General features: G+C 40.0%; 1 protein-coding gene and 1 non-coding gene across 2 annotated transcripts in view; both read right to left on the bottom strand.

Annotated features, from left to right (window-relative positions):
- Positions 1-142,707: 142,707 nt before the first annotated feature.
- Positions 142,708-144,179, bottom strand: part of LOC119141759 (cytochrome c oxidase subunit 7C, mitochondrial) — a 2,649-nt gene continuing 1,177 nt past the window's right edge. The window contains exons 2-3 of the mRNA XM_037374346.1: positions 143,874-144,019; positions 142,708-142,802 (exon numbers count right to left, since the gene is read on the bottom strand). Coding sequence (XP_037230243.1) covers positions 143,903-144,019 — 117 coding nt within the window. The 3' untranslated portion in view covers positions 142,708-142,802; positions 143,874-143,902. The remainder of the gene's footprint in view (positions 142,803-143,873; positions 144,020-144,179) is intronic.
- LOC119141944 lies at positions 143,452-143,513 on the bottom strand. Its single transcript, XR_005102099.1, has one exon. It is a non-coding gene; the product is annotated as a small nucleolar RNA Z39 (small nucleolar RNA).

Genomic DNA, 144,179 nt, shown 5'->3' with positions numbered 1-144,179 from the left:
TATGAAGTAATTATCTTATTATTGTTTGAGTGGAAATAATTGCAAGTTCATTAATTTTATAAGAGGATACTTGTGAAATTACTTGTCTTAGAGAGGTTCAAGCTGAGCCAGAAGCAATGTGCTCTCTTAAACAGAACAGCTCTAAACAAAAATGCATCCCAAGCACTATACAAATAGCATAGAGGGGAAAAGTTTAGGTTAAGGTCTAATTTACTCAGCGTCATGTTAAATCACAGCTTTATGATGTAATCAAATTTAAATTTTGTGCCGGGTAAGCATGTGGCTGAAGACAGAGTTGGAGGATGTTATAATAACAATATCCTGATTGCTGACCTAGGGATGGTTTACAACTAAAGATCTTAAGCTTCTGTTAAAACCCATCTGATTTGGCATTATGAATGTTTTATATACTTAAATTTATTTCAGCTAGCAGTATTGTGGCCGCTCAGTGGAAGGTAAGAACGTTTGAGTGTTGAATGTAAGAAATTTGAAGAATTTGTGTTCAAGGCATTATAAAATGAAGAAAAACATAAGTCTAAGGCCTGAAAGCCACTTCAACCCCCCTATGTACAATGTGAGGGTTTCATACACCAGCACTAGTTTATTATAGATGGTTCTCATACAAAAATGCTGAAAATATCTGTTTTCAAAAATGGGTTTGCTTTTCCCATTGGCAGAAATGTTGGAGGAAAAATAAGCATACAGGATATTAATTGGAAAAATCCATGTGAATACAAGAGCTGATGTTGAGCATATTTTCAAGTCAGGAACAAGAAATAGTAAGGTGGAATAATCTCAACAAACTACCACAGAACAGTGCTGCTCAAACAGCAAATACTGTTAATTATTGTTAACGCAACCTGTAGATTTTCAAATCTGAACCTGCAGTTTCGCTTGCTTGAAGGAGCTGGACATGTTAGATTTGTAGTATTTTCATCTTTTTTTTTTTTTTTTTTTTTTGTCCCCTGTCTGGAGCCCTGTGAAAGCCTTAGGAAAAAACCAGAGATTTTTCTGTTATCCTGTTTTTTATGTCCTTTTTGCTGATACTGAGGGTGAAGTCAATATGGCCTTTAGAGAAGGAAAGTTATAAATGCTTTTTATTTGCTCTGAGAACTAACAAAGCTATCACCTATGAAAGATTATTGCAGCATTGTATATCCATGTTTCTTACTCCAATAAAAGCATAGCTGTTTGCTCTGTCAGTAAATTACAAATAAAATGAAATTTTCAAGTTACATACATTCACAAGTATATGTAAACATTCATAACCTCACTTCTTGCCCTTACAACAAATTGCAATCATTGAGAAAGTTTTGGGTTTTTTTTTCTTTTTAATTTGTGGGTGAAAAGAGCTTATCTTGTCACAATTTACAAAGCATTCTTTAAAAGGGATTAAGAATTGAAATCTGAATTCAGTATAGACAGCTCTGAGGGTTTTTTTGGAAATATTTGAATTCAAATTCCCTCACAAGATGCCTCCCTACAAAAAAAAAAAAAAAGAAAAAGAAAAAGAAAAAGAAAAAGAAAAAGTTGTTCTGTTAAAGTCTTTACAAAGAAGCTGGAAATGATGTGGTTTTTGATGTTAGATTGAGTGCTATAATTCATCTGTGTAGTAGGACTTACTTTCAGACTTACGTGGACTCAGCCGTGCTAACGTAAGTATTGATACCCCCCATGTGATGAGCTGGATTAACAAAGTAATCTGCAAGGGATGCACAAATATCTGCTTAGTTTTTGTTGTTTTGTTTTTTTTTTAAATGGGACATGAATGTTTTATTTTCTGCACGCAGCTTTGAAATGCATTCCTTCATTTTCCCTTGTGCTGTTCTGAAACTACCAGTTGGTAGGTAGGATGTGCCTATGTTAGAAATTACTGCTCAACGGATTTGCACTGAAGATTTGGAGCCTGTGAACATCCGTACACTGAACAGAATCCCTAGGGCCATGTGGTAGCAATTCTGGAAACATGTTTTGAGGAGAAAAGCAAAAATTTCAAAGTTGTACATCCAGCTTGTCTCAGTAATTTTGCAGGCAATGAAGGATGGCAGTTTACTTACATTTAATTCTCAAAGATTTGTACAGCTAAGCTACGATGTGTCAAAGGGCTAGAGAACCTGTCCAATGAGGAAAGGTGGAAGAATCCCCTTCACTCAAGGTCTCCAAGACGTGTTTGGACAGCATGCTAGATAATCTCATTTAGGCTCCCTTTCCCACAAAAGGGACCAGGTGATCCTTGGAGGTCCCCTCCAACCCCGGCTATTCTGTGATCCTTCATAACCTGTAGAGTGGAGCAGTGTTAAAGGTGGCCTGTAGCCATCTTCCTTCTTTTCTGGTGACTTATTTAAAGGTGGAAATGCAATGATTACAGGGTGGCCTCTTATGTGGCATTGATGCTAAAAGTCAATGTTGTTCTCTGTTTAATTCTATTAAAGATCACATAATCTCTAGTGGGACACTGTGGAATTTATGGCTCAGTTGCCTACATTTCAAAACAGATTGTTGGAGGTTGCTTTGGGAATTTCTGTGTTCGCAGTGTTCAGATTTAGAAGAATATGAACCTGATGTTCCTGGCATGGTGCATTCCACCCCTGACTGTAATGCACCTGCTGTACACATGATATTTGAGAAGGACATCTAGTATACAGACATCAGATGGCAATAACGATTTGCAGACTTTCATTTGAGTAGGCAGATGGTCTTGGAATGATGTAAGGAGTTAGCACAACTGCCCTTGCATTAAGATGCAAAAGCTGTTAAATTTAGTGTGGTTTTGGTTCATAGCTACCCACTTTGATGTGGGCATATCACTTGTTAGGATGGTTGTGGTGGAGGCTTGGGGTGCCTTTAAATGTTTATTTGCAGGCTGTGGTCATTGGAAATGTGCCTGAAATAATAACTTCTTTGTGCCTTTCTTTTTTCAAAGAATGTGTATCTAAACTGGATTTGGGCATACATGAAGGCAACAGAAGTTGGCAGAATGATAAATTATAACATTTAAAATAAAAACGGTTTGTAAGTTTGAATGGGCAGCAATTTTGCATGAAAGCTGCATGGGGTTGAAGGGTTACCTGCATTACCAACCAAAGCTTTATACCTGTCCTTCAGGTCATAGAATTCATTTCAGAAAAAAATCTCTTAAAATTCCTGAATTGGAAATTGTTTCTAAGCCTTTGAAATTATCTTCTCAATGTGTATGGTGAGAATTACACTAAGTACTGTTCTTGGTTAGGTACTGCCCTAAACCTCCCAGAAACAAAGTTCTTTCAGCTTCATACCTACTGCTATCCACATTCCATTTACTTTTAACATTGTCTATAGAAATAAGGGCAGCAGGCTTCCCTTTCTGTCCTGGGGGTCTGGTTTCTACCATTACAGGTGACTTTTCAATACGTCTTCAAAATAAACTGGCTTGAAAAGAACTTCCCACTTCTTCCCCGTGGTTTCCCTGTGGAAGTGTTGTTGCATTTAATGCAGTATCCTGGGCCACATGTATACGGTAATGGTGCAGTCACAGATCTTTTCCTGTCTTTGAGCCGCTGCTTGGCAAAGTCAAGTGCAGTCAAGTCAAGGACAGTCATTAATTCACTCCAGCTCCTTCCCCAGCCACTCACACCTAGCATGGACAGTACCTACTGCTGCCACACATCCTTGTGCAGCACGCAGATCACTCTGAGCTGGAACGAGTTCATGGTTAGTTCAAACTCTGTCATTCTTTTAACTTTACAGTGGAACTGTGACCTAAACAAAGCAGCTAGTAATTCACTTTCTCCAGCTGCAGGGGACTCTTTGTAAATTTTCTCTCATCTTTGCTCTACCTTACCTCCAGTGGAGTCGGAAAAACAGTGGAGCACAAACTGTTTGCTGAGCTTGGGGTTTTGGTTTGTCATTTTAAAGGAATTCGGGCCCTTACGTTAGCCCACCAATTTCTCCAACCCTCTATATCTCAAGGGCGAGGATTAATTTTGTTTTCTTTTTAATTTGTGTATTCTTTTTAAGAGAGCCAGCCAATTTTCATTTTGGCTGAGTGTCTGGATCAAGAAGTCTACAACCACCATAGGCTCCTTCAAGATAAACATGTTTTGGTTCTTGCCTAAAATGAAATGCTGTTTCAATGGCTCTTCAACCACGGTCCTCAAGTATACTTCTAGCACAAAGTAGAAATTCACTAATATGAAAAGAAAAGAAAAGATACTGAAGTTATTAATGCTTGGTATTCTAAATTCTGATGATTTTCTTGGGTGTGATGCAAATATGAAGGGCTTTTTGGAGAATTAATAATTGTAAATGTGTCTCTTGCAGATAAGGCAAAGATTTATGGGATTTGCTCCCATTCATGGGATCTTCTATTAAAATACTATCTTTCTGCTGAAATTTGTACAAGACTTCAGTGGAAACTAAATAGTCATTGCACATCAGAAAACAAAAATCATACTGCAGAGAAAAAAAATATCCACAATTAACAATAAAAAATGTGGGGCATCTTACATAGGCATCACAAACAACTGACAATGTCGTTTCCCATACACAATGTCAAGAAATCCTGATCCAGAGCCATCTCTAGTGTCTAATTATTCTGCACTTAGCTCTTGTTTTTATCTTCTTTGCTAAATGAGTTCCTGTGTGGCAGCCAAAGGAAGTGGTGAACCACCCCCACGGAAGACTTGATATTTGGTTTTAAGAATACTTTTATACAAGCTTGCTGTGGTTGCTTCAGCAGCTACTGCTGATGTTTTACCTCTTTTTCAAGTGGAAAAACAATCTTCAGAGTGACAAAAGGTTAGCAGTCTTGCAAGTATCCAGATTATGCATTAGGTTTGATAGATTTCCATTAAAAAGGAAGTAATACAGGCAATTGTTTGATATGCTCCAAGCTACTGATGTGAAATTGCTATACAGAGCCCACTAAAAAAATCCTATGTTTCCTGTCGAAGTATATTTCTAGGGGAAAGGTTCTGTGTTACTGCACTGTGGAAGTGTGCATTGTATTGTGTCATGATCTTTCCTGGTGTATAATCTACAAGGGCTCTCATTACTGAACTTTTAATTTAATCTACTCTCAGGCCTTGGTTACTCTCAGCCTAATATGTTGGAGTAATAATACTGTCATGTACTAGCATGTGATGCTTGTCTTCTTGGTTCAGAAGAGCTGTTGCTTGGCAAGACAATTATGTAGAGGACTTTGTTAGTAATTTTTTTATTTCTCACTGCTGCTTTTTCAGTACTCAGTACGGTTTTCTAGTTCAGGTTGATAGAAAATATTTATAAATTTGGATCAAATTTGCTGTGTAACTTTGATCACATTTCCTATGTTAAAGGTTCCCCCAAACCTTAAACCAGAGAATGATTCAATACTAGTCACAAGTTGAGTGAGCCACTCTGAGACTAAAAAATATTGAAATATGAGTTTCACTTGAGGTTAGAAGTGCTGCTTTCCTGTATGAGGAGTCAGTTCTTATTTTGAAGCCCCACTCATAATGCCACACTTACTGTGAACAACATCTCTGAGCTGGCATTGCCCCCAAAGAGACATATGCCTTTTAATAGACAATAAATGAACAATCCAATTATTTTAAGATACTTTTAATAGCAGGAAGATACAATAAATACCTTAAGTGTGTAACAGGTGACAACAACAGAATAAGTAAGAGACTGTCAGTTGGGAAGAGTCTTACAGCATCCTTCTCCCACAGCCTGAAGCTTATTCTGATGGCCTGATTCTGATTGTTTTGTCTTTCTGGAAGATCCTATCCTGGAAGCAGATGAATTAACAAAGACCAGTGCTGAGACCAGTGTTAGCTAATGGAAAATTCTGCTGCGAGCCAGAATCTCCATCGACGCAGTGACTGCAAGTGGGTCTGACCTCAAGGCACCAAAACCTGATCATCCACAGCTGAAACTGAGCAACCCTTCCACTGTTGTCAACAAGTGTTAACTGGGGAAGGACTGGAGTAACTCCCAGCCATTTGGAGTTCAGCTTTAATAGTAGAAAATTTCTAATTTCTCAGCACAGCCTGTTCATGCTGGTTAGGACTAGGAAGTTATGATAGGACCATTACCTGCACAGCAAGGTGAGCGGCCAAGGCAGCACAACAAGGGTGTTTCAGGAATCTGCTGTGACCTGACATTCGCAGCCCCATTCAGGCTACCTCATTTTTATTATCAAGTCACATTTTTACCTTTTGCATCAGTTTTAATACAAGATACGTTCAGACAGACTGGAAAGATTCCAGTCTAGAGTTTTAAAAATGTGTTTCTTCAGTATCTTTATGAATATTTAAAGCCAACTTCTCTCCATTCACTGAACTCCAGAGACTCGTCATATACCTCGCTTAGCTGTTAATGCTGCTACCATTAGTTGTATGGCAGGGAATGTATGGATCTGCCCCATTTTGAAGCTCACAGTTTTGGAGATGTGGTAAGTAAGTAAAAAAACCTGTGGTAGCTGTTTTGCAGCTAATAGTTTGAAGTGGGTTTCTCAGACACTGATACCTGTGCTGTGTCATCCCTGGCAGCCCGCATCCTAAATACACTCTCAAACATCTTCTGACACAAAAGCTGTTCTTAGCTCACTGACACCTGCCGGCAACCCCAAAACCAACCACGGCCTTAAAATTTGCCAGCCCTAGGTGGTCTGCTGACTTACCAAAAATTGCCACCTTGAACCCTGAAGCTTAGTTGTCACTTTTAAGCTAGTGATGCCTGCCAGTTTTGCCACCACCCTTGCCAGTTCCCTAGGAGCACTGCCTGTCAAAACCTCCGCCTGGCCATCCTGTCTAGGCAAAACAGTAACCCCAGTCGGCTGGGAAGTCAACTCAATCCTTGGCAACCCAACTTTAATTCTGATTATTAAACACTAATGTAATATTTCCAGTTTGAATGTGGGCCCATAGAGTAGCCTGACCTACCCCTGTCTAGTGAAGACATCAAATAAGTGTACTATTTTTTTTTTATGTCATTGTATTTTTTAATTTTTTTTAATTATGGCTACAACTACTCTTAAGTTGCAGATCTAGACCCAATCTCAGCCTTTGCTCAAGGACTGTCTTGTTTAGCAGAAGCAGTTTTGGATGTTACCACATCTGCCTCTCCAGTCCTTTGCTGGGTGTTAGAACTTTCATAACTGAAGGGGCAAAATGAGGTGTGTCCCCACTTCTGTTTAGTCCAGTCTATTAACTTCTGGCAATAACACTTTTTGGTACTTTAAGCAGATCTGTAAAGTAGGATGGCTGTAGTTCAGAAAAGTTTTTTCTCCATTGTTGCTGTTCTGGGAGCAGTAAAATCCAGTGAATGAGCAGGACACCAAGTGTAAAAGTGTTTTAAGTGTGGCTTTACCCAACAGATCCAGTCTGTCCAAGAAATGGGTTGGTAGGGCTAAGGTTAGGATTAGGACTGAGGTTGTTCAGGGTCTGTTTGTTAGACTTACAGATTTGTCCAGAAGGAGTAATTTGGATAGATGGATGGATGTCAAAACTGACACTGGCAAAATCTGAGTTAAATTTATGCGCAGTAACTTCCAGCAAAGCTCATGAGGACAGCATTGTGAATTACAAGGCCTGCTATACAGATCTGCTCTTGTCAAAGATGCCTTTTTGGAAGCAGAAGAAGACAATTTTTGGATTCTATATAATTGCCTACATTTGAAAAAAAAAAAATAATTCTGGACAGAATTCTCTTAGGATGACAGTTGTCTGCCAGAAAATAAAGAAGGCCATGAAAGATACAGTAAAACTGGGGTAGGGAAGCAGGTTTGTGGACTGAATGCCAAGGGTGAGGATGCTAACTCCAGGGATATCATCTAACAAACTTGGATGAGGTGTGGTTATGGCCGGTATTCTTTGGGAAGAAAGAAATAGTTATTGCATGTAGTTGGGGAAGATGCTTAATAGTTTGACAGGTAACCTGAACAAGTTGAAAGGAGCAATTCTTAAAATGTGAATGAATAATTTCTCTTAGAATGTAATCCTCTGACTTACTGGTCTGTACAGTAAGTACCAAGTCGTACCTGGTATCAACTTGACTTAAGGTTAGCAGGCAGGATATAAGAAATAGTGGTGCTATAATCTGAATCAATCACTTTCCTCATTTAAATTAGCCATCCCCATTGCTGCACTTTGGCTCATCTTAAAGAGCAATCTTGGAGTGCAGAAAGTGGATTTCTTTCAGTTTAAGCTAAACAAAATACGCCACCAAATATCTTTGCTGTGGTGGTACTAATAGCGGTTTTAAACTAGAAGAAGGTAGGACCAGGTAGATGTAAGGAAGAAATCTTTTACGAGGGTGGTGAAACACTGGCACAGGTTGCCCAGAGAGGTGGTAGATGCCCCATCCCTGGAAACATTCAAGGCCATGTTGGAAAATCTTATACACAAAAATAGAGTTCTTTTACCTTTTGACTCAAAGTTCACTTAATTTATGATAAAGGAGCCTTTTACAGAAACGAACTTGTTCTAGGTCAAAGGGAGTGCCAATTTAGTCAATCTAGAGCTGCATAAATGTCTTTAAATATATGTTCAGATTTCCTATTTTGCTATACAATCACAAAATAACTAGTTTTATAATACATTTTCAGTGTATCTAAAGTTGCAGTTGGCTCATACATAGAAGCTGAAGCAGCCTTAACATTTCAACAGCTGTTCAGAATAATATATATCCTCTTTCTGAAGACTGCTTACTCTTAAGAAAATAAATAACAGATGTGCCTTTCACTATTTTATGCAAACAGTTCTTACTTTGAGAAATCTTGTGGTTGAAGAGTCAAAGGATAGGTAGAGCTTTTAAACTCATTAGTGCCAAAAATGTTTTGATAAGAAGCAATTTGTATATTGGTTGTTATGGGTTTTCTGGGAGAAAAAGACAGACACTGTTGTGTGTATGTTAAAATATTTTAATATAAGATAAATGTAGATTAACATCACTTGGAAGTGTCTCTATATGTTTATTAAGTTATAGAATAAAGCCTGCTTGTATATATATATGTATGTATATATATCTAAAATTTATTATGAAATAACATGCAAGTGAGCAAATAAAACCCATGCAAACTAACACATTTAAGACTGCCAAAATTTGCTGTCAGAAAATAGATGAGGCTGAAACCAGATTTTTAAAAATATGTTTTCCCTGCTGCTCCAAAATGTGATCTCCCACCCTCTCTCTTCCGTTAGCTGTAGTATCCCCTGAACCCACTCAATTTTAGACTTGCTCAGACCTTGGCTGGAATACTTTCCCAGATCTAGTCCTGTGTGGACTTGTCTGTGTGTCCCACATATGAAAGAAAGGATCTTGTACAAGAAGTATCTGCTGGGAATCTGTCACTTTTTCATGATTCAGTGATTATTTTTGTTTGTCTGCTCAAGTGAAGGATGTGTCCACAGCTTTTCTTACCTGCTTATCTCACTCCCGAGCTCTTTCCTCCAGAGAGTTTTTAACTAAAGCTCTGCCTGGTGAGTGGAACTGTCCGTGTGGAGCATGTTGGCTCTGGAATTGTGTTTCTTTGACTCCACAAAAACAGTTCTTCTCTCAGAGATAACACCTTTTTCACTGCTGTAGATGAGGGCTCTGTTCTGATGTATCCTTGTTACTTCCATTTAAAGCTGGCCATTCCTTTCGAGCAGCTGTCTTTGACCCTCTCCACTGACCTGGGCTTGACCACCCAGATGCTGCTTACTGAAATTGATCTAGCAGGACAGGCTGAAGACGCTGAAGGAGAGTGAGAAGCCTGCTTCTAAACCATGAATTCAGAGGCCCTGTTGAGACCACAGGTCAGATCAGCCTGTCCTCACAGATCAGCAGATCCTGGTCTTAGCCCAGCTTATTCCGGATGAAACCACTTCTCCATGACAACAACATGCACTTGCCAAAAGTTCATATTTGGTCATATAGGTTTACGTGGGGGACTACTGACGTTGAAGAGGCTGTTCGTGTTACCCTGGCAGGATATTTTCAACAGAAAATTATAAATACCACAACAAAATGTTCATAAAGCTTCAACTGTGACTCACTTAGATTCACGTGTCCCAGTTGCAGCTCAGACAGAGTTATTTTTTCTTCCTAGTAGCTGGTGCAGTGCTGCGCTTTGGATTCAGCATGAGAACAGTGCTGATAACACACTGATGGAGCTGTTGCTAAGCTGTGCTCACTCTGAGTCAGGGACTTTCTCAGTTTCCCGTGCTCTGCGAGCTGGGAGGGGACACAGCCAGGACAGGTGACCCCAAATGACCAAAGGGACATTCCATACCATAGAATGTCCCGGTCGGTATAGAAACTGGGGGGGCTCGCCAGGGCTGGCCAGTCAATGCAGGGGACTGGCTGGGTATCAGTCAGTGGGTGGTCAGCAACCGTAATGTGCAGGACTTGTCTTTCTTGGGTTTTAATTCTTTTTCTTTTTGTTATCTACCTTTTCAATACTATTACTGTTACTATTACCATTACCATTACTATTACTATGATAGTACTTTATTTTATTTCAGTTATTAAACTGTTCTCATCTCAGCCCATGGGTTTTACCTCTTTCAAATTCTCCTCCCCATCCCGCTGGTGGTGGATTGAGCAAGCAGCTTGCAGGTACTTAGTTGCTGTCTGGGGTTAAACTACGACATCTTTTTATCTTAATTTCTTCATAGTCCTTTCCATAGGTTGCTGTAGACCTGGAGCAGAGGACAGAGTCTTCAGAAATATCTGTGGTAGGCTGAAAAGACGCAGGGAGGTCCCTTGGAAGGTCGTTCAGGTGGGTCAGGGCATCAAGCAGAGAATTAAAAAAGATCAATGCCTTGTGCTTCTGGACTCATCCGACAGAACCAACCAGCCCGAGATCCCTGGGCAGCGGACTCCATTGCCTGGCCTGAGTAGTCTCCTGCTTTGATTTTACAGGGCTTCCAGGGTGCCGAGCTCAGGTTTCAGCATTGTCTCGCTCTGTTCATTGAATGTGACTACTGGGGTGTGCTGCCAGCAATCATAACAGCGTCATGGTCTGCAAAAGCTGACCCTTAGAGACATTGTTTAAAAACACATAAAATCCAGGGCCGTGTTTTACTCAGTGCTGAATACCTTTGACAGAGCAGGCCATCCCATGGCTTAAAAATTGTGCTAGGGATTTGGTAGATATAAAAGTGTGAGCACCATTTTTCATTGTGTTTGTCATACCACATCTGATTTGCTGCAGCATGTCTTGGCATTAGCATGGTAAAAAGACACCATATGACTCACTGTGATGCAATGCAGTGGTGAGTGGAAAGGAAAAAAACCCCACACAATTTCAAATTTACAATCTGCTCTCGATACAGATGACAATCAATTGATCTTGGTTTTTTTCAGCTAATTATCTGGTTCAGCTGCCCATAAAAAATAGGGGGAATATTCCTCCATTCCCATGACTAGTCAGGGAAGTAATTGGTGCATACGTTTTAGTGACTGTCCTGTTGATTGTCTTTGCATATATAACTCCTGTCTGAATCATTTGGCTTCATTTTAACAGAAAATAGTGAAGCCACTCAGTGAAGCTTCCCTTAGCAGTAGAAGAATGGTTTTGCACAATTGAGGCCTAGATGCTATCATTCATCCCTTGCCTTGGAACTGCTTTTTCCTTTCTTCTCCTATTCTCCCTCCTGTGTCCTTGTGTCTTCTCATGCTGTTTACTGCATTAGCTGTTAGGGTCCAAGAAACCAACATAGACTGAAATCTTAACATTGGCTGGTGTAATGGAAATGTGATCAGTATATCCTGTGAATTCTGCAAGTCTTACATGTCCCCTTTAAAAATCACAGTCTGCCGTATGTTTTTTTTTCTGCCCATTTTTTCTAATTTGTCTTCTCATCTCCACCCATCTTAGCTTTGCTTACTCATCTCACTACTTGTTTTTGTTACTTTTACAAAGACCTGTATCAATTAGAATGTAGAAGGAACTGTCTCATACTTAGATTTTAGTTTTCTGACAAATTATGCTTGAAACCTACCAGTAATATCCTACTTTTAATGTTGGCTCCCTCCACCAGTTCAACCTGATGCATAAATACCAGAGAATGTCAGGCAGGAGGGTAACTCTGCTTATTCTGAGATACTTACCTGATTTTCTCTCCATTATGTCTCATGCATGCTAAAAGCTGTAGGTATCAAGCCTAAGATGTTGAAGCAATCCTACAGTTCTCTATTTTTGATTCTGAAAATGTCTTGTAAAAAGCAATCTGCAGGCATTGAGGTTAGCTACAAGCTATGGTGTAGCTAGGGGAGGATAACTATTCAGAATAACACCCAAACCCTGGCTTAAAAATCAGCGTAGTATGTTCTTATTGTGCATTAAGAGCACCCATCTAGGGAAAGACGTAAAACAATTACCATTAAGTTATTTCACACCTGTGTTTACAGCACAGTAACTTCTGCTGATAGGCAAGCTGTGGGAGACCAGTCATTGGCAAAAGGTACGATCTTACTCGGTGACTTCATTACTTTTCCTGAAAGGGGAACAGAGACCACATTGAGGAAATGTGCCAATTTTTCTAAGACAGCAGGAGCCGTGAGCTTTTCAAAAAGAGGAATACCACAAGGGAACCTAGAAGGAGTACAAACCTCAAAGAAATGCTGGCTGTTTCAACTAATAGAAATAAAAATGCTACATTTTATGAGAATCTGAAACATGAGAGAGTTTCTACTGGTTCCAACCAACAATAGTAAAAAATACTGCTTTTTAAGGAGAGTCTGAAACATGAGACAGTGAGGAACCTAGGAGGAAGTGAAGCGGCAAAACATGACTTCAACTAATAGGCATCAAACAAGACATGACTTTTCAGAGACATAATTATTTATTTCCGATCATATTTCCTAATACTTATAACCACAGCCACTTGGCATGTCATAGGCATTGAAGAGAAGGCTTCAAAATATGTGGTTCAGCGCTGCTGTAACACAGGCAGAATTTACTGCAGAAGGAAGAGGCACAATTATTTTTTAATAAAGTGGCATAGATGCAAGCTACAGGCTTGCCTTAAGGCATGGCAACACAGTTGTGTCAGTAAGAACATTCAATACAGTTTTGTGGTCATTGTATCCACAAAATAAAACAGAGAACCTGCTATACAAGACCATGCAAGTGGCTGTACCAAGAAGCCAGATCAATGGTGCATCTGTCCTAGCAAGTGCTTAGGAAAGACTGGACAAAACAAAACAGAGAGAGGTATGTTTTGCCACTTCTGTTATATGGTCTCTCCCAGCATCTGGCGGTTTGCCATTTACAGATTTCCAGAAGATGGGCACTTGGGCTGGTGGGACTGCACGCACATCATCTGATTCAAAAGTTTTCCTGAACCTTTTTTAAATGAATTTGGCTAATTATTAAAGCATTTTGGACAACTGGTATTCAGAACACCTAGAGGTAATGAGGTCTATGGTAAAAAGATGTAATTTTGACAAAAATACTTCACCCCCTCCTTCTGTTTTGAACCTTGTTCTTCATAATGCCTGGAAACTTCTGCTCAGTGTTGATTACGATGATATTAGAAATAAACAATAAAAGTGGGGCACTTCCTTCCAGAAAAAATCCAACTTGATCAGGACATTCTAAAGAAAGTTTTTTGTGGTAAGAGTAAGGGTCAAACTAGCAAAATTGGCAAACTGCTGAGAAACACAATGCGAGTTACCAAAACCATGGAAGTTAGAAATAGCTAAGAGCTCATATATAAAAAATTGGGATGGAATCAGTTGAGATGAAAGACTTAAGTCTTTTGTGTAGCTGTATATTTAAAGTTTATGGATGCAATGTAGAAAGAAAGCCTGACTGATAATATCTTTTTTAGCTATAGAAAAGAGAAGTCGTGCAAATGCTAGTATTTAAAGCTCTGAACACTAGTCGGAAAAACATTTCTCCCCTGATTCTCCAGCTGAAAGACCTATCCTGAGAGATGGTGGGTTTACTATTTTGGTCTTAAGTTCCTGACAAACTGTATGATAAGCATCCAACATATATTATCCATTATCCACATCTGTGGTTTCATCTTGTGTGACTCTCTTAATCTCATTTGAAATACCTTTCATTCAACCTTAAAAGATTTGAGTCCATTTGTTCTGAAGACTTCTGCTTTGTGTTCACAGTAGAAAATATAGGAGTATGTTTAAGCCTTCCTTCCTTGGGTCACTTTTCTCAAATAGCTTTAGCTGTGTGCAAGAAGAATCTGCAAGCAAGGTGTCTATGTAGCTTGAAGGTGTAAGGCTTGGCTAACACATGCGAAAGAGAGATAGGGTTTCATAGGTTACCAGCAAAGCATTAATTCTCTCACCATCCTGATAAAAACCTTGAGCAGCGATAGGGTTTGTATGTGGCTTCTTTGTATGTGCCTTCTAGCAGTGACTAAAAGATAGAAAAGGCATAAATAATTCCGATTTTGTAGGGATGCCTGCCATCTAGAAGCAGTAAACTGCACCTCCTGTAGCAGCTACTGAAAAGACAGCAATGAAGGCTATAGAGTCAACTTGTAGAATACCGGACTTGCCCTCTTAATGACATATCTGTGTTTTTTACCCTTCAGGTACAAGTAGGGTTCATCACTGAATCCTGGTCCTGGTGTGAGAATCCACAGAAATAGCTATAGGTGTCCATGCAAAAATGGGGCCATCAGTCCTTGTCCTGAGCCTATGTCATATGCCATGATGGCTCTTCTCTACTGCCCAGTCACAGCCATGGCTCTGCCTGTCCATGGACCCCACTGATCCATGTCCTGACCCATGAGCTGTCCCAGGACCTAATGTTCTCCAAAGCAATGCCTTGGACTACTCTGGGACTGGGATGGACCTAGGACTATCCCCAGTGTGCATGTGGCCGCCTTTTGAGGGGAGAAAACATCTCAGCCATAAGGAGATGAACTGTGTGATGCTCTGAGCTAGGATATGACTTTGTCTGCACGTTTTTTTGTGCAAAAAAAGCCAAGGTCAGTCGTGCTTTTTAACCCAGGTTGGAGCTGGTGTTCCTCAAGAGGAAAATGTCACATAGGAAGAAAAAGGAGACAAACAGCTGACAGTTTTAACAAGCTTTTACTTAGAAATAATTTTAAACAAAACCCTTTATTCCACCATCTGAACCAACTCTGAGTAAGCATGGCAGATGGTGACTTTATAGTTACTGTGAAATTACCCAGTAAGAGTAGGAAATTCTGGGAAATTTGTTTCTGTTTGTAGTTTTCCATTGTTTTCTACAAGTAGAGCAGCAGGAACAACTTGAGGTTTACCAAATCTCATCTATCTGGATGTCAGTTCTTGTTCTAGCTGTGGCTGATCTTCCAGCTGCTTTTAATTTCTAATTGTTTCTAATGTTTCTGATGTAGGCAATGCTCTAATGGTTAATCATTGCTACAAATACCTCATTCTTCTATTCAGAAATGTAGATTTATCATTCTTGCAGAATTTCGTGTCAGAAAGGATACTGAAAACTGATTGATGCATCTAAGTGAAAGAAGTCTGTTGAGGAAGAAGAGAAACAGGGCCAAACGTTAGGAATAAAAGAGGCTTTAGGATTATTGAATTTACCTCAGCGTTAGAGCAGTACCATATGCTGTACTGAGGAATGCCATTCCTCTATGGGCAGACACCAGGCTGGTTCAGGCTCAGTTGGTTTTTTAAAATCTTGCACTCTCAAAACTCTTTTTCAGTTTCATTTTAGTTCTACAATCCATTTCTTTCTCAGGCTGTAATGTGGTATCCCACTAAATTCCTCTCCTTTATCTTGGCTGACTAATCCTCAATTCTTGCCTGCGTTGCAACCCTTTAAAATATTTCCTTGTTGTTAACTATATTGGTGGGTAGCTAGAAGACAGCTGAACTGGAAAAGGTAAGTGCCAGCACCAGCAGCTGCAACAGCAGAAAGAAAAAAACCCACTACAAATACTTCCCTTACACTGCTTAATCCCTATAATTTCCCCTAATAGCATGACATCTCGTAAGCAGCATTTAAGCATCTCATAAATAAGCACTGATCCTACGCCCATTGTTCAGGTAGCTAGCTGTGCAGGTAACTTTTGTGCTAGGTAATGAGGAACTTTGGTTCTTACATTATCTTTGATCAGTCTTTAAAGTATGCTAGAATGGGATCAGTTAGTTACATGTCAAAATTGGTTAAATCCCAGCAGTCTACATTTCTCACATTTTACCTCTATACAGAAAAACAGGATTTACAGAAATAAGTGTTATTGTCTGAGCTACAAGAATATCTCTAACGTATTTCATAAATTTTCAAGAGAAAAATGCTAAAAATATTTGGAACAAAAAAATTGCTCCAGAAAAATACAGCAAAAGCAGGAGAACCTCAGATGGCAAAGGTGAGATGCAGAAGAAACAAGGTCTCTAGCATAGTGTATCATCTTGCTATCACAGTTATGAAGTGTAACTTTTCCAAAATGCAAATCCCTTTATTTGAGTTTTTTAAAATTTAAGCATCAAGCCTTTAATACTGCCTCCTCTTTTTTGCTTGAAATATCTTCTAGGAACTTCTGAAAAAAAAAAAAAGCCAATAAAAGCAATGGTAGTTGTCAAGCCTAGTATCTAATTATATTTTCAGAAGAAAATAAGTACTTGTACCTTTTTACACTGAACCTCAAAAATAGCAGCAACCACAAGAGACTATAATTTAAAAAATAAAATATCAAAGGTATTTTTTGCCAATTAGAATTTGTAATCTGCATTACATTGGAAAGCATCATGGGTCATTCCACTATAAATTCCTTGGTTCAGTTCCAATACAGTGATTTGCTTATAGTAGCATTTTGTTCCCCGGTAGTTAACAAATCCTTCAGGATAATTCTAAGGATACAGCTACTGACTTCAGGATACTTAATTAATGAAGTCATGGTTTCACACTCTTGTCCAAAGTTTGCACTTGCAGAAAAAAATGAAAGTTAATCCCACTGAAGTGTGAAACAACAAAAGAACACACAGAGTTCAGTCTTCTGAAATCATGGTCTTTAGCTGGATAAAAACTGGTGTCCTATAGTTTGACTTTCAGTATAAAGCGTCCCTATTTATTTGCTAAAAAAAGGTAAGTTCCATAACACATTTTAAGCCACAGAGAATAAATTTTTGGAAGATTGTTGGTAGTTTTCCTCCAGGTTTGCCAAAATATTGGTCAGCTGGGTGAACAGTGGTTCAGTACAGGGTAAGATCTTAAAAATATTGTTTGACAAAATGAGCTACACTTGTGAAAGAATTACAGCCTAATGTTGCTTTCTAACCAGCAGTGAGCTTGACTTAAAAGCAGAATCTCAAACAATGAGTTCAGTTACAGACCTTACTTACAACAAAACTTCAACTACAGCTCTATTTTCAGCGGTATCTTTTTCATTGGAAATAGGAAGGTTTCATGTTGTGTTTCCATGCAAACAGGATCAGACCTGAAACCATACTTATGACTTAATATATCAGTGAAACAATGCAAATCATTTAATCCAGTACACTTAAATAACCTGTTGGTTTTTTCCCCACTGATACAAGAGAAAATGTCTAGTCTTCGTTGGTCTAAGGTAGTTAAAAGGAAGGAAGAGGACAGCATATATGAAATTAGTTTATAAAGACTAAAATAAATAAATAAATAAATAAATAAATAAATAAATAAATAAATAAATAAATAAAGCCACGAGGAGATACAGCTATCTAGGAGCTTTTTATCAGGCAATTTCTTGGACTTGGACACTTCAAAGCAATATAATTTAACACTTGCTTAAATCTCACTCATAATTAAGCACTGTCAGAGAATAAGCTACTGAAATTATTAGACTTTCCCCATGTCTTATCTTTCTCATAGGATTTTTTCTAGGTAATGGAAAAGAAAGAAGTAAAAAAAGAAGACACAAAGTTTAAACGGAGAATAAAATATTCCATCATGAAGAAAACCCCACATTTTCAGAAATGAAAGGCTACAACAAACTTTGTCATACAGAGATATCTACGTATGTTTGCAAGCGGGATTGTTTTATATCTGTAGAGCAAAAAATGAACCTAATTGTTTGGATGTAATCCCTTAGACAATAGGTTCTTTCTCTCGCTGTCTGGTCTTCAGACGCCAAGTGTCATCCATCTGCCATTGTCCTGAATTGTATGTCATAGCCTCAAAAGTTGAACCCACTGTGGAAGTTAGAAAGTAACTCTCCTCTACTCATTATACATAGAAAAATGATATACATATCATTTTTATTTTACAATAGTAAAAGACCAAAGTAAGAGTGACCTGGAATGAATAATATTTGAAGTATTTTTTATTTAAATAGGATATATCCATAAAGAAACATCCTCAAATTCTTTTTCTTGTATAAATTACTCACTGCTGTGGACCCCCAAATGATGTTTTACACCACAGAAAATCTCATCTTCAAGAGGCAAGAGAAGAAGCTTAAAAAAAGCACAACCAAAATGCTTCTTCAGTGACTTAGAATAAAGAAATTGGTTGCATATGTTATTTATGGATAAAACAGTGAACTCTTACAAGAAATTCAGCTTGTGTCTGAGTCAGTGATTCATATTAATTTCAGTAAAGACCAGGAATGACAAGTAGGACTTAACTGTGAAAATATCTAAAGTTTTTGTCATAGATTGACATTCAATTATTGAGATTTATATGAACATTATCCAAACTGTTTAATTTTGTAGAATGACGGTTCTACTTAATTTATTACATATGATTCTTTCTTTTTATTTTTTTTTTTGTTTCACCACCAATACACTAGTTATTGAAGTATTGATGAGAAGAGTAAGGGAAAAAAAGGTGTACCTTACTGATGAGCATCTTAGAGACTGTAAGAAAACCTGGGATCCTTATTCTCTTTTTTACTATTAATGGGGAAAACCCAAATGGTTTCATTTATTTGCACTGTGATGCCCTACTTTTGGCGATTACAGGGCAGTTAAATGATACAAAAACATAGGTCCTGGGCAGAAAGAAAATATGGCTAAGTGTGAGTATGTGGTTAGGGTTGTTTTTTTTTTTTTTTTCATGAAAAGAGAAGAAAGTATCTTCTGTCAGAAGTCTCTAACTCCTAAGTTTTCATGACTTCATTCCTGTTGCTGCTCCCCTGTGTCAGGGGCAGCCTGCTGGAGAAAAGATACTGATATTTGGCAAGGGGCAGAAAACTGAACATGCACAGGTCTGTGACCTGCTAAAGCAGAAGTAGTTACAAGAACGACTCACCTCACAGCGATCAAAATGATCTGCCAAGCTAATTTCTCCAATGTAGCCTTCCACCAACAGCTTACTTCCCTTAAGTGCAAACACACATGGAGTCTTATTTCCACTAAATCTCTTATTTCTACTCTTGAAGAACCAGAGGGAGAAAGATTTTTGATCTAGTGAAAAATCTGGAGACTCTGTCCAGATCACTGCTGGTGTCACAGGTCCCCAGTATCTCCTTCTGCTGGGCAGTCACTTGGATATACTGTGGACTGATGGGCTCCTGAGCATCAATTCAGCTGCTTTGTCAGTACAGAGTGATTTTCATGTCTTCACAGAAAGGGAGTTTCATCACTGAGCTGAAGAAGGCACTCCAAGTCAAACAGTGGTCCCGCATGAACATCTCAGCAGCCCTGGAGACAGTCTAGTTGGCCATTCAGGGAAAATGGTTTTGACCAGTGTTTTTCAAAGGATGGTCAAGGCACAGGGGTGGGAGGTTTGCAAGGATTTGCCACTTATTACCACTACCTCTGACTGCTGCACTCTGGAGGGAGTGAGGAGCAGTACCTCCTCTAAGAAGGAGCAGGAGAGGCATTGACACCTGAAGGGTGAGGAACACAAGGGTGAGCAAGCAGTAGTTGAGGCAAGGAGGGAATACACAGGCCTAAATAAAGCATGTATAATTATTTCCCTTTTTCTTGTTGTTGTTTGTTTGATTGAATAGGGTTTGAGGACATAGGACATTCAAAATCTTGTAAGGAATGTGTGATCCTTTGCCTTCCCTTTTTCTCCTTCCACTGATTTTTCCTTTTGAACACAAATCTCTGAGAATGTCTTTTTTTCCCCTTTCTTGCTCCCTGCACCCCACCCCACCCCACCCCCCAATGTCTGCCATTTCTTTCATTTTCAAAACTGGGGGAGAAATCTTTTGTCTTACAATGTTCAGATTGCTTATCTGGGTAAGTGGGTAAGTCCTGGGTGATCCACTTCTCTGGAATTGCCGTAGAGTTACAGTGGTTCTTCTAAGGAGTCATTTTCTTATCTATAGCACAAAAAATCCGGTATCACTTGTGCACAAGATGCCAGAATATGGTTTGTGCCATGATCACGGACATGTATTCATGTCCGAAATAGAGAAAAGAAGTAACAGAGAAAGCAGACAAGCGTTATGTTCAACACAGAGTTGGTAATTTGTTTACCTATATATACATATACTGACATGCACAGGGAGAGGAAAAAACTGACCAAGACTCATAAAAAGTATGTAAATGCTCCAAGTTTATCCAGCTTAAATATGAAATGGAAAGAAGCAGATACACTCAAATTGTCTTTGAATAATAATAATAGGAAAGAAACAGTGAATAAGTATGCTTTTTATTCAAAAGAAAACTGGTTGTGTTCTGAGCTTGACTTTTATGATATTTTCAGCAACTTACTTTTAAAATGTTTTCACACTCCAGAGATGCCCAAACGCTAGCTGGCGGTTCTTATGTACACAATCTTCTGTATTTTCTACATCATAGTTTTCTCTTTCAGCAGTTCTGATTGCTATGCTGCTATGGTGTTTTATTTTTGCCAAGATGGCTGTTCACTCTAGTCAAATCCCCCCAAAGTGTAGATATTTATTGGGTAAAAATCAAAGTAAAAACATAAAATATAATTGATTTACTCTCAATCTGAGAGTGTTTTTGCCTCAGAACATGCCATTGTCATCCACAGACCTGGGAAAATGTAACTTTGATGTTAAGTTTAGATATGAATCAGAATAAATTCTTTTTCACTGAAAATGAATCTGACTTTAGCTGGAGGACAGAAGGCCCACTCTTTACTCTTCTCCTTTTATTTTCATGAACAATTTTGCATCTGAAAAATAAACTGCTACTGCCCCTGTGGGACCCAGGTCTGTATGAACCACAATCTTTCCTCAGACTGAGCCTTCTGGTGGCGATTATTTCCTAGCATCACAAAAGGACTGAAAACAGAAGTTAAAATTAATCTGATATTGTTTGTAACTCTTTCACCAAGGCTATCACAGGCCATACTCACTTAAAAGGGTGATTTCTGCCTGAGAGAAGAATGAGGTTCTGACTAAAGAAAATAATAATTGATTTACTTTGGGAAAAGAGAAGTCTAAAGTCACATTGGTCTCTACTGGACTGGGAATTTAACATGACATATTGACCTAATCTCAAAGAATATTTGGATTAATAGGAAATAAAAATCATGGCTGAAAATGTCTACTTAGAAATATTAAGGACTAGGTAGTTTGAAAGACAAGGTCTTTTATTGTCTGTTTTATGTAATACTGCTTCCTTGTATCTCAGAATAATTTTTTTTTTCATTTATTTAAGAGCTAATGTGCTAAACAAGGGCAAATATTGCTATTTTATGAGAGACTTTCTGTTTGGTTTAGGAGTACTAGCTGATTGCAGTATTCCCTTGACTATGACAGTACAGTTTCATGCTTCATAACATTCCCATTTATTTCCAAATTTAAATACTCTCAACATTTTTTTGATACTCTGATGCCTTTTATAATCTTAAATCAGAAATTGTTTCTTGCAGGTAACTTGAAAGCACAGCTGTTGCTGCAGCAGAGAAAGGGCTGTGGAGAAATTAAATCTGCTGTTGGAATATTGTCTGGGATTTCAAGAAGGTGAGACAGAGGTCATCCTCCTGCCAGAGGAAAATGTAAAGGAATTGCTTGTCTTAAAGACAACGAGCTCTGCAATTTACATGTAAAGTATAAGATGAACCTTCACATAACTGACTTGTACAAAGAGACTTCAAAATTGTTAAAGATAGCAGAGATGTAGAAGCAAATGGATGCATGTAAATGCTGCAGTGTGCGATTCATAGACCCACATTAAATTTTAAATGATGCAATAGAAGTAAAGACATGCAGAAAAAGGTTGTCCCTGACTAAAACTGAGGTGTGGCTCTCATATGAAGAATGAGGCAAAGCCAGACTTTGCAGTCTGGAAAAGAAATGACAGTTATGATAACAAAGGAGGGAGGGAAATTTATACTGCGGTGGGTGGCACAAAGATGGCAGATAGATAGTCGTTATTTACCATTCCTCACAAGTTGAAAGAAACTGACAATTAATGTGGCAAGTCCCAAAAAGATAACAGAGTAAGTAGATGAGCCTTTTGTCCAGCATGAAGTCGGTGATTTGATTATACATACATACATTTATTTATATGCTTGGAGAGAGAAAAGAGACATGACTTCAGAGTGAATGTAAGCTGTGAATCTCCTTGTGGCAACATGTTATGGATGTTAAAGTTCTACTTTGGTTCAAAAAGTGATTGGAAAATTATGTAGTAGCTAAATCCCTCTTGCTCCACTGAATGCAGCCTCGGGAAGTTCATGAGCTGCTAATTGCTGGAAGGCTATGCTGTGGAGGGGTTCACTTCAGGATCACCTTGATTTGTACTCTGAGCCCGTGTTTCATTTATTACTGTTTTTTGTCAAAAAGTGTGAAACGAACCAGGCAGAGCTGTGATATGTCACAGTAAAACCGTATTTACTTAAATTGAAGTGTACGAAGAAGTGTAGCTGTTTGGTATGTTCGTGAGCTTCGTCGTCGTGTTTATGTGTAGCAACAGTTGATTAAACCCGGCTAATACAGACCCAGGCTTTACAACGACAAAGGCAGCAGCAGCAACCGCCACCGTATCAACAGCATTTACCTGTTCGCCCGATTTTCCCAGTGCTTCACGATCTTCTAAAACGAACGGCTGAAGGCCGGGCGCCCGGTCGGTGCCGCTCGGGACGAGCCGCGGGCGCCGTTTGCGCGCACCGGCCCCGCTCCCGGCCCCGCAGCGCCCGCCGCGGCTGCACCGCTTCCGCCGCCCGCCCGCCCGCTGCTGTCGCCGCTGTCGCGGTGGCTGTCGCCGCTGTCGCTGGCGGCCGCCCGGTGCCGCTGTGCGATCAGGAATGTTGGCGGCGGCCCCGCTCCGCCGCCCGAGCTCACGGTGGGACTGCGGGTTTCCCTCGCGTAACGGAAGATTTTCCCGCAGTTGCAGCTGTTGGATGTCGTGTTGGCTGCTTAAGGGAACGAAGGTTTTTAGGCAGAGCTAAACATTAAGCTACTCACTTAAAAAAAAAAAAAACAAACAACAAAACCCAACCAAAACGACCAAAACACAAACAAACAAACAAACAAATAAAAAATCCCACCAAAACCCCCAAACACAACCCAGGAAATTAAAATGCACGGATATACAATCTCATCTTCTCAGTAACTCAAAGTCTAAATCAATTTTTCTACAAACAGACAAATTTCCAAACATCCATCTATCCCACAGGAAGGGTTTTCTCGCAGCAGCGAGCATTTTTCAGGAGGAATCATCGTGAGGCAAGGGACAAGTGGAATCCTTAGTACTTAAAATAACCGTACGGTCTCCTGGCAGTAAATCCTGGCCGTGTTCGGCACTGGGAGGTACCGCAGATATCAGCCTGTTCAGCAGCAGCAAGCACTGATGCTTGTGCAAGAGTCAGAGAACGCAGGTAAGGGGGAGCACCACAAGGATGGCAAGACTGTAAAGAATAAGCACTCTGTACCATTCCTGTAATTTGTAGTATGCAGAATTTTTTCAGGCTGGTTCCAGATGCAAGCCAACACAGGATACACATGAAAACATGAAGGCCAAACAAGTATCTTAAATAATCGTTCCCTCTTTGGACCTCAGCTCAGCCTCCCAGAACTGACAGATTTATTTAATGCCCAAGAACTATGAGGTTTTCCTGACAGCACATGCTTACAATGATGTACCACGTACAGCTCTGAACCGTTAATCCAGTTAAGATCACAAACAAACCTGGGTTTAGATGTGAATCTATTTATTCAACTGTGCATTTTTCTTGGCTGCTACTAGGGCAAATTTTAGTGTTGACTGGAGGAGGGAAAACACCCCATCATTTTATGTGGTGCAGATGTAGGTGAGGGCTACCGAGGTCTGCAGCTGTGCTGAAAACTGCACATATATGCTAAAGAAAGAATAAGCTAACTTTTACAAGGAAGCACAAAATAGCAAAAGGCCCAAAAGAAATAAAACAAGGTCTTGTTTTATTATATAGATTATCTCAGGATGACGTGAGAAAGCAATAATTTTGCTGTTATTTTCTTCTCCATTTATGGGAACTTTCAGCTTTGCCCTTTCTTGTTTCTGACAGATCTATTTTCTGTTGATAGCCCCTCTCAGCTTCTCTCCTTTTTCCATCATGATGCTGCTCTGCTGCTTCTGGGACTTGTACATCATTATGCTTTCCTGTTTCCACTTTTCTCCCTGCAAATACTCAGGCAAGACTTACTTCTGGTGATGCTGAAGTTACAGGAATCTTCCTGTGCTCGTTTTACCTCATGCCCCCACAGTGGGGAAGCACAAAGATTGCTCAGAGCACCATGGTGTGCAGACTCCTGTCTTCTGAGCCAAGGTTTCCAACATTTCTATTTGCACAAAAGTCAATATAACTGGCTGTGCTGTGGACAAAGAGAGGATAAACCTGCTTGGTTCATTCCCAAGCAGGCCAAGCAAGATCTGTCTTTCTGAAAATGTTGGCTGTGTTTCCCACGTTTACCCTTGCGGTGCAAGCTCAGTGGCTCAGTTTCCCAACCCATGCAGTGCCTCCTTCTATTGCTTTCTTCTCTGCACCTGGGTATGCATTTCTTCTCATGTTCATCCCTGGATCCCTCCTGCCTGCCTTTTCTAGTGTTAAGATCAAACAGCTCCTCTGAAATGTCCTGGAGGCCACTGGGTGCCACTGAACACACACAAAGTTTCCATTTCCCATCATTTCCAACAATTTTCCACAGTCGGTTCTCAAGCAGCTGGAAGCAATCAGAGAAGAACAGGTCTCTCACTCCCAAACACCAAGGATTGTTTCCAACTGTTGTGTGTCTGAGTGAAAAACATTTGTCTGCCTTAAAATGTGAGCCCTATGAGGGGAGGGCTGGTCTAGCATCCAAGAAGAGGCACCAGCACATCCCATTGTACTGAGGGAGCACAAGATGCGGTCAGATCTTGGATCGTCTGCTCACCATGCTTTGTCTCCCTGTCAGTCAGCCTGGTGCTGCTGCTATTCTGCTCACTGTTGGTGTTTATCCAAAGCATTTGTGTGTGGTGATCCACGCACCCCTTCCTCTCTCTTCTATGCCAACATATTCAAAGTGTTATAGTCCTTCAGATAAATGGTTGCCACAGGTTTTCCATACGGGCTTAAAAATACATTTTTGTTGTGTTTTCTTATTCATGGCAGTCTTGTTTTGACTTTTTGTTTTCAAAAACTGGAGCCAGGGGCAGCGTGCAAGCATGTAGATGTTTCATTTGGGACAGGACTGTTGTGTTATGAGCAACTGAAAACAGTTTGTCAGCTGTAACGAGAAATGATGCTGACATGCAACAACCCTTTTGCATTTGTTTTGGGATTTAATTGTTTTCTAATGGAAAAACAACTTCTTTCCCTGTTCCATTTTCACCTTTCAACAGCTATCTTATTCACCTCTCACGTTCCTAGTGATTTGATAAGGACTTAGCTGGATGCTTTGAATTTCTGCATTTTCATTTTAGAAGGCACCGTGCCCATACAAAATAAATACGATGGCAAAACTTCTCAAGTGTTGGAGCATTTGTTGAGATTTCCTCTTCCTCTTCACTTTTAACTTTGTTTATTCATATATTATAATTTTTTTACAAGAAATTAGGCTTATGTTCTCTGATCCCAGAGTGCCAAAGTTTTTCAACCTGTTTATCTCCTGACTGAGGTACTGGAAGTTGTATGCTGCAGGGGATATCTGAGTATTCCATCATTCTTGGCTACTTTTTTAACTCATCTGGTACAACTTGGTGTGACTTCACTGAAACCCATGAAACTATAACAACTTATGTCACAGAAGAATGAAGCTCTGCATAAAAACATACCAAAATTTTAGAAATATTAATAGAATTTGGCACAAACAGGGACATGTATATGGTATATGTGTACTAGTAACTCATACTTGTATTTTGACGTCTTAAAATGTTTTGTTGTATGTGAATGTCTCTAGTACTTGTCACTGTACATTTAAAAAACCTAGATATAGCCCTGATTTAACTACACTTACCTCACTGTTTTTATGCTTCAATAGAACATAAAATGCACAGTGACTGACTGACTAAAAGACAGTTTCAATAAGAAGGGATTATTATTTTTGCAGATAATAAAAGGAAAGTTAGATTTTAATAAAAATATTTTACAGGAGCAAGGGAATAAGGTACATTTACCTGCCAAATGTGGTCTTCTTTTTGCTCTTATTGATTCACTTTAATTTTTGAACAAAATGACATCTGTGAAAGTGAACAGATTTCTTCAGGAAGGTATTTATGCCACATACTATTGGAAACTTCATCTAGAATTGCTTTTGTATGAATCCAAGGTTTGTTTTCCGTGTTGTAAGGATCTTCATTTTGCTGTATAATTTGTATGCACATATCCCATGTGAAGGGAGAAAATAAAAAAATCCTTTGTAATAGATTAATTTGGAATCTTGATAGAAAGAATGCTTTCAAACCTGTTGCTGAATAACTGACAAAAAGTCTCCAGTAGATGACTTCAAACAGTGGATTCTGACATACGTGCATGTCTTAACAGATTCTAGTGTTATGATTATGGAAACTATATTAAGGCACATGGAAAAATAAAGAGGTGATTGGTGGCAGCCAGCATGGCTTCACTAAGGGCAAGTCGTGCCTGATGAATTTGGTGCCTTCTACAACGAGGTTACAGCATTGATAGATGAGGGAAGAGTGACGTCATCTACCTGGACTTGTGCAAAGCATTTGACACTGTCCCACATGATGTCCTCGTCTCTAAACAGGAGAGACATGGATTTGACAGGTGGATCGCTCTGTGGATAATGATTTGGCTGGATGGTTGCGCTCAGAAGAGTTGTGGTCAATGACTTGATGTCCCAGTGCAGTCTGGTGACAAGTGGGGTTCCTCAGGTATTAGGAACAGTGCTGTTTAACATCTTTGTTGGTGACATGGACAGTGAGATTTAGAGCACCCTCAGCAAGTTTGCTGATGACACCAAGCCGTGTGGTGCGGCTGACAGGCTGAAGGGAAGGGATGCTGTCCAGAGGGACCTGGGCAGGCTTGAGAGGTGGGCCCGAGCGAACCTCATAAAGTTCACAAGGCCAAGTGCAAGGTCCTGCACATGGGTCGAGGCAGCCCCCAGTATCAATACAGGCTGGGCAGAGGATGGACTGAGAGCAGATCTGTAGAGAAGAACTTGGGGTGCTGGTTGGTAAGAATCTCAGCATAGCCCCACAATGTGCTTTTACAGCCCAGAAAGTGAACCAAATCCTTGGCTGTGTCAGAAGCAGCATGGCCAGCATGTCAAGGGAGGGAGCTCTTCCCTTCTGCTCTGCTCTAGAGAGACTCCCCCTAAAGTGCTGCCTTCAGCTCTGGGGCCCCCAACAGAAGAAGGGCATGGGCCTCTTGGAGCGAGTCCAGAGGAGGCCACAAAGATGACCAGAGGGCTGGAGCACCTCTCCTGTGCAGACAGGCTGAGAGAGCTGGGGTGGTTCAGCCTGGAGAAGAGAAGGCTCCAGGGAGACCTTACAGCACCTGCCAGCACCTAAAGGTGAAGCACCTAAAGGGAAGCTGGAGAGGGACTTTTTACCAGGGCAAGCAGTGACAGGACAAGGGGGGATGGCTGTAATCAGAAAGAGGGAGATTTAGATGAGATGTTAAGCAGAAATTCTCCCCCGTGAGGGCGGCGAGGCGCTGGCCCAGGCTGCCCGGAGCAGCTGTGGGTGCCCCAGACCTGGCAGGGCTCAAGGCCAGGCTGGACGGGGCTGGGAGCAGCCTGGGCTGGGGGGGAGGGGGCCCTGCCCGGGGCAGGGGGGTGAGACTACATGATCTTTAAGGTCCTTCCAACCCAAACCATTCCATGATTCTATGAACTGTATTCTGGTAAATAATTCAATTGTATTTCAAGGTATTAAAGTTATTTCAATAGATAAGAAATGCAAAATTATTGAAAAATTAGGCCTTTAGTATTTCTGGAGCTTTACATCTTTATTACAGACTGTCTAACTCAGCTGTTATGCAACAGTGTTTTAAGAAAACCAGCTTGTCCCAAGTTTCTCCTTGTCCTAGGAAACAGTTGTGTGGGATACGGAAGTGAATTTTTAAGCTGCTGAAACATTAGTTAGTTGAGTTAGTTATAATAGTTTCACTGTCATGGAGGTCTGTGGTATGCTTGGAAAGCCTGGAGAGAGCTTGGAAAGATATCAGATAGCTTCATTTCTTCTATACAGCGCTCCAGCATGCCCTCCTACGCCAGCGGTGGGAATGGCTTTCAAAACAGTTTGGTTCCATCAATTCCATACTGATTTCCTTCTGCAAAAAAACCCAACCACCAAAACCCAAATGAAAAAACAACCAACCCAAGACTCATCTGGTTAGCTACAGCTTTCTGAGACTCATGTTTAAGTAATCAAGCGGTACATAGGAGACTGTATTGAGAGAGGTAAAGCTTGCATTGCAAGTGATGCTGAGGAGAGGTGCGGAGGCGTTCCTCTAAAATGGGTATTCTTGTACTTGAACAGGCTTTGTTACGCTTCTTGCTGTGGTAGCAGACACAACACAGCAAGGTGCATACACATAGCTTTCCTGGGCACCAAAACTGCTGGACGACATACAACCACCTACGTAACAAGTTGAGTTATGCAGGAGAAGATGTGTTCGATACTTGAGGGCCCTACCATCTCATTTTATCTGCTCAGTCTGAAAATTTATGCTGCTGTGCTACAGCTCCTCAGTGCAAAGACATCTTAAAACAACAGCAAGACCAGTAAGAATGTAATGTCATTTAGTAAATACAGAAGCAAACTTTAAACGGTAGAGGCAGTTTAGCTGTGATGTACAGAGCTCAGCATAGGCTAATGTAAACCAAGAAGACAATGGGTTGTTTGGATTTTTTCAATAATTAAAATGGCTGATTTAATTTATTTTGATGATTCATGAAGTTTCAGTTTTAAGAAATGGATCAATGGCTAAATTTTAACCATTTCAAAAAGTCCGATTTAATTTTCTTATCCTCACCTAGTTATGGCTACAGGCTTATACAAGAGGGAGAAGAGAGTCTTGATAAAGAACATCTCAGACTGAAAATAATTCACTTGGTACCTTTATGAAATTTTAAAAAGCAGGATTAATTTCTGTGATATTTGCTATCAAAACACTGATTCTGAGCTGACACTGTTCAGTGCTCACCATGTCTTCCCTTGAATTAATGGTAAAAGTTTCGGAGGACAACCAATGAAAGGCATCTCTTGTGACTGTCACCGTTATAAGGCTGGTGAATGAAGGGCAGGCTTGCAAGGTGATGCGTTTGCCTTGTACTAAGAATTGAGTTTTAGGAAATGCGGAGCCATTGTTGCCTTACATGTTATTAATTTCTACTGAACAGGAATTCTGCACATGCAAGAAATTCAGAAATGTCTCAGTAAGACTGGGAGGGAGCTCCTTGGACACAGAGTCTACCTATCTGCTGCATCAGGCAATAGCCCGTCTAAACTGATGAAAGCTGATCCTGCTCTGCCTTGTAGCTCTATACATTTCATGCTAACATCAGGAATTTTCCAGCATCTCACTCGTCTGGTGGTTTAAAGCTCCTAATTTCCAGTCAAATTTTTTTCATGGCCAGTTTTTCCTCTGTGCTTAGCATATGTCCACATAGACTGCTTGACACCAATTCATACCACACCATTTGATATACCTTGCTTCACTATTTAAAAATCTCTAGTCACCCCAAACCTGAGCCTTCTCAGAGAGCTTGGATTGATGGCAACATCGGGCCAATATTCAGTAACAGTCACAGAACTGCACTTTATGTCTCGATATGAAAACTGTCACTCAGGCTCTGGGTAGAAGCATAGTCTGGCCGTGCTGTATTTAGGTGATAAATAGTATTCAAAGCAAACCTTGTGGCAACTAACTAGCCTAAGGTCCTTTATGCATATATCTGCCTAGCCCAACCTCATAAATGACTCTAAATTTATCTTCTTTCAGAGGCATTTATTCAAATATACATCTTCAAAAATCAGCTTCCTAGGGACAGACCCATAGAGTTAGTCACTTATCCATGGAATGACCAGTAAGAGGTAGATAACTGGTACATAGTGAGTCACTGAAAGGCCAGTAACCAATGTACTAGATTAAAAAGGCATCTTAAAATTTTACTGTTAGGCTCTGATATTTTACTTTACATTTTGAAAAAGCCTTATTCTCAAATGGGGCTGAAAACAGGGATTTGTTTGATGCCTGTATTCTTTTATTAAAAACTGTTGGCAGTATGACAACGTATGATACTTTGAGAATGATTATGAGAAGCATTAGTTTGTAAAGCAGCATTGTTTATTCATTTAATTCCAGAAATATTTACTAATGTAGCTACGCTCTACTTTTGCAAGCCTCACTCAGAAGTGGCAAAGGCATCTAGCTTGGGTTTACATCCCTTTAAAAAGTCCTGGACAATTTACATTTACAGTTATTGTTAGTTCGTGATAATGGCAGTAGCTTGCATCTTGGCATGGAACAATCCAGCAGCTCTTATTCACATACTTTGTCTCAAAAGAGGCCAGCTACCAGCATCCAGCAGGACTCAGAAAGCTCCTTTCCTCAAGGTGAGTTCAGATTAGAAATTTCTGTTCATGCTTTCTGCTGGAGCTGCTTTGTTCTGACCTCACTGTCTGGTTCTGACGTCATTGTCCTTTATTCATGGAGTAACCTAGAAATGGGCAATCTGACCCCACAAACAGACTTCACGGATGAAAGTCAGTCTGCTTAAGCATCACTGTTAACTAGGACAGAATTTTATCCGTGCTAATAAGATTTGAGAAGAGATAATTGTTCTCCTTAAGGCGATATTGAAAGCAACTCAGATGAAGGGAGTAATTGTTATATAATTGTTATATGTGTCTTTTGACCCTAAAACTGTTGAAAAAAATGAAAATATTGGTTAAAGCACAGTTAATTCTTTTAGAGCCAAAAGGATTTTTGTATTCAGCTAGCAAATCTTATGCAGTACTTAAATAGTCTAATTAAGAGAAACAAATGTCCTGAGAACTCAATAACCTATGAAAAGAGGAGTTATCAAATGATTTCTTAATTTCAGTTGCAAGAAGCATGATAATTCCCATAGTATAGTTAGCTAGGAAGTTGATATATTGCATATTACAAATAATGGTTGCCTAATCAGGATGAACTCTTCCTCATATTTTTCCATTCCATTAAAAAGTGAAGCACCCTCAACCTAATTATGACTGCTGATAGGTTACAATTGTGAAATGAAGAATAAGAGACAAAATTAATTAGTCATGTTAGTTGTGTTAATGAACCTTTAATTTCATTTATATCCTTTTGGTCTTTTGATCTTCTGAGAAGACAAAGAAGATTCCCTAACACTGCAACTGTGCAACGGAATAGAATGTTCATTAGTACTTTCACCTCTTCTCCACAGAGACCAGCTTTTCAGCAGTTTTCTTGCCCACCCCCAATACCTCTTTATCTGTTAATGATATTTCTCTTACCCATCTAAACAAACAGATCAAGGCTAATATTGATGCAAATGCTGGTAACATTTTACTATGGTCCTCGCATGTGGACCTTCGGTTTTTGAGGTATGTCTCCTACTCTGAAATTCATTCATGGAATTTTTTCTTGCTACAAGCCCTCTGTGTAGGCTCTCATGCTCTTTTCAGTGTTTGATCTAGTAAATCACACAGAAGAAATCTTTTTACATTTCCCTCTTAAGACTTGCAGCTTATTCTGTTTCTAAGCTCTATACCAGCCTCCCAGTCCTACAGCTGCTGTGCCTAAAGGACAATTTCACATGGCTCTTCAAGTCCCCAAAGTGCTTTAGACTATTTTATGTCCACACACGATTTTATTAAACCTTGTGCCAGTGCTTGAGCTCAGGAAGTGCTGAGTCAGCACACAAAGCATCCAAGTGCTTGGAGAAGAAAGCAGCCAGGACTTTGAGTCCCTGGCATGAGCATCCCCTCATTATGCTGTTTTCCCATGAAAGAACTCAAGAGCAGAATCTGCCCCGCTGTTTCTCAGAGAAAAGGGATGGAAGTGCTTGTAAATAAAACAAGTCTGCAGCATGCCTTCAAGGGCTTTGCATGTGTTTGAATATATTTGAACTCTGCCATTTTTAGAAGAGCCTAAGAAAGACTTGTCAGCAATTAGCTATGAGGATAAAAGAGAGAAGTTTAATTCTCAGATATTGTGTGCTGCCTCGTTGGGCTTTTTGCATGTCAGGATGAAAGGCTTGGATCGAAACTTGTAGTGCTTAATCCTAGGTCTTGAACTCACACACAACCATTTATCCATGACTCTTGCAGGAGGCTGAGATGTTCAAACCCGCTAACGGGGTCCCAGGGGGGTCCCTAGTCACAGCCTAGTCAGTGTCTCAGTGGAGAGGTGTCCTGGGAGGAAGGTAAGCGAGGACAGTTTCTAACAAGGCATTCGATGCCTGTAGAGTGGTGCAGTGGTGCAGTGAGCACCTTCTTGCCAGGATGTACCAAGACTCTCCTTCAGGCAAAGGAAAGCTTTCCCAGGGTTATTTTATTGTACTTTTTAAATAATGACTCATCCCCATTTACCTGTAATCTGACTTTTAAAACAATGTTGCTAGGTAAAATATGATTACAAAATGGTAGGAATTCAAACTCTTTAATTCCTTCCGCAAATAAAAAAGCACTAACTGTAATATACATGCCTATGAATTTCTAAATATGATTTGTGGTGAATATGTGACACCCAGCAAGGCATAAGAATATATTCCAAACCTTATTTCTTAGTATTCAGCACTTTTCCCCCTAGCACTCAGCACCATAAAATCCTAGCTGAGGGGAAGGTGTAAGATAAATTACCCAGCACAGAGCATAGCTTCCTTCTGATATGCCCATTTCTTCCAAATGAGTGTTGTGCTGTGGCCAGTACTGCTTCACTTTATATGATCTGTCACCAAGAAACTTTGTATTTCCAAAAAGGAAAGAATAAGGCTTTTCCTCAGCTCTAGGACACCTTGATGCCTTGCATTTGAGAGAGTTCTTTCAAATCCTGTGATCAAAATGAACTTAGAAGACAATGTTTAGCTGAAAGATTCAGTCTTTTATGGTACACTGGATTTCAGAGGTTTACGAGGGAAAGGGCAGTTCAGCCCATTTAATGAGAATTGCTGAGCTAAGTAAACAAAGGCACAAAGGCTGTTTCTATTGCAGTGAAACGATGACTTCCTATGCAGAGAATCACCTTGCAATATGCAGAGGTAGGTCTGCTCCTCTCCTTCGGCAGATGTTGGCCATTTTGTGTTCAGAACCTAAGCAACCAGTGGTTTTAAAATGTGGGTACACAATGACACGTTTCAGATACAAGACTTCATAATCTGAAATGCAATTAATTCCTAATCCTTCAAAATATGTTGTTACCCGGTATAAACCATATACGACAGAAGAAAATCATAAAACTGCTTCAAGAAATTTAGCTGTGAAAGCTGTATTACCTGTGTTGCCTGTTCATTTCGCAACCCAGGTTCATCCAGAAGTCAGTGGTGATCTGCTGTGTGGAAGGATACTGGAAATACCAGTTATTACATGCAAACACACCGGCATAGCAATTGTAAATTTATTTTGCTGAATGAAAATTACATAAAAAGTTTCCATTACTGTAATTCAAATATTTCAATGAATCGGTAAGAAGGACAGTGCTATTTTAACATACTCATTCACAAGACTAGCATTCCCTGTTCTATCATGTCATTCTTCCATAAATTTGAGGCCTTAGTCACACACCAGTCAGGAGAACTGATTGCAATGGATTATGCCTGGTCTACCATTATTCCAGCTGGTTTAGGTAACCATTGCAGCAAAGATAAAATGACACGGTCTACAGATGCTCAAGGGCGAATATGAAGTCCCAAGAATATTCTGAAGCTCTTTTTGTGATAGATATGCCTGAGTTGTCTCAATTAGAGCCCAGTCTTCCTCGGGAATGTCATCTCCTGATGGCATACCGCAGTACTGAGGGAGAAGAAGAGACATATGAGTCAGGGTAGCCGTGTTATCTTTGGAATGGGGAGGTTATATATCTGTCAGAAAGGTCAGCTACTACCTTTGCACAGTTGGCACTGTCTATGTGGCCATACCAGGTCTACTGGAGGATCACTGCACTGTTCTCCACTGAATTACAAGGATATTAATAATTCTTTCATGTGTGCAAAACTGATACACTAACTATACCTTTCCTCTCAGAGATGTTACAATAATAAATGCACATTCAAAGAATTAAGAAGCTATGGACAAGATAGGGAAGGCATTCAGGGAGTAGTCTCCTTCATGGACATCATCTAAGAGGAGCCTGTCAAAACAGCTTTGTTTATAGATTTCAGTTTTTACTTCAGAGCTTCAAAAGAAATTTTAAAGGTAAATTTAGAAAGAAACAGGGTCATAAAAGGTTTATTTTTCTGTCCCAGTCCTCCGGAATTTCTCTGACTGCCCTGAAGCTTAGGAATGACCTGGAAATGTCCTTGGCTTGGTAGAGTCATTCCAGAGGTTACCTGAGATACTTTGGAGTCAGGGAGGACCTCCCTCAGAGCTGTGCTGAACAGCAGAGTGATAAGAAGACCAAGAACTGGGGCTTCCGAGGCCTCCATGGAGCTGTAAAAGGCCATGTGGGAGGTGCAGAAGTTTTGAACTGAAGCAATGCAGATGTTGGGGCCTGAATACTGGAAAGATGGGTCAATAAAGGCCTTCCAGATGAGGCTGCAGGAAACCACCAAGACAACAGTGCTGCGTCCTGGCAGAAATTGTAGTTTTTTGATGAAACTGTCAGAACGCTCTCCAGGTTTGCAACTAAATGGCTTTCCTTTCCCCAGAGGCTCAAGTTAGTTGTGCAAGGGGATGACGCAGACTGGAATTCAAGCAACTGCTCAAAAACAGGAATAAAGCAATGGATATATCAGCATGTGCAGGCGAAAGGTTGTTGATTCAGACTCCCATTACAGGCTAGAATACATTCTAGCTGATTTACCTCTTTGGGCCTCATGGGGGTGTTGAAAACTATTCTTGTGTATATTTGAAATGAAACCATAGTGATTTCACACTCGGTTATTTTTTGTACTTGAATGCCAGTGTTGTAGTCATTGCTTTTACTTTAAATGTCTGAACTTTTTACTGAAATGTATAGGAACATGTACATATGTTTTGGGTTTTCGTGGTGAGGTTCTGGTAGCGGTGGGAGGCTGCAGGGGTGGCCTCAGTGAGAAGAGACTGGAGGCTGCCCCTGGGGTAAAAAGCACTGCACAGCAGCTGTGAGAGTGAAGAGTGAGAAAGATGTGAGAGAAGCAGCCCTGCCGGCTTCTGGTGGGGGCTGTGACCCCATGGCACGGCCCCACGCTGGAGCAGCCCCTGGAGAGCTGCAGCCCGCAGGCAGGGCCGAGGCAGGGGAGCCTGTGGGGGACTGTCCCCGGGGAAGGGACCCCGGGCTGGAGCAGAGGTGGGGGGGAAGAAGCGGCAGAGATGAAGTGTTATGAACCGACCACAACCCCCATGCCCTGTCCCCTTCTCAGGGGAAGCAGACAAATAAATTGGGAGTGAAGTTGAGCCTAGAAAGAAGGTGAGGGTGGGAGAAGGTGTTTTTAATTTTGCCTCTTTTTCTCACCATCCTACACTACTATTGACAAGAAATTAAATTAACCTTCCCCAAGCAGACTCTGTTTTGCCTGTGGTGGTAACTGCTGAGCAATCTCATTGTCCTTACCTCAGCCCAGGACTTTTTTGTCCTGTTTTCTCCCCCATATGTTGACGAATGTGCTGGTTTTGGCTGGGGTAGAGTTAATTTTCTTCACAGCAGCTGATACAGGGCTATGCTTTGGGTTTGTGCTGAAAACCATGTTGATAGCAGAGGGGTGTGTTAGTTACAGCTGAGCAGCGCTCACACCAAGCCGAGGCATCTTCTGCCCCTCACCCACCCCACCAGCGAGCAGATGGGGGGCACAAGGACAGCTGACCCAGGGGACATCCCACACCACATGGCCTCATGCTCAGCAGATACACCTGGGGGAAGGAGAAGGACGGGGTGGACATCCGGAGTGATGGCGTTTGCCTTCCCGAGCCACCGCCAGGCGTGCCGGAGCCCTGCTGCCCTGGGGATGGCTGAGCCTGCCTGCCCTGGGGAGCGGGGAAGGAAGGAATCCCTTGTGCTGCTCCGCTGCTGTGCCCGCCTCGTGCTTTACCTTTCCAACTGATCTCAGCCCACGAGCTTTCTCACTTCTACCTTCTGATTCTCTCCCCCATCCCAACATGGGGGCAGTGAGCGAGCGGCTGCCTGGGGATGAGCTGCCGGCCGGGGTGACACCATGACAAGGACAGAGAGTGAGAGAGCAGCTTGGTGGGTGTCTGGCAGGCAGCCAAGGTTTACCCACCCACACGTGCATATGTATATATGTGTGTGTCTGAAAAATTATTTTATAAACAATCAAAAAAAGTTTTCCTTTCTAATGAACATCAGGCTTAAATTCACTGAGTACTTGACAAGAAAAACAAATATGATCTCTTTGGCTACATCCTGTTTGAAGCAATTAAATGGCCCTTTTTCAGCATCTGTGGTCACAGCTATTGCATTAGCGAGATACAGACAATATTAGATACTACATAGTCATGAATACTGTTATACCTTCTTTTCTGTGGTTTTTTGGGGTTTTTTTTTTGACTTCTTCTTCTTTCAGTTAGGTGATATGGTTCGCTGGTTTCTCATTGCTTCTGATCTGTTAATACCCATATATCTTTATGACACAGGGATGATGGCTCAGCCGCTACCTCCTTTCTGCAAGATATTTAACCACAATTTGATTGCTGGAACCTCTAATATTGTTTAGCTTCACTGTATTTCAAGATAAGATGCAGTAGGAACTTGATGTATTGAACTTAACTGTGATTAATTATGATAGCATTTTTTAACAGAACAACTTTTGTAATTTTATGTATTATAAGATGTGCTTTATATGTTCTTTATCTAGCTGTATTCGAACGGTACTTAGCTTATATTGAGCTGCAGGGCTAAAGGACTAAAGTGTGTGAACTTCTCAGCCAAATTGCTATAGGTGTCTCTTCTTTCATATAAATAAATGTATCACACCCAGAAAGGTCACATCAAGGTAAAATGTCTTAATGTCACACGACAAGGGTTCTTTGCATAATGGATGATAAAACAGCAATGGTCTAGGGACCAAATCTGATCAACTTTATTATAATAAAATAAGTTAATAATCAATGTAATTAGGCCTGAGAGGAAAGCAAGCAATCTAAGCATGAGTGAAAGGCAAAAGGAGTAAGCTCACTTGCCATGTCAGCAAGAAACAACACCATTAATGAGTAATTTTACCTAGTGATGAGCAACATTTGGGAAAATTTTCAACTGTTCCTGTTCTCCATTATGACATAAGGACATCTCCTGTGCCAGGCAGTACCCCAGACCAGCCAGCAAGAGCTATCTGAAGTTACCATTGTGGGGCCTTATTTATGGCATCATGATTGACAGGTAAGGTAGACACATCCTTTACATACAAAGCTGGATGTGTCTCAAAAAGGTTGGTGATCCGCAAACAGTTACACGTGGTTAATCACAGGTTTCTTTGTGTGAGCTGGTCCATGCAGCTATGCAAGCAGTGCAAGCACATCATGTAGGCACTTACCATTGTCCCATGCCATACCTGCCATCAAGAGCGTCTCACCACACTTAACAAAGAAAATAAACATGACTTTTTGGTGCAACCTTTTGTAAATAGTCAAGCACTGGCTGTCAAACAAACCTACATCTTTTGCAATCACTGTCAGACCCTTCTGGGTGAGATCAGGGGACATGACTGTAGAGGTATGACGGACAGGTAGAAACAAGCAATTTTTTTTGTTTCTGCTCAACAATTCTTGCGTTCTCAGCTGTGCGATTTCAAGATTAGTCAATGAAGCTGCACAATACATATTCCCACCCTCCATGGTAGAAGGTAGTGGTCAGGACTTTTTCCTCATTTTTGGTGTCAAATCCCGTGAAACTCAGACCTTAAAAAGCTTGTCCAAAATTCTTGAACAAGTGGATGGTTGACTGCTGGATTAGATTACAGCTTAATAATTTATTATGTTTTGTATGATAAATTCTGACTAGCCACACTGGACAGATTATAAAATAGGCCATGAAATGATGACACCTTCTCTTACTTACTGTTCCTTTAAGTAACTTAAGAACTTTAAGTAACTTAAGAACACTTACTGTTCCTTTCATGGTTTCAGTGATTGTGATTCAGCAGATTAAGATGACCAATATTAAGGAAAAAATCTTAAATAATAATTTTACAAACATGCAATTTTACAATGCTAAATATCTAATTTACACATTAGTACCAGGCTGCAACTAGCTCTCCAGATGCAAGATATTCAAGACCCCCAGTTACACTGGTTATACATTGTTAATTATATTTACATTCTTTCCACATGTACACCACCATTATGATCACTGTGATCTTACGGGTGCTCTTATTGAAATTCTGGGTTTCAAGACAACTTCAATTTACACCTTTCCTAACAAAATACATGCATTACCTGACAGCAAAGCACCCTCTTCACATATCCAAATCCAAAACAACAATAAAAATAAATATGGAGCCTCCTTGCCATCTTAGACAATTAAAAAAAAATAAAATAAAAGCTAATGGACTTCTGTATCAAAGGCAAATTATTCTCTTTTTTGTTTCCACCATTCAAGCTAATAAAGGTGCAAGCACCTTGTCATTCCAGGATTTTAATTCAATTTTATTTATATCAAAAGAATTATCCCAACTTTCATTTGGTCAGCAGTTGTAACTATAATATTTTAGAGTGCCATGAAAAGCGACAGGATGATATTCATCACTGGGTGCTCATTCTAAGAAATGGACTGAATACTGTGCAAGTATCTGCCTTTTTCTGTTGGTTCACTGTATAGTTGATAGCAAGACATACATGGTAAGATTTTGCTTTTTATTAGGCCTAACAATAACTGTTTAAAATAACAGAAAGTGCATAGCAGAATATTTCTTCTACTTGGATACATGTTAATTACTTTGATTTAGTTCATGCTAGTTTTTAAATAGTATAAAAACTCTAAGATTTTAAGAACTATGCCAATAAAATGTCCTGAATTATTATCTCTGAGACTTTGTTTACAGATTTAAAAAATATATGTTCTCTAACTTGGTAATAAACCGCCTCAGATTTAGTAGTTCTTCTTTGAAATTTATGTAGACTCCAGTGAAGTAATTTTAGAACATTTCTTGGCAGAAATCAAAACACAGTGTTTTACTTTTATGGTCATATAGTCTTGTTTAACCCAGTCACATAAACTTTTGCATCTTATCTGCAGAGGATCTGGAGAACATTCTGAGTTTTTGTCTATGAATATAACTCAAAAGGTCACCAGATATTAGGAAAGGGAATTCCACGCTTTAAAAGTTTACTTCCCCAGATTAAAAAACAAAGGTATGTATAAACATCGATTTAACTAATTAATTTATTACATAGTAATATATATATTGTATGATATGCAAACAAGCCTATCTATAATATCCTTTCTCTGAAAATTAATGAAAAAGAGACAATAAGTGCATTGCATCAAAACATAGCTTAAATTATAAAAATATAGATGTATGCTTTTTTAAAATAACTGAAGTCCTGTTCCTGCTAAATTCTAAACATTAGCCTGTTTGAATACCTGAAGTTCTTTGCTCGGTTAAGGACTAAACTAACAATTTTCAAAGATGAATAAAAACTATGATCAATGATGATAAAAAAAATACACCAGGTATACCATGAAAGCAAATGCCCAGTGTTCAAGAGATAATCTTTTTTTCTTAAATCTTAAATAATTTTGTTTTCTTCTGACAATTTTGTAACCTGCTCAGCATATTTCCTACTCCTGCTTTTGTCAAGATATTGTAAAACCATTTCCAGTGAGTCTTTGACTCTGTGGTGTGCTTTCATTTAAGAACAATGGTATAAAACATACTTATGTCTTAAAATCCTTAGTTCTTGAAGTTGGATAACTGTATGTTTTCGTATCAGTATTTAATAATTGCCATTTTACTGTACTGTTTTTGGTAGTAGAAGGCTTCATGCCTACAAGCAGGATACTCTGAAGTCAATATGGTAACGTTTTTTGTCCCATATGGCATGAATATTTCACATCACAGAAAACTGAGCTTTATTTATGACTTTCCGACCTCTGATAATCTTTTTTTCCACATAGCAGAGGAATTAAGGAACCTGGTGGAGATCTGCATGTTCTTTATAACACCTGCATTTTGTGGTATATTTTCTGACTATAAAATAGTATATAAAAAATGAGGCTTCAGGAGTTTATTCAGCTGAACAGATGCAAAAAACTCCATGATCTTTGATGTATAACAAGAATTGTATTTCCATTTCACAGATGAGAAGGGAACATTTGAGAACAAGAACAGGTAGGAACCCTTAAATCAAACATGCTGTTTCTTTGTCCATTGATTTGACTGCATGCAGAGTTTTTATTCCTTTCTGTGTTCTCTATTGTTTCAGAATAAAGGTTTGGACTTTCATGGTTTGGAGTGGTTGGAGAGCTGCCGGTCAGAAAAGGACGTGGGGGTATTGGGCAACTGCCAGCTGAACATAAGCCAGCAGTGTGCCCAGGTGGCGAAGGCGGCCAGCAGCATCCTGGTTTGTATCCAAAACAGCATGACCAGCAGGGCCAGGGCACTGATCGTCCCCCCTGCAGCAGCCGCCCCTTGAACCCTGGGTTCAGCTTTGGGCCACTCACTACAAGACAGACATTGAGGTGCTGCAGCGTGTCCAGAGATAGACAACGGAACTGGTGAAGGGTCCAGAGAACAAGTCTGATAAGGAGAGGCTGAGGGAACTGGGGCTTTTTAGTCTGGAGAGAAAGAGGCTGAGGGGAGACCTTCTCACCCTCTACAACTACCTGAAAGGAGGTTGTAGGCAGGTGGGGGTCAGTATATTTTCCAAAGTAGCAAGTTATATGACAAGAAGAACAAGCCTCAAGTTGCACCAGAGGGAGTTTAGGTTGGATATTAGGAAATATTTCTTCACAAAAAGGATTGTTAAGCATTGGAACAGGCTGCCCGGAGAGGTAGTGGAGTCACCATCCTTGGCGTTTTTGAAAGACGTGTAGAGATGGCGCTTAGGGACATGGCTTAGTGGTGGCCTTGGAAGTGCTGGGTTAATGGTTCGATTTGATGATCTTAAAGGTATTTGCCAACCTAAATGATTCTATCATTCTGTAACTCTATGATGTGGAAAAAGATGATTTATTCCAGGACCATACAGCTTTCCCAGGCAGCGACCTAAAATGTTAATTTTCTTGAGGTTTGACAAGCTGACAGATTTCACTTGGAGTTTGGTCTGACATCCAGTTTTGGCTCATAATCTGCCAACCGACCCTTGCTGGATAAACAAACAAAATTCAGATCTGTGTAAAGCACCCAACACAGTAAGAATTCCCAGTTCAACATGTTTACATTTGACCTATGCCTTCCCCAGCATTTTGAATATATGGCTATTAGGCATGTGAGATTCAAAGACCACTCTTTACAGACAAAGTAAAGAGAAAACATGTACTAGACTTTCAGTTATGCTGTCTAGGCTTTCTGTGAATGTTTTATTGTATCTTTACCAAGGAGTGAAGCAATATTAGCCATACTGGTAATAGCAGTGAAGTTGGTGTTGTAACTGTTAAAAAAAATCTTAATTTTTTAGAGAAAAAGGTAAAAGGAGTTCTGGTAATGACTGAGAAGGGCACTAAATATTTTCTTATGCATATTTATACCAAGGAAAGAAAAAAAAAACCAAACCCCAAAACAGATAAGCATGTGTTTTGGTGGTTTTGGAAAAAGACCATGGTCTTGCTAATGAGCTGACAAGAAGTGAAGTCACTACTGCCTTGACCATTATGTCAGAGAGGACAAAACCAGTTTTGGGTTTTTAGCTTAGTGTAATGAAGTCTAACAGGATACTTATTGCTGTCTACAAATATTTTGGGATGATAAACACCACAGAAGAAAACATATCTATTTAAATCACATGACAATGTTGACACAAGTGCGTATAACTAAACTCAAAGACCATAAAATTGGAAATTAAAAGGAAGTTCCTAGTCATCAAGTGGGAGGGATGTTCTGGCACGCTCCTGTGGGATTAATTGCCCACATTCTTATTAACAGGGCGTTTTCTAACAACATATAGTATGAGGTACCACAGTACCACAGGGATGACCTTTTTTGCCATGTTGTTTCTTCTTTAATTCAATAATATGGCAGGCAACTAAAATTTTCTTTGTTTTCAATATTCATGTAGTCAAGCTTTTTTTTTGTATCTATAGGGTTTTTTTGTCTTCATCTTTGTTTCTACAACTTTAACTATGAAATTTATTAGTTGACTTTTAGGACATTCCTGAGGGTCCCATTAGCTGTATAATTGCACAGCAGAGAACCAGCTTCTTAAAAGCTCCTCAGTAGTTCTCTTGGCATCTCATGCAGTGAGATGCTCTTTCGTATAGGCCCTAATCTTAACACTGGTGTTGCTCAGTGGCCTACAGTGATAAAGGCAGTGAAATCTGCTATTTACCTTCCCCCCCACCCCCCACCCCCGATTGGCAGCATATGTCTTTTGCTGCATGCAAGACTTAAACCAGTTTAAAGCTACCCAATATTTTAACTTTCATTTTCATAGGCCTCCCATACACTTCCTCTGCTCTTTGAATATAATGGCAGTAATACTGTCTTCCTTTCAAACATGCTGCATGGGAATGCATCAAGGGAAACTGCATTAAGGAAGAATGTCTGTCTTTTCTGGTGCATTTTACATCAGATAATGTCACTATTCAATTTTTTCCAGCTCCAGGTAAGTTTCACTTGAGAAAATAACTAAAAAAAACAAGAACCAGCAGCAACTTTTCTTATTGACTACCAACTAGTAGAATACTGGATAATGTACATTTCTCACTCAGCACACAAGTTGTCTTTTTTTTGGCTTAGATGAGTCGTTTAAATATACCCAGACCTGAGGGGAACAAAAGCTGTGGGGCAGTTGAACATTGTCATTCTTGAGGGATTCAGGATGGAAATCCCTGTGAAGCAGACTGGTGGCATTCACTGGTAAATTCAGCATCAGCTTGCTGAGAAGACTTTATAAAGGCCCTTAACTCACTGAACTAAGGTGGTTTTACATTTAAGGTCACATTTACTTGAGGGTGTTAGGGGCCCCCAACACTTGTCAGTTTGGTGAAAGTTGTGTAATCCTCCAACTTTTGGCAATGAAAAATGTTGCTGTATAGGGAGACAATGGAAAATGAGATTAGATCAGATTACACAAAATGACCAGATATATTCCACAGACCTGTAAAGTCATGGATCAAAACTAACATGCTGTAAGTTCAACTTAATTAAATACAGCTTTTTGGGTGGAAGTGTGGGAAATGAGTAGTTAAAAGTGGTAGGGGGGAAATGAAAAGCTGGCGGTCTAGCACTTCATTCCTGGAACATTTTTTCCCATAAATCTTTAACATTTCCTTCATTACGATGGGCACGTTTGGAGATGTTGGACCATCACTATGAAGCAACATAAATGTGTCCTGCATCTGTCCTCCTCTTCTATGTGTGTTTCTTCCTGGCTTTCACTGCCTAACTCCCGTTCCAGACATGCTGCCTTGAAGATGTGTTCCTCTCTTGGCACAGATGTGTCAGTAAGAGATCTACCCAGATTTGTCAACCCTGGCAGATACAGGGAAGCAAAGATGAGATAATTTCATAGACGATGAGACATAGCCAGTCGCCAGCACAACAATTTGTATCAGACCTGCCAGCCAAAAGCACAGTACTTGCATAGTAAGATCATCAACAGAAATTCCAGTTTTTTCACTTATAATGGTAATCCACCCTGTGTATCAGTTTCACCAAAGGGAGGGAAAGTGATTGTTGTTCCTGTTTCAGAACTAAACAGAACTAATTTTGCTAAACAATTGACAATTGACAGAATATAACACTGGGTCTGGTAGCCTTTCTGGAGCAAGAAGGGAAACCAAACCTTTGTGACTATTTTAGTTTCTGATCAACATTTTAATCCTGGTTTTAAAACTCATTTTAGTTCTCAGTTTGTATATTTTTACTAAAACACTTGTCACAGATTGTCTTGTTGTGTTTACTGTGCTTGCAAGCAGCTCTGGTCACAGAGTCAAGAAGAGGTGATAAGAGACCTCCAGAGTTAATTGAGATTGGACCTTGCTAATACCAGCACCGACCTCAAAGGTAGATGAGGTTACTCCGAGCTTTGTTCAGATCAGTTTTGCGTATTCCTGAGGATGAAGCCTCCATGGCATCCCTAGTCTTGCTGTGATTGCCTCTTAGACGCTGCAGTTGAAACTTGGATGTGATTCCCAACCTTCAGCCTTCCTGTTTGTTCTGCTACCTCTGGGAGTCTGCAGATTGCCAGAGGAACAGTCGGAGATATTACAAATTCAATTTTAAAAGCAAAATGTAGCGTAGTACAGTAATTGGAACTCCTCTCTTCAGTTGTGCTTCCTTTGATTCCATTTCCTTTTCTAGATTAACAAAGAGCCCATTTTACCATGTTTGTCTTTTTTTGACCATTCTTTTATCTTTTAACAAAAAGATATTGGTGAATACATTGTGTATAAAGATATCATTTTTGTGTTATTTTGTTTAGGGTCAAATTAAATGAAACATGAAAAAAAAAATTCCTAGCCAAAAAGCTGCATTTTTTAAAGCTGTACTTTTTTTTTCAAAATAGGACCCCTTTATGCATATAAACTTTAAATTTGTCACTCTTGCAGTATTTTCTGTATAAATTGAGTTATATTGGTTGAAGGCAAGATAGAAGTCTCCACTATATTAAGAATATATTGCATTAAATCTATACATTAAATTATATACTGAAATAAAAATTATATTAAACCCATTAAATTTTATTAAGCATGCAAACTTTTGTGGTTATGAGGCTTGTAACAAGACAGTTTAGCAAAGCGCCTCTTTATGTCAGTTTTGTATATCCAGATGAGCTTTCTTATTGACTGAACAGCCACATAAAACAGAAGTCTAGTCTTGATCCTGTTGACACCATTGAGCTACGCCCTTCATATTTTGAAAAAGCTATCATTTTTTGATAAAATTTACATGTTAAAAAGTATCAGTCAGTGTCCCAAACAGTAGTCAGTAGTGATTCCTACACTGCCCCTGTAAAAAAGTAATCCATAAATTTTTCTTACCTTCAGTCACAGCAACAGTCAACCTAAGATGTCTGTTCACTATGCCCTGACTTCACTCCTTTCTTATTTTGAATGATCAGTGACCTTCAAAACACAATATGGATTGACAGTCACAGCTCCCACAAATAAAACTTTTTGTAGATGCTAAGTGAAGGGAATGTAGGGAAAATTAAAGACAGTGTTTGCAGTAGTTGTAGAGAAGGCTCAATGGGCAGGTGCCCAGAGAGCTGTGTAGGCATTATGGGGGGGGGGAGGGCTGAGTGAAGAGGCTGTAAAGTGCATGAGGTTGCATGCAGGGTAGTGGTGTGCCATGGTTTAACCCTGCCAGGAGCTAAGCACTGCAGCCACTCTCCCAACCCCCAGAGGCCTGGGGCTTGGGGCAGAATCAAAAGGGCAAAAGTGCGAAGACTCATGGGTTTATGTAATAAATAATTTAAAAAAGAAGGAAAACCCCCACTAATGAGAGAGCGTGACAAAACCAAGAAAAGCAAGTGATGCAAAAGAACACAATAGCTCACCACCAATCGATTGATGCCCTGCCAATCCCCAGGCAACGGCAGCCCTCATCAACCTTCATTCCCCCAAGTTTCATTGCTGAGCATGACATCATATTGTATGGAACATCCCTTTAGTCAGCTGGGGACAGCTGTCCTGGCTGTGTCCTCTCCCATCTTCTTGTGCACCCACAACCTACTTGCTGCTAGGGCATGAAGAGGAGCAGAAAAGGTCTTGATGCTGTGTAAGCACTGCTCAGCAATAACTAGAACATGCTAACAACACTTTTTTCAGGTCCAAAACGTAGCACCATACCAGGCCCTACGAAGTAATTTAACTCTGTTACAGCTAAAACCAATATGTGGTGCTCTGCAGAGCTTTGGAACTGCTAGAAGTGGTCTAGTGACCAACTTTGGTAGATTAGGTGAGGCTTTGGGGGCCCACTGGCGCTGTTCCTCCCTCTCCCCTCTGCCAGCTAATCCAGCTTGTCCAAGCCAACATTCATCCACATCTCCACTCTCATTCAAAGTGAGTGCATCTTTCAAAGCAGAAGGGATTGTTTCTGTACTCCTAAAAATTAATTTGAGGCATCTCTTCAGCTTATGGTACAAGACTGTGTGGTGATGACTGAAACCCAGATATGTTCTTTCAATTGAAAAAGCAGACCCTATTGTAAAAAAATAGATCCAGATGGAAGAAATATCACAGTGGTTTCAGTGCCTGTCTGACAAACAAGATAGTGTAAAACAAGAGAAAGCACATAGACGAGCAACAGAAAACTTCCTTACACATCTTGTCCATCTTTTAGAAGAGTAAGGAGAGGGAAAACTAAAATTTGTCATGTTGTGGCAATAGAAACATAGTGAAGTGTAAGTTTGCATAATTCTATTTCTCTGCGGTTCGTACAATTCATGGTTTTCATATTTTCCTTCACCTGTTTCAAAGTTTTGACAAAATCTTCTTCTTCTGCATAGTTTACTTTGTTGAGTTTTCCAAGGAGAATTAAAAATATTTTACTTATAATTCATTTATAATAGTGAGAATTCTCTTAAAAATATTTTGCTTTCTTATCTTTTATTTTAAATTTTTTTTTAATAAAGATTAATGAAAACCTCAGATTCTTCTACTGTAAGGCAAAATTACAATACAAAATGACTCATTCATTCAAACCTTTCCTGATACTAATCTGTGAAGAGATAACAGTAGCATATTAAAATTAGAGACAATATCTACTATGGTAGGAAATTGGATGACACATTAAACAGAAACCGGCTATGTCAGCGTCTTATTCTTGATTAGCTTCCAAAAAAATGTAGTCGATTGTGTCTCCATGGTGCACACTGGTTGATCTGAACTGGGGCAGAATCTGCACATTTCAGTGAAAAGTTTTTATGCAGAGAGCTCAGGAAGAATAGGAACATTACAGAAAATGGTCGTGGTTAGTAAATAAGTTCATTTTTGTCCATTGAGACCCAGGTCCATGGATTTTCCAAAGCACCAAACACTAGCCAGTCTGAAAGGTTGAAGGAAACTAACACTGCTTGAATAATAAATCTCCAGGCTATTCTGTTTCAGAAAATCTAGATTGGTGCACGCAGAATGTGCCCTTCCACGCTTGAAAGAGGTTAAAAGAGGTTGTGATAGTCAAATGTGTCAAGATCTGAAAGATCTGAAACCGAAAATCACGATTAGCCGTCACAGTGGACACAGTCAGGTTTTCTCACCAAGTAAAAACCCTTTAACCATTGTACAGAAGGTAACATGATGAAACAGCTTACCTACCATCTTCTTACTTTTACTGATTTCATCATTATCTGAAATGCATTTTATTTTAGAAGTCAAAAACATTTTTCATTGACTTGTGCACTTTTTTCCCTTAAAGTGCCTGTATGTGTTTTTCAGTATTATATTCCATCTACCTTTACATTCAGTTACCCACAATATCCACATTACTTGTGGATAGCCTTTTGCCCATTTGAATGGGTCACGATTTCCTTATGGCAATGAATGCAGTTCATAACCTCTGTACTGTTCTGACCACCCAGGTTCAACAGCCCAACAGTGTCTATAACCCTAAAAGAAATCTTCATTCACAGTAACGTCCCAGTCCAATTGCAGTTCTGTGAACTGCCTAACCTAGTCAAACTGAAACCATCACATCTTATGTCCACCACTAGAAGATGGGGGTGAAAGGCTCTTGAAAACCACTGTTTGAGGTTGCAGGGGGGGGCTGATGAATTTTGTTCTTCAAAACAATGAAATGGCTTAATAGCAGCACTCTTTTTTGTTGTAAATTCAGTCATCATGCTTATTTGCAATAGGCTTCTAATCAATCTTAGTTTTTCAGTGTGTTTTTGACCTATCTTGGATCACCTTTAGAAAATCTGCAACCAATAACAGAACATATTTTGAGACACTTCGCGCAGCAAGTCACCATGGCAGCTCTGTGAATCACAGACATCTGATAAGCATACAGGCCTCTTACGGTTTCTGAAAACAACAGTATTTTCGTGTCTTAATGAGACCCAAGCCTGTCTGAAAATCTGCTTTTCTTGTGGCAGGTAGAGACCAACAGTTTAAAGAAATTTTAATCAACATTTCTCTATCCATTTCTAGAACCTCACTAGGCTCCCTCACTTTGTGCTCTGCCACAGCCAAACAAGGCACAGAATGAGATGCTGCGCTGGCTGTCAGCCCTGAGAAAGTGTCTGAGGAAGCTGCCATCATCCTCAACTTCATACTCCTCCAAGCCCAATGAGCTGCTGGCGGGCAAGGACTACCCAGGCAAACAACTAAGAAAATATAGAATTAAACACAAAAACGCAGAGAGGCTGTGTCCAAATACTGAATTGATCAGTTTTACTGTCTCTTTGATTAGAAGTTCCAGATCTTGAAGGCTTCTCTTATTATAAATTGATGGAGGAGTGAGGCTTCTGTGATTCAGTGATGTTTATTTACAATGAATGTACTGAATCCCCTTTTTCTGAAGGAAGAAAAATCAAATGACAGCGGCTTATCCCCTTGCTCACAGTCCCAAGCTGTTCTCATCTGATAGTTAGCTGAAAATGTCTGTCTCCAGGCTGACACTCTTCTGTCTCTCTTGGTGTAATCCAGCTTTGCTTTTGCCTCTGTGTCTGTGCATCTGTGCTGTTTCTGTAGTGTCTCTTTTTCTTTGAAGATGTGCATATGTTTTATCTCCACATTTGCACACAACTCATGTACAAATGTGTCAGCCTCTCAGTGTGGTGATGCCAGCAAATGGTATTTGGGACATTTGTGGCAACACTGAAGTGCTGAGGCAGAAGCTGGCTCCTCATATCCTATCATAGTCTTTCTGAGATTATGCGAAAGTCTTAATTAAGGACATTCTAATTATTTTTTTTTTGAGACCTTGTGTTACCATACTGCCTCTCACGCTTCCTGATGTCTCAACAGAAGCAGTTCTTCACACATCTGAAAACATCTGTGTGCTCTAGGGTCTGGTGCTTTCATCAACAGTGGGGCACTGCTGCACCAAGTCTTTGAATGCATTTATGAATACTAGGCAATACATAATTTTCCCTTTCTGCTTACACTAGTCCTTCAAGCCTTCTGTGATTCTTACCACACGAGGAATGCAGTGCTAGACTACCCTGTAGCCAAATCTGATACTCTTTTTACGAAAGGGACCAAGAAGTGAAAATATACACATAATCACATTATGCATGAGAAAGAATTAAGTGAAAAGAAAGAGAAGGCTAGGAAGGATGGGATGGGGTTCTCCTGTGAGCCTAGGATAATTTATTTAGGAAACTGAATAGAGCTCAGGCTGCATCTTTGAAGGTTTAATTCCTGGAATCATCAGAACAGACTTCCTATGCATTGCTGGAGTAATACTGCCAAGGATCCAGGGAGAGTGGGACGCAGAATGGCATCCACGGTTTTTATTGAGATGTGCCACATAGCTGAATGGCTTTCTCACTCTGCTGTGGTGGCTTTGTAGGTCAGAACCATCCAGTTACTATCACTCAGAAAGAGCTGTTCCAATGTATGCATATGTTACCTTGCATCCTTTTCCATGTGCATCATTGTGGAAGCCAGATAGATATCTGTCTTTAAACCTTCTCCTGTCTGAAGGGATTTCTTAGTGTTATTGTAATTAGAGCTTTTTCTTTCTGCACTCTGTCAGTTTACTCCCAGCCTTCAGTCAACAGGTCAGTACACGTAAACCAGAAGAGTATAATAAAAAAGACAGCACGCACATTGCAATTATTAAACAACCCCACATGCATACTACAGAAGGCTTCTCTTTAATGGCATGTATCTAGTAAGCTTATTTAGAATCTCCCCCATACTTCTTATCACTGCTATCATGTAATTCAGCAGGAAGCTAAAATAAAAATCATAAGGGGGAGTAGCGATAGTGGGAAAAACTCATATAAACACAACAGCATGAAAAGAGTGTTTTCCAAAGTTCATATACACTTTTAAAAAATTTGTTGAAAGTAATATGCTTTAGAGGCAGGGGCAAAGTTGAGTCTTGCTGGCAGTCACATGTAGCTCGATAATGAGTTGTATTTACATGTAGCTTTCATGCAAGTTTTCTAAACTTTTTTTCCCCACTGGAAATAACAAATGTGAATATTTCTCTATATAGCTTTCCAAAATATACTACAAAGATAGGTAATGCAATCTAGATGTAAGGTTGTAAAAAGTTATGCTGAGAATGCTAAGCTTCTACTGGTAGACTGTTACATTAATTTTGCAGATGCTGAGTGTTTTGGATTAAGTCAGGTTACTGACTTGAGTAGAAACTGAGGTACTTATCCTGGATATGAAAATTTGGAAAGTTTGGTCCCTTTCTGTTATAAATTGCACATGGTTTTACAACCATATGTGAACATCAAATTCCCCAAATGCCCAAAACATCACCCAGGACAAAAGGCAGAGTCCTAACACTGCTGAAATAAGTGATACCTATTCATTGTGTTTAGTGGCATTAGGATTTCCCTTTGGTAGTTGTTCATTTAGCACTAGATCAAAACTGAGCGATAATCAAGTCACAGCTTTGTCTCTTGGAATTAGTCTGGGCAGTGCTCCAAACTTCTGTGACTAAACTGCTTCTGGAATACAGCAAATGAGCTCGTTTACTGCTCTTTTACACATCACAGCAGAGTGTGAACTCCTTACAAACTGGATTATTGTTATGTCCTCCATGTACCCTCAGAAAAGCTGCAAGAGAACTTCATTGCCATGACCTCTTGCTGGGGATGGGTAGATAGGAATGAAATATTTGAGCTGAGAAAATATTTAGTAATGGTTTTGTTGAAATGCTACCCATTTAAGTAGTGAAAAGAAGTGAACAAACATTAAGAAATGCCATTAATTCCTCTACTTATTGTTTTGATCTCTGTCTCCTTTTCCTACCCTGATAGAAAATATGTGTGTTACCTACAGATTATCTGTAGATAATTTTTGGATTCTCTATGGCTCATCAAAAATGTTATTTACAAATGTAACCAACATTTAGATGGCTTTTTGCAGGCAGCTTCTGAGAGGGTGGGATTGATGAGAACTGTAGCTTCAAGGTTGTCTGTTTTTATAACAAGGCAAGCTTTCTTCCCTGGACATTTTACTGCTTGGATCTCAGCCTCACCAAGAGCGCTTATATGGAGCCTTGGAAAGGTAAATAACCAGGTGGAGATTTCTGCCTTCTTTTGTCTCCCTGACTCATTTTCTGAAGGTCTGGAATCAATGAATGGAGCACCTCTGCTGCAAATCAGAACAACATGCCAGTAAACTGTGGCCTTGAGCTGTTGAAGAAAGAGCCTTATTCATTCTCCTGCAAAGGTTTAATCAGCTCTGTTACATCCAAGAACAGTATTTTTAACAAAAGTTCTGGTTTAAATGTCAACATACAGGTGTTAACAAATTTATCAATGTGTTTTTCTGGTACCCCTCCTTTCTCCTTTTCTCCTGCTTTGTTATAGCTCAAAAGGGATGAAGACTTGTGTTGTATAATGGAAGCCGCTGGGTGCCTGTCTGCTGATAATCCTGACAACCATATCTGGCCTTGAGACCCAGTTACTTTTAAAATAATTGTATTTAAATCGGTGACAGGGACGTTTTAAGTTAAATGTTAACATTTTCCCTGCAGTTGATATCATTCTTCCAAACTTAATAGCTTGTTATCAAAAGCTCTGCAGCAGACTGTGTGTATGAAAAAATGCAATGTACCGCATGCTCTTTATTAAGATGTGAACAGCAGCCTGAGGAAGTCATTGTGTGTGCTCAGGAGCATGTTTATTCCCTTTTCAAAATGAGCAAATTATGCTAGACACTTTTTAGCTATATTCTCAAGGAACTTCTGCAATATTTTTGTATTTAGAGCAGATCTAGGAGCCCAGAAGCCCACGGTTTCCATGGAATTGCTCATCCCAGTGTGAGTGGAGAGGCATGACCAAATTTTATAGCAGCTTCAAAAGCTTGCCAGTGCTTAACGGTGTCCTTTCCATATGTGTTTCTTTCTCTAGAAATTAACTACAGCACAAAAGTAGAAATAATCATGTCAGCAAACTGTTAAGATTTTATAGTGTATTTTAAAACTTTATGTACTGGTTTATTTTATAATGCTCAAGTATAGCATGCTTATGTTGTTGAGTTAAAAACCAGCATTTATTGTTATGACTGTCTGAGATGCCCTAGTCCGAGACAAGGCATATGACTTTGCTTAAAATATTTCCTGTCTGAAGACATTTTAATAAACAAATAAACCACTTCAAGGGGCAACCTAAATAAATCAGTAATAAATAAACCTCTTCAGAAAGCAACATCTGGTGCTTTGAGAACAGGATATTTTTGTTAATGTAGATGCAATTCTAATCATACTGGTGCATACATTCATAAACAACCTCACTGTGACACTGAACAAAGCGTAATACTTTGAAGCAGACATTAAGGCTAACCAATATTTGAGAGTTATCTCCGGCTATATTGCTGAGGGTACTTAGGAATGATTATACTAAACACCTGGCTCATAAGTTACATATTATTAGTTTGCAACACTGTTTATCCAGTGAAGCGGGACAGCATCTGGTTTTCAGTCATGTTCTGCTTTTCCTCCCAATTTTCCTCTCAGTTAATTAATGATGTGAGTATAGGAAGAGGAGGACCTAAGTGACTTTCCCAGCATAGCCAAGCCAACATCCTGCTACCTCTGAGCATTTGGGCCACACAAAAATAGTCTTTTTTTTAAACTATGGTATTGGTATGTAATGGTGACCTCTGACTAGGTTTTTCTCTTGTAAACCTCTTCAAATACTCCACACCTGGCTCTCCTCCCTGTGATAAACCAACACCACAAAGGCTTATTCTGTGCCTTGCAGACATTTTGGAACAGATTTTACATACTGTGGATGCTTTTTACTTATTAAAAATGGCTCCAGACATTAGAATGCAGACTTACAAACAAGTTAAATGCACAATAATTGTAGATCTAATGTATACATTTCCTGAAGATTTTTACTTATTTCATCCTTTAACCAGGTGACAGTAATTTCAGATAAAAGATACACTGGAGATCTGACTCGGTGCACATTCCAGTGAAAGAAGTGCCTCACAATTTTAGTATGCCTTGGATCAGTACCATCCAATTCCTTTTCTTTCAAAGAAGCACTAATATTTCTAGAATGAGGAAATGGTACCAGTCTGACACTAAATGTGTTTTTTTATTTACATTGCAAGAGTCACCTCAGCCCAGGTTTTCTCCTCTACTCCCCATGCAAATATCGAGCACCTTTTAAAACCAGGGCTATAAGGAAATCTTGATGAAAACCTTTATTTATTAAAGAAACGCCACCAATTATTCTTGTAATTTATTTGATAATTATACCCCTGCTGTTTCTTCTCTCTCAGTGACTCCACATCTCAGACTCCTTGCTGACTAAATAAATTAATTTACATATTCTATACTTCGGAATAAATGAAAAAAGAATATGAAAAGTAATTGCAGGGGAAAATAAGGTAAATCTATGTGGGTCCTGCTAGGAAGGGTAAGACTATCTGTTCCAGAAATGTCCAGATAAGGATTATGGGGCTGCAACTCTACTTGGTTTTCTGAATATATTCTTAAAAGTAGAAGATTTTAAATACTGATACATTAAAGTAAAACACAAGAGTTGGGAAACATTGGGCATAAACTGACAATGGCTTTCTGCATTAAGAACTTTTATGCATTAACAAGCAGAAAGGAAAAGCATCATCAGAAATATCTAAATAGATTAAAATGCTGAAAAAATTCCTTTTGCAGAGCTGTTTAATCACTAGAGAAACACTCATCTTCCCCTCTATATGTTTATACTGAAGATGTTACCAGATGCGAGAAATGAGCTTAAAAATTTTGTATTTAGACCACCAACCTTCACTTCTGGAGCAACACTCCTTACTCAGTTGAGCCACCATTGATTGAGGGGTATGTATTATCAAGAAAGGACATGGGCTAGTCCTGGATCAGCTTTTGCTGAACAGCTTTCTCCATTTAATCATAGAAATCTGTTCGCATCCTTTCTCTGTTTGAAAGTACTGCTGAGACAGAATGACAGGTCTAGGATATGTACACTACAACCAGATAAAAAGGATAAGAATTTTATGTATTGCTTCCCAGATAATAAATATAAGTTTTTCATTTCCTTTTTTGGGGGTGGTTTTGTTCTATTCTTCCTTGCCAGTACTCCTTTTACTATTTTGTCTAGTTTAATTTGTTCATTCTGTTTTGTGTCAAGGCTTTTCTTATGAGTTTCTTTCAGCCAAATTGTGGGAAACTTTTTTTTTTTTTTTTAAGCTCTTTAAAATTTCATGCCCTTGATTTGAAAACATGTTGGTAGAGCACGGTGCCTCCACTGCGTGTCTTACCTGAGTGTCTGCAGCATAAACTCCAACTCACTCTGCCACTCTGAATAGTTCAAAAGGGATTGGGGGGTAAATCCCCAAAACCCTAGGTTTGCTACTGCTGGCTGGGAAGTCTCTCTAGCTACCCGTCTGATTCAAAACCGCTTTTCTTCTTGAAAACACATATGCCTGTATCATTGTCGAGATTTCACTTTTGCCATAGGCTGCAGCACAGATAAGCAACACAAGATGACAAGGTAAACCTGTAAGGATGGAAAACTTCTAGCTACCAGGGATACCTTCTCTCCAGTTTTTTTCATCTAGATCAGAATGTGTACATACCACGTTTCAGTGAGGTGAGCTGCAAAGGCTGGATGGAGATGACAACCTTGCACTGGGTGGTTGTTTATTGACTGGGAAAAGGTAATTTCACTAGATGTGCAATTATACAGAAACCTGAGATGTTTTTATCTGCACAGCTGGGCTAGATCACCCGGGGGTTGCTGACATCCTTCCCAAAACCAATTCAAGCAGAGAGCTAGAGGTCTTGGAGGGTCTTGGGTAGGTAGTAATTTCTGTTCAAAAACGCCAATAAGAATTGAAGCTTAAAGAGCTTATTTCTCTTTAAAGTGATACAGTTAACATGGTACAGTACCCTGGGATGACTTGTTATCACATTTTCTTATAGAAGGTTAAAAATGCCTTTGAGAAGACCTGTAACATGGGGTTTAAGTAGTTCTCACCCCTTTCTCTAACTAAATAAGATGTTATATGACTTAAAGCTGTTCAAACAGACAAGAAAGCACCATAGCCCAGTCTGGATGTTACTGGGATGTGGGATGTCTTGCTCCAAAACTTCTGCCTGGGACAAAACAAGAACATCTTTCGGAGGAGTTGAAGTTAAGGTTATTGGCCCAGGCAGGTCTCCACTGCTGGTTTTGTGAATGGTGGCTTTTGTATCAAGTAAAAAACTCTTAAAAATAAACGTGGCTGGCTGTCCCGGCCGCCCCGCGGTGCCCGGCGCTGCCGGCCGCCGGCGCCCCCCGCGCGGTGCCGGGCAGAGCCCCTGTAACCCCCGGCTGGTGGGGCGAGGCCCGGGCAGGGAGAGCGCTCGGCAGTTCCCTCCCGGCACAGCGGGCTCCGCCGGGGGAAGCCGGGGGCCTTTGGGGCCGGCCACAGCAGGGCAGGGCGGGGAGAGATCCCCCCGGCCCTGACACACACCGTGTGCTGCCCTGCCCCGCGGGGCCCTCCCCGGGCGGGGGGCACGGCCTGCCCGGCCCTGGGCTGCCCGCGGGCTGCCCTGCCCGGCCCTGCCCGGCCCTGCCCGGCCCTGCCGGGGGGGCTCTGCTCCGGGCCGGTCCCCCCCGGCCTCCCCCTGCCCGGCCCTGCCCTGCCCTGCCGGGGGGGCTCTGCTCCGGGCCGGTCCCCCCCGGCCTCCCCCTGCCCGGCCCTGCCCTGCCCTGCCGGGGGGGCTCTGCTCCGGGCCGGTCCCCCCCGGCCTCCCCCTGCCCGGCCCTGCCCTGCCCTGCCGGGGGGGCTCTGCTCCGGGCCGGTCCCCCCCGGCCTCCCCCTGCCCGGCCCTGCCCGGCCCTGCCCTGCCCTGCCGGGGGGGCTCTGCTCCGGGCCGGTCCCCCCCGGCCTCCCCCTGCCCGGCCCTGCCCTGCCCTGCCGGGGGGGCTCTGCTCCGGGCCGGGCCCCCCCGGCCTCCCCCTGCCCGGCCCTGCCCTGCCGGGGGGGCTCTGCTCCGGGCCGGTCCCCCCCGGCCTCCCCCTGCCCGGCCCTGCCCTGCCCTGCCGGGGGGGCTCTGCTCCGGGCCGGTCCCCCCCGGCCTCCCCCTGCCCGGCCCGGGGGCTGCAGGGCCGCTGCTCTCAGGCAGGCTCTCTGCTCTCTCCCGCAGCTCCGTGGGCCATTTCCCCCCCTCCTCAGCCGCGCTGCCCCCCAGGGGCTCCCGCCGGGGCTGCTGGGCCGGGCCGTGGCCAGCGCCGGGCCCGTCTGGCAGCCGGCGGCCACGGGCTCCACCGGGCACGGGGGCAGCGCCCGCGGCGGGGCCCGGCAGCCCCGGCACCAAACGCCTGCCATGCAAAATCACTACGGTAAAACAAATAATTTTTGCGCTCCTAATATATTAGTAAACTCATTCCAATCCATCTAACAAGCTGAAAAAATATATTATGCCAGGTGTCCAAAATATGTGTCTTTCTCTTCAAGCTATTTTAAGTGATATTCTTATATGAAGATTTTTTTTTTTAAATGAACCTGCTTTTGGCCAGTAAACAAACACTAAAATATGTTTTTGTGCCATAACATCACTTTCAGTGTATATTACCCATGGAACTGCCATTCTTCATGGTGGTGTCAGTAACCAGTGATTATCTAAGAGATAGAATCTTTTACACTTTGCCCTAAAGTTTTGTTTGTTTATGGTGCTATCATTTGCCATTAATCCCTTCATCTATACACTCCTCAAGACCACTCCTGTCACTGTTGTACAGTTTTTTGTTTGTTTTTATTTTTGTAATTTTTTCAATTCAAAGCAAAGGATTTCTAGGGACAGTGGACAAAGGCATCCCTGATGGAAGTCTGAACATGATGAAGTGCTGTAGATGAGGTGAAAAATTCTCTAGGTTCTCATCTTTGCACTGAAAAGGTCAGTCAAATTTTAGCAAAGACAACAACTTGTGGGTTTTTAGGTTATTAGTCTTTTAAGAAACTTGTAACCTTACAAAAGGGAAGAGGTCCCTTACTGTGGAGTCATCCTAAGCTTACAGAACAAGTTCTCAGGTACTAAATCTTGCTTTTAAAATAACTAATTTAATATAAATGACAAATTCAACAAAACAACTAATCATATGCCAAGGCTACGTGTAAAAGTAATGGTGATTTGCTGGATTGAGGTCTGCATGCATTCAAATGTGCAACACCTGCCAGTTTTGTTGCATATTTGTACCGGCTCCCTTTTTGAGAGTAGACCACAGTTATTTTGACAAGTATTGCAGTTGCCTTTTTCTGACAGAGTGGATTTCTTTATCTGTCGTCCTGGGAGCTATTGCTAGGATTCTATCAAAAAAAATAGCAGTGTAAAAAAGTCAAAGCACATGCCTTTAATGACAAAGGCTGCATCTGCCTCAGACAAACATCTTTGTTAAAGATTTTGGCATGCAGCTGTAGCTGGAATAGCAGATGTTTACTTTACAGCCTGTGACATCTAACCCGCTATTCTGGAGAAACACTGGCCCAGCTGCAGTGCATTTGGTATTCAGGACTCTCTCTCTCTAGTGCCAGAACAGCTCAAATGACATTTGAAAGCTTTAATTCTCTCTTCAGCCTATAGTACTATAATAGCTAGCAATTATAGAATAATTGTGCTGCATTTGAAAACTCACAGTTGTCATCAAAATACAGTATACAGAGATGTATTTACTTTTTTTTTTTTAAAAAAAAACAAAAAACAAACCACCAAACCAACATGTAAATCCAATTCTTTTTGTGTTATGGCATCTTTGCCTGGGTTCACTTGCTTTGATAGATTCTGCAGTTGCTTCAATATCTCCCATGCTAGACAGTGAAAGAGGAAAAGTAGAAGCTGGTCAAGATACCTTGTTCAGCAAATTAAGGTACTTTTGCTCTACTCCCATAAGAGTGTTACTGTGGTGTGGAAAGATAATGAACATTGTTCCTTTTGTATTGCAGAACACAGGTATGGATATTGGCTTATTTCCTCAACTGGAGAGAAAGAGGAGCAGACCAGAACATCACACCACAGTTTTGAATTCTTTAGATGTATGCCATGTCTATGGGGGCCTTCCCTGCAAACCTGGGATTAGTTGTTAAAATATTTGTGCATTAAATTGCACAGCCTGTCCAACAGTGGTAAAAGTTAGCAAATTTGGTCAATGTCACCTCCTTCTGACCTAAGACTTCCACTTTTCGTATTTGAGTTGGGTGAGTGCTTGCAAGCTTGTATGGAATTTACGTTTTTTGATGGTGATTGAGAGATGTTGGCTTGAGAAATGGCTTAAGTCAGTTTCTAGAAAAGCAATTAGTACATGCAATTAATACATGCATTTGTGGTAGGTGCAGAGGAATCCTTCCAAGCTCAGTCACTAGCACTATGTGAACGGTTCTCAGCTGGAAATACCATTGTGTGTTGTGGGTAGAAACGTTTTCAAGCCAAGCACTACAACAGAGTATCTGTTGTAGTCCAACCTGTTGTTTCTGGGATAAGCACCAGAACTGAACTTACAAAAGTTGTTAGATGAACATAGTCCAGGTAACTGAGTTCCTGTCCTAGAACATGTATTTGCAAAAGAAGAATCATGTTTCACATCTACTTGCAACTAACTCTTGTTTTCCTAAAATGAATTTGGTACTTGCAGGCATCTGCGGAAATATTGGACCGATCAGTTTTCATTCAGTTAATTATTTGTTGCTACAACTTAATTAACTTTTGTGTTTTGTGACTGGGAACATAGTCAGGTTGTTCCCTGATAGGCTTATTGAATCTGTTTAATGAGGACAGAAGAAAGTTACTGTTCCCCATAAAAACATAGCAAAAAATATCAGTTATTCCAAAACTCAGTAAACTTTCAGTATTTGTGAATATTTTTACATTTGGAGGTGACTATCTGGATAATAATTAATAAGGCTTCATTAATCACAGTAAATTTACTGGCCTTTACCTGGCTACCTATTTTTATTTTAATGCAAATCATGATACTAATTATGGATTCAAAGTATTACTTTGCAATAGATCCTTTTCCCCAGGCTTGTTGGCATTTTTACAACACAATTTTTAAAATGCCAAATTTTTGATGATGTTGTTAGATTTTTATAAATAACTAAGGTCATAAATAAATTGCTGGCTCATAACCATAAGTGGTGGAAGACTGATTCCATCTGGAACCACCGCAGTGTTAGTGATCTGTATCAGTATGTAAAACCCTAACATATAATCCTTGATTCAGGGCCTGTAACTACATTCCCTACCAGAATTCCAAATAGCGTGTTTAGAGAGGTGGATTAGAGATTATTTTAAATCTTCTCATTCCATATTAAAATTATTGTGAAAATTATTTACCTTCAAATTACCCTTTTAATGACAACGGATCTTATTTTGTTTTCCCCTCAAATTAATATGCAGATTGGATTTTTGCTGTTTCATTGAAGACAACAGAACTATTCATGAAATAAAGCAACATTAAGAGGATACACATGTTTTGTTACTCAGGAAGACTGACTCATAAAAATTCCATTTGATCTGAGCTACAGGATCTACTATGGTAGAGTCAAGAAAATATTGAATGCCAGAAACTAAGAAGAAATTCATTTTTTTTTAATCACTCCTTGCTGTTCTTTAAATCTGGCCTTGCGAATACCAGGCTTTTGGGAAATGCAGGAGGTTTTGGAAGACATTTGAGAATAAATTGAACTTGGAAATACTAATTTTGTAAAGTAATGGCTTTCCTTTTATCACTGATGTACCTATGGAATCTTTTCTTGTTGCCCTTGACGTTCCTGGCCAGATTTAACTCTATGAGGGCTTTAGCTTTCCTAACCTGATCCTTGGCTGCTCAGGACATTTCTCTGTATTCCTCCCAGGCTACTTGTCCTTGCTTCTACCCCCATGGGCTTCCTTTTTGTGTGTGAGTTTGTCCAGGAGCATCTTGTCCATCCATGGAGGGCTCCTGGCATTTTTGCCTGACTTCCTCTTTCTTGGGATGCGTGACTGCTGAGCTTGGAGGAGGTGATCCTTGGATATTACCCAGCTTTTTTGGGGTGTCTTTTCCCTCCGGGGCTCTAAGGAGCATGGGGTGGCTCCTATCTGTCTATAGAGGGCTTCGTCCGCTCGGCCTTCCTGGTCAGGTGGCCTGTAACAGGCCCCCACTGCAATGTCACCTGTCCCTGCCCTCCCTGTAATCCTGACCCGTGAGCTCTTGCCGGGCTCCTCATCCCTGCCCAGCCGGAGCTCCATGCACTCCGGCTGGTCCCTGACACAGCGGGTGACACCCTCTCCTTGTCTGCCCTGCCTGTCCTTCCTAAAGAGCCTGTATCCTTCCATTCCAGCTCTCCAGGCACTGGAGCCATCCCACCATGTCTCCGTGACACCAGTCGGATCACAGCCCTGCAGGCACGTGCAAGTCTCCAGCTCCTCTTGTTTATCCCCCGTGCTACGTGCGTTTGCACAGAAACATTTAGTCTGAGCCCCCGGTGGAGCTGACTGACTGGCTGGAGCGGTTGGAATTCCTTTGTGCTGCTCCTCAGGTGCTCCCCCTGCCCTGCGACCCCTCTCCAGGCTCTGGGCATCTCTTGCTGGCACTGGTGTCAAACTGGTAGGAGTGGGATGGGTTGAGATTCCCCTCCTCTGGCAACTTGAGTTTAGTGCCCTCTTCACAGTCTGACAAGCCTATAAGACTGTGTCCTTGGCTATCAAGATGGTTGCCTTGATAGTAAGTAGGGAGGAAGATGCCAGTCAATAGAAGAGTTTGTCTTTCCAGCTCACCACAGCACTGGACTTTTGCCCAAACTGTTGTTTAAACTTACTTTCATATGAGTGGGAATTACTCCCCCAATGCTGAGAACTCCAGCCTCCCATAAACAGCCTTCTACCAGCTATAAAAATACTTTACAATCAAAGACAGCCATGCTGTTGTGATTTGCTTTTTAATAAAATATCCTTTCTTAAATCATCCTGACGTGACAGGACTCATGAAATGTTCCAGTTACAAGGGTGTAGATGCAAGAAAAGAGAAGCATACTGAGTGCAGAGTAGTCTTTCCACCTGGGGCTACAGCTGACAAGACTGTGGCTTTATGATGGTCTAACCCATGGAGCCAGAGCAGAGGTTAGCTCTGGAGGGAACTCCTCCTGCTAGAGGTTATTGCATTCCGATTTAGGAAGAGGACAGACAACCTGCTGGAAGATTTTGCCAGCTATCCAGACCCTGGGGAGACAGATCATGAAAGAGATGACAGAACTCCTCGCCAGTGGTTTTCAGCTGATAGCCCCTCATCTGAATCAGATTTTTGCACAATGCTTTCAGGGGAAAATGGGTCACATAAAAATACTCATGCAAAATTAAACCTTTTGTATTATTGTTTTTGATTTTTTATGTGCATACAGACAGCACTCTTTGAAATACACCGCTGTGTGCCTAGGGAGCACTTAATCTGGGAAGAAGTAGTGTAAACACTTTCCCTTTCTTGCATATCTAACCATCTTGGATAGAAAGTTATTTTTTTATTATGTCTAATTATGCTTTAGAGGCTTGGTGTGCACAGAGTTTTACATTCAGAATGATCTATTTTGCAATTCCTTGCGCTAGGCTTTATCTAGAATATTAAAAAGCTTTCAGTTTCTGTAACAGAAAGAATTTAAGTGTCAGAAATGTACATTGTGATACCTAAGGGGTCAAACAGGAATGGAGAATTAAGTTACAGTTTTTAGATGTTACAGTAATAGATGTAGCAAGAACATGATCACACATCACACTTAATTTCTAATACAGCAGCAATTAATTTTGTTCACTTACTCTTAAATTTAGTCAATAGGTCATTTCAGCCTAGAGAAACCTAGGAAGAACATGATATTAACTGGCTCACTCCTTATTTGCATTGTCTTTTAGTAACGGTTAAAAATAAAATTACTTATAGTTTCTAAAACGTGGAAGAATGTATCCACAGCATAGCATATAATCTTGTTTTCATTAATATATCAGCATAAAAATATTAAATCATTACTTTTTATGGTACTGATTATTTTATTTTTTTGCTTGTAAAGAGATGTTATACTGGACTTCATTCCTATTCAGCTTCCAGTAAGACCTTCTGTCTTAAGATGCCAACACAAAGAATGTGGTCTTAATTCACCATACTAGTCTATTTTGATGCTGTTTCAGTGACCAGCAGAGTTTTGCTAAGCACAGATACGAAGTAGAAATAAAATGCTTAGTAAATTTTTTTTCTTTCTTTAGGCAGTCTAGAGTGTGTAACCTTTGTTAACCTGTTAGATTTATGTGGAAGAACGTAAAATTTGTTTTTACAGGATAAATCACTGTGCCTGCCACCTTCTGATACTCATTCTTTGAGTGTTCATTTGCAGTGAAGGCGTTTAGAGAGAATTTCAACAAACAGTAGCTTTTCTTTTTTTTTTTTTTTTTCATCTCATGCCAGGTTGTATCTCTCCCAGAACTTTTTCTCCTTGCTCTCAGTGCACGACCAACCCACACTTTGACTGAGAAGAGCAAGTTTAATTCTTAGTGTAAATCAGGGGCTTGGGGACTCATGTTGAACCAGGTTGAGGCTTTCAGAATGACTACGGAGTGCTGGAATTGAAGTCGTAATGTGCCCTTCTGGGACTTGTATCATGCTAAATAAGACTATGAACTTCCTAGGAAGTTTCTACAGAAAGCCTCCTAAGGCACAACTTTTATAAGAATTGCCTGGTCGACAAGACTTTGGTATCTTCAGTTTGGAGAGCAGGAAATCATTCTGACTTGGCATCCTTCTTTCAGGCAAAATGCAAGAAATTTAGATACACTTCACTCTCCTTTTTCCTCCAGAGAGATTTACAGTTCTCAGTTCCAGCTTCATCAGATGATTGCCTTTCATTTCGTCTTCTGTATCTGCCTACTACCATAACGACTACTTTTTAATGGGACTCAGAAAAACTTTAAATTGGGGATCTCACTAAACTCTTCACGCACACAAAGAAATGTGCAGGTCCCTTGCAGACTTGTAAATCCTTTACCTGAAAATGTTAGAAGGATTATATAGTTTCAGGACTGAGCTAAATAGCTCATTACCATCTCATTATAAACTATGAGTAGACTGGTTGTATGGAAACCATCTTTGTTTCCTTTTTTCTAATTGTTTTTCTCACTGTCCAACATATTTTCTTTTGGCTTCTTTGTCTGTGGGTTATTGAAGCTTAGTCTTAATGGCTAAGATGCATTTCAGAGTGCTATAAGACTTGTAACTAACACAGGCTGCAGCAAGTATTGTACATGTAAGGCACTTATTCTGCAACAGAGAATAGCAACTAATGAGCTAGAACAAAACTTCTTTGTTTCAGCATTTTCTGAGCTGAGTTCTAGTTTGGGGAGACCAGCTGGGGCAGGCAATGATTGTGTTATTTATCGTCTTTTAGGCACCGCAGGCTAACTTACTGCCATTTCCCCCCCTTCTTACCATGTTACACACCTATGTTCAAATAGTGCAAAACAATGGTTCTTTGTCGTTGTTATTGATTTCCTTGGAAATGGAAAGAAGTTTGGCTAAGACAGCCTAAACCCTGCTCTCTGTTTCACTGTTGAGGAGCTCTTTGTTCCCAGTACTGATTTCTTTCTGCACACAATCTGAAGGGTATTTGTACAAACTACTAAAAGAAAGCTTGGTTTTTGAAGGAAAAATGAGGGGTGGCATTTTGTACAAAAGCATTAGTGTTGGAATATGTATCACAGCATCTTCCTGCATGCTCCTAACACTTATGCATTATGCACGTTCATTCTCACCACGATCTGGAGGTTTCAAGAAAGCAAAAGACAAATATGGCATCAGGCACTGGATAATGATGATGATTTTACCCGTGAAATTTGACATTACTGGGAAAATGGATTTTCTGTCTCTATTCAATACTGCATTTGTGGTTTGCTTTCCCCCCCAAAAAATAATCCCACAAATAGAAGACCTCTTCATTTTCTTGTCCCTTGATTCTCATTTTAACCACGAACCACCACTGGCAGGAACTTTTCTTTAGGTATTTAGTGCTGGCTAAACAGGACTACACAAACTCAGCATTAATTTACAATATGAATTTGACTGCAGTTGATACTGCAACAGAAATTAATGGGAAATAGCATCCGTTTTGATGCTTTCTCTTCAGTTTCTGCATTGTGTCACTTAAAAAATGGAAGATTTTTTTCTTCCCTCAGGAAGTTTCTGTTCTATACACAGGTTCTAAGAACTGACCACAGGAGGTCTTGTTTATCGCTTTATTAGAAAACATTGATTTCATGGTTTTGCATGGATCCTTTTGCTCTCATTAATGCACAAGTCATTCAAACAAGGTTATATAGACATATGCTGTCTGTGCCTTATGTGTCAGTAGAGAACTTACTGCAGTTCTTTGCTCACCACTGCCATCACTTCCTTAAATGCATTTTTTTTTTAATGAAAAGGATAGAAAGAACCTAAGATAAAGAAGCAGGCAGAAAACACTTTTCAACCCACTGAAGAGCCTTGCTAAAGGTCTTAATTGCTTCTGAGTGGATTATTTTCTAGTCAGAAGCTCTTAGCTTCTTTATGTTTAAATGGGAAGGGCGAAAATATCATCTTACAGCTAGGAGTTCAGTTTTCTGGTTGGTGGCTGCAGAATCATTGTCATATGCTTTAATAATACTCATGGACTCATGTTCAAGCACTGTGATATGATTACTCATGTCACCATGGAAAAAAACCCTAACAAGCTCTGGAAGAAAAGATACTGTCAGGATCAATTTAATACTTTTTTTTTATTTTTTTCCCCTGATAAAGTGAAATAATACAACTTCTTTGTCTCCAGACAGAGCAGGGGGAAAGGCTTTTCAGGTTTATTGTGGTGAGGACAAGCCATGATGACCAGACTAGAGTGACACTGAAGTATCCTTGTTGTATCAAAGGCTGCAAACGGGGGGGGGGTGGGGTGGGGGGGGGGTGGGCGTGGGGTGGGGAGGGCTGGGAGGTGGGGAAGAGGGAAGCCAACAAAATAGTTCAGGTTACTTGATGAGGTGAGAGTCTTTTAATAGATTTGGTTGAAATAGCTGATGTATAACACTGGTAATTGTGGAAAAAGGAGCTAACAAACTAGCTTTCAGATCTGCAAAGTTGCTCAGTACTGCCTGTAGTAGAATTTATAGCTAGGCAGCTTATAGCATATGGAAATGTATTATTATTTTCCCCCCACTTTTACATTTTTTTATTATTGAGATGGTGCTTTTGAACTCTAATCATCAACATGCATACCAGAAAGCCCTAGGTTTACCTCATCATCTTTGAAATGGACCCATAGTTATTAAGGAAACACAGACCTGCTGAGAAGTGAATTAAACTATTTGTTATTAACTATTAATTATTTGGTCTTCAAAGTTCTATGTAGGAGCTGAACCTCTTTTTCTTGCATGGTTTTTTCTTTCTTTTAAGTGGTTCCTGGGAAAGGACAGACACCAGATAAAACGTTCTGAAAACTTCCTCCAGAAAAGCTGCATGTGACAGAAGCATCAAGTTCCTGCCCATTCATAGCAGTGCTTGAAACAGGGTCTTCTGAGTGTTGGGTGTCTATGTCCAGCTGTTGGTAGAGGAGGGCTGCAGGAGTGACCCTTGTGAGAAAAAGCCAGGGGCTGCTCCCATGTCAGACAGAGCTAGTTCCAGCTGGTTCCATAATGGACCCACTACAGGACACAGCTAAGCCCAGATGGTACCTCTCTGCAAACACGTTTAAGAAATGGTAAACTAAATGCTTCATGACAGTAAGGAGTGAGGAAAAGGAGATGCTCCAGGTGCTGTAACAGAGATTCCCCTGCAGCCTGTGGAGAAGACCATGGTGAAGCAGGTTGTCTCCCTGCAGCCCATGGTGGACCGCAGCAGAGCAGACATCCACACTGCAGCCTGTGGAGGACTCTACAGCAGAGGAGGTGGAGATGCACTGATGGAAGCTGCAGTCTGTGGAGTGTCCACACTGGAGTAGGCTTATCCTAAAGAACCGCAGTCCATAGAAGACCGATGGTGAAGCAATCTCTTGAAGGACTACAGCCCATGGAGAGGGTCCACACTGGAGCAGGGGAAAAGTGTGGAGCGGGAAGGAGCAGCAGGTACAAACTGTTATGAGCTGACTGCAACTGCCATTCCCCATCTCCAGACCACCACTTGGGGGTGGAGGGGTTAGAGGAGTTGGGAATGAAAGAGTGAAGGTGAGTCTGAGAAAAGAGGGGTGAGGGGAAAATATTTTAGTTTTTGTTTCTGTTTCTCACTATCCAAACATGCCTTAATTGGCAGTAAAATAAATTAATTTTCCCCGAGTCAAGGCGTTTTTGCCCGTGATGGTGATTAGGTAGGTGATCTCCCCGTCTGTATGTGAAACCACAAACTTCCCGGTATTTTCTTCTGCTGTCCTGTGGAGGAGCAGGAGTGAAAGCCAGCCAAGCCCCCACTGTTATACTGGAAAAAACCAGCTGTGCCGTTTTTAAGAGTGTGTCCCACCAAAATTGGTTCAGACTCTTGCCTCGGTCACCCCTGGAGATGTTGGAGGTAAAGCCATGGAGATCAGTGCTGTCACCGTGTGCCTGTAGCAGGCTCAGGTGTAGCCCAGCCAGTACACACACATGGTTGGGTCTGGCTACAGGGACGTCGTGCAGAGGGTGGATGTGAGTGGTGGTAAAGCAGCGTCTTGGGTCACAGAGCAGGAAATTCTTACCCGTGCGCCGGAGTACACCTGCGTTGTTACATATTCTGGAGCGCCATCTACTGATATTAGCTAATTAGTCATGTGGTTTTAATGAGCAGAACCGAAATACGCTATACATCTGTTCTGCTGCTGGACAAAACCACCTCATCTATGCAACACTGCCATGACAGTAAAACTGACATTCTCTTAATGATTATCAATTGCTTTCCTCTTCCAAATATTTTAAATAATTAAGGACATTGTTTTGGAAGGTAACTTTTTAAACTGACATGTAGCTCTGGTTCCAGTTGAAATTATCATACTGTGAAAGCAGACATTTAAATATCTACTTCTGAACAATTCTAGAAGCATATTTAAAACCTTAGGTTGGTCACAGAGCAATGAATTCCTGAATATGTTTTGGAAAAAATAATATTATACAGAATTAAAGAGGCAGCCCTAGAATGCATAAAGTAATTGGTTTTCCAGATGAATTTTTGCCCTGGAATTTAAAATACAGTGGATTTACTACAATGCACCACTGTGGATTGTGTAATTTATTTAATGAATTTCTTCTCCTTGGTAATCATTGTGCAACCTTATCGAACAGTTTAGCCTGTTTACTAGGGCCATATCTCAATGTAGTCTGCCCTGCATGGATCAAATGGTTGCCATACATCTAAGCAAAATTTGCACATGCTAATAAAACTCATTCTTGCCTCCTGCCTGAAACTGTTTGTCTTTTTAAAACTTACTTAGAAATATGTGGTGTGAGACTATATCTATGGCAACACGAGCTTTGTTGTAGTTTCAGTGGCTATAAAACCCTATTGAACTTAAGCAGTAAACAGTACCAATAGCCTATTGTTTATTTCACATTTTTAGAGGGAATTCGCAATATTCTAGAGCCATGTATTTCTCTGACATAGTTTTCTATGACAGAAAGGTTTCTTAGACAGCAATGAATTGTTACACTAGTCACAGCATCAGCTTTGTCACTGTATTGTGTTTTCAATATACTTTTGTTGTGTACTACCATTAGAAAATTTGGTATTTGTTGTAGATGGCATTCTGTAGCTGGTGAGCCATATCCATTATCAATATAATCATTGTAAGGTCCTCATTCACAATACAAAACACTTTTTAGCCCTTAAAGTGCTTTGAAATAAAACTGGAAATAATAAAGAACTCATCAGGAGACAACTTTTAATGTATTTATACACACATGCACACACATAGAGAATCAAGTATACTGTCATATAAACCAATTAAATATGTAATAGGACAGCAGCATATACACTCAGCAGGAAATATAATGCACAGTTTTGAAAACAGGCTATAATGAGGATGCTGCGAAAGGCATAAAAGTAAAACTGAATGGCTCTGTTTAGGGTATATCAGGTTAGAATGTGCCCAGTCTTGCAGGCTGACTGCAATACTCTCTGTTCTGATGACGCTGAGAGTCATTGACATGCATTTTTGCTCTGGGTAATCTTTGAAACAGTTGAGCATCCTGTTCATCTTCAAAAATAAGCACATTTTTTATTCTCCTAATGGTTCTTTGGATATCTTAAAACAGTGAAGGAAACAATGGAGAAATGCAAATAAAACCTGCGTAGTTCTAAATTCTTCTTTAGCATAGTAAAGTTCCATATGCTGTGTGTATGTATGTGTATCTGTGTATGTATATATATATTTATCTATATCTACGCACACAGAGCTATGTATTTATACAGAAAAAACCCTACATATTTAAGCAGATGTGACCACCTGGTCAGAAAAAACCCTAACCATAAAAATATCTATTTCCACCATAATGGGTATCTCTCTGACAATAAATGCCATAATTCTGCTCCAAAGAAGGACTGAAGGAAGGAACAAGAGATTTCAATGGTTGTCCCAGTCCTTTTACATTTGGGGCTTTTTTTTGGTTTTTTTTTTTTTTTCCCTCATTGTCTCCTACTTTACTGTCAATAACAACCACCTATCTTCTTCATTTCCCTGCTTTCCAATTCAAAGGAACAGCTTTATTTCTTATATTTTTTAATATATGATCCTTTTATTTCCTCTGTTAGAAGGGAAGCTGTACTTTTATTAGAGGTCAGCTAAATACCATGTTGAGTACTTCTTACATTTTACAGCATTCAGAATTAGATTATCTTTTTCACTGTCTGTTCGTTCAGATTCTCCCTGTTGCATAAAAAATGAAATCTTCCTTTTCTTTTTAATGTTTTACATTTCCAAAGATGGCAGCAGCAGCTTATATTCTAAATACCGATGCTCTCTCATACCGTGGACCTTCTTGAACAGAGATGTTTCTATGGGCATGCTGCATTATTTAACTATGCCATAGATGAAAAATGTTTGCTGCCTTCAAGGAAGTTCTACCTCCTTCTCAGAATTTGTATTCTGGTTACTGATTGAAAATATAGTAATCTTTCAAATGGAGTATGGACATAAACATAGTTTGTCTGTATTACTTCATGATTCAGCAGAAACTGAAAGTGCAATGTTAAAAAGAGTAGGGTTTGATCCACTCTAATTGTGAGCTATTTATGTCACCTTCTTTGCATAGAACCTCATAAATGAATGTTTTATTGTTGCTCAACCCATAAGTAACTGATTTCTGGATAGCGTGAGTCAGTAAGGGAGTGGCAGCAATGGAGGTAGAAAAATCAGCACTTAAATGAGTTCTCAGACCTAAATGGCTGATCTTCTTTGGCCTTTGACCCATGCAGAAAATATCTGTTTATGTCAGGCTAACTTGGTGTAGTTCAGTGCAAAGCAGATACTAAATCAAAAGGGGGAAAATCCTTCCCAGATGACCTCTAATCCCATTTTACCATTATACATTTATATGAGGTTGATGTATTTAAGATCATTTTTCAGTGATGCCTGCTATAAGACAGGCCCTTTTCAAACACTGAAGAAGCAAAGCTCAGAATTGGTAGAGAAAATGTGACCAATTGATCTGAACCAAATCTTGTCCTAGCAAATTCATGAAAAAAAGTCATTCTAGATCTAGCCCAGATTGCAAAAGTGGATCCAAGGGAAGAATATTAACCTGCATCAGTTGCATATCAAGTCAGTCTTCTAGATAACGAACCATGCAAATGTAATTTTAATAGTCTTAAAATAAGCTTGTATAATTATAACTTATGTGTTTTGTCTTCAGAGCCAGGACATGAAACTAATATTAAAAGTACCTTTAGAAAACTTCGGTATAGAATATTGCAGACCTACATAACTTTAAATGAAACTCTGAAACTAAAACTCTGAAAAGCAGCAAATGTAATTCTCAATTTCAAAGGAAAACAATACTTTATTTCTAATTCACAAGTATTAATTATTTAATTAGATTTCCTCTTTAAAAATGCAAAGTGCATTGCATAAGGAAAAGAAAAAGGTAATTGTTTGGTTAATTTAAGTGGTTAACTTCATGTTTGTGCCATGAAAATATTGGAAAAAATGGATTAGTGAGCCTAGAGAAGGGAAAGCTGTAGGAAGATTAGCATTTAAGTGTTGACTAGATATAAGAAATCAGGAGAGAGGAAGGTAATATTTTTTCCCATTTACCATATGAAAAGGACTCCAAGGTTTAAGTTCAACACAGAAAACATAAGCTATGTGTCAGAAAAAGAGAAATCATACATTACTTCATGGAATGAAGGTTTAGCAGAGAAATACATGCTATTCCGGGGTGTATAACTCAGGAATTTTGAGGTTTCAGGAGTTTAGCCATTTGTCAACATTGACTCAGGCAGATGAATGGACACTTCTGTTTTTCTGTGTTTCAGCAAGGAAGTGGTGACAGGAATGCTAAAGACTCGAGTGAAAGGTAGGTTTATGTGGAACTAGCTATCTCAGTGTAAACCTCTCGCCGCACAGCAGATTTTATTTCCGTGTAACTGAAATAATTTAGTTCAACCATGACTGGCTTCTTCAAAATCAAACTGCAGTGCCTTGTGTCCGTAAGGATTAAGCTGACTTCAGTTAACACCCATACCTTTCCGGCAGTAAAAGTATGGCTGAGTTCTTGAGAATAAAGATGTGTAGAGCACAGGCAGAGTGATTGGATGACAAGGGCAGAAACTGCCAATGCTGTTTCTGCTTGAAGTGTGCTTTCAAGATGTGTGGCACAACTTTCTAGTCTGCCTTGTTACAGAAATGTCCTTGTGTTCCACTCAGTGCTTCTGGGTTGGAAACTAGTTGGCAAAGTCCTACCAGAAGATCCTCTTACCCAAGCAAGTTTCAGTCTACTTAACTATAACACACCTATAGTGAATGTTTCATTTTAAATCTGTGACATTTATTTTTGAAGCCAAGGGCTTCAAAAGGTGTCAACTTTATCTAGTGTGCAGTTGAGGTATGGAAAGGGATGAATGGCTGTTGGCCTTCTTTACTCTGGAGTACAGTGGACAATACAAGAAGGTGATTGGTTTGTATCATCTTTTATCTCATTAAGCACGCCTCCTCTTTAAGTACTGGCAATCACAGACATTCAACATATCATGACAGAATGATGGCTGCATGTGTAGTCAATATTGTTTTGAGATTAATGAGCTATATTATTTTAATGTGATACCCAGAGATTAATAATTAATCTCATTTTAAAAATATCCTGGAAGATAATGGAATTTATGGAGCACATCTGCACACCTCTTCTCAAGAAAATTATAACTATTAATTTGTTTTCTGGGTTTTTTTAAATTATTTTTTTAATTATACTCAGTAATACTGACAATTTTTGAAAATACAATTGTTTATTGGTAAGGTAAAATATAATATGATGTAATTCAATTAAGAACTTGGTTACCAGTATGTAGACTATCAGCCACAAAAATGTTTGTCTTCTGCTTATAAGTACATAACTGTCCTGTCTTATTAAATTCCCAGTACATTACAGTTGTATAAAGTGCTGATGATCACGCAACATAGTTTTTTCTTGTTTCCCATTTATTACAAAATTGGTGTATCTGTCATTGGAAAACACAAATTGCTGCATTTTGTATCCTAGCATGAAATAAACTTGAATTAGGCAAAAGATCTACTCTGAAAGTTAGTTCCTATCCAAAGGAAATTATAATGTACTTTGGCAGGGTGAGGAATCTGGGAAGAAGGGGAAGAGAGCAGATTAAAAAGAACCATAAATTCTTCAGGTTTTGCTGGAGAAACACACTTGTTGCTGCAAGAAAGCCGCATCCTAGGTGGGGTCTAATCCAGTTTCTCTGATGAAAATGCCTGTTGTCTCTGGTAATTGGGGAGTGTGGAAGAACTCATGGTTGCAGAAGGACAGCTGAGACCTGTTCTGGAAAGACCTTGAAAGCCATGATTTACACAGGAACTTATATTTAACTGGGAATTATTCAGCTACTGCAGCAAAGAAGTCCAAATTATCCACACACAGATTTAAACATTCTGCTAAATGTTGTACCATACGTGGGTGTCACCCAGCACTGAGGGGACAAGCAGTTCTTTTAGGGATCTTTGGGAGAACAATGATGGCATGAAATCATAGTTACAATTAAAGCTTTATTTTTCTTAACAGGCCATTATGATTAGTATAGCACAGACTTTACAGTTAGAATGGCACAAGACATCTACAAGCAGAATCAGTGTTCCACAATCTGTAAGCAGTGTAATACAGAATTTATAATGTGACTTACGATTTCTAATCACCTGGACCTTCTGCCGGTTGGGTGAGGTCTTGTCCTGGTTTCAGCTGGGAAATAGATGAGAGGGATTAAACCATGACCGGTATTAATACTTGCTGTGCTGCATCAGCATAGCCATCGCCACCTAAACTCGAAAATCACTCGAAGGGTGGTCGAGTCGCTGCCTCCGTCCCCGAGACAGCAGAGGACACTGGGGGTGCCCCTGGCCATGGGGGTCCCATGTCTCACTGCCCAGCAGCGGTTCAGGTCCAAGGTCCCCCCTGGGACTTGTAATGGCTTGATTTTACGGACGGTGCTCGGCGCTGTTACGCTTGCCACTCCCGTGCCAGGGCCACCACCGCCGCTGGGCTGGCCGGGTGCCTCAGCACCGGTGAGGAGGGGAGTTCTGGCACCCAGGAACCTTGAGGGAGGGGAGAAGAAATCGGTTTGGTGGGTCTGTTTGGGGCGTGGGACCTTCAGGGCCGGACAATGAGGGAAGGGAACAAATAATGCCCCTCTCGGTCACAGGGAATGAATGGCTGCTTCCCTCGTCAGGTGGTGTTAGCTGTGAGAACCACATTACCGGGGGGCAGGAGCAGGGGTACCATGGTTTCAGCTATTTCTTATGAGTGTTTTTTAATCCTGCCAGGTTAGAGACCTCATAAGCACATAATCTATTTATGTTTTCTTATTTTTTCTTTCCTTTTCCTTAAAAATGGAAGAGTTCAGGTTTGGGAAGGCAGGGATTCCCTGCTGCTCTTGGGAAAGTGCAGATGGTTTAGCCACATGTTTGTGTAATTTTCTCTGACTAATCAATTTCAGTCCGCAGTTCTGTGTGAAGTTTAAAGATCAACAAAGAACTCCAGAAAAGCTCAAGAATTTACAGGTTATTGGAACTACTGGAAGGTAGAAAACCTGTGATATAATCGGACTATTTATGGCTTTTTTCTCGCCCCCCACCCCCTTGTTTTTCTGTTAATTATATCCAGAAATAGGTTTGGAGCTGAAGTACTTCAATCTGAGGTGGCCCAGAATACATATGTCTGTCTGCCTATTGATAGGAAGCAGGTTTGAAAAAAATCTTAAAAGTCAAGAGTGAAGAAGGTAAGTAAGCAAGAAAGCTTGCTGAAGCATATTCCGCAGCATCTTTGAATGACCTTTATTCCCATGCATTTGAGACAACCTTACAGGTAACCAGGTCCAGATTTATTACCATGAAAGAAAGAGAACCATCCATCGAGACATCTTGATTGTTGTTCAGCCCATCCTTGGGAGAAGATCTGGGCATGCACTGGGCACTATCTGCATGGGAAGAAAAGCCAAGCAGAAGGTACAAAACTCCTCAAATGGCTGATTTCTCTAGATGAGTAGGAGAACAGAAGCTGTAATACGCTCCATCTTGTAAGTGAAGATATAGGCTTTCTGAACCTAGTTTGCAGTTGTGTTGATTGTCATCTCTTCATATAAGCCCAGGAAAGATAAATATGTATGAAGGATTTGTATACTACAGTCTAAGGGTTTGTATCCATTTCTTATACATATATATACATGTATATATATGCTATATACATGTATATATATGCAAGACAAATGAAGGAACTGAGGAAGCTTGGTTACAAAACACCCCATTAGATATTAGAACTAAATGTCTTCGCTTCGGCTATGACACAGACTGCTTGGTCCCATCAAGTTGTAACATACTGTATGGTACCAGGTTAGTGACCTGAAACCCAACAGACGATGAAGAATGATTTGATGGCTGCAGTCATCGAGGTGCCGTCAGGTAGCACAGACACCAGGAGAGCAGAAAGGGTAACGAGCAATGCCATTCCTGAGCTGGAACTCAGCTGGAGCTTTAGGTGAGCATGGAGAGGTTTCCTTCAAGACTGGGAGATGGGCTTTCCAGCATATGGCCCCATAGGGATCCAAAAATCTCTTTGCCCCCGTACTCATTTCATCATGTTTCTTAGAGTTACACACCATTTTTATTCATTTCAGCTAGACATGATGATGAGCTTGGAGTGCATCATTTATTTTAATTAGGTCTTCGCATGGGCCCTCTGCATCAGTAGGCTGCAAAATGAGAAATGCATTTTTCTGTGAGCTTGGAGCAACCTAATTAAAGCTTGGAAAACTGTAAAATGCTAACAGCTGAAAGACAAAGTAGAAAGAGTTTGTTTCTTTTGTTTCATTTACCATGTAATTCTTTATCAAAATCTGTTACCAAATATGATTTCTCAGCTGCATACTGTATTTTTAGCTATTCATGAAAATTGCCAAATGGTGACACACTGTCATCTGCTTAGTCTTGGCTCTCTCTGCGCGGGACCGGGCATGGCTTTGCAAGCCTGGGCAGCTGTCTCGGGAATGAAGGTTTAAGACTGGCACTCAGCTGTCTTGTTTGAAGCTCTATAACTATTTTCATGAAAGTTTTGTCAGTGGATTTAAAGGTTGATTTCTGGAGCGTTTCATTCGTGTACATACCCTGATAGGAATAGTGAATAATAATATGTATTTTATTTTCAAAATAATCCCAGTTTCTTGCTCAAATGTAGGCTGTCAGAATAAAATACTATGTGCAACCTATAATAATCTTGCTTAGCATCTTTCTGTTCTTTGACAAAATCTCTCTGCTGAAGTGGGTTTTACTGATTTCATTTGCTTTATACCCAATTTGCTTTAGAAATAGGTTTGTTTTAACTAAAAATGTCCAGACCTACATACTCTCCTTTCATTTGCATTTTTTTCCCAGGGAACCTTAAAAAAGGGAAAATTCTAGCTGAAGGTGAAGATGGTTTATTGTAGCAAATATCTACAGCAAAGCTAAAACCGTGTGATGGGTAAGGCAGTTTTTGTCAGATGGCTCAGAAATGCACACAGTATTCAAGGTGAGGCCACACCAACGGTGAAGACAGAGGGATAATCCCCTCTTTAGCGGGGCTGGTCACGCTGTGTTTGATGCAACCCAGGACGCAGTTTGCCCTCTCGGCTGCCAGGGCACACTGCTGGCTCATATCGATCCTGCTGCCACCCAGCACCCCCAGATCCCTTCCGCAGGGCTGCTCTCCAGCCACTCGTCTCCCAATTTACTTATGCCTGGTGTTACTCCGTCCAAGGTGCAGAATCTGGCATTTGGACCTGTTAAATTTCACCCCATTACTCATTGCCCAATGATCCAGTCTCTCTAGAACCCTTGCAAGGCCTCTTGCCCCTCAAGAGGGACAACAGCACCTCTCAGTTTGGTATCATCGGTTAGCTTGCTAATGGTACATTCAAGTCCTTCATCCAGATTGTTGATAAATATATTGAACAGAATTGGCCGTAGAACTGAGCCCTGAGGAACACCGCTGGTGACCGGGCACCAGCCAAACGTAGCCCCATCCACTACAGCCCTTCGCACCCTTCAGCCAGTTCTTCACCCAGCACACCATGAACCCACTCATACCACAGCTGGACAACTTCTGTCTCTGGCAATAGATCAAGACAAGACATTGTGACCCTGTCTTTAACTCATGGAAAATGCACGGCTTCAGCAATACTTGTTATGAACATAGGTGTTTCCCATCAAGCAACTTGCTTGCGTTCAAGATCTATGTAGTTTTGAGAAAGAAAAAAGGTTAAAAGTACAGTAATTTCTTCCTCACCACTTTAAGAATACTTTATTCTCAGCTTGTATTTTGCCTCAGGGAGAGTGTTAGATCCTGTTGTATTCAACCTACTGTCAAGTCCCTGACAATCTGCTAGCTTGTTTCAGTGGATTTTTTAAAAATGCTTTAATATGTTGGCTAAAGTCATCATAGGGCTCTGCAAGGCAGGCTCCATATCGGTGATGCATTGTATTTATTGTATTCCCACAGCAGTGAGATTTGTATTCTTCTTCTTTCTTCCTTACCAGTAAGCTAACGTATAGACACATAAATATGTGAAGTGAAAAAGTGGCTGGAACTGATGAGTCCCATGGTATTGATTCCATCAGCCATGAAAACACGGTTATTGCTTTCTTGTGATTTCCTATCTGATTTTTTAAAAAAATGTGTATTTTTTTAAAAGTGGAAAACAGTAGAATCTCCCTTCCTTTACACACGGAGGTGTTTTCTTCCCATGGCTGTGCTCAGTTAACTCCCATTAATGATAATGGGAATTGCATTCACATTTCAAGAAGAAAATAGATCCCTTAATGGTTCCCAATAACATTTGTTCTAAAGCTGCCAGGTGTGCAGTGTGAATCTCATTATCTCAGTTGCTTTTATTTTTCTGCCATGCACTAGCAAGCAAACTGTCAAAATCAGGATGACGCTCATGGACATTACCTAGATGTTAACTGTAATAATGAAAAGAAACAAGATGTTAATTAGCAAACAGACCAACCACTGACTTCAAAATCAAACTAAAGTATTTTGCTTTTCAGCTGGATCAGACTAATGTGGGCTGCATAAAACCAGCTGTGTAAAGATATATTGCATCATCTCGTTAAGACAAAATGGATAACTTTGGAGTATAATTCCTTCTCAGAGAGTTAGATACATTTAGTCACAGACCATTTCTCTGGCTGAATGTCTGTGCAGTAATAATCTCAAAATACTTCCATGGTCCACTCTCTTTCTTAGCTCCAGTGGAAGAGATGCTTTATATCACTCACCATCATGACAAATGCAGGCAAAAATCACTGAAAGGAGAACAGGAAGATTTTTGGTGTATGAAATTTTAACAAGCTGAAGATATCGTAATAAATATATATAGTTTAATTGCTGAATTTCTCAGATATATGGTTACTTAAAAGTCTCAATCGCTCAAGCTGCCAGCATTAGCCAAACCCAAAACTCAGTTATCTGTGTAGCTATAATAGCCCCATCCTAGTCAACTCAAAAATGCATGATTTTAATGGAGTTGAAATGAAGTCACTGAACAGTGTAAGTGGTCAAATTTCTGTCCTTTCCCTGCAGCACTTACCCATATCTCTAGTGCAGAAAACATTTGAACACACTACAAATGTATTCAGAAAACCATGGAATTGAAAGAATTGTGTTTGTAAAAAAACCCTCAGCCACAAAAAGAACAGAAAAAAAAACCCCCGATAGTTTACACACAAGAAATATGGCAGAGTAGAGTGTCCAGTGTATCTCGGGGTCCATTTTCACTTACATGTACACTTCAAGTCCCTCAGGCCGGCTTCAGAAAGGCATTTACATATCTAATTCCCACTGAAAATTCTTCATTGAAAGTAAGCCTTCAGTGGTTTTGAAAATTGTACCTTAATGTATGCATAACTGTTTAAAAATCATTTTATATGAAGTTACGGTCAGACAAAGTCTGTTTTATATCGATTTTTTCTTCCCCATTCACTCGGCGCAGACCACTAGGTGCCACTGTGCCCTAAGGAAGAAGACGGACTACAGCTTCACCGTCTGCTTTAAACCCAGAGCACAAACAACTTTAGAAAGCCTGTGTTGACTCAAATACTGAAATTTCTTTAAGTGTTTCTGTGACCAGACACAGCTAGACTGTTGATAAGAACAATTCCCTGAAGCACCGAGTTTAGCTCAAGAGGGTTAAGACACTCTGAGGTGTCACAGCTGTTTGCAGAACTGGTGCTAAAAGCTGATGGAGTTTTCAGCCAGGGAGAATCTTCCCTGCACAGCAGGAACATCCCCTGGCAGCATCCCTGCTCTGTGTAAGATGGCAGTTGCTGCTCTCACTCTTTCTTCCTTGCAAAAAGGCGGGCGATACGTTTGTTTCAGTGTTGCCTATCCGTTTTCCTAACCTGCCTGTTAACATGGTTGGTTAAGATACTGTGTTATTTTTCTGTGTAAATGATTCAAGCGTAAGGGATTCAGGCGTCAAAAAGTTATGATGCCTCCTTGCAGCTTGTGGTGTGTAAGGCTCCTGCAGAGCTGAGTTTCTGGGAAATGACTGGTTTTCTGGAGGAATTAAGACCGGAGTGAAAATACCAGGAAAGTAATGTAATTCTTATAACCTAGGCTGAATAGTAAAAAATCACTTTCAGCAATGAACTGTTTTAAGTGCTGGAATTCTGATTTCCTGGAACCGCTTATTATGATGGGTAACTGAATGGTCAGAAGGGAAAAAAAATATATCTTCCTGTATCTCCAGTAGCAGGAGGGGGCTGGATAACCTAATGGTGCTTTGTGGCTCTAGCTGGTTATATTGGGAAAAGAAAATGTAGTTAAAATGGCTCGGAATAGTGAATCTGAATTCTCAGTCATGAAATGACAGTCAGTAACAGCAAAAGGGACATTGTCCTTCTTTTTTCTTTTTTGTTGCTTTCATAAGATGTCTTAATTTGCGTTCTCTTGGTGACCTGGACCTATGGGAGAAAACATTCTGTCCAGTAGCACAGAACAGCCAGAATTTTGTCTCAGAAGGCATCTGATATTTTACCCTGACAAAGACATGTGCTTCAAATTCACTGGCATTTTAACAAGGCCTAGACACATTATTACCTTCCCACCAATACCTGTATCACCAAGCTCTTTGCCAGGTTCCATTTTAAAAAATCCCTATAAAAAAATCCAGCTGTTCTCATAATGTGAATAGCTGCAGTTTTCTGAGAGTAAAAGTAGAAGGTTAAGTATTAGAACAGGGATAGCTACACCAAGAGCAAAATATTCCCCACAGTGAGGTAAAAGTCTCTGCTTCCACACTGAATATTTTGTTTACAGCAAAAATCTTCTTCCACAACCACATAACACTATATAATTATTTCTGCCAAAAAGCCCAAAACAACATTAATAATAAATGACTAATTTATTGCTGCTGTGCAGAAGTTTTCAAAAGAAGAGAGTGGGAACTGCAGAACTGCAGCAACCTCTGTGTTGGGAGGGTAACAAAACCAGGGTCCCTGTGGAAGGGCTGTACAAGGCAAAGCCCTCAGCCAGACTGTCCAGGTGAGTATCAGAGATCCAGGAGTGAGGTGTTCAGAAAAACTCAGCATAGCAGGGTATTGAAACAAATCCTGATGCAGTTGTGTGCTAAAATCAGGAAGCTGGGAATACACAGGCTAGGCATGAGGTAGCTCGGCATCGCACCATGAGAGCACCCTAGGTTGGAACCATACCTAAACTAGACATGAAATAAGGAAAGAGAACTATTGTACCAACTATTGCATTGTTGTACTGACTGTTGTTTTTTTCCCCATGATGGACAGGGCAGAAGTGATGGTGTAACTGCGGCAGATGAGGTGAATCCCGAGCATAAAGGCTGTTGAGCTCTGGGATGAGTTAAATTGCATAGGGATGCTGCTGAATGCTCATCCCTGGCGTTTTTCTGGTCAGGTGAGACACAGCTCTGGCAGAAATGATGGCAAAAGAATTCAGAAGGGGAGGTGGATTATATGACCCCTTGCTGCCCCTGTGGTGATGCTTAATCTGTGATTCTATGAATATGAACAAGAAGAAGTACTTGCCAGTTTAAAAGAGGGGAGGGCAAGGTCAGGAGGTTTGTAACCTTAGGCTAGCTTACGGAATATGTAATATTTAACCTTCACATGGAAGGTAAATGTGGCTGCACTCTGAACCATTAAATGCAAATCACAGGGAAGATTTCTCAAATAAAATTTTGTATCAGCTTGGCAGTGAGTGAATATTTTCCATTTGCAATACTAGGTACTACTGGCATGAAATTTAGCTAGAGAGATAAACCAAAGAAGGGGTACACACACAGCATCGTTCTGGTCTGCAACATGAAATGCCAGATTTGAAAAAAGCTATTATTTCTTTCCTACTTTTGGGTGCATAAGTGACTGACGTATGGTACTGAGTGTATCCTGTCCAGGTGCAGGCTGAGCAGCACTATACTCCATCTTCTCTCCCTCTGTTATTAGTACCATTTCTAAGTGCACGGCTCTACATCCTCACCTTCCTTTTTACATTTGTATCAGTGCTACAGCTGTCCCTGAGCTTGTCTGCATCTTTTCTTTGTTGGCCAGGACACCTGGATAAAGCTGTATGAATATGTAATACATTTTGAAATGACACTTATTTTACACAATGCAGAATGCCAGAAAAAAAATAAAATCAGTTTTATTAAAACATCTTTTCATTTCAGAGAAATTTCCTCAAAGGTAGTTGTATTTCTCCTGTCTGGCTGCTGGAACATTTTGATGCAAGCTTCTGTGATCTGTTTATCACATCAGGTTCAAACTGAACTGAATTTAAATGATACATAACATAATCCCCCGCCCCTCCCCCCCTTCCAACTTTTCTGAATCTCTGAGCAACCAATATGACAAGGAATACAGTGAAGCCCTGAAATATTGAGACTCCTTTACCATAAGTCAGAGGTGAGTTAGGTCTGAATTTCACTGATGTTGGTATGCAGTTGACATGTTGGCTCTCCCCCCCATCATAAAAAATGATAAAAAATATTAAAGGAGGGAAGGAAGGAAGGAAGGAAGGAAGGAAGGAAGGAAGGAAGGAAGGAAGGAAGGAAGGAAGGAAGGAAGGGAGGGAGGGAGGGAGGGAGGGAGGGAGGGAGGGAGATGTTAGTAGGAGGGGAGACATCCCAGAAGACCATCATTCTTCATGGATGTCAATACATCTCTCTACCTCTGATAAATATCCACTCCTGCACATCCTTATCCCAACTAAGCCACCAGCATTCTCCACATCTTATCACTATTCTGTAATGATTTTTTTTTTGTGTGTTGAAGCTGTCTTACTCTGTGCCTTTATATGTTGTTCTGATTTAGTAGGGCTCTGCCTTCATTCACCTTGCTGATGTTTTTTCAACGACAGGCTATCTTACTGAAGACACTAACTCTTGTAAGGCTGTTTAGGAGGGAGAGTTCATGGGTAACATTAGGGAACCCACACACAGAACAAAATTTAACATGTGAATGCTCTAGAGGTATCAAAAGATTTTAGCGTGCTGAGATTCCATAGAAAAAACCTGCCTAAAATGGCAATATCCTGCAGTAGAGATGAAATCTGTACCGCGATGCTTGGACACTCAGGCACACACTTCTCTCCTGTCCTTTTCTTCTTTCTCTATCAATGTGCAGTTAAGTGGTTCTGCTGTCAAGACATTGTAATGAAAGTAAAACCTATGGCACTGGCATTATTCAGCCACAGACTACTCACCCCGTTCCTAGACACTATAGAGATGTTAAACAAAAAAATACTTCTTCAGGCTTTTCTCCTTTTCATTAAGTTAAAGATGCAAATGGCATCCCTGCTGTCCATACATTATGATGGAAAAAATCAAATACCTTTCTGAGCTTTATATGCCCAGTTTGCCATAGGCACACAAAGTATTAAATATATGTAACATGCACAGAGGTGTTCTATTCCTCATTGCCCTTTAAATCCATAATGTCTAATGCAATTGTAAAGTCTGTTGAGTTTCTGGAAATACTGTAGCAAATTTTAAGTAGTCTTTGAAAAGAACTTCTGCACACTGAATAGAATTTTTTTTTTAATCATAAATTGCTGTGTAACATTTTAGAATTTAAGCCAGTTGTAACTATGAAATCCAATCAGCCCAAAGCCTCAACCTCCCTATATATGAAGAAAAAAAAATCTCCACAAAGCGTGAATTTGTTTATATTCCCCAGGCACCTGGTAAGGCAGCCAACTAAAGAAACAGAAGCATTTACTGAAGTAATTCAATTCTAGACACTGGTCAAAAAACCCCCAGACAAAATCCACTAATATGTGTTAAATTAGTCTTAAAGAATTTTTGGGACATTTAAATTGGCTTCGTATGTTGTCGGATTTTTTTGTGTCTGGTGGTATTTTGCACATTTGCTGATTAAATTTTTCTGCAGATCCAGCTAGGCTATTAACCTATTATATTGAGCAATTAATTAACACTTTTGCTCCAAACACCGAAAACTCTAATGAAAGATCTTTGGGAAAAATAAGTTTTTTAAGGTATTTTTCTATCTTTAATTCACACCTCTCCTTCCAGTGCTGTGAGGTCTCACTCATATCATTCCAGGCAAGGAGACCTTTACCTTCCAAACTGTGAACTGTACTTTTCTGCTGGCGTGGGCAGTTTTTCTTCTAGCACAGAGGTTCATTTGCCAAGGTATATGCCTGTAAGAAGGAGCTGGGAAGTGCTTTTGAGGCCCATGATTTAAACATACATATCAAAATCCTTAAATACTTTCACTGATTCCAGGTGCACTATTTGAAAAACATTTATTTAAGGTATGATAATCTTGCTCTTGAAAAGAAACTGTTTGTCTTGGAATTTATGTTTTTAAGTACAGTCACTGATTACATGGGACTGAAATTAGTAAATTAGTATGATTAGCCATCTGAGTGTGCATTTATTCACTTTGGGCAATGCAGTTGCAATATCTTACCTTAAAAAGTCACCAAATGAGTAAGTGGTGTAAATAGATATATTGATACAGTTATAGATGTAGGTGTAAATACAGATACAGATAATAAGGGCAAGTGAAATAACACATGGGTTGAAGATGGTAAAGCAGGAATATCTGCTGTCCTAAAACATAAGGATAATCGGGTCATTTAATGTGATAAAGAGGAAATGAACAACACTTTTTCCCACAGGATGCGGCGACAAAACATCACTGGTCCGCAAAATTACTTCATAAGGGCAGAATACTTACTGAAGTTCTCATTCTGCTAACGTGTTTAGTGGAAGGTAAATTATGTATTTTGCCAGGGTTTAAACCAGTGTCTCTTAGATGACAGGAGGAATTCTGGTATGGTTAGCAACTTGTTCCTATTCGCATGAAAAAGGTCACTTTTGGAGACAGAGTACCAGACTAGATTGTTTTGGGTTTCGTCCAACTGGGAAATCCCAAGATTTCCCATTAGACATGCAGCTTAAATACTGAACAAATGCCTTGTCATACTATTGATGAAGGAAAAAGAGAGGTGAGATTTACAGAGCGGAGACTATACACAGATATATAGAAACTAAAATGTCCTACAGCTTGCCTACTGCAGCAGTTTAATTTAAAAAGTGCAGTTTTTAATCAAACAGGGTAGCAGCTAGATTTATAGGAGGTGTGAACTGTTCTCAGTTGTAAGATTTGAAAGACACTCAAAGTTCATGGGGACAATCCCCTACAGCTTTTCCTCATGCAAAAGTGCAATTGACTTGAAATGAGTATTTTGGCAGAGAAAATAACTTTTGTTCAGATTTTATGCTTAGCAATAAAGAAGAAATAGCTTTAGGCAGATTGCATGACAAGAACAAACAAACAAAATATATTACAATACTAAAAAAATTCTTTAAAAACATCTGAGAGATGAGATACAATACTTCAATTAATATCCAGAACTTATAGGAGAACTTTGTTGGAAAATTACATAAAAGCAAGCAACGGCAGGTATCTTTGGGCAAGAAGCAGGTTTCTGGCATTGTGCATAGCTGATTCTTCAGCAGCTAACTGACCTGGGTGGTGATACTCAATGTGGTAAATGAGGTGGTGATCTGGTGACAACCGCTGCTTCTCTGTGCTACTCATCTATAGAGTCCTTCATCTTGAGTAAAAGCCAGTGGAAGACCTAGTCGAGAGGCCTGGAGAACCCAGGGAAACGTGATGGGGAGAGGTCTTGTCATTAAAGGGCATTACAAGCTTTGGGGTTTGTCAGCAGTTCAGTTTAATACCTGCTGAAAAAAAACAACTTTCTGTCTCTCTCCTAACCCCTGCTCTGAAAAAAATTATACTTTCTTGCCTGTTTTACAGAGGGGTGAGGGAAGTTTCATTCTCAGGTGGATTAACAAATACTTTGAGGTGTTTAGACAGCACAGATTTGAAAGGCTAGTTTAATTACATGACTTTTGGTACTTACAGGTGAAGCTTCAGAGGCAGAGACATCTAGATTAGTCACGCAGTACCAGAAGGAATGAAAGAGAAGAAAGGAGAAGGGCTTTTGTAGATTGGCATAGGAAACAGGTAAATTAGCTACCTCCTATTTTGCATACCCCTCCCTCCTGACTTCGAACGAGGACATGAAATGGAGAACTCATTTTAGAAAAATTTTAGCAGACTTTAATAACTGTAAATCTTACACAATACTTCTGGAAAATTTCTGTTCGGTATTTCTGTCTCCCTTTATGCCATTGTTTGTATGATTCCACTATTAGATAAGGGAATATATTTGAATTCAGCAACACATAATACATGGTATTTACATTCCGAGTCAAATTGTGTACTACAATGAAGTAATGCAGGGGGGGTTGTCTTTTTTGTTTTATTGAAAAACCTTCGTTGAAAGCTTTTTTTTTAGATTTTTCCTTCCTTTCACTTCATTTTCTTCCTTCATAAATATATTCTGGCTTTGCTTCTGTTCTTCCAAACTATTGTCCTGGTTCCTTGTGATAAGGCTGGTATCAACCTAACAATGTCTTCAAGAGCCTCCCAGGAGACTGTCAAAGCAAAGCTGAACTGTACAGATGATGGAGCTTCCTGACACCTCGATGAGTTGAAAGGATTGACATTTATCCTTTCACCCTTTGACAGTCACTTCCTCATTTTCTTTGCTAATGCATTAGGACTGGAAGAATTATCAGGCACTGTGCAGGAAAGGGCTGTATGATAATTTATTTTTGTTTAAATACACATACAGCACACAAGCACACACATACTGCCTCCTTTGTTTTTAGTGCCAGACTGGTCCTGTGAGCAAAAAGCGTATCTGAAGTGCTTTCCAAACTCTATAAGCTGCATTATTTCTGAACAGCATGTTTCATATAATTAAGACACAAATGATTTTGTGCCAAATCTATTATGACTACTACATACATTACAACTAAATAAAACCCACAAAAGCGAAGACTCATAGTCTGCCTTCCTCGGACAAGCTTTCTGCACATGCTTTTCTGTTTGTCCTTCCTCCCAAACTAGAGCACACAGGGTAAAATAACACAGAGAGCTTTGAGGAGATGCTTGCTGGATCTGGGTAAATCTTGCAAAGTCATTGCTTACTAGTCAATGTGAAATACCAACTAGATCTGATCCATTTTATCCCATGGGTTTTTTTTTTTGGTTTTCAGATTTTATATGTTTTTCTAGGTGGACAAGAATTGTATATGGCATAAGTTGTCTGCTCTTCAGAACTGGCTGGAAAATGGCAGAAAGCAAAGAGAGACGCAAACACAAAATCTTGTTGAAGTTGAGAGAACAAATAAATCAGCATGAGGAAGCGCCTTTGGTCTAGCCATCCAGGGTGGTGTTGCAGCAGCCTGGTGTGTTACCATCTGGGAAAGTTCAAACAAGCTGTAAATCCCAGGCCCTTCAGGCTGTGGGAAGCTGGCTTGGAGAATTTCTTGTTTTGTTTCTTGGGAGGTAAAGTAGAGGCTGGCTAGCTGATGTTATAAGCATTCCCTGCTGGCTGATCAACATCAGACAGAAGAGTTTTCTTAACCTCTCACTGAAGATAAGGCCAAAACGACAAGACTGTGTAGAAGAGAGAAAAAAGTCTTGCTGAAGTAAAGGAGGGACCTGACAGAAAAGTTTCATGCTAGTTAGAGAGGACAGTGCCTGTGGGAAAAAGGACTAAGATTTTTTATCTTCTTAGGTTGTGTGATGCTGAGCATTGGAAGTCCTGAGGACCAGAATTTTGGAGGAATCTAGGCATTTAGGTGAAATGGGCACAGTGGACACCTTCATGTAAGTTTCACAGCACCTGAAAAATTCTAGCACTTGGTCCAGCAGGGCAATTCTGTGAAAAGCTGGGCATAAAGATGAACTGAATGCGGAACCTTAGGCCATCTAAAGGGTAATTCATAACAAATGTTTCTAGTGGCTACTTAGCAACATAGATCGATGCCAATGCATTTAGCTGGGAACTGCCTAGGGTCAGCCAGTAGTAAGTACCAAGTGTAGGAATTTATCTGAACTCCTGAAAACCTCTGACTTCATGGTCATTGCCCAGAATACAGAACAGAGCACCAGATTTGGCAATAGGTGCCTAAATACACTGGGGTACCTCTCTTCATAGCACGTCTACAGGCTGTGTGTGTAGTAATGTTGGAGTGCTCTCATACAACTGCTATTTACAACATTTGGAACTGGGAAGTGTTGGCTGGGGCCTTTCTTTTCCAGAGGCAGTGAAAACCTCCTCAAGTGATAGCCTTAACCACCAAGCTCCAAGAAGGCTTGTGCATGGCTTACCTTCCTTTTGAAGTTTGTGGATTGCCAATTAAGGAATGCAAGATCCACCAGGCTAGGAAGAGATCAAGCAAGAATCACAAGTTAAGCATGATATGAGCATATCTACCAGACTAGATTATTGATGGACTTAGCTCAGTTTGGGTGGCCTTCCAGCTCATGTATGGATAGCCTTGGATCAACATCTCAAATGAGTAAGTGTCAGAGCACATGTGGAAGCCTAACTTTGACTGTAGGAAATATCACTGTTTAAAAATGAAAGCCCTACATTCTTGCAGGCATATAGCAGGCTTTGTAATTACTGACAAAAGGAACCTTTGGACTGCATTTGAATTTGGGTGCCAATATCAGTTGTAAGGTCTCCTTTTAGCTCTGGATTTCATTCAATGTGTATTTCCTAAATTAATTTAATTTCTGGACTCTGTATCTTTTACCTCATCCTAAATTCTTCCTGCTTCCATCAGAAATCAAAACCTGGATTATGAAGCCATTGTAAACCTGATACTGTGACCCAGAGATAATTTTCTTTCCTCTGGCAGATCCAACTTTTCACTGGGACAGGAAAATTAACCTCATATGTAGATAAAAGTATCTGGAAAGACAGCATCTAGTTTCTCCCTTGGTTTTCAAATCTAATAGGAATGTAGCAATCATCTGTTCAAGATGAATCACTTTTCTCCACAGGAAAGAAACTCAAGCAGTGCTGTGTGAAGCAGAGTACTTCTCAATTCACTAGAGATCCTCGCCCAGGTCTAACTTTCATTTGAGTGCTTCTTTCTACCCACTCGTTTCCCACTGTGTGAACTGCTTATCAGAAGGAGTTGAGGCAAAGCAGAGGCATCAGAAAAGATTCGGATAGGCAGAGATGAAATTGGCTGTGTGTGGCAGCAAGCATCATGCAACAGGATGGTGGGTGTTAGTCACTGTGAGACCAGAAAAGCCGTACAGCAGCAGGAGGTCGTTGACTTTGGTCCAAAGAACCAGTAGAATATGTGAGCAGATAAACCATTTCCTAGGGATCTGCTTCCAGACCTTGCAGCAACTTTTGCTATATGCTTGTCTTGCAAAGATAGCACCTCACTGTAACTGGTGACTTCATGAGAAGGACCACGCAAGTGACACCAAATGAAGTAGCAATGTCATGAAGCAGAATTGATGCAAAGACCCACAGTGGCCCAGCTGTCTGTTTCAGGATTGGAATTTTTCTGAGAGGCTTAGGCTGCTCACTAGGAAGCGTTGAAACAAAATTAGACTGCAAGTAAACATCCAGCTCCCCCTACTTCATTTTTCACAGTAATGTAGAAGATAGCACATTACTACTGACCGAGTGCTCAGTGTTTGGTAGTGCATCTTTGTTATTAGTTTTCAGATAAAACCAATGTGTGACAATGAATTAAAAATACTATGAGTAGTTCTGGCATTGGCAAATTGAGAGCTAGGGTGCTTTTTGTGAGCAGCATAATTTGATGCTAACACAGCAATGGATGTTGCCGCCTATAAAAACGGGACACATCTGTAATCTTACTAGGAATAACGGGGCGTACATGCCTAATCTCTAGTACTGACCATTTTACTGAGGTTTGTCCCTGTCCTGTCTGGCAGGTTGGATCAAATTAGCAATATGATGTCCAAAACCAGCCACAACATTTTAAACACCTAATATGAGGTGCAGGTGGGATTTTTGTACTAGCCCACAAAATGGAGATCTTCAGAGCTCCTGCTTATTTTATAAGCAGACCTAAAACCAGCAAATATCTGTGTCTGCCTGATTCTGATAGATCTATAGACAGATAATGCTCTGTTTCTAGCTGTACCTTGAAGCATTTCTCTCATGACAACACTGGGCAATTCTCTTCTTAAGTGCCTCTGGGATCAACACATTAGACATTGTTCCACCTAAGGGCCTGGATGTGGAAGGTGGTTTGTAGGGCTGAGGCTGGAATCTGCACAAGCCACAGGAGCTCTGGCATCTTTTATTCATCCTGAAAAAAGCTGGTTACTCTGTCTCAGATCGATTTCTCAATACGTCCAACTTATCTTGAGCACACTGAATTTCTTCTCTCCGTAAGGCAGAAGGGAATGCTCATATGCTTTTCATCTGACAGGGCTTTTAGAGTCTGGACATCTGGACACATATACCCCACCAAAACAGTAGGCGGTATCCATTGATAGGCAGACAGTGGAAATCTGTCGTTAAAAGCAACAGTGTTGACAGGGTATAAATCCTATCCAGGTTTTAAAACCAGAGAGGTTCTGGTCTCTCCAGATGATCCTGGGAGCAGGAGCTGGTGTTTGGACCTCTCCCTGCAGCAGTGCGTGCCTGGTTTTGCACAGAGGCAGCAAGCATCCTCGTCTGCAAGGACCTGAAGTAGTGGAAGAAGTTTTGCTTATATGTGCTGATCAAAATGCACTGCGGAATCTGCTTCAGTACAATCAACTCTATATTTAAAATTGGCTGCTTTCTCACACTGAAACGAATGTGTTCTCTTTATTGGGAACAAGAAGTTTAGGGCTGAGGAAATTGAATTAGAGAAGCAGGTAGCAGAGCAGAAAGAGTGCACTGATCGAATCAGCAAATCTACAACTAACTTGCTATTACACCCCAACTACCCACTGCTTGACTGCCCAAGCTTCCCTCCATCTCCTAGGATTTGTAGGATTTGTAAACAAGTGTGGGTTTTATACAGAAATGTGGAAACAGAAGCATGTTGAAACTCCTGACAAACACCAGGACGCAGAGTTTTGACACAGGATCTAGGAGCAGCAGAGCCCGGCTCTCACGTTCATTTTACAAGACCAAGCTCCCAGCTGCCGTATCCTGGCATAGCTCCAGTGAAAGCTGATGTGTCCCAGCTGAGGGTCTTTTTTCCTGAATAAGTTCCCCTGTGCGTTTTATGACACTGCTCAGACTGATTCCCTGCAACATTGCCTCTAGTCTTATCTAACTTACTTCTAAATGTAAGTCCAGATGAGATGTTGAATACATGCTTGGCTCAGTTGCTGTTGTTTTCTTCTAATCACTGACATTCGATTGAAATGATCCAACTTATTATCGGGGAGTAATTTAAGAACTCCCTCTTTCTCATACAGTAATCACTATATTGCATGTCCTGATATCAAAATAATTAAGTAAATGTCTTTTCTAGCCTGCTATCAGTGCCCATAATGCTTATTACAGGGAAAAAGGAAACACACCGGAGACAAAAAGCCAAGAATTATTTATTATTATTATTATTATTATTATTATTATTATTGTTATTGTTATTGTTATTGTTATTGTTATTGCTATTATTGTTATTATTGTTATTATTGTTATTATTGAAATCTTCATTGTCTTAATAGCAAATCTAAAAGATTATGTTTGGCCTAGATTAAATTATTGCAGAAAAATAAAGGAAAGTAAAATAAAGAATACTATTATTTTACAATCTCAGTTGCACAGAACAGTAGTACTATTTCAATATGATGAGCTGTATTTTTCCTCCTCCCCTTTCTGATTTTGATTAACCTCGGGGGAGCTATTTTGCATATTTTCCAAAATGCTACTCTTTCTTCATTGGTCTGCCAGCCCATGTTACAACCAAATTCATTGCATATGGTGAGTTTTACCTATGTTAAATATTATTGTTTGTTCTCTTTGTTACCCCAGAAGTGGTTTTGTCCTGCTCCTGGGCTGCATTTCTTTAACTGACCGCAGATGGGCTCTTCATAGCCATGGGGTGTCCAGTGCCAGCCTCTGCCTTGTCTTGTACCACCCCATGACTTCTCCTCTATGCAGCATCCTCTGTCTCTGCCGCTCTCCTACTGTGCCTGCAATCCTCTGCACCACACCATACAGTCATAAATTTATTCACTGCATTACAGTAATAAATATCTCATTCTTCACAAAATAACTACCTCTTACTACCACCTCACATAGAAACTAAGATCACGCTGTACAGAGATAAGCAAGACAAATTGGCCATAGCCACTTAGTTATTAGAAAAATTGCTGTTAAGGTTAAACCAAGTTAAAACAAAGCTCCAGGCAGGTCAAGACAAAATGAAGCAAAGCAAACCTGACGTGCCTCAGTCCTGCGGCCTCACGAGTGCAGTACAAAGCCTGTGGACTGTTACTAGTGATAGCAATACTATATATCCTGGGCTACAGGGCTATAATAAATATAATTTCAGAAGGGGAGAGCGCTGTCAATAGTAATGGCTAAGTTTTCAGACAGAAACATGATTTTCAAGCTAATAATAGATCTTTAACATTAGGCCTTTTCCTCGTTGCAAGCTGCAAGGCTTGTCTAACAGAGATGGTTAACAATTCCCTTTTTTATTATTAACTTGAAGGTATTTATAGCCTGTGATATTGTGCCTCACATGGATGTACTCTGTTTCTAGAGTAAATAAATTTAAAGTCCTTAATCTTTGCTCAGGCATTTTGTTCCTGTCATTTTTGTTTTATTCATTTTGAATAATTTGGGTACTCATTGTGAAGAGCACAGAACTGCATCATTTTGATTTTGTTTCTTTCAAGAGCTTTATTACCCCAGGAAAATTTATAATTTAGCTGCTTGCTAGAAGGAAACCATTTATATGAATCGATTGACAACAGCCTCTCCCCTGCTCTCGAAGAATAACCTTACAGTATCTCTCCTTTCCACCAGCAGACACCTAGATATGTCAGGATTTCATGTCGTGCCTACTGCCTGTTTCAATTATTTATTTTTCTTATAATGTGCTTTTCTGTTTCAGCATCATTTCCACGGAATCTTCCTGCCAGTTTTTGTTACGTTTGCTGCTTTACAAGGTAGGACCCAAGCACGCTGCTGCTCTGATGAGCTGGCAGCCTGTGAGGAGCGGATGGCCATTAGCTCCTAAACACTTCACTACTCCCAATTTTTTGGTGTGCCTGAAAAACAGGGTAAATATCATGTATCTTTCAGACTACCCCAGAGCTTGCTGCCAATAAACCTCTTTTTTAAGGCATAGGCAAAGAACTGGCCCTTTCTCCAAGGTATTGGTGAGATGGCCATCAATTCTGACCAGTTTTGGATAAAAGTCCGCCGGAAAATTGTTTCCATAAATGCTTACTTTAAGTGTCATGTTTACAGTCAGTTAATAAATTTCTAATTCAAAATAAAAGCTTATTTTTTCTCCTTCCAGTCTAAATGGCACCTGAATGAATTTAAAATTGTGTAGCCCCATCAAATTATTGAGCTAATTAAGGTGAGGCATTGAGGTTCTAAGCAGTCTAATTTTTTGCAGTGTTGTTAACGACAGTACATTAACTGGCTCCTGAGATCACATGAGACGATTTTCTGTGTTTATTTTATGTCAGTTTGCTCCCTTATGAAGTGCTCCTCTGGTAGTCTGCTCAGGATGAGCATCTTATGCACTTATCATAACAACTTTTGCACAAATTACAGTAATTCTGTCAAAATGCTGAATTAAGACCCAATTACCTTGCATAAACTGACTTCTGTGTATTGAAAATACATATGGATGCTAAACTGTGACATTGATTTGAACAGAAGATGTGACCGTGTGGGCTGAGGAGATTGCCATATGCCTTGATATAAATGTAATAGAGATGTCCTATTTGGCCACCTGAATTCCCATCATTTATAATGATGTATTTGACATCGATTCTTGATTGTGAATAAGTGAGTGAAAGTATTGCAATGATTTTATAACTTCTGCCTTTCCTGCAAGGTAAGCTCTGATCCTTCCATTACCTCTATGAAAATGGGTCCCCAGACTCAACATATCCATTGGGAATGATGCATAGCATAACAGAGAAAACAAATACTCTATCAAAAAAGCTGCACATTTTACCTTAGCACAAAAGTTTTGGCGTTTAATTTCTCTGAAGCTGAGTAATGAAAAAAGAAAAGATGACATTAGACATTTTTGCAAGTGCTCAGAAGTGTAAGATTATAATCGTTGCACAGCGGGCTCACACTGTGGGAAGCCAACTCCTTCATACCGAAGCCTGCACAGTGTCTATTTGGTGTCAAATTTACAGACTTCAAAGGGGTATTATGCTGGCACGACCTTTATTCAGTTCAGCAGAAGTTTGACACAGTGCAGGCAGAAAGATACAGCCTGAAAGAGGCGATAATTCACTAACACTACCGTGCCAGCCGCTCCTGTCAGTAAACAAGATCTTACTTCCCTTTAAACTTGAAGATGAGGGTAGTCTGAGTTTGTTCCTGTCTGTCTATTACACATGACATGGTTGTGTTGGTTTCCAGTTGTCCTTGGCAAAGAGAAAAAAGCTCTTCAAGGTCTTTTTCTGACCTGGAAGGAAAGACTATGGATCAGTGAATCAGGAAACATTTTTGACTTGTTCAGCTGCAAAAAGCATCAAACATCACTAGCAGTTATGAAATAGAAGTAGCCATAAAGGCTTACAGAAAAAAGAAAACAACACCCAACAAAACTAGCAAAAAAATTCCCCCATCCCTGTTTTGCCGTGGTGAAGCCAGAGTGAAGGGTCACGTGAAGTAAGTCTTACATTTTTCCTTTATGAAATTTTAAGTGCAGAGAAAGGCTGTATTTAACAGAATTCAAGAAGTGTTTTTGTTTTTGACCTATCAGCAATCTCAGACAAACTAAGAACAATACTATAGGACCACAGTTTTACTGTGTTTTTTTTTCCTCCCTATCCACTTTCCCACAAACATACTTCCCCACCAGCTTCACTTGCTCTATTTGCTCCATGTCAAGACTGTCACCCGTGGTGTAGTCCTTTAAAAACACCAAATTTTGTGAAAACTCTAAGCTCTGCACAGACGGAGTCTCAAAAATCATCCAATTACTTAGGAAACATCAAGTATTTTGCATCACAGATCAAACCCTCTCCAAAAAGCTAGCACACAAGCAAAACCACTGCAAACATGACAACAGAGAATACGTCTCCTTCAGAAATGATAAAACGGCAGCAGCACTGAGCAGGAGTAATGGCTCAATTAATCAGCTGGGTAAGGCAGTGGGTTTATGGGATAGGCAGCTGAAAACTGTTTACAAGAATATATTGTCCCCAACGATCAGCTGCTCATTAGCAATGGGCACGAACCACGTTACAACAGTCAGTGCCGAATTTCTAGTCCAATGTTAAACAGTGAAATGAAAATATACCTTTAAAACTATTTTGCTTTATCTGGAGGGAACAATGAATGATATAAAGACCTCTTGGTCAGTAGGATGTCACCTGTTTATAAAATGGAAAACAAACTTTTCCATATTAAAAAAAAAGTTGTAATAAATCAAATAAAAATATAACAAAAGAATAAAAATCTACTTAAAATGAGGTTGTTAACAAAATAATCTATATATAAGATGTCCTATCCTTCAATTAATGTGAAATACGTGCATGTATTGGATCTTTCTGAAACCCAGTCCGTCATATGTCTTTGCTACTCGGAATACAGTCGGTCTCAGGATTATGTTTTAAAGGTGATACCAGCAAGAGTTTGTAAATCTTAAGGGCTTTTGACTTCACGGAGGCCAAAAATTTAACTCAAATCATTACTTTTGAGTGTTCTCATGTTGCTTTTTTCTTGGTTACTTGTGCTTTTGTCCAGTTGGCAATCCCCCATGTGTCCTCCTCCTTCCTGTTCCTTTCTCTTCTATTAATTTAGTAAAGGTTACTCACCAGCATGTCCAAGTGAAATCTGTAAAGCAGGTTAACAGTGGTGAAGTCCTTAAAGGATCCAATGGAAAACTTTGCCTTACCTTTCTCTTTAGTTGAAGAAAGCTGCACCAGTAGGAATTCCTTCATATTGTGAACACTGTTCTGTTTATGGTGCATAAGTTTATTAGGAAAAAAGTTTTCCAGCGTTGTCCAAAGGTCATTCAGGCTGAGTTAATTTAACAATCATCTTTGGGAGATTTATTTTCTAATCAGATTCTTTAGCTGAAAAAACTTTGTCCTTGTCTCTCCTAGGCTGCATTCTGAGTCTTACGGGTGACAATCCTGCAATGGAAAACTGCACTGAAAAACATGCAGAGTACGCTGACAGGTCATGCATTAAACATGGGGAAAAAATGTTTCATTAGCTGAAGGAGTCTTATTCTACCATGGGGCAGGAGACTTTTCAACTCCAATTTAAAAGAACCTGTTTAGAGCAAATCTATTTTCCATCTACAGCAGTTTGCTACCAACCTGCCTAAAGCCAAGCTATATAACCTGGTAGGGATGTGCAAATTCAGTTTGAATAATTAACTGCAGCAAATGATGACCCTGTATTACAGTGACTGTAGTCGCTAAGCGCAGAAGTTCATAACAATAATAATTCAGAAGCAGTTTAGGAAAATTTTATTCCCTGCCAGAGCTTCGCGCAAGAAGGGGAGGCTCTCTGAAGTGTCTGAGCCAGTCACACATCTGTAGAAACCGGGTCAATAAAGTACTCGGAATGGTGCTCTGAGGCAGGACCTGCTGTTCTTGAAGTCTTGGCTCTGATGCAAATTACAGGTAAACATCTCTAATTTAATTAGAAAAGAACAATCCAGTAAGGGTCAATGAGGGCGGGTGGTGTTCACCTCTGGAAGCAAACTCTCTGATCTGACTTCTGACCTAAGGGAGGAGCACAAATCTGTTAAGATTCAAATTCAGATGGGAATGAAGAGTCAGATTAGGCTTCCTTCATTCCACTCAAACAATTAAACTGCTAGAGAATCCAGCCTTCTCAGACAAGTAGGACAACAAACCACAGGCTGATGAATTCAGGGGGGAAAAATATGATTATCATAAGTCATTTGATATTAGCAAACCCCAAAATAGCTACTTAAAACTATAATCATAATGATAAGTCCCTGGTGTTCAGTGAGCATTAACAGATGGAAGTCATGATCAAAGCTATGTTAAAACACACAGTGCAAAGCTGTACCCTGTATAATACTCTTACTCAATGCTACCAGCTTATTTACAAATTAATGTTGTTAATATCAGCAATAATTCCCCTTGGCAATAGGCTCTACTCCAGGGACACTTGGAATTTTATAACTTGGTATGCCCCAGAACTGAAAAGTTCTGGGATGAGAACATGAAGACTGAAATGGTGAAAGGTTGTACCGTGTGCATTGAGAGCAGCAGCGTAATGCCAGCAAGAAAAAGAGAGTTCTTTGTTTTTACCAGCATTTAACGATTATGGTGATCAAAATGCTTAAGTCATATGTCTATTAACTCTTTGGCATTTTATTGTTAGCCCTATGACATAACATTAATGTCAGCAATGTATTGTATCATTAGCACCATTATTGTTGTATCATCATTGAAATTAAGGATACCATCATGAAAATTGAGAATAATTTTGCAATGAGAAATAAATCCAATAATTTATGTAGGGAACTACATCATTACAGACAGGAGAAAACAAAAAATAATATTGAATTAAAAATTAAATAATTTTGTTGCATTTCAAGTCTTAAAATCTTTCTGCACACATAAACAAGAACACAAATTGAGCTGAATACAATTTATTTACTTTGTTCAGCTTCTACATAACAAATCTACCATATGTTGTTATTAAGACACCATCTAAGCATAGGTTGTAACCTTGCACAAGAAGTTACTTGGGCCTAGATAAAATAAGACCCTGGTATTGGGCCATTTGAAGGCAAGAAATTCCAAAATTCACTTGCATGGACAAAAGTCATATTTAATATGAAAACATATTACTATTCTTTTCTTACCAAACTTTCCGTAGCTAAAATGTTTTAAAAAATAATGTTATACACAGGTGTGCAATGAAGAGTTTGTGTGATTGTATTCCAGTCTGTGAGTTTTCTTGTTTATTGGCTTTCACTGCACCATTGATGATTTTCTGTGTATTTGTTTGGTTTGTGTGACTAGTCGCCAAAATGAGCTGTTGCCATAGCTAATCTCTATTCATCTTTCATGTATAAAACTTGAAGATGTGAGCATTAATCTATACATTAAAAGGGGTTGGCTTCTTGGTGACCCAATTCACTTTTTACAGTTAACTGATGGATTTGCCTTGATTTTGATGACAACACCAACACATAATGGTGTGGAAAGTGACTCCAGTGATGAACTTTCTACTCCAGAGTGAGGAAGCACCAGGACGATATCACTACCTGCACTGAATTTCATTCCCAAGTGACTTTTAAAGTGTAACACACTAAAGTAAGAAAAAAAAAACCCCTGTCACTATATTTTATTTATAAGCTAAGAAAGGTTTTAATTCACTAACCCCTGACTCGAACACCTTTTACGCTGGCTGCTATAATTTGACCTCTTAAGTGAGATCGCTTTATTGCCTTACAGATTCTGTTGTGACAGAAAATGGAAAAGGTAGAGCTTGAGAAATGAGGATAAATGGAGAAAATACCCTGTGAGCTGTTAAAAGGGACTAAAGTAGGTAAAAGAAGAGGATGGGAAAGAGAGTTGAAGGGAAGGGAGGAAATAATGTTAGTGAAATGTTGCAGCCATAAACAGAGCATAGCTAGAACTGTTAAAATAAATAGCAGTATTCATTCATGTTGGCAATGAATCCCAGCCAAACTAAACAACTCTAAGACCTTTAATCTTGATCTCTGTGGCACCACCTTGTTCTCCTCTCCAGCCTACAACTGCAATGCATCAAGCCTCCCTGGAAATTCACAGCTGCATCACGTCTGTCCAGCCTTCATCTTTCCCTGGACAAACACTTCTTTCAAAATTCAAAACACATCAAAGTCATCATTCAGGACCCTGAGAGCCGCCTTTGTTTTCCTGTGCTTATTTGCACATGTTTGGCTGTATGAAGGGTGCTAGTTTTCATTCACTGAAGATATTTTGTGAAACACAGGCTGCACAATCTATTCTGTCGTAATGTGTTATGAGGTACAGCAAGGACCAAATAAACACAGTTGGTCCTACTATTTTTATTTTTATTTTTCCTATGAAACATCCATATCAGATATGCCAATTTCTTCAAGGGTTTTTATTGCTTTCCCTTTTACAGGTGTTCTTGGAATACAAGAAAATGTTAGTATGCCTATGTTTCTACTAGGACTGGTGGCTCTGGGGTGACTAATCAGTTGAAAACTATGTTAAGAGCCTTCAGTCACTCACTAGACATCAATGTCCATAACAACCACAGCCGGAGTACCCTGACATTATGATGTGAATTTCGTTGTAGCTGGTGTTAAGAGAACAACATCAGAAACTCAAGACTGAGAATCCAACTGAGAACTGAATACATTCTTTACACTTTGACTGAACTTTCTTTCAGACTCCATAAGATTGCTCCAAAATCGACTGATTTACTGCTGTGGTTTAAGTACTTTCAGTGTCATTCTGTTGCCTCCATCTCTTGCATCACAGGTTTCCAACATCGTCAAAGTCACTCACATTGTTATGTTCTAATTTTTCCAAATTCTTCACTATGTCCTGCTGTTATCAAATTGATGTGCACTGGCAAAGAAATCAGTGCACAATGGTTTGTTCCATGTTTAGCTTTCTTGAGGTGCCAAGAGAAACCTATGCAGTGAGCTGGGAATGAGGTCAAGCAGCACAGACTGGAATACTTCTATTAGTTATGAAATAAATTTCATTATTGATAATAACTCCAAAGGTCATGCAGGCTCTATCCAGGCAATGTACTTCCACACTCTATAAAAAAAGTATAGCTAAAGAATTAAGAGCCTATATATTATTTATATTTTAATTATATTTTTACATTATATTCAACCAGTCAGATCACTGCATCTCCTTACACTACATATATTGGCTTTTCTAAAAGTATGATTTCTCAGATGACTCTGCCTACTTCACTCTCATTAGAATTTAATCTGTAGTAGTCCTGCTAATTGAGTGTTATATTTGACTGCCAAGCCTGACAAAAAACCTGCTTAGTTAGCTGTTTGGTTTTCCCTTTTTCCTTTGGTGTGTTTTATATCAAGCACAGGTAATGTATGCTCCACATCGAAAGTAAAGGATCTGTTCCTGCTCTCTGTCATAGCATTGTACATTTTTACTGGCATGTCCTAAGGTGGAAAGGATCCCAGAATGACCAAGGAGATAGTGCAGATTTCTAGTCCAGATTTCTCATCCCATGTGAAGATGGTTTGGAAATTTGGTCTGAGTCTATCACCAAAACAACAAAGCAAATGGCTGATATATCAGCTGATTTTTTAAGTGTTTCCATTGCAAATGATCACTGAAACATGATAAAAACATCCTCTTTCTTTTAAAGGCAATTTGAAAGAGTTCAGCATAAACTATGCAAATGAGGACAGTCATAATTTTAGGAAGAGGCTCAGTTCAAACCCAAGAGCTGAAATTCAACAGCTCAGGTTTAAGGTTCCTGTGTTATTGAAGCTGTGTACCATCAGGTATCGCTCTCCTCTTAAGAAATACATTTTATTCCTTCTTTTGATTAGATCTAAGAATTCAACCTGTTCAATGTCATCTTTTTATCTGTGATAAGGTAGCCATTTAATAACCAAGCAGGTGCAGTGGTCTTCTAAACAAAGCTGGCAAGCAGGTAAGATTCCCAAATATGAAACGGTATGGCCCTTAGCCAACTGCATGGTCTTCACACTCTTTACTGAACTCGCAGTTTCTCGTGGCATCCAAATATAAGTTTAACTTGTACAGCTTCATTGGATTTTGATTGTGAATACAGAATGCAAAGTAATGCACGAACTGCATTTAACAAATACAGCTGTGAAGCTGTGAAATTCCTCGTCCCCTTTCCTCAGAGTTTCTCTAGCATGAGAAAACATCGCTAGCTGGGAGTCTTTAACAAAAATAAATGAATTAACTAGGAATGGATGACTATCACAGGAGTTAAATTAATCCAAGCCATTTTTTTTGTGGAGCATATTAAAAGAAAAACTCATGGAAAGCACTGTAGCTCCGTAATCATTTAGGACCTTGGAAGGAAAACACCACAGACTCTTTATATCTCCCTCTCTAAATTAATGAGCCTCTTTAGTCAAACTAAACTGTTTCACTTCCATGGGGGCATCTGCAGATGCTATGGACTATCGCAGAAGAAGCCTTTGAAATCTGTTCCGGGCCTGTTAGATCATGGGAAACCTTTTCAAATCAATATGGGAAAAAAAGTTGAAAGTTAAGCAAAAAGTCACAGAAAGATAACTACACTTTCCCTCCAGCCTCATGGAAACTATCGTCCTTACGTGATAAGACCTGCACTATCCTGTTCCCTGGACTCTGCCGCTGTCTTGATTGCTGTTTTGACAGAGACAGAACTAGCAAGAGAAAAGTCACTTTTCTGCCCTCCCGCTGCATCAAAACCAACAGTATTAAATCAAAAAGGAGACTAAAAATGCTTCTGAGACCGTATTTGAACCTCTACTCCTACCTTCTTGTTTAGAAGAATACTTTATGCATTTTGAAGAGGGAAGGGCTCTGCAGGGCACAGTTCTTATTTTTCTTTTCTATTACTCAGTTAAGTGTCTTATGACTCTAGGACTTGATGCTTATATGTAGTACTTCATCATTACTATTGTGCATGTCAGTCTTCATGGGGCAGGTCTCCAATGTGCCATTTTCTGTGAAATGTGAGGGTGAAAAGAAAGCAATTATCATCATTTTGAAGTATGGTTGCTCCAGTGAACTGTCGGTTCTTGTTTAAAGGGAAGATTTTAAAGGTTAGTTTTTACTTCCTTACACAGCTCTTTTATTTTTAGTGTAACTTTCTGTTATCAAATTTATTTCAGTTTTCATAATTAAGAAAAATAATGAAAAGATTTAAAATGCTCTGATGAACAGCTGCCAGATGGGCTAAAACTTGTTGCAGAGGATAATTTTTCAAACATCTGTCTCACTTAGTCCTGACCTTTAAAAGGGGAGAGAATACACTGATGGTAAGGGTTGAAGTTGTTGTGCTGCATCAGTTGATTAAGTGAAATAATTGGACACATTTGCAGACTATAGAGAAGAGCAAAGTCTTGTGATGAATGTGTGTTATTTTTAGGGTGTTTTTTTTTCAGAAGAACTTAATGAAAATGTGGCTTTCTGAGTTAGAAGATTGGCAAGGTAATTATTTGGAAAACCCTACAAACCCAGTTCAAGCCACAGAGGTTCAAAATGCAGGTAACAATCCTCTATACCTTTCATTTTTTAAAGAACGTTTCAGCTATTTATGATTGAACATTTCAGGCTTTTTAACGTACAGAGGAAAAAAAATATACTGATTCTGTTCTACTCCATGGATTTCATGTTTCTGCACAAGAATTGAAAAATGAGAGGTTTAAGTGTCTCTATAGGCCCTGCACTTCACCATGTACAGCCTGTGTGTGAAATAAAAACTTACTAAATCCCTGTGTGAATGGCCTCAATAAAGATGCACGTGATGTTGGATCTGTATAGCGCAATCTCTCTCATGTCTTTGTTGGATTTCCCCTAACTTACCCACAACCTGCTCTATAGAAATGACCCAATTTTCCTTTCCTTGCTCATTGTGTAACATCATTACAGCGATCCAGCTGTTCACCAGAAGCAAAGGAGATAACAATCCAGTGCTCCTGGGTTATGTATATCACCTGTATAGTGTGGACATACATCCTACAAAGGCACCGAGAGAGGCTTGGTGGTGGCCAGCTGGTCTTTGACTATGAAAATATTGTGTTGGCTAGGTTATCTCTCCCTTGTCTTAATATTTCCAATAACCTACATAAGCTGAGATGCAATCAGAAGAAAACCTCTATGTGAAAAAATTCAGAAACCTATGAGGTGTGATGGTTTCTTTATCTGTAAATGTTTTAATGAAATATATGTCACTGGGTGCAAGCGTGCCATCTCACAGAAATAATGAGAATGTTTCTGATTTAGATCTAAATATTTATTTGTTCTTCAGCAAATCTCATATCTTTCTGATGAGGCCAGTGGAGTGGGAAATTAGTCTGCATGGATTACATTCAACTGTATTTAAAGACATTTCTTCTTTGGAAGAAACTCATAGCAGTCTGAAACCCTGCTTTCATAAAGGTGCATAAAGGTTCGGAGAACCTCTCAAAGCCTTGACAAGTTACTATAAGACTTAATTCAAAGGTCATTGATCCTAATGACAGCTATTCTGTGTACTTTAATGTGTGCTGGATTGACTTCATGGATCTTAATGACATCACATGAAAAAATTTAAATTGTTCACATGAATGTCATTTTTAATGATTCAAATCATGATATGCAGTAATAGAAAGCATAAATTGCTTGACACAATCTTTTTTTTCTATGATCAGTACCAAGATTTTTTATAGGCAGATGGACAGCATCAATTTTGGATATATATGGACACAGATTATACCTGCCTCTTCGGACTGATGATAGAAATGAGCCTGTAACCATTACACACGTACTGAAACTACTAAATGCGCATTCAGAGCATTGTCACTGAAGGAACTTACAAGGGTTTGATTTGTGTGGTTTCTTACCCATTCTACGGCTTCTCCTAACATCTGTTAGAAGCTGATGTCTGGGAATATCGATCCAAACATATTTTATTGTTAGGAGGATTTGATGTGTTTAAACATCTAAAGATTTTGTTCTTAGCACATTTTTATCCCAGTTCTTTCTTCCACTACTTTGAATCTATCACAGCCTGCTAATTAATTTATTTTTAAGTATCTTGTTTAATTTGGGGGGGGGGGGTGTTGATCTACATTGTTTTTTCAGTTACATGATATTGAAGTGTCCAGCCCAAATAGACACTCTTAAAAGCGGTACAACCTTTCCTGTAGACTTCATCAAATTCTATATTTGACTCGAGCAGTCAGAGCCCTCTTTCCCGGTTTATTTTAATTCTAAAGCTGGCTGAGGAGCTGTGAGCGTGAGCTAACTTGCTGAGCTGGAGTAACTCAGTCAGTGGTAGCTGCGTAAGCATAAAGACAAATAGTTGAAGATACAATGTCTTTCATGTATATGTTCCTAGATTATGTTTGCTCATCATCTGAGACACAATCAACTTTGTGACATAATTATTTTGAAAATAATATAATAAATGTTTGGCAAATTGAATGCATACTGTATTGTAATGTGGCTACACAGTTCAGTTAAAAGTAATCACAGACTTTTGAAGTGTTCAGTCAGGAGCTCGTGAATCCTTACTTTTGGAGCGTCTGCAACAGAGACATTTAGAGCTGCTTACCCAGCCTAATCATCTGACTGATTAGTACTTATCCTCTAATTTGTAGACATTTCGGTTAGTTTAAGAGCTGGTGAAATTCATTTTGATATCATGCACTTTTCCCCTGAAGTTTTATGAAAAGTCAAAGTTGTCTGTTCCTTCGTGATTCTCCATCTGGCTCTTCAGAAAAGTCCAAGTTTTAAACAGAGGCACACACACACAAAAAAAATTCCTACACGTGGAAAGCATAAAAGCTATACTTAGATGTTGTCTTGTCAGTTTTTGTGTGTGATTAAAGTGCTTAAATAAATTAATCTCGATGATCATTTTCTTTAAGGTGAGAAGACGGATAATCATTTCAGGGTGATAGCCATTTGCTTAACTTAAATCTGAAAGTGAGCAAGTCTTAAGTTCTGAATCAGAGAGTTCTTTACAGTTGATAAATAAAAACTGATGAAGCCTAGGGTAGCTTTACTGGCTAGGAAAGTAGTCTGACTTTAAAATGTTTTGCAAAGAATTGTCTCGTGTAGTATCATGCCTGGATTTTTCCATTTTCATTATTTTAGGGACTGTTCTGTATGTATTTACTTTTAAATGTGTAGTGGACTAACAGCCATTGAGTAAATAAATAAAATAGTTGGATATGAAATAGTATCCCTTGCATTCTTCCACAGCTAAAGAGAGTATTAAAATAGGGTAGTTTCCCTGTTCTTATCATCAAGAGATATGCTGAAATGTGATAATAAAATAATTTTTAAACCAATGAATATATGCTAAAGTTGACAGCACCAGGTAGCCCTTTTTGTTTATTTGTTTTGGTTAGGTTTTGGTTTTCTTCATCAGTCCCTTGGAAACCTTGTTTTATTAGAGGTAAATGAGAAGCTTGGTACCTGTCACCACCTCCTCCTGCTTCTACCTACCACCTCTTGAATATTTTCAAGTTAGCTTGATCTTTCAGTACAATGTGAAAGGATGTTTGCACTAAAGAACTACCCATATGTACAGTGAGTGAACATCTGGATTATGATCTTCCCCATTTGGATCAAAGAAATATTAAGAAAATATTAATTTTGTGGACTTCCTTGGGGAGAAATGCCTACTACCAAGTCACAAACTCATTTTCTCTTGGATACATTTTCAACAAAATGTGTACATCACGTTTGGAAATCACCACAAATTTCATATGAACTTGGATTATGTCTTTTGAACAGTGTGAAGACGTTTTCAGTCTAGGAGAACAATTATTTTTAAAACCTGGTTAAACGAAATTATGGTGTGTTGAAGTGAGCATAGGCAGCAATAGAGGCGCATAGCTTAAAATTATTCCTAAAACATCTCCTAGCTATTTTTGAAGCCTCCAACTGCAGTACTGAGTGTATTGTTTAATGCACAGCGCCACGAAGAGACAAGTCTAACTTAGACCTAGATGCAAAATTATTGAACTTTTTTTTTGTTTCTTTGTCTGTATTAATATTCCTGCAGTGCTTGTCTTAACTGGCCTCTAACTGGTTTCTGTAAACTTGAAATTCTTTTTGGAATAAAGCAGAATAAAGCAGAACCTCTTCTTCTTTTGGCTATGCTTCTGATGTATCGTATCCTTGAGATTTGGACATTGTTGTGTCTCTGTCCAAGTTAACCAGCTCTCTCTTATGTTCATTTCTTAGCAGATATCTGAACAGACTCTTAATTTTATTAGCATCAGTATAAGGAGCTCCAGACATCCCCAGACATAGGAATTCAATGGTCTAATTTTGAAACATTCAGTATCAGTGGGATGGATCTTCCTATTGCAAGTGATGAGAAGCAGCAGAATTATGAGCACCAGTTTATGGTCCTGTAACTAAAATAAGTATCTTCTTATTGAGGCTCATTATAGTAAATTTTTATTCCTCCAAAAGTATTAAGACAGACAGAAGTGGTGCAGAAAAATGCATGCTTGCTGCTAATAATGTTCCAGAGTTTCTACTACTTTTGTGAGTAAAACTATTAGTGGAAATCTGACAAATTTTAAAATGTCAGATTGGTCACTATTGTGGTGCAATGCAATAACAGAAATCCACTAGAAGTGTTCCACTTTGGTCATAAAAGTCTCAATTTTTTCCTGAAATGAACAGAGTCATGATCAAGAGGTAATTTTTAAGTTTTATTTTGAAGTATTAAAGACTATTCAAGTGACCTTCCCTCCTCCCCAGTACTAATATCCTCATGTGTTTTAATGCTATACCTTTATCTTTAGCAAATGGAATGCTGCCATCCAGGAAAGGACAGGCTGTGGATCTACTTACAGAAGTAGAGAGGATAAGAGAAGAGATAAAATGATGTCATCAGTTTTGATGCACCTTACCTTAATAAATGACTAAACAGTGGTCTGATATTTTGTATGAACAGAAATCCAAAACCTGGTTTTCAAAAGTTTGGAGAAGTTTAAGTGCCTTGAAAAATCAGACAGCTTTATTCAAGGGCTTGATGAAAGATGCGCTGCCTTTGGCAGTCTGATGCAAAGGTGCTGGGTCAGAATATCAAGCCGGTTGTAAATGCTTTCTTACACTCACCTTGTTTATGCTGTGTGACTGTTCACTGATTGTTAAGACTGCTGAAGAGCCTTCCTTTTTGAAAATCAATTGCTGCTTATGAAAGCGATTAACAGAAATAGGTTTAGTTAATTAGCACAAAAGATGGAGGTGTTTGGGCTAGAAGATGTTAGATGATGCCATTCCACGATGCATGTTGTTTCTTACTTTGCATCAGCAAATATCCCCCAGCCATATAACAAAGACCTATGTGATATGGGAGCTATTGTGATCTAAACCAGGATGATGAAAAAGGGGTGCCTACCCTGATGTTGATGTCTGTTGCTCCTGTTATTTCTTGTTGTTCCTTTAAAAGGGACCATATGTTCCATTGCCATTATTTCAAATGTGCTTACAATTGAACAGAGCACACAAGGATGTGCTTGTAATGTGTTTCATCAGAAACTGTTATTAAAGCAAATCTAAGAACCTGTAGCATAGCACAAATCCTTAATATCAAGTTAAATAGCACACCTAGTGTAGATGTGCTTACATATATTCTAATATACTGTATGTTTTCATCAGAAGTATGAGTAACCTTGAGTGTAAGGGAAAGGCTATTTGTTACTCAGTCCCACAGAATTATGTCTTTACTCTTGTCATGAGCATCCCATGGTTTCCAAATACAACTGCTCTGTGAGCAATTTCTCAACCGAGCATTAAAGAAATTAGAAGGAAGCCATTAGTGTATGTTTAAAAGCACAATCTAGAGTAAAATCTACTGCAGTTTAATTGTCTTACTGTTCTTATGTCTAATTTGCTGCCTAGTGGTACAATCTGTTTCTTAAATTAATGACTTTTAACGTAAAATGTAGGTTAATCCCCAGAGGTAAGTAGCGCTCATTTGTTAGGCAAATGCAGTTCACAGTCTGAACAGCTATTTTGGATCGAGCTGTGCTGTTGCGTATTACTTTCCTTAAACACAGAACACTCATTTCTTTCCTTTGCTTTTTCTGAGTTAAATCTTTTGGCTTCATTAGTTTTATCCTTATTGGCCAGTAGTTTCTAGCATGAACTCTGCTGGAACTCTGGTAAATACCACAATGACACTGTAACACACACGTCATGGTTTTGTTTTAGGATAATTGTCACCTCTCCACCAGTTATTCAAACAGGATGATCCTTACTCCAATCACTTTTCCATCAAACTCCAGTTAGGAACTACAAACAGAGTAAAATGATCTGCACTCTGGTGTTGCTCTACCACAGGTTAGACCTAGGCTTCTATAGAGCTACCCAGGAAAAAGCAGAACCCTTGTGTTGGATTTATAAAGAACAGCAAAGTATGGATGATAATGCCTAATTAGCAAGCCAAATGCTGAAGTTCAAGAGGAAGTTAGCAATAAATTTATACAGGGTGTATCTCTCTCTCTCTCTCTCTCTCTCTCTCTCTCTCTAACTATCTATCTATCTATCTATCTAACCTTAGCAACTGCTGGGTAGTCGGATGATTTCAAACTTCCAAAAAAGGGTGAACTCTTCAACAAAACTTACTCATATCTGAACTCTTACTGCAACTGCATTTTCATAGGTCCTGATTTTTTATGAGATTTTGGTAAACTACAGAAGTTCTGCTTGCTGCTTGGTAGTCAGATCTTAATTCCCCGCTGTGTTGCAGTTCACAACTGATTTAAGAAATCAAATTGTTCAAGAAAGTGAGTCACATGTCAAGATAACCAAAACGCATTGCACAGGGTGGGTGTTTTTGGAGGCTGGTGGTAAAATGAACATTTAATTGTATTTGCTGTCTGATCTGCAGTGGCTGCAGTTTCAGGCTGAGGCTGGATGTGACTCAGCTGAAATGAATATTACCCCAAATAAACTCAGCAGTGCTGCATCTCAGAAGGATTTTTCCCAGATTGTCAGGCCACTGGAAGAAGGAATTAAATTGCTGGCAAGGTAGACTTTAACTCTCCTTGTGTGAGTGTTTTGTTTATTTTAAACACTTTTAGGGTAGCCTTAATGATACTTGCAGACAACGCAAAAACTTTAGGTAGCATTCCTGAAAGGGTTTCAACAACCGTGGGTTGAGTTTTATGCAGAAGACATTTTCAGAAAGCTATGGCAGCTAAATTTCTGGTGCAGGCATCGTTTGCAAGATGTTAGATCCACTAATTTCTCAACGTGGTATTGCATCAGCAGATTGACCATCAGCTCTGATATCTTAGCACACAAACCGAGCTCACCAGATTTCTGCGTATTGGGCCAAGAGCCGCACCAGTTCATGGGGATTGATAAAGGGGTTAGAAATCTGCCTTGCTCTGTGGGGACAAGACAGATCTCTGGCTGTTGGTTGTCTGCCTCCCAGGAGTTCAAGTGGTGCTTATTGTATTTGAATGTGTTGACCAAGGGGAATGGGAGCTGTGCCAAAATGACATTAACTGTGGTAAAACCTAAACAGAGGGTTTTGAGTACTGCAAAGATTTCTCTTTTTTCAGCTGCCTCTGTGGGAATATATCTCTGTTTTATTCATTCTCCAGTTGCTAGACAGCCAGCTGGTAGGCTTTTAAAAAATTAGGTACGTGATGAGAGGGCAGAAATCACATCTTTGAAAATGTATTTTTTCAATCTTCCAGGGACCCCAGTTTCTGTCTATATTTTCTCTTTTCTTTGCCGGTTCCCTTTACAAAGTAGCAGTTCTGTAGCTTCATGACCAACAGTTTTTCTCTTTTAAAATGTGTGGAAATATTGTTTGGGGTTTTTTTTAACATATGTTCTAAATTGGGAGAAGTGAGTTATTTTAAGGAACTGTTTAAATGAAGACTAGCTTCTTTGAAGCTTAGCAACTAGCTTCAGAAAACATGGAATTACTGTCAAGGAAAAGCATCTTGTGTGATATGTTCTCACTGTGATGATGCATTTTAAAGTAGGTTTCGTGTTCTACCAGAGCAAGACAATTATTACAATATATCTTCTGCTAATTAAACACAGTACTTTTCAATGTACAAGTGCTACAAGGTGTTGCCCTTTGCTACCTTCTTAATATCTAAAACTTTCTTCTCTATTCTGAATTATTTTTGTATATTCAAAGGAAAGAGAGCTGAATTTAAGTGTTGGTAAATTCACCCAGTGATTTGTGGGCTCTGATCCAAGAAAAATATTAAAATTAGCTTTCTAAATAAACATGTCTGTTTACCAAAAGGAAACAAACAGAAACCCCTGAAACTTAAAAATGGTCATTAATAAATGACAGTGTGCCTGCTCCTGTTTCTTCCTTGGAAGATCTTTTATTTTTTATTTCTTTATTTTTTTACTTAAGAAGTGCAATTTCTGTCTAGCTTAGCCATCTTAAATGGCAGCTGCTGAATGAGTAAATTGATGCCTTTCAGGAAATGAAGATAAAACCTTGTCTGTAACCACAAAAGAACAACAGGAAGAAAGGAATTAATTAATATGGAAAGTTCTAGGCATATCTGGGATAGCCTGCCACTTCTCCAGCTGGAAGAGCAGAGGCAGAAATACTCTTCCTCTCCAACTACTTTAACTTGGGAGCAGAAGTTGCTGCTCAGCCACCAAAGTGATATAAGGTTTAAAATAGGTGGGTGAAAGGTAGTTTTCCTGCTGCTTTTTCCAGCAAGTTTCCTCCGCAATAGTTAAAGTTGGGTTCATACCTTCATGACTTGGGAGGAGTAAGTGGTCCTCCTCCCATACCTGTGTTGCTGTAAGGAGAAAGTAAGGAGTCATGTGCCACTGGAAGAGTAGCGCTGGGGTCCAGCCTGCAGCATATAATCCAGGAAGACGTGTAGACCTCTGTGTTGTCACTGCCAGCTCAAGGTCTGTCATCTTAAAAGCTTTCTGTGTGGAGGTCATGATGATCCACTGCAAACTAAAGGGGTTCCTGCATTTGGACCTACTGAGAGACCTGAACGTAGAAGAGGACCTACAGCCCCTCTCTTTCTTGTCTTTCCTCTCCAGAACACCCAGAAGTCTTACCACTGGCCTGCATGAGTCAAGGGAAAAGGCGGAAAGAGCAGACCGGAGGATTGCACTCCCATGCAGTTCACCTGCTTCATGAGTCCCAAAAGAAAAATGCCTCATTTGTAGGCAGGAATGAAGCTCTCAGGATGGATGGCAAATGCCTGGGCTCTTGTTGAGATGCTGGTTTTATGTTAGATAGCTTTTCTTTGCAATAAGTCAGTGTGACAGACTATTCCATGTAGGACCAGGATAAACCATAGCTCAGGCTACTCGATTAGTTTTGACTGAGATCTAGTAGATAACTTGCTTGAAAAGAGCATACTATATGTATGCTGCCTTTATGTGGATGGAAGCAGGACCAGCTATTTTCAGAGCAACTTGATTTCACCCTCATACAGTCTTCTCCCACCCTGATGTCTCAGACATGTTAACGTGACCCAGAAAAAGGTACCTCCAGTCTACACCTTCTAAAGCTGCTCAAGTGGCAGAGTGCATCTTAACTCTTGGTAACAATTTCACTATTTCCATCACATCTCTTTTTTTTTTCTGACGCCCCTGAATATTTTTTTCTGCTCACTGAATAAGTTCAATATCTTAATCAGCTTTAAAATTAAGAGGAAGAAGAAAAAAAGGTTTGGTATAAAGCTTAGTGGGGCTTACAACACCTTCCTGTTGCCAGAATTATCATCTACAGAACTCTGCAGAAGACTTAGAGCTCTTCACACTCACTTACTCATTATTGTTCTCATGATGCTTTAAAAATAGAAAGTATCTTTCAATCTCTTTATCAAGACTCCAAAGTTTTTAATGCAGGTCATTTGAAGTCTGGATTGATTTGAAGCTGTAAGTTCTGTGAACCTCAGTTTTTAAGTGTACTCCATGCAGAACACCTGAAATTAAATTTTAAGTAGTATTTACGAAGAGGGAGTAAATTCAAGACTCAGCACTGACATAATTAAGGCAGATGAATAGGTTTTTTTATAGGTCCCTTTGAAATCTGTAAATGAACTTGTCCGCTCTTCAGAGTCTTGCCTTGGTTAAATATATGGCTCTTATTAAAGACAAATTCTAATACATATACTTTTATTACCCATATGTCCACATGAAGAGATTGATAGATGAAACCATATACTGTATCCATAAAATCCTACTTGAATAAGGTTGAATGATTAAATGGAACATTTTTATTGAATCCTCAAATATGAAGCTTTTGTGAAGATCACCTAAGTAAGAACTTATTAAAGGTATTAATACAATGGTTATATTATTACTATAAGCTGAGAGAACTCCAGAATTTATCCAATTTGTTCTTTATCCAGGCAAATGGGCAAAGTTGCTAACATGAAAGTTATGGCAGGAGAAAGGGTTGTAATCAGATTACGTCACTGAAACAAATTTTTACTTAACAGAAAACGTATGACACAAATTTTTGCATTTTAGCTTTCTTTTTATCCTCTGCGGATCAATGCTATAACACTCAGAACGTGTCCTGCACAGCACCAGTTTTGCTCTTTACTCTTTTTCACCCTTGACTCATTCCCTGCTCAAAGTGCAGTATTTTTATAACTATCTATCTATCTATCTATCTATCTATCTATCTATCTATCTATCTATCTATCTATCTATCTATCTATCTATCTATAATGGTATTACAGTTACTGGTTCACCACTGCTTGGTGATGACATGTCCTTTTTTTCAGAAGACATGTAGAAGGTAAGGTGACGCAGATGCAGGAGCTGATGTATTGTCAGTGCTTGGGTGATTTTCCACCTAGAAAGCCCTGTTCTTCCATCACCGCCTCCACGCACCTCCTTCTGCTACACTGTGTGGGTTTAGGTCCCCTCCAGCTGAGATCCTGAGCTTGGACCTTCCTACTGAGACCAGTCTTCTGCGCTCACTGTCGCTCCTAGACGAACACAAACTCAGTACTGTTCCAGTCAAGTAAACTTTCCAGTAGTGTGATATCTGTGTGGGCATGTCCTTAACTTTACCCCACAAACTGGATACAATATGAACTTTTAAAAATCCTCTTCAATAGGTCTAAGCAAGGTTGAACAGACATACAAGCAACATACTTGTCCTCGAGGTCTTGGCCTTGTTGCCATAGAAAGCCAAACGCTCACAGCAGGAACACACAATTCCTCTAAAGGTCAGAAGCCTTAAAGAGTTCCTTGGGCTACTTGGGAAAAATATGTACAAAATCAATCAGCTTTCTTAAGTTTATTTTTGTTAGCTTCCATTAATTACAGGCAGCACGGAACTCATCTGGGAGTGAGGCTAATGCAGGCTTGCAAGGTATTTCCAGCAATTAGATTTGTATGAACTGAGAGGGTTCAGTATATCTACTACTTCTCAGGCATCGACTGCACAAAATAGATTCATCCCTCAAGAAAAAAGAAAAAAAAAAGGCCTGATGTCAAATATGCTGCAAGCTTAACATTTCTTTTATTATTTTTGCCTTCTTGCTCCTTTTCTGAAGAACATTCTAGATTGATTAAAACTAAAGGTTAAGAGCAAATTTTCTCCTACGTGTCTAAAAAAATCAAAAGCAAATATAATGGATAAATTGGATTTCTGGTAACTTTGCATCCTGTGAGTTCTTAGCTTTTGCCCAGCCTCTTATAGCTGGTCCAAATGATTTCAGAGGAGCCTTGGGTGACTAATGGCCATCCCTGCAGCCAATCTGCAGCACCTCTGGCATTGGCAGCGCAACGCAGAGCCCTGAAACCCTGAAGCACCACAGTGGTGCCTGCTCTTGCTGCAGCATGTCTGACCTGTGTTTGCTGTCCTGACAAGCTTATGTGTAGGCTTTGGTGGTACCATCTTCCTCCCAGAGCACTTGCTGGCTCCAAGGGGAATTCTTCATGCCCTGTGGAAGAAACTGTGCAGCTTTGCCTTGCTGCAGCACAGGGGGAGTAAAGAGTGATGGACAATACTTTCTGGTTAATGAGTGGCATGTCCTGATTAGCACTGGTTGTGGAATGAGAAACGAAAGGACTTTTTCCCTGCTCTTAACTGTTAGAGTGTTCTTCTCTTTCCCTCCATGGCTTTCTCCCTGCTACACCTTTCCCTCGCTCCCATACCCCTGTGCCTTGCCTGTGCTTTTCTGACCTGTGGGTTTGTGGCTGCTCTACTGATTTCAGACTCGATGGCTGTTTTGCCCTGGGTAGCTAGTCTGGCATCTGCTGCCAGCCTTTTATTTCACCTTCCCTGTTTGATCAGCCTGACTGGGTGTCTGCGGACCTGCATCACTGATGTCTTACAACCAGAATCCTGTGTTTCAGGCAAGAGTTGTGTTATTGTCGAAATCCACCTTCTTGAGGCTACAGATCAGCTGTGGTGTGGTACGACAGCTTCAGTGATATGTCTTTATCCCTTCCCAGCTGGCCTCCATGCTGTCATCCTTGGAGGAAGCCAGCCCAAGGCTTACCCTGCAAATATTGGTTATGGTGAACAGATGGGAACTGTATTGCACTTGCTCTCCAACAAATATGTCAAAGGCAGATGTTTTCGTCTATAAATCCACCTTTGATAAAATAAACACAAAGTATTCCATAGAGATGAGGCCTGAATGTAGCACATCTTGATGGGGGAGACCATTATTGCATGTCCTTTAGGTGCAGTAAAAACATGCATTTCCACATGCAGTAAAAACGTGCTGCTGTTTCTTTTTCAGTGCCTTGCTTAATACAGGTACCTGCAGACTGAATTGGGAAGGTCAAGAGTACAAAACTGAATGTGGTAGCATGGTTGTGTTGGGAAAAATATAACTCAGTTATCTGAATAGCCAAAGATGCTCCTGAAAAATCTCAGAGAAAATGAATACACTTTATCCATTAAAAATTCCCCCAAAAGACAAGCATTTTTGAAATATGTACATACAGTGTGAAAAAGTGTCTGTTTGGTTCCATTATGATTCCTTTATCTACTTGTAGGGCCTAGCCTAACCTGAGAAAGGAAGCATGAAGAAGGAGCAATCTGAAAAGCAATGATTCATTCAGTGCTGATCTTGTCCCTCGTTCTGATGCCTTTTACCTGGCTGCAGCATAGATGCTGCACTACCTGTGCTAATGCAATTTTCAGGACATGACGGAGGAAGCGGCATTTTTTTCTTCACAAATATATATTCATGGCCGAAAATTCAAGGTGGAAATATCTTGTCTTGAACTACAAGGCCAAACACCTGAAATGTCAATGACTTTGGAATATTTTACTGCAGTTATTTTTTCCCAGTGTTGATTGCCAATAGACACTTCTGGTCATCTAGAGGTGGGTGAATAACTCACTGTCATGTTTTCATGTTACAATTTTTGCTGCTCACTCAGCGAACTGTTTGCAAGTGGATGAATTATCAAACCAAACAGAAAAGTTTGCCCAAACTTGCAAGTTAAAATAATTGCAGTTTTGCGGGAGAGGAAGGGAAAAGGAGGGACTTGTGTAGCTCCAGCAGTTTATAGTGACTTGGACTTCTAATATTCAGGGAGAGTCAGGGAAAAGACTCCATCTCCCATTCCTCAAGACTGAATACTGAACTAGAACATTATGTATGGTACATTAATATATCAGGCCAGAGCTGTGAGGGAGGTCAGACTTACAGTTATGTTGCTGCCCATTATCTTAGCCATTACGTACCTCCAGTGAGATCACACCTTTCCCTACCAGTCAAGCAGTATTTGCAGCCGTGTCCTGCAAGGATACGAACCAGATTACATTGCTCTAAAATATCATAATACCTTCTTATGCTGCGATGAGAAGAAATGCTAGTGACTGAGTCATGGTTTGCAAAACACAGGGTAATACCGTTTGTCAGTATTTTAGAGATGTTAAACCTCATACCTGTTATAAATCCCATAGCTACACTGCAGTTTTCGGTGGTGATGTGCCAGATCTCCTGGAGCACCTACCAATGAACCATACATGTTTGACTTCACTGGATCTGACAGAAAAGGGAAAAGTCATGAATATTTATGGTCTGTAGCTATGTTTCAAGGTGAGATTCTGCTGTTCCTGATGTGACCTTAGGACTAACAACAGGACCAGCCCAGCGACTCAAAAAAGGGTACCAAACAGCCAGGTGAGGCAACCAGGGGCTTTCCTGATGCTCTCAGTCTGGGTCCTGACTGGGAGAAGGGCTCCATTTTCTGCATTGCTGTGGCCACCTGTGTCAAGTTTTGACAGACAGCTGGTAACTCCCTTATGTTTCTTCTCAGTCCTTATTATTTCCCCTTTATGGCTGAGGAGAATTCTCTTCTTGCAGGATGAATAATTCTCCTCTGGATCCTTAAAGCATATTCGCCCTTCCTCTGCCTGTTCTTTGAGCTCCCCTCTTCTTAAAAGACCCTAAAAAGATGCTGGTCTATCCAGCACTGCAAGCACACCACAGCTGTTGCACATGGCTGAAACCCTTGCAGGCATGTCTGAAAATACTTCTACTGATTCATTTCAAGTACCAGTGCTATGTCTGGGACTTATTCTGTGCAGAGCTGCCATGAGCCTCCTACAAAATAAAAAAAAAAAAAAAAAAAGAAAAAAGAAAAAAGCCTCCTCTGGACCAACAATTCTGGTTTTGAGCTCAGTGCTGTGCCCTTGACAATGTTCTGTGCTGGTATTTTGTTGTAGGGCTCAGTCAATCTCTGCTGCTCTTCTCAAATTTTGCACGTACTGCTGTATAAGCGAACTGGCTGTGCTAAGCACGACTGGCCTCAGCTTCTCCTCTTTGTCCTCAGCTTATCTCCTGCCTCTGCTCTCAGCGAAGCTTTCCCAGATCTGCCCTCCACCTCCAGTCTTGGGCTGTGCTGCTGCAGATGTCCTGCACGGAGGACCTTTCCTTGGTCTGATGGATTCTGTGTTCCCTTCCTCTACTGAGTCAGAAGAGAATAATCTTGTTTGCTTTTCTACTCTGGAGGGTTGTGTCCAGGTGGGGATTCCTTCCACAGCAGATCCATCTCTGTTTCTTGTCTACATTCTTGTAAAAAGGTCACAAACTTAACAGACTTCTTAACCTGTGCATGAGGCAAACATGGAAATACCAAAGTGCTGTGATACATCTGAAGCAGGGAGTCAGGTGAAATGTAGTCAAAACACAAAAAGAGGTTAGCTCCCCCTCCTCCGAATACACAGAAGCATTCTAGGGAAAGATGACCTTTAGGTACTTCCAAACTTGCTGTTGTAGCAGAAGGATACCGAGAGCTGAAGGTCAACCTGCAGATTTAATGTCTTAACTAGAGGTGGTACTGAAATGTATAAATGCCCAAGCCAGATTTTAACCAGGCATTGGAAATAGTTAAAGATATTGCAACATGCAGTTCAATGTCATCTGATCTGTTTTGCTTTTTAGATGAAGTCCATATCCTAGGTCAGTGCAGCCAGACACTTGCAATTCCTTTTCACGAATATACAATGACAGCTCTTCAGTATGGACACTCAATCTTTGCTGTAGCAGAATGACACAACAGAAAAGAAAAGAGGTCTTATCATGCAATGTTTTTTATGGAATAATAAAAAATGGGACTGGAAACAAAGATGACCTTATGAGGTCACCTAGTCAATGTGCTAGCTGCAGTGATAGCTAAACCATTCCTGACAGATGTTTGTCTAACTCTTATTTTTCTCATCCCAGCATGTCTTTATTCTCTGGCTGAACTTATTCTATTATGAATCAGGCACTATCAAGTCTCCAGAAAAGATTAAAAGTTCTCTTTGAATAAAAGACTGTACATTGTAAGACAAATTACATACAGCAGACAAGGGAGAATTTTGGAAGAGAAGGTATCTGTCCTAGAAGCTGCTGTCATGACTAAAAGGTCTTCTTTAAAATTAATTTAGGATTTAATAGGTAAAATAAGCATTACAGTGTACACTGGGATTTTTAAAAAATACTTAATAAAATAAAAGCAAAATTAAGAAAAATAATCAATCGTACCCAAAATGGTGTTAATATCTATCACGTCCTATACAAATCTCACAGGATTAAATAGTTAATGCTTATTAAATGAAAACCTTGGATGAAAGACACCGTACAAATGTGTGCTATTAGTACTAGAAAGAATCATATATAGCGGTTTTCCAAACCGTACTGTTATAACCGGTTTAACGAGAAGGCTTTTTTTCTTTACATGTGTTCAGTCAGCTTTTGCCTTCTTTACAGACTGTCTCTCTCACAAATCCAGAATCCCTTTTCTTGGTGCTGACTGCAGCCTGGGAAGCATTTAGACCTCCAGCACACACTGCAAAGCAACACGAGAGCTATGCAGGTTTGCTGGAATGATGTATTTTTGGCACAACGTTCCTCGCCTGTGATGCATTAAGGGTTAGTCAAAGAGTGCATTGTACTGAGAACCTTGCAGAAATTGAAGGCGTGCTGCAGAGGGCACTATTCACCAAGAAAATTAAAATAAGCATAGGATTGGGGTTAGGGGGTGAAAAATGCTTATAAAAACATGTAGGGTGCTTTGATCTATCTATTTTCTTACTTATTTTAATCAGGTATGAAGTGTGGATTCAATTCAATTTCCCACACCCCACACGCCCCAGGTTCATAGATCTGGGAATGTCTGCAATCGGAGTTTTCTCAGGGTAAAGTATACTCCATTATTGTTTTTTTCACGAAAAAAACCCAATATTTACCAAGATGATATTATCTGACACAATGTTAAGTCTGAGACAGGCAGTTTTTATACTTTGAATTTATTCTGGTCTGCAATAAATTGCTGGAAAATGAAGGAAAGTCAAGATATAATCTCACAGAGACTAACATTAAACTAGAGTTTTCTATCCCCCTGCTGCCCCCACCCCCACCCCTCCAACAAAAATAAAATGACTGAACAAGATACAGTGGTCAAGTTCACTGTTTCAACGTTCTCAGAGAAGATGAGCCTACCACTGTCTGCCTGCACACAAGGTATTTTGTATGTTAATTTAAATGGAACCGTGCCGGTGGTAATAATCAATGTATCGTAAACTCCCTGATGGATGCTGCACAATAAACAGGTCCAAAATTTTCATGGGAATTAGAAGGGCCGTGGGAAGACACCAGGTAAGAGAATGAAACCCTGTTGTAAGATGTGGAACTCTCAATATCATTATATCACAGTATTCTAGTCAGAGCCTGGCTGCATATTTTATCACAGTAGGTAGCTTTAAAAATTATTTATGAGACTTGCAGAACACTTAGTGTACCAAAGAAAGGACAAATCACTTCTGTTCAGTACATACTTACACTAAATTCTCACTGGTCTGTAGCAAGTTTAAGATAAAGCTTCTCCCCTTTTCTTTCTGAGGAAAGCAATACAAATGCGATCGCAACAAGTGTGAGATGTTTAGTGGTTCAGCATCCATGCCCTTGCACAGTGTTGGGAAGGAGTTTCGACACTCGGCTCTGCAGCTATGCCGCAGCAATGCAAGCTACCCCGTTTTGTCAGAAAGACAAGAAAGACAGAAAGACAGAGAGACGGAGAGACTGTACGCAGCAGCCTTTTGGTGAGCTATTAGTTGACCTAATTGAAAATGTGGAAACAATGCAGTCAGGTCAATTTTACAAGTGTTATTTTGAAAGGAACTTTTATCTCCAAATCAGGTTACCTTGCTCAGATCTTTATCTATTGCTAATAAACTCTGAGAATTAGATTTGATCTTAGGCCGGAGGCTGAAGCAGGCTTTCTGTCTTGGGATGCTTCCATTCTATTAACCAGGAAAATCTAAATGTTGATCCGGTCACAAGACATAACCTCCACAACTGATTGCCATGCCTGCTGCAAGACGTGTAAAGCATCCAAACCCAAGCACACGTGAAGACGTCCTGGCCTCAGTCACTGTGGCAGTGTGATGGGCTTAACATCCCACATGTAGGGGTCCTTTGCTTTGGCTGGGGATGGAGGACCGATTTCTCCAAGCGACGCAGCTATGTAACTCACATAATTTGTTGTATTCTGTTAACAGGAGTAATTAAGCAGCTGAGGAAAAGAAGCCAGCACAAAATCGTATCAGTGGGCTACTGGAGCACAACATAAGTTCCCCATGCCTCGCAATAATTTACTACTTCTTCTTCATCCCTACTCCATCAAAAATAGGAATCTACTACACACATCGGCCAATTTCTTCCTTGCTTTGTGTTATATGAAGACAACAAAGTGTTATATGCTTCTCTTAGTATGAAGATTTCTGGTGATTTTAGTGGCATTAGAAAAAAAAAAAAGGTTAAAGTGTCTGAGAAATGTGTTGGTCTTTATAAGGGACATGAGGTGATTTGCCTCAGATGAGAAAAGGGTTTGCTTTTATTTGCTTTTTATTTATTTATTTGCTAAAGCAATAAAATCTTTTGATGTACTGACTTGTTAGAGTCAAACATGTCTACATTTAAGAATGTTTTCAGCACATATTTTTAAGATCATTTTGACACTAACAATGGCATAAATATGGAAATGATACAACAGTAAGCTAGCTGATTTTTAAGCAGTAGAACAAAGACCCTAAAAGCATAAGAGTGATAAATAAGTCTGTGCACATATGAAAAATAATTTTTTCTATAGACACTTTAGAGGAATGGCTGCTTGGCAGCTTCCTCCAGGATGAAACCTTTCATGTAGTTTATTTGTCTTGTTCTACCAGAATGAAGGACGCTGTGAGAACGACAGACAGGAAAATGTTTGAAAGATTTCCCTTGGTAACAACTCAACTTTCATTTCAGTAATAGTGCTAATGTCTCCTTTTTCTTTCTGCTTGAAACCCTGGTTTGCTGTAACAATAGGCTCTGACTTTCTTGGTACCGTGAGTGCTCAGAAACTGGGAACGGAAGGTTTCATCCTGTATAACTGCAGCCCAAGCTGACAGTCAACAACATCTACAGTGCCTCCTGTGGTATATGCAGCTGAAATAGTTTGGTCAGGGATTTATAACTGGAATTATGAATATATTATTTCTTCATGAGGAAATGAACACATTTAAACGGCAGAACTCAACCGTTTTCACAGCATAGGTAAGGGAACTGAAAGATGCCTTCAGTAGTCACCTAGCTGTTGCTGCTAAAGCAGGGTGTAAGAGTTTGGACCACAGCTCTTGACAAGGAAGACAGCAGGTCTGCCAGTGCCTGGCCAATGGCCGATAAATGTCACCTGCATTCAGCCACAAGCTGATTTAGCTGGGAAAACCTTTGCAGAGACTGAACAGTATTATTTGTTGAACATCATTTGGTTTTGTATCACCGTTGTTTGGTTTTTGCAATCTTTGTAAATAAGGAGTTGTAATTATCTCAGGTTTTAGAAACTTTCATTGAAGCAGCAAGATCAGGGGTACAATCAGAGGCGGTCATAGCAGGACAAAGTCCTCTCCTTTTGCAAAGTGAGAGGACACACATGCATAGCTCTAGCTTAACAGCACAAAAACCAGAGGTCCCAGACTTTGTGAAGGCAGACATCCAGGCCATTTTACTGTCTCATTCCAGAAAAGTGGTTGGATGTACTCTCAGCATTTAGTGTAGGCTACTAATTGCCTGGAGGAGAAATTCTGTGGATAAATTTTGTATACAATGGCAGTAGACCAAGTTTGACAGCGATATCTTTGTAAAGGTCTTTTCCAACCTACAGGATTCTATGTTTCTGTGATTCCATGATCTAAATTACATAGTGCATGCTCAGCCTTTTACCAGCATCGCTCCTTTCACTTTTGAAAAGTGCATTTGCTAATAGCTGTCTTAACACTGGCACAGTGCACTGGTTGCTGTTTGTGAGACAGATCTCCTCTAACTATGATGAAAAACAGTAAACTCATGGGTGCTGCAGAGTGTGTTCTTTTTGTTGCCTTGTGTGCTTTCCATGTACTGTGTGCTGCTACAAGCTTCAAGCAGGGTCCTCGCTGAGAACGAACCATTTCCTTATGTAAGGTGGAAGCCCAAGACTGATGAAAAGTATATTTTCCAGGAAAGACAAAGAACAAAACTCGGTGGTTTAATGAATTGCACATGGCATGACAGAATCTTTAAAAAGGTGCAGAAGGAAATGTTATCAGTTAATACAGCTCGGCAGGGAGCCCAGGATAAGATTAGATTCTCCAAAAGCACAATACTAACCTTTAAACCAGATACTGAGATTGTTTCATATTATTTTGTTAACGTAAACCTGGGTACAGTTACAGGCTCAAGAGAGACGAGACAAAATCGAGTCATAAATAATTTCTTATAACCATTTCTTTTAGATCCCTTACGTCTTCTACTGCAGTCAGGTTTGCTATAGCAAAATAGCAAAACATAATCTTTTGTTGCCTAAGAGCAATTCCTGAACTGATTCCCCCCCCTGGAGTTAAGAGAATTAATTTTGTTAATTTCAGGGAGTAATGAAGCGTGATCTTATAGAGGAGTCAGTGTGACTGCTGGTGAATTGTATCAAGAGATGTTTTTACTGTATTCTTTAGCATCTTGAATCCATAAATAGATTTTTGTTATGGAATCTCTTGAATCATGTGTGCACCTTCAGCATATCCACTTCCATCGTTTAAAAAAAAAATAATCCTAGCAGATGTATTTAATTTTAGCTTTGTCTCATCCATACTGCTCTTTGAGTGGTGAATTATGCTGCTTTAACTATTCAGCGTTTCAAATTGGTTGGATAGGCAAACCCAGCTCTTGGCACACTGCCATAGTTCCTCGCCACCCAAACCTGGACCAGAGATATGCAGGCTGCAGACTCTGAGTTAGAGTAGCAACTTGTAAGAGCTTTGAAGTGGTTCCAATTATTACATTTCCAGTCTCGCCACAGGTTGCTCCCTCACCTTATATCCCTGTTCCTCAGCATATTTTAACTGCACTTAAGGCTAAAAATAATATAGAAAAAGATGCCATGTAACACTAATGTTTTTTTCTAAATTATCGGTGATAATGTGATAAGAGCTTATGAAAGAGAAATATTATTGGATTATGTGACCATATTGATGTATTAACCACATATCCCATTAGGTAAGTGCTTTACTTCACATGTATAAATACTGCCAGAAGATATAGCATCAGATGTTATCACTGAAGTGGCAACAGCAAAAATTGCCTCAATAGCCTTGCCTCCTGAGAAAACAATTTTAACTGGAAATTAGTTAATCCTTTACCTATATACTAAAAAGCACGTTGGCGTACTTCTGAGACTTCCATATTTTTGACATAAAAAAAAAATTAATTGAAGAACACCACTGGAAACCTGGAATTTGAATTTCTGCTCAGGGTACCAGTGGAATTTTTTGTGCATGTTGTAGAAGGAACCTTCCTAGTCCTGTTGCCACTGTGTCTGCAAACAAACCTGCCTGGTTCCATGTGTGTCGATGAAGTGTGTTACATCTAGAGGAGACTGCTCTCTGTCTCTAGGATGGTGATGGTAGGTCTGGAATTCCGCTGCGATGTTGTCAGGAGAAGGGACAGTGTAAAATGAGAGGAATATGCCTCATCAGGACTGTGCAAAAACATAGCAGCAGAAGTCTGCACAGCTTGTTTTGTGAGAGATGGGGCTGTATGCTACTGTGGTAGACATGTTATCTCCATCAGCTGTACCGATGTACCAACACCGAAGGTTTTATGTTGAAGAAATGTTGACGGTACTTGTTTATGCCCTTAAAAATCATGACACCCCAAATCTGTGCTGCTTGTACAACTATACAGGCATAGCTACAGAGATTCTCACCTACAGGAAGATTAAAGATGATTTTAAGCCATCGTATTTATCAACATCATACCTCTTCTTCTCGTTATATATCAGAACATCCAAAGGTGTCTCATAAACTACAGGTAAAATGATGTGTACTCCTGCCATCCTCATGTAAATTACATGAAGGGACTGACAAGTAAGCAACAGTGCTGTTCTCACAGGTTGGCATCGTTGGTTAAATTTCTCCCAAAAGACTTGCAAGGACCCCTTCACTACTGCTTCAGGCTCCCCACCTCCTTCACGTGGTTGGGCTACCACATTTCTAAAACTCGTGACGATATGGGCTTGAATTTAGGACTTCACCTTCAGGTAGGTACTTGGTGGGGCTTTTTGTTTTCTTGGTTGGGATTTTTTCAAAGAAGAGTGAAAGATTTCATACTTGTGTTTCTAACTCTGAAGAAGGCTGTAGACTAGCAAATAAGATATGCTTGCACAGGGGCATAAACCTAACGAACAATCTAGAGCTAGATACATATGTCTCAACCTTTGGCAGCTGAGGCAAAGAAACAGACCAAAAAAGAGAAATGGCTGAAGATTTCTTCATCGAGCTGTGTGGTAAAATGCTACTCATTTTTAGAAACAGAAAAAATAGGTGCAATGTGTTGCTCTTCTCACTTATTAATCTTTTTCCAGCTAAGCCTAAAATGGCCAGGGTGGTTTCAAACAAGACTGTTTGAAAAATTTGAGTGACAAAATCAGGGACTTGCAATGGGAACAGGTGTGAGCTCCTCGCTGCAGTGCTTCATGATCATCATCAGCTCTTCTACTAATGAGATATGGAATATCCCTGCACAGGATTTTGAAACAGCAGTTCCTTTAACTTTTTTCCATCCATGGACTTGAACTAAGTTTTATTTCTACAGAATGGGGGTAAGTGAATCCTCAAAAAAGCTAAAAACCATAGAAATAGGACCCTAACTCCTCTAAGTTTTTTCTAAGTTTGGCAAACGTGCCCACATTATTCAAAGTATCTGTAGAAAACCAATTTCCTAGCTCTTTTTTTTTTTTTTTTTTTGATCTCCGTGTCCGTCTCAAGTGCCTGTAACATATATATAATTTTGTTTGTAGACAGCATGGGCTATTAAAGAAAAACATTAACTTATTTCAGACAATGGAAATGAACAAGTCTTAATTTACACAGAAATAGCCATAGGAAGTTAGAAACTGGTAAAGCTTGTAGTTATGACCTTCCTTATTTTGACATCCAGGTACCATTTCCTTCTGTGGGTTTTGAAGTCCTGTTTTAGTACATTGCACTATGACAACCTGTGCATTGTAGCTTTAAATTACCTTGTAGGCTGAAGACTACTGAATGAAAATAGAAAATCAACGAAAGAAATGTTTTGGGCTTTTTTTTTTTTTTTTTTTTTTTTTGCCAGGTGCTTGCAAACTAATGTGTTTCCCTGCAGGCTAGAAATAAAAAGCATCTTATTAAATCACATCATAAATGACCCATGTAGCACAGTTTATTTTACATTACCTAGGTAAGGAGGCACTGAGCCAAATAAATCAAAGTGAACAAGGCAATAATTGTTCCTCCTTTTATATCACCTAAAATATTGGAGTAATAAAGGAAACGTGATTAAAGTGAGAATACTTCATTAGTAATGGGCTTTTCTTTCATTGTTTTTTGGAGAAATCGTATTCGCTGTGGATATGGAAGCCCTTTCCCCTGTATTTTCAAGCTGACATTTCATATATTTGAAAAGGATAATACTGTACTTGTAAAATAAGATCAAGCATAAAATGTAGGTGGCTTTTTTTAGAGTACAGATTTTATGAGCGGGATTTATTTTGAAATTTTTTCACGACTCCTGCTATGAGAAAGCATATGTTCAGGAAGAGGTCATCTCTTTAGTGCTTGTATTAAAAATTCTATGATTTTCTGGAGACTAAAGACCACCATAGATTCTTTCTTTCATGTGCCAGTTAGTTTTATTGAAATAAATGGAATTACTTAATGGAGGTTATGTGGTGAATCTGTTTCTTAACTGAACTGTGTACTATACCCATTACTCTTCAGTAGGATTAAGATTTCACAGAGTAGCAAATTAGATTTAATCATTACAGCTTAAGTAAATGAAATAGCAATATGGCCCAGAGTAGAAAAATGGCCTTAATTATGATTAAAAATATAAAACAAAGAGAAATATATCTTCATGATCAAGATTAATCATGCACTTGCCAGGTCTGAAACATGATTAAATTTTTAAAGGTGCATCCTAAAAAACCAGTAGTTTAAGCCACTGTTCCAACCTGCTTGCACAGGAGCATCCTTAAGGGCTTACACCAAGGGTCCTCTCATTGCAGTGCCCTGTCTCTGAGGTCAGCCATCAGCAAACACACAAACTAGAAATAGGAAATTATAGAATTATATAGAGGTATTAAATACAGAATTATATACAGGTCCTTTCCCAAGATACCTCCCCAACACTTTCTGTGTTGTGGTCAAGAGTTCACATTGTATTTGGGCCATCATGTTTATTTCATACTGATGGACCTGTTCCCTTTGAACCTGTCTAATCTTTTTCTAACTCTTCCACACATTTTATTCCTTTGCAGCAACATGTTCTGCAGTAGAATTATGCAATCAGCAAAAAAAAAATGTCTTTCTGTTTGTTTAGCATACTCTTAATCCAGTATAGGAATAAGAAATACTGTTTGCTTCCTGCTGCAGGGGTGGTGGCCAGCAGTACTGAGTGTTTTGGTCAAATATTGAACTCAGTTTTTGGGCTTTCAAGTCATCCAGACGTTGGAGAGCAGCAGAAGGCTGTACCGCATAAACACTGGACAGCTTGTTGGTCTTTCTAACTACAGCACCATGAAATCCACGCCGTGGCTGGGAACTGAAAAGACCATGAGCACACCTTCAAATAATACTTTTCCCCCCTGAATCAACTATATTTACCATGAGGCATAAATTGCTGCCTACATTCTCCTCGTGTGTCACCTATAAATGATATTTGCAGCTCTCCAAATGTGCTGTTTTTCTGTTAAAAGCTATTTGCCTTGCTGCTAACTGGGATCTCACAGAGCTCTGCATTTTCTTCTGCTTCTTATCTTTACTTTAGCCACTAGCCTTGACTCAAGTCATCAGTTCTGCCTCAACTCACAACGCTTCCCATCAACTACGTTTTTCCCCATGCACGGGAACCGTTATCCATGGTCCCATGCATGATGCTGTTCTGCAAACATAATTTTATTGCATTTATATGGATTTTGAAGAAACAGTGCAAGTTAAATCTGATCTTAATTTTTCTAATAAATGTATTTCAGATTCCATTTGGCCAATTATTCAGGATCCAGGAAAGAGAAGTGTAACCCATACAAAACATTTTTTCCTGATGTGTAATTGAATACCTTGATCCCTTGTGCTGCCACCTGCCTCTGCAATTGTGTTGGGCAAAATACTATAGGATGGGTTCTGTATGAAGGATGCTAAACACGGCAAATGTGACAGGCTTGCCATGGGGCTTGCTTGCCTTACTCTATGTTAGAGTCTAGTGCTCATTAGTGGCTGTTTTTTGCTTTCACTGTTTTCTGCACTGGTTATTATCTTACTGTGCTGTGCCTGGGAGCATTCTGATTACAGCAGTGGCGATGTGCCTGGGCTGGCAGATGGCCAGGGCATTGCTGGTGCTTCTGTGCTGCTGTACTGGACAGGCTGGAAATCCAGTGTGAACTCACATCAAAGGAACACTGACCTGTGGATGAGCCCATGTGGGAGCAGGACACCCCAAAGCAACTGTGGCCATGGATAATTCCATGCCAAAGCAGGTATATCTTGAAACGTCTGTGGCCATGGTTATGTCTGTGGCACAGCAGGTATACCTGTGAAGGGATTGTGGCTCAAGAACAAGACAACACTGGAGAAGATACACCTTGAAGCATCATGTGGGTAAGTCCATGCTACAGCAGGTACAGCCTGAAGCATCAGTGGCTGTGCACGAGGTCATGCTGGAGCATCTCAAAGCATGCGGCCATGGATAAGCCCAACACAGAGCAGGTACAGCTCCTGTGAAGGGACCATGGCTTTGGACAGGGCCACGCTGAAGCAGGTCTGTCTCTGAAGGCGTTGTGGCCCATGGAAAGCCACGCTGGAACTGGTGCACCTCATAGTGACTATTATGGCTGTGGATAAGTCTATGCCGCAGCAGGTATATCCCAGACAAGACTGTGGCTCATTGGTAAAGCCTCACTTGGAGCAGGTACAGCCTAAAGGACTGCAGTCTGTGGATACGTCCAAGCCGGAGCAGGGGCAAGGAATCGTTTTTTTCAATGTTAAACCTGATGGTCTGGCCCAAAGGGACCAGATATGGAGATTGTAAAGGATATGCCTTTAAATTGTTGTAACCCATGATCTGAGTTGCATGTTATAGGAATGACTATACCAGGAACCACCAGAACCAAAGAAGGATAAGCCGTGCAAGAAGCAGTGCAAGTGCAGCGGTGACCCAACCTGAGATGGCTTTGGTGCCAAATAACTCCATGCAACACACTACTTCTGTCCTGAGTGACCACTATAATAGATGGAGCCCAAAGTCATGGACTTAATAAACTCAGTGGATATTTTGTGGACATTTGTAGACATTTATGGACATTTTACAGACATTTTACAGGGGTGGACCATAGACTAAGGAAATTATGTCTGTGTATTATATCAAAGGATGGGAAGGGTGGTGGTGGTTAATGAGGTTATATTGAATAATGTCCTCGTTTCAGCTGGGATGGAGTTAATTATCTTCCTGGGAGCTTGTGGGGAGCTGTGTTTTGGCCTTGATGTGAGACTTTTCCTCAGCAAAAAGGCTGGGGGGGCACAAGGGACTGGGAAGGGGCACAGCCAGGACAGCTGACCCCAACTAGCCAGAGCGGTGTTCCATACCGTGGGACGTCATGCCCCCCATATGTACCTGGGGGCGGCCGGGGCGGGCAGGGCGCTGCTCGGGGACCGGCCGGGCATCGTCGCGGGGGGTGGTGAGCAACTGCCTTGTGCACCGCGCGCTCCTTTCCTCCTTTCCCGTGGGATGTTATTCTTTCCCTTCCCCTTTTCTCTCTGTTATCATCATCATTGTTATTATTGTTCTTTCACGTTTATTCTATTTCATCTATTAAATTGTTCTTATCTCAACCCTCGAGTTTCACATTCCTTTCCAACTCTCCTTCCCATCCCTCAGCATGAGGAGGGAGTTAGCAAGCGGCTCCGTGGTACTCAATTACCAGCCAGGGTTAAACCACCACAAATAGTGCGGTACCTGACCATGATGTAAATGGTATGGAATAAAGGTGGAGAATGTGCTGGTTTTGGCTGGGGTAGAGTTAATTTTCTTCACAGCAGCTGATACAGGGCTATGCTTTGGGTTTGTGCTGAAAACCGTGTTGATAGCAGAGGGGTGTGTTAGTTACAGCTGAGCAGCGCTCACACCAAGCCGAGGCATCTTCTGCCCCTCACCCACCCCACCAGCGAGCAGATGGGGGGCACAAGGACAGCTGACCCAGGGGACATCCCACACCGCATGGCCTCATGCTCAGCAGATACACCTGGGGGAAGGAGAAGGACGGGGTGGACATCCGGAGTGATGGCGTTTGCCTTCCCGAGCCACCGCCAGGCGTGCCGGAGCCCTGCTGCCCTGGGGATGGCTGAGCCTGCCTGCCCTGGGGAGCGGGGAAGGAAGGAATCCCTTGTGCTGCTCCGCTGCTGTGCCCGCCTCGTGCTTTACCTTTCCAACTGATCTCAGCCCACGAGCTTTCTCACTTCTACCTTCTGATTCTCTCCCCCATCCCGACATGGGGGCAGTGAGCGAGCGGCTGCCTGGGACTGAGCTGCCGGCTGGGGTTAAAGCACAACACATGTACATGAACTAATTGTGTGAACAAGTGACCCTCAACACTGTGGGCCACCACTTTACTATGATGCCACACTCTGCTTCGGAAGAGGTTTCTGCTTGCGTGTCCGTAGATACCGGGTATTTGCAGTAGAAAGGGTCAGGCTAACTCAGACTCTAAAACAGGTGGAAAAGTCTGAGAGAGCCTAGTAACGATCCAGTGCCAAGGCTGGTTATCCGACTGGCTGCATATCAGCCCAAACTGAACCTCATTTCCCCAAGGGATTTCTTCAGGAATGAACTGGATGCGCAGACCCGCTTGCCCTCTCTCAAGGAAGCAGTGATCAGCCTTGGCACAGAGGACTGTAATCCATATTTCCCATTACTGGCAGGTGTGAAACAAACTGACACTTCATGAAGTGTTTTGTAATCCTTTTGGGATGAAAAAAAATCATTCTGTAAGTAGCATAATCCTCACTAGGCCTTGTGGCACTCTCATGTGCCAGAAATTAATGGAAAGGAGGAACAGCCCATATTCTTTCTCCTCATTTGTAAAGGGTCTTCAATAATTTAGCCATCTAAAGCACCTCAAATTCACCTTTACTCAAAGCACATACCTTCTCAAAACACTGTTTTCTCATCCCAAATCACCCTCATAGATTATAAATGAATTTCTGGAGCCAGCTCACAGAATTGGCTAAGGAGTCAAATACTTGGGAGAAGAACAGAGGAAAGAGAGCTGGGCCAGCTCCCACCAGCTGTCCAGAGACGTGATCAACCCATTTGTGCATCTGTGCTAACTCCAACCTGCCAAACAGTCTGTGAAATATTTTGACAATTTTGATCTCCCATATAATACTATCTCCCAGGATTAGTTTTCTTGTTTTAAAGAGGAACAGAACCAGCTCATCAGTACCGAGAACATTAACGCTATGTCAGGGGTTTTATGGCCAAATGAGACCCAATGCACTACATTCTTGTGTTAGGTTACAATAGGCCATCAAGTCAAAAATTGACTGAATGACCAAGGGGTTGTGCCCATGCTTTAGCACCATCTGTTGAAGCAGGCATGATCCTCTGTTCCGTACTGTGTCCGCGTTCACCCCTGAATATGTCTCTCTCATTGAAATTAGCAATTGTTTTGGGTACAGGCCAACGGGAAGATAACAAAGGGTACTAAGAACAGTTTCAAAAGATCAGTTTTCAGCTAAATAGCTCTATGCAAAACAAGACATTCCTGGGTTGTCCTAACAACCTCTTGGTGTAGGCCAGTGAGGATGACAAGCAGCACTTGCCACGAGTCATTTCTGACAGGATTCAGGGCTGGATCGAGGAGCTTGATGCAGGAAGCCAAAATATAATCAAAAGGGTGTTTAGAACTTGCGTTCCTGGCAGACAAGTGATACTTGCGCGCTGCTGATGGCTTCAGCCCACAGGTGAACTGTGTACGGATTTTGTTTATTGCTACTGAAGATGGCAGAAAAGTAAATGCTGCCTTTGTGCGTTGTTTGTTGTCTTAAATTGGTGGCTTTCAAAGCTATCACTCTGGCTTGCTCTACATAATTTGGTGGGATGGGACAGGGGGTTATGAGCCTTACTTTGATAAAAATGATTTTCTGTTAAAGTCGATGGTAATTGAAAGGGTTAGGGTATATCCAAAAGCAACATTAAACAGATTGTGCTAAATATGATGTGTTATCTTAATCAAATATGTCGTTTGAAGGGTAATCAAATACGGTCACAGCTTTATTGTCACTACATGGTCATTTACCAGGAAGCCAGTAAACTACGCAATGCTTGTTAAAATCTGAGTGACCTTTTCAAGGCTGAGCAGAGCACTAAGTATATTAAATTAGTCACGTTTCCTTATCTGGCATGACAGATGTTTGATTTTGTTGACATTTGCAGGAATGCACAAACAATTACAACTTCAATTGTTTATTCATCAGAGAATGTGAACTTACCTGATGGTGCGTATATACTGGGACGTTTTGTACAATAAATCTTGCTGTTGTTGTTGGTCTTGTATAAGTTTATCAGCATTTAAAAAGACAAAAGCAACGATTGTTTCCTTCATGGAAAGGTCATTTCTTTCTGACAGGTGATGTTTTAGACACTAGCAGTATTTCACAGAGGCCTGAGACATTTAACAAATTATTTTCAGATATTACAGAGTAATCAAGCATTTGCACAAAACTACATGAAAAGGCATCTAATTTAGGTACTCTTGAGTTTTATGGGCCCCACCAAACGAAGGAGTATTCTGCTCTTTTGGATGCTCTTTAAATGGATGGGTAGTATCTGCTGGATGGTTTACTGGGAATTCTTTCCCTTTTCCTTGGCAGCAGTCCAGAACATCTAATTTTTTGGCAAACATTTGAGCATGTATTTCAATTTTCTTCCACTTATTACAGCAACAGCAAAAACACTGCCTGTTGAGAAAATGAGGTATGGGAATGATTGCGGTCCTTTGGACTTTTGTACAAGACCACTTGAACTGAGCAAAGAAATGAAGCAAGAATTAGACAATATTTATTCAGTTATTGCTATGCTACATAAGTAATCATTCTGTGCAAAGAGTGAAGTTTTAGGAAAGTTAGATTTCACGGCTAAGCACTACAGAATGGGGGGAAATGTAATGGGAAAGTTCTGCTGGTGGTTTTAATTTCTTCATTCTGTGTCTATTCATTCCTGAGTAACAAATACTATTTTTCAGTGTAACAGAGAGCAACTCAGAGCATTCAGACACTGCCATAAATTCTTGTTACTTGTTGTGGTGCAACTCCAAAAACCGACAAAGTACCAGGCAGCCACTCGCTCACTCCCACACACACCCACCCACCCACCCACCCATTTCCTTAAGGGATGGGCAAGGGAATCGGGAAAAAGGTAAAACTCATGGGTTGAGATAAGAACAACTTAATAATTGAAATAAAATAATAATGGTGAAGATGATGGTAATGATGATGGTGATGATGACGATGATAATAACAAACCAAGTACAACAGTAATGAAAAGGAGAGAGGATGGAAGAAGAATAAAATTGAAAGGGAAGGGAAAAAACCCAAGTGATGCACACTACAGTTGCTCACCACCTGCTGACTGATGCCCAGCTAGCTCCCCAGCAGCCATCAGACAGCCCCAGCCGACTCCCCCTGCTGAGCAGGACGTTCTGTGGTATGGAATGTCCCTTTGGCCAGTTGGGATCAACTGTCCTGGCTGTGTCCCCTCCCAGTTTCTTGTGCCCCCCCAGCCCTCTGGCTGGCAGGGCCCCAGAAGCTGAAAAGTCCTTGGCTTAGTGTGAGCACTACCCCATAACAACTACAACATCGCTACAATATCAAAATTATTCTCACACCAAATACAAACCACAGCACTGAACCAGCTACGAAGAAGAAAATTAATTCTATCCCAGCTGAAACCAGGACACCCATACAGTACCACACACATACATAAAAAAGAAATACATAGGAAAAGATGCATCAAATGGAGCTAAATACAATGGTGGCACAAAAAGCTGACATGATTTTTCATACAATTTTGCTTTTTTACCACTTCTACAAAAGTTTTACAGTCCATTTGAAATTCAAAGGGATTTGTTAATTAGCTAGGCTTTGAACATACCCAGTTGCTATTTTATAGCTTCTGTAATTTTCCTGAATGGCTAGTCCTGGCAACAAATTTTTGAGAAGGAACATGTTTGGTGTTAAGGGCAAGTAACAACATAGCTTTTTAAATATACAGAATGAATTTCTTCTAGATTGTTTTTAGTTTAATGACTTTTACTTTTTGGGAGTATGACTTCCCGAGCTCTGCATTTACCTGGTGTTCACGAGGTGGGCTGCCAGACTTTTTCTGAAAAATTGGTCCATCTGAATCATTTGAGGTTGGGTATTCAGAACTGGGTACCTTGGGTCACAAACAGCATAGAAAAAATAAACCAGAATAAGGAGATCCGTTGCTGCTGTTTAATTTTTAAAGTTCTCCTGTAATTATAGATGGCATAGTAACACACGCTATATGTCAACATAGCACAGTAACAGTTAATGTGGCACCTGAACTGTACATAGGACCCCTGATGTCTGTTTCTTTCTTTGGCACACAACTACCCAGACCTGTGTGCCCTTTCATGCGTGTGTTCAGTGGGTGTTCCAATCCTAAAACCACGAGCCTGCTCTCTGCCCCCCTGGCAGTAGCAGATTGCATGTGCACCATTCCCCTTGAGACCCCCCCACCGTTCCCCTTGGGAGCCCCACCACCCACAAAAACAGATCCATCCATGCTGCCCATGGACTTGCTGGCTGTCCCAGTACAAACTCACTGACAGTTATTCAAATGAAGACTGAAGCAATGAAGAGAAATATGGGGGGAAATTTAGGTCCTATTTTTTCTTTTTTTTTTTTTTGGCTGGTAGGTGGACAAACACCCTTCAGCGGACAGTTTTTCTTAAATGTGATTTGTTGCAGATGTGACACATTTTAACCTTGACTGGGTATCTCTCTTCCAGCAGCCCCCACTACTTCATCTTTAGTGAGATGGTTTGAACTCTTTATTTCTCTTTCATCAATAGATTTACCTTGAATTGTCTTCTGTTTCTGTTTGTTCACTGATTTTTCAAAGGTCATTGATTTCTAAGGGAGACCAAGGGTTTCATTTAGTAATCTTATCTGAAAATGGCTAGGGGGTTTTAAGAAATGAATGTTTTCAGTCCCCGATGATATGTTGTATTTTTCCTTTCCTATAATTTCAGAAAAAAAAAAAAAACTTTTTAGAGTATGTATCTGACAGTAATGCTGCCTTCAGAAGCAGAGCCTGCAGTTATTTTGTCTCCTGCATGACCTGATTTAACGGGTGTTCACATGGCTACTGGTGGGGTATCTACATTTAGCTGGAGAAAGAAGCAGTATGTGGTCACCTCCCACCAAGGGGAGCTTTTCTGCAGAATAGGAGAGACCCAGGTTCAGATTCAAGTGATTTCTGGTGGCTTCCCCACAGTGTGCTTTAATCCATGCAATTTCAGGTACACTGATGGGGCTGTGCTCTCAGTACCACCCGTCACAGCCGTTCAAGGATTATTTAAGTATTTGTTTCGTAGGAGGGATGGTTGGGACATTTTACTAGGAGAGAAGAGACCTGAGCTAGTGTTCTAATAAATAAAAAAAAATTAATTATATATGACCATATTTAAACACTCACTGGAGCAAGTGCTGAAAGTCAAGTATCCTCCTACAAAAACTTAGGTTGACTATCAGTTTATGAGCTTTCTATAATGAAATGAAAACTGAATGACTAAAAACCTTAGGACACGGCCTTTGCTTTGGGCATCATCCCTCCCTTGACACCACAGGCGAGGCACTTAATGCTGCAGCAAACTGGGAGGGCCTGAGTTCCGTCTCTGTGCTTGGTACCGTACTGGTGCTGGTGCTCTGCTTGGCTTTCTGGGGTCTGCACATCCCATTCTTAGGGTTGCCTACGTAGCAAACCTTAGGAAAATTAACTTCAACTAACTTCTTAAAAAATAAAATACCTAAAGTGCTATTAGTTATTTTTTTGCTGACGTGCTTAGAGGAACTGGCAAACTGTTTTATGTAAATTGATTTCAGAGGTAAATTTAAATTGAACTGGTATAGGGCTACTTTGACTTGAAAGCCCTGTCAAACTGGGAACCAAATAAATTTTAAGTAGTTTTGAAGTCACACCTTCACCTAGTTAATTGTCCTGTAGATAAGCTGTCAGGTGCCTGTACTCTCCTTTTGCGTTATGTATTGGGCAGAGGCGCTTAAACTGGGCGTAACAAATTAAACGATGCTGTATCTACATCCTTCTGCAGAGCACCTCCTTGCTTTGTGCTGCCACTTCAGAATATGAAAAGGAAGACCTTATTTAGGGGTTGCCAGCCTTCCCCCTGCCCTCTCAAAACCCCCCACAAAACCCACCAAGACCCCCGAACCCCAGCAGCACCGCCCCCTGCTCCCCAGCTTCATAAAGCTAGCACTTAAATACTCCCAGCCGGGATATAAAGAGGCATTTATAGCTCCTGTCAGTGGGCTGAGGTAATAGTGAGTTAACAACTTAACTGCTGCTGTTTGGCTGAAAACAATTTTCTGCGATATTGGATTCAGCCGTATGTCTGGAAAAACAAACAGGAAAGAAAAGTGACGGCAGTGGGGTGAGGGGAGCTGATGCACAGCCTGCGTGGTTTTGGAGCACAGTGATGTGCATGCTTCCAGAAAAGTTTCCAATTAGCTGTCCCTAAATCTGAAGGTTCGGTGCTTCAGGCTGTCAGAAAAAAAACTCCGTAAGACAAGGTCTTAAAGAGATGGATTGTCTTTAGAGAGGCACATCTTCTTTAGCTTTCACTTTCAATTACCTGGGTGGCTCATGAATGCATGCAGAAAGAATTGCTCATTCATATTAATGACCATATATATATATGTTTACTTTTTTTTTTCCCCCCAACAGCCCATCCTGCCACTGTTTCAGGTAACAGGTAATTGCTTTGGTTAGTGGCAAAGCCCCATTTAGTCAAATACCCTTGCTGACTGATGCAGCAGGCCAGTGGCTACCGGGTTTTTGATTCCCCGAGGATGAGATCTTTCTCCTCATCTTTACAAAACCATATTTAATCCAGAATTATGAAGCACTTTTCCTGCTACACTTACTCTAATGAACCCTCAAGTTATTCTAAATTCTAATGGTGCAATAATTTTAGAAAAAAAGAAACAAAACCTCAGACCACACTCTTTCTTACCAGCTCTCTCCTTCCACCACCTGTCATAATTTTTACATGGACCATTTTTTTTCACCTGCATGGTGTATTTCCACATTTTGTTGCTAGATCTGGCTTAGCTGGGATCTCAGCAATGCTATTTATACACTGACATTTTTCAAAGAGCTGCATGCTCTACATAGCTAATGGAAAAGGTGGCACAACCACAGGAAAGAACTTAATATTATTCATGGAATACTGAAAGAGAAAATGGAACAGTGGATTACATTAATTCCAGAAAATACTATTATTTTAAACTCATTTAAATGCAAGTCAAACTTATTGAGCATATCATCCTAGAAAGCAACTCACATCCATCTTCTTGCTGTAATCAGAGCAAACAAAAGCTGGTTAGGGAGTCAGAGGCCGGTGTTCACAGTTTGCAGGAACAGACCATTAGCACAGCTGCCTCTGATAAAACCTATGGATATGGCAGAGGAGGGGCAATTCCACCTTTATGTTTTATTTAATTGGAACAATGATTAATTGCATGCATTCCCATCTGTACAGAGGGTCTTATGGTCACTGTCTTTTCATCTGGATCTGCCACAAACCAGTCAATGCTATTCCAAAGTCTGTGTTTCCAATACCACCTACCCTAAACCTACAGCGTTCTTCCCATTTCTCTACCTATTTTTGTGATAATTGAAGATGTAATTACAATGTCTTTAATGATAAATTAATGCGTTAAACTATTCCTCTCATACCCATTCCAATTTCCAGTTAAACAATCCAGAGACTTCATCTATTTTGCCCCACTATGCATATTTTCATGCATGAAAATAATGATTACACATACTTCTTATGGCTTTTTAATGTACCCCACTGAGGTGACAACAGGCAGGAATATTTTTATAGCATTGGGCTGCTGGATCATATCCCAGTTCTGCTATGGCTTAGTGGGTGTACCATTTGACCTTCCTGTAACTTTATTTTCTTCTACATGAAATTGAGAACAATCAATTTCTTTCACACTGAGGCAGCAAAGTTACTGGTATCTTTCCCCTCCCGCCCTTTTCCTTTCTTTCTTCCTTCCTTCCTTTGTCCCCCTGAACAATTCTATTTAATTTTTTAAATGATACCCACTGATATCACTACACTGAGATTCTGGAAACCAGCCAAGATAATGAAATGCAATGCATACGTGACCTTTATCTTTAAAGAATAAAAATATTTTTCATGTGTTAGCCTATGCAATGTTGCCCAAGCTCTTGTCCACTGCTTATATTTAACAAGAGCGGCTACTAATTTCATTGTCATGACAACCACATCCCTACTTTCATATTTTCTTCTGCAAGCCCAGTTTGTTTATAAACCTCAAAATTGTTTCATGTTCTTTTGGTAACCTCAAACAGAAATGAAAATCTCAGGCCAACGGGAAAAAAAAACCAAAACAAACCACAAAAATGAAAAAGAGTATCCAACAATTTATATTAGAAAAGATTTGGAGTTTTTACTTCTACTACTTAATAGTAAAAAGTTTTGTATGTCATTTTCATAAGTAACTTTTACTTTAATTATTGTATAAGGCAACATATCACTTTGAATGGTCACCAATAACTTAAAGTAAGAAAAAAATTAGCCCAGGTTTTCTTATGTACTAATATGAAATCTGTCATGTAAAAGTTGCCCATGGTGGTTTGGAAGTGGTTCATCAAATCCAGTATCCTATCTCCAGTGTGGGTTACTAACAGATGCTTCAAGGCACAACTGAACAAAACCTGGACTTTCTGTTCATTAGGAAAAATAATAATCTAATGCCCATTTCTTTTTGAAAACTGGAACTGGAAAGGATACACTGTAAAATTAATTGCTGAAATTCCAGAAATATTTGATTTGAAAAATAATATATATTTTCATCATATCAAAATATTCACCCATTTAAAGTAACTGAACACAAGTCCTTCCTTCCCCTCTCCCATTCCATGCTGAATTTCATTCCTGTATGATAGATAGTATATTGCTTAGCGAAGGAGCAGTTCAAACCTGATGCCCCACTTCCGCCCGCTTTAAAAACAAGCAAACCAACTGACAAACCAACCAGCCCCCTTCAGTCCCCTAGCCCACCACAGAAGTCACAGCTCAGAGGCGTGAGCGGTGAATTCTTGTCATTGGGACTAGCAATACTTTTCAGATGTGAATGATTTTGATAGGATAGCTTTTTCCTCTCATTCTTCTCTAAACTCAAGGGTTCTACTAGTTTACTAACTCTTCATGTTGAAAATTTTCCATATCTGCAACTGTTAAGTTTTTTTGTGTCTTTCAGTAACCTGGGTCAAATAAGAAAATTCCACATGGTTTTCAAGGAACGGTATACCACTCGTATGTATACAATGGCACTATATCTGCTGTTATGGTTTCCATCCGTTTCTGTAGAAGAGGTTAACATCCTCCTTGCCTTTTTGATTGCCTGAGCAGATATTTTTGTTCAGCAGCCCGCAACGGCATCTTCTGCTACAGTAATCACTATTTGTTTAGGATACATCACCTCCAAGGAAGTTTAAATTGCCCCACCATTGCCTTGCCGTTGCCAACAGTGAATTTTATCTATCTCTGCACATCTCTGAGATATATAATATAAACATGTAGAGGAAAACCATGTTGCATTGCCATCCTACTTGTGTCAAACATTCCCCATTTGTTATTTCTGAAAATGTCTAACCTCTGATACACTCCGCTTTCCTTTCTGCATCAACATACTCCATTTGACAACTTCAGAGCACTTTGTAAAGGTTTTGTGAGTTTTCAGCTGTGTTTATGAAATGAGACAAACTAACATTCCAGAGTAGAAGAGAAAGATCCCCAAACTGGAAACACTCCAAATATTAAAACATAAGGACATCTAAATCACATCTGCTTAGATTTAATTGAGAAGCTGCTTGAAGACTGCTGATATCTAACATAATTAAAATGCTGAAGTGTGAACCTCTCTGGAAACAAAATTAAACTATTTCGAGTTTGAGCCAAAATAGAATTTGTGAAGGGGAAAATTATAACAAGAAAACTGGAAAAAAATCAGGGACCGTAAAAGATTTTCCTTAAAATTGGCATCTAGTAAGCAAAATATATTATCATTCACACAGATGTGTTATTTCCCAAACGTCCTTTAACCATCATCTTGTTTCCTTCATAAAATTTTAATGATAGAGAAGCACTACTTACATATTGCTTTTTGCCTATAATGTCAAACCTCTAAGTGTCATATTTTTCTGCCTCATGTTTTTTCAATTGATTTATCTTCTACCAAGTCAAGGTGCCCTAAAGGGAACCCAAAAGGCTATTTTAAAAACAAATATTTCATTCGGTACTCAAACTATCATATAGCAGAGTGTGATGAAACATACCCTTACACTTTGAACAACTTAATTCTACATCTCTTGTTTTTTTATGAATCTGATCTGATCCCCCTGATTACCATAAAATTTCAGTTTGTTCTTACACATGTAGAGTGACACCTCCATCTCTGGATTCACTCCGGGCTGGGTATTTCCATGTTAATAACTGTGGTGGAAATGTGTTTAGAGAAGTCATTCCTGGGTGAGATTCTGATACCTTTGACGGCAACAAACATTTGGTACTTAAAAGGGTCACAAAATCAGCTAACTTGTCGCCTAAGCTGTACTGGGGGATGACAGGGTAAGGCTTGTCAGGCTGTAGAACTGGACTAGTCCCATTTACGTGAATTAAACAGAAGACTCAGCACCTCTCAAAGTCATGCATTAGCATTTCATAGCGGGTATTTTTTTAAAACCTATTTTATCCACAGCATTGCTTCCTGAGACCAGCATAAGGCTGCTCATCAGAGATCATTTGGTCTGCCCTAGAATTTTGCTGCCATGGACACTTTTTCCACCCTGTGAAGCTAGGCATGGAAGAAAAGTGTTGAGAGCGGCCACAAACAGTGGTCAGCAATAGATGTGTTTCAACAATCTACCCAGGTTCCTCTGGCTTACCTACTTAGCAGTCAATAAGCAAATAAAAGAGCAGGAAGACTTAAATAAAAAACCACAGAACAGATAAAACCAGAAATCTAGGCTTAGACATATGCTCCTAAAATCAAGCTTGGCTATAAGCAGCAATATTCTTGTAACAAGAGAAACAAATACAATCTGGAGTTTTGCCTCTGTGAAATTAAACTGTGTCAAACATCTGATACTAATGATAGGAGCCACATCTCTCTCAATGACAACCAGTATTTTCCAGGCAAGCAACCAAACGAAGATTTTTAGACTTTGCGTTATTAAATAGTGATAAGATTATGAATAATCTAGCAGTAAAAAACGCCTTTGGGTAGAATGCAGACTGTCCCAGTTTGCATTAATAGAAAAAGAGATCAAAACAGATCTGTTAATGTGTTTCTATTACAGAAGTGAAAGTTTTGAAAACCTAAGGGAACCAATTACTTAATTCAGACAGAGAACTTATGGACTTGATAATTGATGGGGCTTGAAAATTACTGAAAACTGCCCAAGCAAGTCATGTAGAGAAACAGTCCAATTCTAAAGGGACTAATTACAGCTCTGGCAGCACCTAAGAATAACAGAGTTTGCAACAAATAGAGAGCATGTCTACTTATTTTGAAACTTACGGTGTGCAGCTGTTATATTAAAAATGCAAGCTCAAAACTGGAGAGCTATGCAGAACAAAATTAGCGAGTGTACTTAACCTACACTCAAGAAATCCTGAAAGAATTAATGCAGCAGATTAAAAAAAACCTACAAAATTGCACTGAACTTTCTGTTTGAAGGAAAGATTAATTAACAATGGGCGCCATGAACATGGGTTTATCAAGTGATAGTTTATGACTAACATTATATGTTTAGTCAGCTTGACTTATCCAAAGCAGGGTTGATGTGGTTTAACCGTTGTATGACACTTACCGGCACACAAAGTGGGATCATACAGTAGGCAACAGCTGGAAGACAACTATCAGCAGTCATCCCCCAGAGTATGCCTAACAGTTGCAGCAATAGAAATTAAGTAAACCAGGAGATGAAAGGTTATGGGTGTTGTGATGCACATCAGTAATTTTTATAAGTTGGTGGTAGGGCTGGAAACAGGGTCATAATTTGAAAACTTACAACCAGTAGCCCCCAGGACCACTCTGCTCCTAAAATGACTACGATCCATCAGTGTAACGACACTGCAAAAAATGATGATTACAGTTTCAGAACACATGATGAGAGGAGAAATTCTCTAACATTTAATCTAAAAATAACTGGTTTAAGTTTAACCACCCATGTTCAAAAATATATTTAAATAGAAAAAATATAGAGAAGGGGATGATATACAGAAAGGAGACCTTATTTTAAGCAGACTAAAGGAACTTGTTTGCCTAGCTCGCAAGATAAACATTCAGAGGTAATGCTCACCCTTTTCAAATACATCAAGGACTTAGGAGTAAGAGGGAAAGTTAACCAAACCAAACAAGTTATTTAACTTTGGAGGACACACAGTGAGCTAGGTACAAATGCATACACAGAAAAATTATGTTTGTGACCCCTAAGAGAAATGCAATTCTGTAACAGGCTTCCATTCGGACTTGCCTTGTGCAACAGACATTTTGACCTGCTCATCTGTGAGAGAAAGCAAATGAGACTTTCTCACCGAAGAGCTCCCATTTTTATTTTTGCATTGAAAGGGTGGCATTTTTTTATAGTACCCAAGTTCTTCCAGGAAATCCCAATGTCTAGACCAAGAAATAGTCACCCTTTCTGGATTCCCCAGCTGTTTCAGCACACTGTTCCCATATCACCTACAGTACACACACAGTTCGCTTGCTTCACAAGACACAGGGAGACATGCTCTCAAAGTCTGTTGAAAGGCATTACTCTGCAGACAGGAAGTACATTAAGAAACATTATAGCATATAATTATACCTCAGTCACAGCTATAAAGAATTCCTACTATCTCAATCCTTTATATTGTGGGATCTTTACTCTGAATCTTTCTTCATTATCACTTTTTCGTAGCCTTTGCTAGCCCTTTATCAAAATCACCATGCTTCATTAAGCTACCTTCTAGCTCTGCTGAAGAAGTTGTAGCAACAGTTACTACTTTGTTCCCAGCAGGCTCTTCACACACTGTGTGGCTTAACCCCAGCCAGCAAGTACCAGGCCGCTGCTCACCCCCTCACTCCCCCCAACCCCTCCCCAGCAGGACAGGAAGGAGAATCAGGAAAAAGGTAAAACTTGTATGAGGAGATAATGATAATTGAAATAAAATAGTAGCAGTAATAATAACTGTAATGAAAAGGAGAGCAAGGGAGAGAAATAAAATCTAAAAGAAAAAAAAACCCAAAGAAAAAAGAAGTGATATACAATTGCTCACCTCCCGCTCACCAATGCTCAGCCAGTCTCCCAGCAGTCATCGGCAGCCCCTGTCCGACTCCCCCCAGCTTACGTAAGCATGATGTTCATGGTACGGAATATCCCTTTGGCTAGTTCAGATCAACAGTCCTGGCTGTGTCCCCTCCCAAGTTCTTATGCTGCTCCAGCCTTCTTGCTTGGCAAGGCCTGAGAAACTGAAAAGTCCCCGACTTTGTACAAACATTACCCAGCAACAACTAAAAAATGTGTGTTAGCAACATCACTCTCACACCAAACCCAAAACACAGCACTGCACCAGCTACTGAAAATTAACTGTTCCAGCTGACACCAGGACTAGTCATCAGTATTTTAAAGCTGCCCCCCGCCCCCCCCCCCCCCAAACAAAAAGATACCCAATACCCAAAAGCTATTCTGTTGCCAAGAGGATTTTATTGCTCTTGTAAGCTCATGGTATTTGATGACAAACTAGTACTTGTTTGAACTATACCAACACATTCCAAACTTCTGTAACACCAGTCTATGAATTGACATTGGAAGCCACATTAAATGTATTGTGCTACAGACAGAAGAGTATTTTAGAGTAAAAAAGTAAATGAGAAAACTTCACTTAAGGAACTCAATACTACCACTTGACAGCATCATTTCCTAGGTGATGTAATCATTACAGGATCACACCACTACTCCTCATGCATCTTTAGTCAGAGGTGGTCGCAACAAAACTGTATGTGAAAATTACTTCCTACTCATGCAGGCAACAGGGCCACTGACTATAACATGTCATGTTCAGGTTGGTGGAAGTGTCCCAACAGCACTCTTCACAGCTCTAAATTACCTTTAATTACACAGTCCCCCTTGTTTGGTATGATCCTGTGCAAAGACTACAGCTACAAACTGAAAACTATCAATTCTTTCAGAACAGCTGTATCTGCAGCAATACCAGTTCTGATAAGCTATAGAATATTACCAATACTTTTTCTGATCACAGTTCTAGTTATTGCTGCTGTACTCACTTTCCAGACTTAGTCGTCATCCAGTCCTGAGGCCTCATGAAACCTGCAGGGCAATGCATAGGTTCCTGCACAGGGCAACAGTAAGCCAGCAACAACTCTTTAGAATAAAGAAGTGTGGAAACATAGACAAATAAAGTCTTCTCAACTGATGAACCCAAAATATTGAAGATAAAAATTCTGCAGCATGGATTATGGTGACAGTATACCCACTGTGAGGCTCACTGGTTATAAACTATCCCAGGTCATTATTCTGTGAGTAGTCTAAAGAGTGTTTGAAAAGGCCATATAGCTTAGTAAAGCTATTTAAACATCTGTTCTGCTAAAGGTGTTGAGCCCAACTTCTGTTTTGAAATGTAACGCTTCAACCCTCTTTATCTATAAAGAAAATTAGTGGCCAATTTAATGTCAACACACCACAATCTGAAGGGGTTCTCAGTATACACCTATTGTCAAAAGCATTTCAGGAATTTCACAAAATACACAGCCCAAGACCTTCAGATTTAAGATTTTATTTAGACACATTCAGCATGGTACACAATTGCAGCTATCCTTTTTCCATTGAAAGGTGCTGTGTAGAAGACTTCAGCTCTGCAAGGAAAAAAAAAAAGAATTAATGAGTTTAAGAACTACGTTACCCTTCGAATTTAGAAAAGCTACAAATAAATTAACTATAAATTTGTCAGGCTTTGCTTCATCCACTGCATGCTTTTGTAGCGGAGGCCCTGACTTATGATTATGAAATCATACAGTTTTAAGTGCTCAAGTTCAATACAAGTGTGCTGATTTTTTCTCCTTAATCTAGGGAGTCAAAAACATCAGACTGTCAAAGGAATTACATAGATTACTTCAATTTGCTCCAATTATGAGATTCTAGTGAGGACTGTTATTTCTTTTCAAGAACTACCTGGGTCATTCCAGCTTAAAAAGATTTGTTGTTTCTCAGATTACAGAACTGACAATACCAAATATTTCTGAAGTGAAATCAGATTAAGATAAACTGATGCGGCCTTTCAACTGGAAAGCGCATGCTTGCACAGTCTGAATATGTCTGAGGCTTGCTTTGTCTGTTATGATCGTCAGCAAGCATCAGTTACAATTGTTTCTGCTGTTAATGACCTTGTTTTATGTGGACTTTATCCTGTGAATGGTTAGGAACATTGTATGTAGGTGGTGTGATTGTTTTGACATGGCTGAACTGAATTTCAAGCAATGTTGTTTTCCACTCAGTTTTAACTGGCACATCAGAAAGCGTTTACAGTATCACAGTTTCTCATACTGTTTTGTTCACATCACACATGCCAGCTGTTCCTACAGACTGAGAAGCGTAACTTTATGTTTCAAGAAAGGTAGACATGGTTTTGGTTATAGTTATTATCCAAATCAAAACAGTAGCACTCTTCTGTCAGTTCACCCAGCTGTAGACCATCAAGAAGCTGCAGCCAGAAAGGTGTGGCCTTAGGACCAGCCACTGACAGTGCAGCAGCCCTGTGAAGCAAACAAACCTATTCATTATTTGAGTTATAGATGCCATTGCAGACCACAACTCTTTAGCACCTGGACTATGAAGGGTTGAAAATTGATAATGGTTTTAGATTAGACTCTGTAAAGCTCAGTTTTGACCACAGACTCCACCATGCTATGAAATCTAAATGCAGTTACCCAGCTAGTGCAATTACAGTCTGTCCTCTTCATTTCTTAAGAAGCTGGTGTCTGACAATAACAAAAGGAGCGACAAATCCACTTCCAAAGAATCCACACATCACTGCAAGTAATCGCCATTTATTTTCCACAGAAAACGGAATGTTCTGTAAGAGAAAAATTAATTTTAAGTTTTGCAGCCATGCAGCAGTTACTTCCTCATTGACTTGAAAATGGTGAGAAGCTCAGAGCACTAACAGGTGGAGTCAAGCTGACAAAAACAACATTCAGGCACAAATCAGTTTCCCTTCCTCTCAAGGAAAGAAA

Source organism: Falco rusticolus, chromosome Z (genome assembly GCF_015220075.1).
Source record: "Falco rusticolus isolate bFalRus1 chromosome Z, bFalRus1.pri, whole genome shotgun sequence".
Taxonomy (NCBI): domain Eukaryota; kingdom Metazoa; phylum Chordata; class Aves; order Falconiformes; family Falconidae; genus Falco; species Falco rusticolus.
The sequence above is the reverse complement of the archived record's forward strand: the minus strand, read 5'-3'. Positions and strand labels throughout refer to the sequence as shown.